Here is a 144,179-nt window from a genome sequence, read left to right as displayed (position 1 = left end):
GGAGAGAAACAAAAGAACTCCCTTTAACAGGAAGAAATAGCCAGACTCAAAGATGTGTGGCTATCTGCCTAGACAGGTTGTGGTGAAAGGAAAAAATGGGGGATACACGAGAGGTCCCTACACTGTCGCCGTCTCTTTATCATATTTTGCACCATGTACAAAACTTATATCTACAGGTGAAAACACATCTGAGGAAATATATAAACACTAACGTATGTATTATTTTACAAAACAAAACTCAATATTTTCAAGATGTATACGTTTGAAATAACATGGATAAAAGTAGGTTTTTATTATGTGATTATTATGTGATTTGATGCTATACAAATAAAGTTCGACTTGATTTAAAGTGTAGTTTATGAATAAAAACTTTGAATTTTGAGTATTTGTTCCGTCTGTACAGCACTGAGGTTGTTATTAAATGTTTTTAAACGTTACTTCCAGAATAGAACTCTTAAGTTTAAGTGATAATGTAGAGAACCGTGTAAAAGACAAACCTGTTTTCATTAAACAGTTCACTCTCAGGGTGTAACCGTCACTGTCAAAGACTGACAACTGACGATCGGTGTGTTTGTTTAGGTGTTGCTATAGAAACGTTTTAGATCATAAACGCGCTCGATCGTGTCTCAGGGAAACTCTCACCCTCTGACCTTTGTGATGTGACAGTCACAAACTGACTCGTGTCATGAACATAAAAACAGTAATGTGTCGTGACCCACATGGACCAGTTAAGAATTCACATACTTTCAGCATGACTCAAAATTCAGGTCGTCATAGAAAGGGTTACTGCAACTAATGATTATTTCCAGCACGGATAATCCTAGAGTAATTTTCTCTGTTAAGTAAAGGAGGTTGATTGTTTGGGCCATAAAATGTCAGAAAATGTTAATTAAAAACTTCAAAATTATGTCCACAAACCAAAAATACTCAAGTTTTAATGATTTATTTCTGATACGGAGCAAAAAAAATTCACATAGAAGAAGCTGAAAAATCAGATAAATTGATTTAATTGTCAAAAGAAACCACTCAATATAGTAAGAGATTATTTTGGTTAATTTAATGACCTGAAACTGAAAAAAAAACACTTAAATACTAATCACTTAACTGTTTCAGACTTAGTACAGTTTGTTTAGATTCTTCTTTACATTGTAAATGCTGTGGAACCTGCAGTAAAACGTTTCTAGAATATTCTTTTGCGTCTCAATCCACAAAATCCCTCACAGACAAAAGACACAAAACCACAACAGCGACACAATGTCAGGGTGACAATATTAAAAAAAACAGTAAGAATCCTCTACTGTTGCCAAGGAAACCAAGCTCATTATGTTGTTTATTCACCTTCACAATAACCCGCTAAAAAGGACATCGCGAGCCGGATTCGACGACACAGACGACACCAACTGTGAGTGACTGACATCAACGTGAGGTTCAGGATTCATTTAACTTTGTGTGAAAGTCATGCAGAGACATGTGAGACGCAGCGTCCTCACGGGTGGAAGGAGCCGGTACGACTGGTTCTGACACCAGGAGTGAGTTTCATCATCATCACTGCAAACTCACAAGGAAATAACAGACTGACTGAATGAATGAATGAATCCACCTTCAAACTTCCATGTACTTCAAAGACTGTAAAACACAGACACAGGTGCAAGTGTTTCCAGAACGTCATGCTATTTTAGTGCAAAAATACACACTCTGACATGACGTCTACTGACGTATTTCAAAGATTTTAATGCTTTTTACTTGTTATTGTGTGTTATTTGCAGAATAAAACCCACCCGGTTTTCATTTTGTTTCGATCACTTTGTTGCCGTCATCTGTGTTCATGGCACTTTCTCTTTTTGCTCCTGTACGTCATAAAAGTCGACTTAAGTCAGTGAAAGCGTCGGTAAAACCTTTACAAATGCCTATTAACTCTTCACGGTCACAACAAATACACCATTTTCCATTAATTCCCCTCAATTGTTGTGCGTTTGTCCAGTTTTGTGACATATTTGCGATGTCTATTCCGTTATGAGAAGCGACGTGAATCTTCAGCAGATGCTTTTTTGGTGGTTTATTATAAAGAGGAGTGAATCGTCTGCATAGAGACGAACAATAACGAGTAACGATTCCTTTCTTTGTTTTTCGTTCTATTATTTTGTTTTTTTGTCAAAAGGCGACTTAAAAGCGTCTGTAAAACTTGATGAAGTGCCCGTTACACCACTTAAAGCCCTAAATGGTTGTATTTTCGGTTTATTCCCATCAATTCCTGTGCGTTTCTCCAGTTTTCTGACATTTCTGAAAATGAGGAAATTGAAAGCATCCCGCAAGGGAAACAAACACACGTGTAGATTTCACAAGTGATTTCTCTAAATCCAGTACGACGAGTGTCACAAAGAGTTAACGGGTGAAGACTGGTCTCCTCACTGCCGAGTCCACGCTGCTCCGTTGGGCAGAAAAAGGTTTAGAGATCAAGGCTTTTGGAGCTCTCGGCGCGTTTGGAGCCACATATTTATTCGATTTCACGGGATCTGCTGCATTCCTGAGCTGCTTTCGCTGAGCTGTTTTTCCAATTCTGTGTCCTTTTCATGTAACACAGACGTGGTTTCACAAAAACAGCCACTGGGCAAAGAATTAAAAGTCATAGAATATTTTTGATTTCAGCTGAAAATGACTAACAGGAAAAACCTCATATGTCTTGTTCTAATAATAATTTTTTTCGAGTTTCTGTGAACCACGCGTTGACATTTTTATTCCAGCTTGTTAAAAGTAAATTTGTCAAACTTTATGAGCTGCATCAGAGACTCGAATACCATCAAATCTGGACCTGAGTTGGGTTTCAAGTCTGAAACTGAGGTAGGATTTAAAACTTTTCAGAAAAAGTGGCCAAATACAATTCTTGGAAGATGAGGTATGGAGGAGTAATTCTGGAAACTTTCAAACTGGAAAAGTTGACATATTCCCTGAGAATGCAAAAAAAGTTTTTAGCAGTAATAATAGACACTAAAATGTCCAATATTTGCCATTTTTAATAATAAAAACCAGCAAATTATTATAAAATTGAACATTTTTGTTCCTAGAAACTGGATAAATGCTGCCAATTCACAAAAAAATACCCAATTTAAATATATTTAATATTTAGTTCATACATACATACTATTGTACATGATTGCACTTCAGTGCTGACAGACAATTATTGTTGTTTAATGACATATCAGACAACCTGGTGAAGGATTATTCATCTTCAGAGTGTACTATTCTCTGCTTTTTAATTGAACTGTTCCAGTAAAATGCAGAAAAGTTGACATATCCCTGAGAATTCAATACAAATGTTATTTTTTAATATGAATATTAGACACTAAAATGGCCAATATTTGATATTTTTAATATTAAATGACAAATTATCATAAATTGCACATTTGTGTACCCATATACTGGATAAATGCTGCCAATTCAGAAAAAAACTTATACTGTATGATTGCACTGCAGTGCCGACAGAGAATTATTGTTGTTTAATAAACTGTTACTGAACTTTTCTTGTACTATTTGTTATCAGTAAACAGATAAAATCTGCAGAATACAGTCTATGGCTCCACTAAAACCGCCCCTGATTTCAAAGAAAAATCAGCATCAGCCACAGAAAAATCTGGTGAAGGATTATTCAGCCTCAGAGAGAGAAAGTTGTGTTCTCTGGTTTTTAATTGAAATGTTATCAAGAACCAGAATCTGAAGAATGGGGTGGGGGGGGAGGTAAACGTCTCTGTCAGTAAATTCTACTTTAATGAACACAAATGGAAAAGCTCCAAACTGCCTAATCATGCAGAGTGGCCTGATTAGCGCTGACTCACAACTTCCCCCTCTGTCGCCAGCAAACACAGGAATGTCCGACAAAAAAAAAACCCACAACATGTGCTCGCCCACTCCTCTAATCCACCGGCAGCCTCCCTGCTGTGTGTGTTTGTGTGTGTCAAAGTGACACAACACACCCGGCAGCTAAGAACACAAAGTTCCACAACAACAACAACAACAAAACAGGCGGATGAAGCAGAGCAGAGCATGAACCTGCTCATGGTTTATCTCCGCACGCCTCCATTAACATCGAGTTAGCGCTGTTAAAGAGTCTCTGGGGAATGTGGACTCTCAGAATCCGTGCATCATTCGTTCAAACGAGTTTTTTTTTCAAAATGAAACCAAAAAACGATAAAAAACTGTCTGCAAATCAACAACAATTGACATCTTCATGCTTTTTTTGGGAGTAAGAGGGGAAAATCTGAAACCAGAAGACACATATCTGTCATCTATACGTGCAGTCAGTGTATTTTTAAAATATCTTTCTTTTTTCCCCCCCCCAGGCGCTGCACTTTGTAGACGGTCCCTGTGCACGTAAACATCGACATAGTTTCTCCAGCTCGAAAAGATGTCTCTTCTTTTGATGATGGTGCTGAAAAATATGTCTCGCATGTGTTTCAACAACGTGATTGTTCGCAGAAGTTTGAATCCGTGAATTATCATTCTAACTTTACTTTACACGCGACATTCGGGGTCACGTAACTTGTGTTACGACGTATGTTCCGCGAGAAGCAAAACAGACGCTGACCAGTGAGCAGCTGACCTGTACGTTTGCCGTCTTCATACACAACAGACGAGCACCCGATCTTATATAGCACCACTTCCTTTCAACCTGGCTTTCAAAATAAGAGCCACTTGACTTCTTATGTCAAACTTTTGCCATCTTAACGTTCACTGTGTGAGTTAATTCCATAAAAGTAAAACAAAACAACGGACAACGGACGGAATCCAAGGTCAGACGAGGACAACCCTAATCAGTCTGACAGCGAGACAACAGTCAAAGTAGATTTGGTTAAATATTAACACGGGTTATGTCGAACGCAGGGTTAAACCAGTTTTAATCGGAAGGACTTTACCGCGTCTGATTTCTGCAGATTGATGATTTGTGCTTCGTCTGGGACCTTTATTGTTGAATGTTTTAGTGCACACACGTTCCTGCAAACCACAGATATGCGTGAGCTCACGTCTCAGGACTGAAATTTACATTATTCATCATCTACACGTTGACTGATGTGTGTATGAAAATATCATGGTTATTTTTTTCCCCCCCTTCATAATGTTCCAGCATTAAAAACCCACTGTGTCAAAGAATCAAAGGCGAAACCGCATCACTGTGTCAAAACATGTCAGGTCCCGGTGTTAAGTCACACCAGGATGTGCCCATAAAAGCATGAAAACACTGTCGCGTCACAGCATGAAAACATGTCACAACACAGCTTCAGAACACACTCCAGCATGGTCCAATATTAGAACTAGATTAAAGCGCAACACAATGTCCCCACAACAGCACTAAAACACATAACAGCACTAAAACACACTGTCACAGCATTAAAATGTGTTATGTGTTGTGTCCCCACAACTGCATAAAAACACACCAGTATGTCCAGAATAACCCCATAATGGCAATAAAACACAAAACAGTAATAAAACACACTAGAATGTCCCCATAATGGCACTAAAGCACACCAGAATGTCCCTATAACGGCACTAAAGCACACCAGAATGTCCCTATAACGGCACTAAACACACCAGAATGTCACCATAACGGCACTAAACACACCAGAATGTCCCCATGACAGCACTAAAACACACCAGAATGTCCCCATAATGGCATTTAACACACCAGAATGTGCCCATAATGGCACTAAACACACCAGAATATCCCCATACGACACTAAACACACCAGCACTAAAACACCAGAATGTCCCCAGGCAAAACACACCAGAATGTCCCCATAACGACTAAAACACACCAGAATGTCCCCATAATGGCACTAAACACCAGAATGTCCCCATAATGGCATTAAACACACCAGAATGTCCCATAATGGCATTAAACACACCAAATGCCCCATAGGGCATCAAAACACACCAGAATGTCCCCATAGCGGCATAAAAACACACCAGAATGTCCCCATAGCGGCATAAAAACACACAGAATGTCCCCATGATGGCATAAAAAACACCAGAATGTCCCCATAACGCATAAAAACACACCAGAATGTCCCCATAGCATAAAACACACCAGAATGTCCCCATAGGCATAAAACACACCAGAATGTCCCCATAATAAACACACCCCATAATGGCAATTTGTCCCCATAACGGCATAAAAACACACCAGAATGTCCCCATAATGGCATTAAAAACACACCAGAATGTCCCTATAACGGCATTAAAACACACTCAAATATCCAGAGGACAGCATTCAAACTTGCCAGAATGTCCCCATAACAGCATCAAAACTCAGCAAACGGTCTCCATAACGACACTAAAACACACTGTAATGTCACCACAGCATTTAAGGTCTCGACTTTGTCTCCAACCTTAAATGCCTTAAAGCACTTTAAAAACTACGACACGATACAAACACTTTAGCAAAACACTGAATTAATTCATGTTCGTGTTGTACAGAAAGGACAAATCCAACATGATTTGCGGCGAAGGTAAAGACTGACTTGTAATTGTAAAGCGACCAGGATGGACAAACATGTGCGTCCTGGTTGTGTTAGCGCACAGATCCAGTTAAAGATTAACCAGATAGACGGACAAACGTGTGTCACTGGAGACGCAGCACACGGAAGGGACGCGCCGTCTCTTCTCCTCTGTCAGGAAACGTAGAAAGTTAAAGCAGCCGTTCTTCCTGAAGTCGACTACATTAACCTCAGTTGACCGGACTTTTGGGGATAAAGTTCACAGTAATCTGAGAGAGTGGAATCAGCCTGAAGGCAAACACACACACACTCACAACACATACACTGTCTCACAATTATTCTGGAGACGTGCTGCTCACACAGCGTCAGTGCTTGAGGATTTTGTGCAGGTTTTGCTCGACAGTGCATTCTTGTGCTGAGTAAGACGAGGAGGAGGAGGAGTGTTGTTCTTCAGTAATAATCGACTGTCTGCTCCTGAACACACATGACTGAAGAGCAGTGACCCAGATAAGAAAAAAGACTTTGAACTTGGTGTTCAAACTCTTTGAAACGTCGACGTTTTTACCATCTGTGTGTGACGTCAAATCTAAATTTTTCAGACGTTTGGTCAAGTTTTCCTCGGCTGGACAAACACTACATTTTCTAATCATATTTTCAGTTTGTAAATGTAGTTGCAAAACTTCAACTCAAAATCATTACAGTAGGTGTTGCCAGGTGTCCCAGAGGCACGGTAAAGACCCTGGTATGCCCGCGCTTCAGGGTCCTGCAGTGTCCCCAATTCACCATCGGGTGGCGGTACAAGTCTGGACGCAGGGAACAGGACGCATTCCGACCAAAAGGAGAAGAGAACGACGCTACAGCCTCCTCGGACATGTCTGGTTCACAGCTGAAAGGCCCGTCGGACAAGGGGAGTTGGAGTGTCAGCCGGTTCAGGGGACGCCAGGTCTTGGCTCGGATGACTATCCGGTTTTAATGCTTGATGAGCGGGGCAGCTTGATACTGTATGTACCAACCTATCCATTTATCCATCCATCATAGCTATCAAAGATATCAAAGATCCACAATACCAAGTCCTTTTCCCTTTAAATGCAACTGGGATGGGAATCGGTATCGGTATTATTGGACCGATACTGGTCAAAATCCCTGTATCAGATATCGGACAGGTAAAAATATAGAATCTGATACAATCCAAAAGCTGTTTATCTGTTCCTTCTGGGAGAGAACAGTATTTGTTACACAGTTGGAGAATTTAGAATTTAATTTTAATAAAATCACAGTCTGTATTGGGAAATATCGGTATCGATAGCGGTATCGGACACAAAAAATTGGCATCGTCTCGTCCCTGGATACATACGAGCCTGAACGCCGCGTTGGCTCCTACAGTAAAAGTCACGTGACGCTACAGATGTGACAAGAAATGAGCGCTGACAAGTTTACAAGAGAGGAAATACACCGAAAAATCCCAGAGGTCCTGTTGGACGTCAACAGCGCAGATCAACAACCACGGAGGAAAAAACCCTGTTTGTTGGCCTTTAAACCCGAGAATTAAATCCATGATGTAACTTTATCTGCTTTTGTTTTTTTTCCCCCCCCTCCATGGTTTTGTCTGACGAAAGGTTAAGAACCCAAACATTGCAGCAATAAACGTCTCACTGCGAGTCTTAAAAGACTTGGATGTGTTCAGTTTTTTCCAGTTGAGGATCTGCAGCGTTCACATCCAGCAGGACCGCGGGGATTTTGTCTTTTTTTTAATGATTCTATTCATGAGAGCCCACAGACACACATGTGGATGATTAATATCGAGACACAAGAACACACAGTTGGCCTTTAAATAAAGGATTTCTAGTGGCAGTGTTGCAGGGGTCTTGGAATAGCGCTGACAGTTGTAGATGTACTTCACCAAAGCATCATCCCCCACATCTCCACAAATCAGCATAAACCTCTAATTTGACAGTATGCGCCAAGGGAGCGTGGCGTGCTCTTAAGGTAAGATAAGGTTTTGTCCGTTTGTACAGAAAATTAAATAAATAAATGGCCTCTGCAGTTTAATCATATCAACATATCGGTTAAAAAACATAAAGTCCAGTTTCGTGCTTCCCTTTGTGTGGAGCAGAGGTGAGAGAAAGGTCAAGCCTCCCTGGAATTCAGGAAGTCGTATTGATTTGGTGCCGTGCTATAAAAAAAAGAAAGAAAAAGAAGCAGAGCAGAGCTTTTATCGCGCCGCTATGACCTCGACGGGCAGAAGATTGGGTTCCACTGTGGCCACGGCAGCCATTATTCTCCTGCACAGAGATAATCCCAGGCATCTCTGTTCACACCTGTCCACTCGCATTCACTTCACAAAAGGGGGAGACTGTGTGAGCGAGCCCACGTTTGAACGATGCACTCCTTCATACGGGCAACAGGTGGAGGAAATAGAAACATGTGACGAGGGACGCGACAGTTACTGGCGTCACGGTAAAACGATGGAACAATTCCTGACATTGAAAGTGAACGTATTGGTTTAAATTACCATGGTAACCACATGATGCTAGCTGCACCTGCAGTAACATGCTTTTTTTGCAAAACCTTTATATGTCTTTTAAAAAAAAAAAGATTAAATCTTACAAATTTGATGGATTTTTTCAAAAAATTTCAAAATTTGTTTATATATTTTTTTAATATACATATACACACACACACACACACACACGATATATTATTTTTATATGTTTTGGACAATTTGTTTACATTTTTTTTACTGCTTAATGTTTATTTTGCACAATTTCTATATGTCATTTTACTGTATTTAATGTGTATTTTAAAAGGTAATTTTAACTGCATTTATTGTTTATTTTGCACAATTTTATACCTCTTTTTAACTGCATTTAATGTTTATTTTACGATTCTATTCCAAATCTATGTAAATATAAATCTTGGTGTAACTCTAATTACCTAACACTAACCCTAACCAAGCCTCTTCTCTTACAATAAACTAAACTAACTGAGTAACAGGACCATTTCAGTCACTGTTAATCTATCTAGTGTTTAGAGAGAAGAGGAAATATTTCTCTGGAAGAGAAAACACTCACTGATTGACCAATTACCAACGATTAATTTAGCATTTGCTTCCTTATTAATGAATTCATCACTGCTGCTTTGCATTAACTATTAATAACATGGTGTCAGGGATTCTGTGCAGTTGCCACAAAAATGAGGTGCTGTCAAAGTAAAACGTCCCGAGTACAAGATCACATCATGTGTTCGAGACAAGACGAAGAAGAAGAAGAAGATTAAAAAATATCACATTAATCCAATAAAAAGCATGAAACCAAAACAGTGCAGAGATTCCTCAAAGGATTAATCATCCGGGGGGGAAACAAAATTCCACTGAAATCACTTTAAACCAAACACACAACAATGACAATTTATTTATATTCTCGAGTTAAATTAAACTTAATTCTTTTTTTTTCACAGCCAAAAAACACTGAAATCCAAACACTTTGACTTAAAGTCCATGTACCGCCGTGGAGTAAGCTTGCGTACCACCGGTGGTGCGCACACCACAGTGTGAGAACCACGGGGTCTACACCACAACAACTGGACTTGTTTTGGCTGCTTTAGTTGTGAAAGTTGCCTCGCACGCACAGATTAGCTCCTCCTCCTCCTCCTCCGATAACAGTGCGTTCACCCACTTTACTTGATAATCAGCTGCACTGTGGGCTCCATCTCACATATCTGGCTCGGGCCCCGGAGCGCTAAAGCCCTCCCACAGCTTTCAAACGGCTTTGCTCAGCAGCAGCAGCAGCAGCTAATAACAGGATGTGGATCTGACCACCGTGGACTGACAACCTGGTCCCAGTCCAGGACTGATTCTACCCTGAGGGCGATGGGAGCCCGGGGGAGGCTGTCACATACAAGGGAGAGAGAAAGTACTTCTAAAAATCACCACCTCAGCTTATTAATAATAACAACAACATGTAGTCGTGTATTTCTTAGATCATTTTTGGGAAAAGTGTGTGTTTTGTTCACATAATCACTGAAACTTGGCTTCATCACAGACGTCCGGTCTGAGGCCAAGCCACAGGAATTAGGTGAGAGAGTCTGACTTGATTTAAAGTCAATAACAATAGAGGCTGCAGCACCGGCAGCCAACACACACACACACACACACAGGGTTGTACAGCATTCTTAGCAAGGACACAACGCACCTAAACCCCTTAAACTTAACCATCACAAACTACATGCCTAACCCTTAACTGAAACCCAAGTCGAACCCTGACTTTAAAACCAAGTCTTCGTCCTCAAAAAGGTATTTTAATTTGGGAGAACCAGACAAAATGTCCTCACAAATATAGCATACTATATCCCCTTAACCCTTATCTTAACCACTACAACTACATGGCTAACCCTTAACTTTAACCCAAGTCGAACCCTGACTTGTCTTACCTCTTAGAAAAGGGCCTTTAAACATGGGAGGACCAGACAAAATGTCCTTAAAAAGTTAGCACACAAAACAAGGACACTCAGACTAAATCCCCTTACCCTTATCTTAACCACCAGCAATAGATGTGTAAACCCTTAACCTAACCATGATCCTCAACCCAAGTTGGGAGGACAAATGTCCTCAAAAAGAGAAGCATACTGAGCAAGGACACTCAGGCTAAAGCCCCTTACCCTGACCTTTACCATCACAACTACATGCTTAACCCTAACCCTTAACCTAAATCGAGGTCTTAACCCTCCAAAAGGCCTTTTAAGTTGTGAGGGTGGACAAAAATGTCCTCAAAAAAGATAGCATACTAAGCAAGGACAAAGACTAAACCCCTTTACCCCTGATACTGACCTTAACCATCACAACCAGATGTTTAACCCTAAACCTTGACCTAATCCTGACCCTTAACCCAAGTCTTAACCCTCCAAAAGGCCTTTTAAATTGGGAGTACCAGACAAAATGTCTTCTAAAAGGTAGCATATTAAGCAAGGACACTTAGACTGAATCCCCTTACCTTAACTATGAGAACTAAATGCCTAACTCTAACCCAGTCTAAGTGTAAGTCTTAACCCTCAAAAGTCTTAACCCTTTTAAGTTGCGAGGACCAGACAAAAATGTCCTCACAAAGACAGATAAGAACTAAACTTGTCCTTACAGTCTTCTACACACACACACACACACGCAGCTATTCTTCTTAGGACACTGTCAACTTTAATCTAACCACAACTCAAATCATGTAGATTCACTTTTGGTCTCATGAGGACGACCACGGGTCCTGACAAGGTCAGCGCCAGTGACGGTCCTCACGAGGTAACAAATACAAGTTCACAAACACACCTCCTCCTCCCTCTTTTCCTTTTCCTCCACAATATCTGAGAACTGCGTTTGTTTCAGTTACAGCGGAGACTCGATTGGAGCAGACGCACGTATGGGAGGAATTTGGAGACTTTTGGGAAATAAATAACAAAATTACTATAGATCTAACACACACACACACACACACACACATTAAAGGAGAGAGAGCCAACAAGGTGATGTGTTGGAAAGTGAGAAAACAACGTGGCCAAAGACACTGATTTTAAAAAAACAACACAAAAATCAAGCTTTTACACACATTTGTGAGCGTAACACAATAACTGACCACCACTGATCAATCGTCGTCATCCACCTCTGGGTTAAGAGGGTTTGCACTTAATCCAGATTAGTACCGGAAACTAGTGAAGGCTACATCCTGTCGTTTGTTTTCGTAGTTATCCTTCAAAAATGAACACACGTTTTTAATCTTAATCTTAATCCAGTAGTTCTCCTTAAAGAAGCTGGAAAATCTGAAAACTTGTTTTAACTAAAGTCAATTAATCAATTATCAAAATAGTAGACGATTCATTTGGTACTTGATTAATCATCGCAGCCCCAATGCGGTTTTCGGTAAGAATGGAATGTGTATTTGACCTCTGACCTTTGACCTGATGCGAGTGTGTCTGCAGGGGCTCTTACCTCATTGGACGGCATGCTGACCACACCGGTTGACCTCCTCTTCTCCCGCAGCTTCCTCTTCTCGATCTGACCTTTGCCCTTCCTCGCGCTGGGACCGCTGCTCTTCTTGTCCTTGCCTTTGCCCGGTGACGGACTCTCCTTGCCGTCGTGCTCGGCGCAGGCCGCAGGGCTCGAGTCCGGGGACGCGCACGGAGCCATGTCCGCCTGAGGCGGGGCCTTCTTCAGGTGGCTCACCGGCGTGACCACGGCGGCGGCAGGTGAAGGTGAAGGTGGTTGCTGTAGTTGCTGTTGTTGTTGTTGTTGTTGTTGTTGATGGTGGTGGTGGTGGTGGAGGTGCGCCTCCTCCTCGGGTCTCCGCAGAGCAGTGGCGGAGGAGGAGCGCGACACCGCGTACGAGGAAGGGAAGCAGTTCCCGGAGGAGGCGCTCCGCTCCGGATTGCCGTTGTTGGTGAGCTCGGTGCCCGGTGCATGAGCCCCAGCAGCGGCGGGGTGACTACGGCTGTTTGCGGCGGCGGAGCCGAGCGGAGCGCCAGTCGCTGCCGCAATGTCCCCCAGCATTTTGGCTCTCATTTTCTCCCGCTTCGCCTTCCATTCCTCCAGAAAGTCTGTGGTGGCGTTTGATTTAAAGCCTCCTGTTGCCATTTCCTCTCTTTGAAGTCCCTCCTCGCGCGCACAGTGGCTGAAAAACAAACTTTAAAAAAAAAAAGAAAAGAAAAAGCTGATAGTCTGATAGCTGAAGTCTCTCTCCTAACAACGACCCCGCATTCCTGAGGTGAATAAAACAAACCGCCCTCTGCTACTGTTGTTGCCAGGTGAAGAGAAAACTAAAGTGAAACTTTGTCTTTTCCACTCGAAACACGCACTTTTCTTTCATGTAGTCGCCCAAAAAAGTAGCCTCCTGCGTTAAAAGTTGCAACTTTGCGGATGAAAAGTCGACAAAAACCGTGCATATAAAAAAGTTACTCCAGAGAGAGACGCAGGAGTGCGGACTCACCTGCGTGAAGCCGCGTCTGTCTGCGGATAATCTGTCCTCGGTCACACCAGGTGTGTGTGTGTGTGTGTGTGTAATGAATGGTGCTCGCGCTCGCTCTCTCTCTCTCGCCCTCTGACTCCGCCGACAACACACGAGCGTTTCCGAGCGTTCCCGAACAATTAAAGTCCCTGTAAAAGTAGTTTTAATGTTTCCCACTGAGGTTTGTAGCCTCGTTAAAGGTCCTTTAAGGGACTTTATAAGGTTTTTTTTTTTACATTTTTACGATATAATGCGATGCCCTTATTTTACGTTGAGTCATTTATTACATATTTTTTTAAATAAAACACATACTTTATTTAATTTAATAAAGACAAATGTTTTATTTTATTTTATTATTTTTTGAAAGTGACCATATATTTATTCATTTTTTCCCCTTTACCTTTATTTTGAAGGATGTAACAACGTTTTAGTTAAAAATACAGATTAAATATGAATAAAGTACTTATTTATTCCATTAAACTCACTCTGTTGCAGATTTCTGCCTAAAATGTGAGCGTAAAACTTAATCTATCACATAAATAAATAAATTCAAACACTTAAAGTGTAAAAAATTATATTTCTATCCATGCATTATTTTCTTTTTATTGCAGAGTCAATATTTAACATCTTTCTGTTTTAATAACGACACTTTTATTGCACTTTACTTTCTTCTTCTATATAATATGCATATATGATAACATATTTGCTTCAATATTCATTCTTCCAACAGTATTTATATACAATTATGAATATCCATATTTTAAATCTTGTTTTTATTAACTTTTATTCACGACGTTTAAATACTTCTACTTTATAATACAGATTTATTTTGTGTGTATTGTTGTATTCATTCAAATTGGACTCAAATGATGTGCCCTCAGTAAGATATAAAAACAAAGTTTGTGTGTTTAAGAAAAAAAAAAAGGTCTGATGCTTTTGCAGGAGAGCATTATTTGTTCATTGGTTCATTGGTTCATGGGTTCATTGGCGAGTCGTCTCTCCCACGCAGCTCCCACAGACTGACTCAGTGCCCACAGGCTCAGCATGACTCAGCAGAGGATCCTCCTCATACTCACACAGTATATAGACCATGTGACAAAAATGTGGGACGATATTAAAGTGTTTCCCTGAAAAAAAAAATTTGAACGACCCACGAAAATAAATGTGTGCAACACATGTTTGTAAACAAGAGAAAATTAGCGACTGGGTGCTTTACTTTCGAAAAAAAAAAAGAATTACTGTTATTTATGTTCACGTTTATGCTTATAATGTGGTGATTTAACCTCAAATAAAAGGTAAAATGTTAACATAACATGAAAAAGTAAGTAGATGTTTGAGTTTTGCCTTTGTTTTTGTTGATATTTTGTACAATTTAAGATTATTTCACTATCTGTCAGTCGGGAGAGCAAAAAACTGTATGTGCTATCATGTATCATATCATTAATCTCTAATAAAAGATCAAAGTTGATGTGTTTGTTTAAAGGTAAACTAACTAGCAACTGCAGCATAACAAAAGAAAATGTGAGTAAATGCTTGATTTTTTCCCTTTTTTGTAGATATTTTGGTCCAAATTTTGAACAAATTAAGATTATTTCTCCTTAGGCCTTTGACCTTTGCAAAAATCTGTATAAAAAAATGTGTTCACTTTTATGCTATATTTGGGTGATATAATCTCTAATAAAAGGTAAATAGTTGATGTGTTTGTCATTTATGATGTTTGTTCAAAAGTAAAGTGACAAGAAACTGTAGCATAAATGCTGGATTTCCCCCTTTTTTGTCGATATTTTGGTTCGAATTTTGTTCTTTAGTCAGGAGACCTTTGATCTTTGCAATACAACTGTATAATAGTACATATCATTTGGTGATTTAATCTGTAATAAAAGGTAAAAGTTGATGTTTGTTTAAAAGTGAAGTGACAAGAAACTGTAGCATAAATGCTTGACTTCAACTTCCATCAAAGTAATTTTCTGGTAAGAAGATACTTGTACTTTACACAATAATCCTTTGAGGTACTTTTATACAAGACTTCTAATGTCCTGCTGGCGTTTCTGCGTTACTAAAACAACAAAGTCTAACATCGCTTTAAATAAATGAGATTGGACTAAAATTCAAAATATGCATCTGTGAAAAAGAAAACCAGAGGCTGTTTTCATGTTATTTGAGGCTATTTTTTGCCTTAAAGGGCCAAAAAACGCCACTAAAAGGCCACTTCCACATTCACTCATTCATCATCTCACACACACACACGTCAGTCGCGCTGGAGATAATGAGAAAAGTCGAGCGAGCAAGGGAGGGAGTGAGAAATGAGTACTAAAAATAAACCCTGGATCTGTGGACTCAGGCCACAGCGCTGCATATTTAGCATATTTCCGTCTGAGGAATGAATGAGTGAGTGAGGGTTAATGGGGCAGCCGTTTACCCTTCATGCCAACATTAAAGCTAAACATTCCTCTGATGTCTGGGCACTAGGATGAGTGACTTTACATGTGGTCTGAGCGGCTTTAACGTACACGAGTCACTGCTGTTTATACGCTGTAAGAGTAAATATTCTCCCAAAAGTCCTTCATGTTGGATTTGAACCATAAAAAAACACACATTTTATATGGCAAAAAAAAAATGGACAGAATCATGCTTTTCCTGAGTGAAGTCAATCAGGTTGTAAATTATATGTTGAATCATTGCTGTTCACGTGTGGTGAAGAGTCAATCTGGAGAGGGGCGGACCTGACGCCGCCGTGTGCGTAACCCTGACAAATGGCATGTTAGTGTCATTTTTGGAGCCCTTCAGCAGCACCCGCCCCCGCTGCAAATAAAACACAGCGCTTTCATCAATGGGAAAATGTATTTCAGGCCAGGTCGGGTTCAGGTGGACAATTCATGCTGGTGTGTCGGGCCGGGTTGGGTTCGGGCTTAAAGACCCATGGGCTGGGTCGGGTGGGGTTGTAATTTTCAGGCCCGTTGAGAACTAGTTTAAGGTAAGAGTTAAAGTAAGGTTAAGGGGTCAAGGAATGTGTTATGTTAATGATGTGTCCTCACTAAGATGTAAAAACAAGTTTGCATGTGTGCGTTCTTGTATTTATATCTTTGAGAGGTCCATTAAAAGTCCACACCCAATCTTTGTGGGGATATTTTGACCTTGTGGGAACAACGTTAAAGGGCTTTTTGGGGGTTAAAGCCTGGTTTTAGAATTAGGTTAAGGTAAAGGTTAAGATAGGGCACTTAGTTGTGATGGTCATGCTTAGGGTAAGTGTTCTTTGAGACGCTTTGTCAACATGATCAAAGGGCTCTTGCCTTTCATGTAAAGATACAAAAATAAGTGTTGCTTTGCCATTAACGTGCTTACTCCCGTTTTCCCATCACTGCACTGTGGGAGAAGCATGGATAGAGGTGCCACGATGAAGCGCCCTGAAAGCACCCGATGGCTTTGGCCTATTCTCATCCTTTCAACTGTATTGACATCCACCCGTGGACGGAATTTTGCCAGAAAATCACTGACGTACCACTATGCAGTTCGAGGTGAAAATGTCACCATTAAATGCCATTTCCCGGTTGGTACTGAGGATTTGGATCAGTTGATGATCGAATGGTTCTTTGAGCCTAGATATGGAGAAGATGACAAGGACCTCCTGATCTCATTTTTTGGAGATACAAAATATCACAAAAATGGCATCCAGGACAGGGTTCATTTTTCATCTCTAAATCCCCAGGGTGGTGATGCTTCATTGACGTTTAATGACCTTGCGCTTACAGACACAGGTACTTACCAATGTACGGTGAAAGCAATGACTCAAATCCAAAGCAGGCAATTTGTGCTGAGGGTTATGGAGAAGCTACCTACACCAGTATGTGGTCACTTTGGCAAAGAAAGCAAAGAACTGGTTTTGACATGCAGGATGTCAGAGTACGTCGCACACCAAAGGTTTAGATGGGAAAAAATGACTGGAAATAGAAAGCTTCCTCCATCTGCAGCTATCTATGGACATCAAAGTTACATGTATATTAGAGAAGTAAAGGACACTGACTTTGGAACCTACCGCTGCACTGTTGAGAACCCTGTAAGTCTAGGGGAATACTGTGAAGTAATTCTCCAACCAAAACCTCAGACCACAGGACCACCAAACATGAACGTGACCACAGTGGTTGCTTCAGTCACAGACATGGGAGGAGGCTCTCGTCACATCCCTCAGACAGAATCTCAGACCACAGGACCACCAAACACGGACGCAACCCCAGCGGTCGCTTCAGTCACAGACATGGGAGGAGCCTCTCGTCACATCCCTCAGACAGAATCTCAGACCACAGGACCACCAAACATGGAAGCAACCACAGTGGTCGCTTCAGTCACGAGATCAGGAGTTTTAGGTCACGTCCCCATGCCTAAACTTAACACATCATCAAAGTACTATGCAGCTCGAGGTGAAAATGTCACCCTTGAATGTCATTTCATGGTTACTCCTGAGGATTTGGATCAGTTGACGATCGAATGGCTCTTTGGGCCGAGATATGGACAAGATGACAAGGACCTCCTGATCTCATTTTTTGGAGATGCAAAATATCACAAAAATGGCATCCAGGACAGGGTTCGTTTTTCCTCTCCAAATCCCCAGGATGGTGATGCTTCATTGATGTTAAATGACCTTGCGCTTACAGACACAGGTACTTACCAATGTGCGATCAAAGCAATGACTCAAATCCAAAGCAAGAAATTTGTGCTGAAGGTTATGGAGAAGCTACCTACACCAGTATGTGGACTCTACGGTGATGTTGAAGAGGGCAAAGAACTGATTTTGACATGCAGGATCTCCCCAGACATCCTACCCCGAAAGTTCAGATGGGAAAGAATGACTGGAAATAGAAGGCTTCCTCAACCTGCATCTTTCTATGGACTTCAAGGTGACCTGTATATTAAAGAAGTAAAGAAAACTGACTTTGGAACCTACCGCTGCACTGTTGAGAACCCTGTAAGTAAAGGGGAATACTGTGAAGTCATTCTGACAACAGCAGTTCTTACTCCCATCGCTGTCAGAGAGCGAGGACTCGAACCACACGTCATCGCCCTGCCGGCACCAAACAGTGCAACATCTGTCGTGATAGCAGTAGCAGTGGTTACTTCAGCCATGGTCATCATTGTCATCATCATCACGGTCGTCGTCTTTGAATACTGCAAAAGGAATCCTCATTGTGAATTGACAGACGAACGTCCTCCCCGTCAAGAGAAGTGCATTGCAGATGTGAGTAAGATATTGTGGTAAAGAACTGTGTTATTGGAATCATAATTTCACATGTCAAGGTTGAACAGTGCAAACATCGTTAACATACCCCTCTCTCCCTCCCTCCCCCTGGTGGCAATTTTTCTCAATGAAGGCCGTGCCAAAGGGTGACCCTGAATACATCAGTCTTTACAAGATGGGCCGAAAAAAGATAATAACTTGTGAAGGAGACAACCAAGGTAAGAACTACAACAAGAACAAAGGGCCCCTCGCATGGGGTTGCAGTTCCGTGGCCGACTTCCTGTTAAGTTGAGGCCATGGTCCCAATTCACTTTTTTGTTCCTCTGAGGCTGTGACAAGTTCCCACCAAGTTTCGTGACATTTGGTGCAACTTAATCTTGGCGTGCTCCATCCACGTTTCGCCTTAGGTGGCGCTATAGAGCCTTGGTCCATCTTCCAGCGATTTGCGTGCTTCGTAAATGAACAAACTCGTCCGAGTGCGTTTATCGTACTGACATCAAAAAAAATATTAGCATAGTTCCTGGACTTTATAGCGCCCCCTAAGGTGAAAACAGAGGCAAAATTGAGTTCCACCGAATTAACTGAAACTTGGTGGGAAGACGTTATAGTCCAAGATGAACAAAAACCGCAACCATGACCTCAAATCAGCAGGATTATATATTTCATTTATTAAAAAATAAACAAATCTATATACGCAAATTTCTCTTATTTTCTTTTAGGAATTGAAATTTCTGAAGAGTGGTATGTCTAGTGTTTATCCGATCATATAAAGGTGAGTGTTCATTTTTATTTTTTATTTCAGACTATGATGTTGATAAGCTCTCTATATATTTTGTTATACAAGTCATTTTTCTTTTTTTTTTAATTAAACCTCGTCCTTCCTTTCTTTCCAGGTCGCAGCGGTTCCTTTGGAAACTCTGGTGATGTTTTATTATATACGATATAATTGTGTTTTTCAGTCACATTTGTTGGATTTTGAAAGTGATCGCGATCTTCAGTTCACCTTTGTAGAAAGAGGAGTTTATTTAAAGCAGAATTTTCCAGTCTCAGTGTTTTCTGTAACAATAATAGAACAATACTTAAGAATCAACATAACGACAGTACATAGTGTAATGTTTGCATGTGTAGTAACGAACATGGTTCACTAGTATAACGGAAAATCACTAATTCTTCATTTGTATTTGCTGTTTTCCTTGTTCAAAATAAAAGAAATGAATTGATTCAATAGCAGAAGTGAATATTTGGGTGAAAATAAAACAATCTTCTGAGAATAAACTTAAAAAAGTCGTACAAAAGACAAGAATAAAATTGTAATATTGACATTATTCTCCTAACATCACAAAATTATTCTCCAAAGATTACGACTTTATTCTAATGTTTTAACGCTGGTGGATTAAATTACACTCACTGAGTTCCACTTGAATGTCTACACACACTTTATATTTTGCGTCAGTAAATTTGTCTTTCAGTGACAAACTCCATGCCTTCATTTGTCAGAGTTTGTCACAGAGAGGAAAAGAGAAAGATAAAGAAAGAGAGGAGAGGAAAAGAGAGGAGAACCCAGCGACCGCTGAGGGTTTTAGTTCATCCACTGTGTCTAAGTCTCAGCAGAGTTTTGGGTTTGTTTTTTTTTTTTTGAATGACTTTGCCGAGTTTTTCCGCTCGAGCAGAGATGGAGATGAAGCTGCAGTGGAAATAAAACGAGTGTGAGAGGACGAGTGTAATCGTCTGTGCAGCTGCCGAGGTCCAATTCCTTCTGTACGGATGATTTCCAGCTCAGAAGAGCACGGCGTGTCATCCAGTGGTGGAGCCGCTGTCACACCACGAACCAGACAACTGAAATAAACACTGTGACTTTGCTGGGGGCCACTCGGGGGGGTGCAGTGTTTAGCACTCTTGCCTTTGCAGCAACAAGACCAGGGTTTGAGACCCGGTCGGAACGAGGGTCAAAACTTAAATGACGCAAGGTAATTTTTAGCAGTTCAAGAAAAAGGGTAAAATACATTTTCTATTTTTTATTTTGATTAAAGAAATAGAACAGAAAGAAGAATGGAAAGAAAAGGAAGAGCAGAAAGACAACTTGAAAAAAGGAAGAATAGAAAGAAAAAGTAATAAGAATAGAAAGAAGAATATAGAGGAAGAACTGTTTCAATGTGTGAGAATCTGAAAGGTGGTGCACCATCTGCTGGTGAGATGAGGAACTGCAACAAAGAAGCAAAGACATTAAATCTTCACAAGCGCGGCCGATTTTTTAAATATAGATATTTATATCAATAATTGTTATTGTTGCCTCCACACACACAACTGGCCAAATGTTATGTCTATATGGAAACTTAAAAAAAAAAATAAATGTTGAGAACAAAGAGAAGGAAAAAGAGGAGACTGTGGAACTTTACAATGTACAAGTTTATTTTTAATGAACTCTTCAGTGGTTGGTAGTCACAGCACAGCTTTTGCATGTTTGAAGCCACACACACCTATTTTACAAGATGATGGGAAAAAAAAAACCCTCCAAAAAAAATAATAATAATTAGAATAATAACAATAATAATAAAGGAAGAAAAGGTGTTTCTTTGAATCCACCTGCAGTGACTTTTTCTTCTTCCCTCGTTTTCTTTGAACTTAAAAAAAAATCTCCTTAAAAGGCCACTGAAATGCAGAAAACGTGTCGTTCTTTTTATTATTTGTGTTGTTGTTTAAACCTGACATCACGAAAGCCCTCACACGGCATTGACAGTGCATGTAGACATTATTTATACATATATATGTATGTGTATATATATATGTACATATATATACACACATATATATGTATATATACATATATATGTATATGAATATATATATATATATATATATATGTAAATATATATGTATGTATGTATATGTATATAAAAACAAAAAAAAGGTTAGATACCTAAGATATAGATATTCTCTGTTTGGTTTTTTCTTTTTCTTTTTTTCACCGCGGCTATAATACGACAGCTTTCTTTAAAAAAAAAAAAAACTAAAGAAAAGAAAGAAAAAGTCAAATTTTAAACAGCACTCGTCCGAGAATACAAAGAAAAAGTGAAATGTAGTGAAGCGACGATTCTTTCTCATGACGTATATGTGAAGATTTAGATTTTTTTTTAAACCTGCACTGTGTCCACAGCGACTTAAAAAGAAAGAATTAAAACCGTTTCTGTCGTCATGTGTGTCCTCTGGAATTCATATATATATATATATATACACACATATATACATATATATGTATATATATATATTATTTTTTTTAATAAGTAACAGACGTAAACGCATGCCACGTGTGTGTGTGTGTGTGTGTGTGAACGTGCGTGTGTGCGCGCTGCTCTCAAAACAAGTACGTACAGGTATATACAGCGTCACTCAGTACCTGCTAAAACAACAAAAAAACATCCAAAAAAAACAACAAAAAAAAACGGTGAGGAAAAATTACAGGAGTATAAACCGACTACACTACAAACAAAAGAGGAGGAGGAAGAGAGGGAGGAGCGGTGGAAGAGGGAGGAGCGTGACTCGTCGTTAAAGCGTTAAAAATAAAAAAACAATAATTATTATAATAATAACGATAAATGCGTATTGCACAAACAGTGAAAGCTTAAATTCCACCAGAAAAATTCAGATTTTTCTTTTCTTTTTTTTTGTTTTCCCTCTTGGAGGAAGAAACGCGACAGGGAGTAAAAAAAAAAAAAAAGAAGAGAGGAAGTGTGTGTGTGGGAGGGGGGGGGACAAGGAGAAAGAGGTGGGGCGTGGCACGGCACACAACACGGGGAAGAAGGGGGAGGAGACTGTGGCACAATTTTTTTTTAAAATAAACAAAAATCAGGTGTTGGATTATAATCTGTAATCTTCAGAGAGAGAGAGGGAAAAGAAGGAGAAGAGGAGGAGATGGATGTGAGTGTTTGTCCTTTTTTTATTTATTCGTCTCTTCTTCCTCGTTATTTACATCTAAGGCTTCATTGGTTAAATAGTTTCCAGGCGTTTTTTTTGTCGCCGCCCACAACGCTGTCACATGCTGCTCACACACGCACACACACACACACACACTCTTTTCTTTCGCTCTGTAAACTCGAGTGGTTCTTTCAAGATGAACGGATGAAGATGAAAGAGAGAGAGAGAGAGAGGAGGGAGGGGCGTCTTTGTCTCTGATGTCTGCTGCAATTAATAATCTAAATGTGCAATTCCATTAGTCACTGCCATGGGGGGAGAGAGAGAGAGAAAAGGGGGGAGGTGCAGAAGATGGAGCAGCAGGTGGTGGAGGAGGAGTAAAGAGTGAGGGTGGGCGGGGCTTCACTACTTGGAAAGCTTGCTAATGACTCGGATGAGTGCGCCGTTCTCGTCCTTTAGTCTCTGGTTGTCCGATTTCAAGTCCGGCAGCATCTGAGAGAGAAACGAGAGGAGGAGGAGGAGGAGGAGAAGAAGAGAGGGTGAGATGAGTGTCCACAGATAAACGTGTCCGGTTAATTGCAGCCTGTGGAAGCGATGAAAAGCCTCGCTCTCGCCGCAGACGCTGCTGCGTTCTGTCGTGTTTTTGTTTTTTTTTTTAATCTCAGCGTTCACGGACGACGCGGTCGGTCCACGTATTTTTCCCGCACACGTGAGGTTTCACGCTGAAGACACAGAGAAAAGACCCGTTGATGACGATGTTAACTGGTCTGAGCGCGAGAAAAGTCCGGGTCAGAGTCGTTAACGCTTTAAACACCGAGCACGTCGCAGACAACATGCTAGCACGTTCTGCAATTTCGCAATGGTTCGTGCCTTTATGTAAAACACCACAAAACTAGCAAACCTGCTCCAACAACTAATTAAAACTAACTCATTTTTAAAAACAAACAGTCAAAAATAAATAAAAACTTTATACTAATGAAAATACATGCTTTTTTTTTGCTCCATTTTTGGTCGCCACCACCAATATTTCTCTTTTCATCAGCATCTCACTGCTCCACTTCGTGACTCAGCTGGTTTTTCACTCACTATGACATCACTGCGTGGGATAACACGACACGTCGTCCAGCTTAAGTGGCATAATTGTGTGTTTATTTCTTTGTTTCTTCACAGAAAAAGGCTTCAGACAGTTCCTCCACTCATTGTGCATCAGTCCACCGACTCCCACAGACACTGAGCCCTGTTATTGTATGACATTTTAGAGGAAGCAGAGTTTCCTTTGTCGTCTTAGAGTAAACGTGTCTTTTCCTGCAGTTGTAGCCTCCGATTTATACTTTTCAATGTCTTCAGATTAAGAGTAAATACTAAAAATTGCAGCGACGCGCGTCCGTTTGATGTCGTTAAACGTCAACGTCATCATCAACACGTCTTTTCTCTTGAGCGTCACAGGTGAAAAATAGGTAAAATGGTGAAAACCCAAATATTGACATGACAGAGAGGGGACAAAATGGACGCCATTAAAAAACACACACGACAGAATGCGCGCACACACACACACACACGTGCCACATACTCGTACGTAGTCACACAGCAACTCTCGTCTTTTCTTTTATCTACTTGCTTTGCTAAATCAATCAAGAAATTAAATCAATAAATAAGAAGTCACTTGTTTTCCGGGTGATAAAAGAGTAAAAGTAAAAGCGCTCACACACCACAGGCCAAAGTTCAGGGGAGATTAAAGAAAAGAAGAATGAAGCCATGCAGCAGCAGCGTCTGAGCAGCTGCTCCACAGCAATAACAACAACAACAACAACCAAAATACGGTATTGATTCAGCTCTTGTCATCACCGTATCAATATCTGGACTGATTTGTCTGTACTTACTTAAAGGAATCTTGATTTAAATGCTGCTTTGTGTAAGAAATCTATCATAATAAGTCGTAATGTGAGTGAGATTACGCGAAGACGTGAACATAGACTTTAAAACATTAAAACAAAGAAATTTGTCAGTGTTTATTTTTGGAGGACAAATAAAGGAACGTGTGAGGAATGAAAAGTGTAAAAGGAGGAGGCCAGGAAGTGTAAAAAAATTATTTCAAAATAAAAGCTTGGTATTCATAGGGAACGATGTATATACTTTCAATGATTTTTCCTACATTAAAATTGATAATTGTGTGCTCTTTCCAGTGAGCAGGTGTCGGGGGGAGACTCTTAAATCATAATAATTATAAAGGATGAATTATGCGCGAATGTGTCATTAAAGCTGCTGCAGTAGCAGGTGCTGACGTTACAGGTCGCTACAGCTGCTCATTATTATTTATTATTTATTAGTTTCCTTTTTGTCGTTCACTTCGTTTAGTGTCATATCTTATCGATTTTTTTCCTTATAATCTGTATAACTCAGACCCTTTAACGCTGCTTTTAGTCCGTGTGCCTAATTACTTTGTGTTATTGGTTAAAATAACAGCAATTTTACATTATTTTACATAAGCTATGCCGATTTCCCTGCTAAAACATAAACACCTTATCACTTTAAGAGACAGCAATACATCCTTTAAAACCACAATAATAGTTTTCTTTTGAATGTTGCCTGTCAAAATGTGATTATACTGTACATACTCAGTAAAATCTGACAATTTTAAAATGAATTTAACATTTTTGTTGATTAAAAAGCTTATATTTAACTAATACAGAGGAAAATATCCTTCAAATCTGTCTACTAAATAATGCATGCATGGGATTTGGTGCTATTTATTTAACTTAAATAACAATTTCTGTTTATTTGACAGTGGCAAGTGCGAGTTTGTTGGAGGATTCATTCAAATTTCATGTTCACGGTTATTTGAGGAAAAACGGTTTTGGTCTTTGAAAGATTCGGGCCAAACATTTGACGCTAAACTAAAACAAGAAAACAAGTCAATGCAACTTCATGCAAAGAAGCCAGAACAAGCCAAACAGAAGAAGTCAGCTCCCTCTGAAGGAAACATCACAACTAGAAACTGCAAAAACAAAAAAGTGGACACTTTCCTTTACTGTACATGTTTGTTTGTGTGGATTATTCACACGTGGAGACGATTTAAGACCTAACTGTAACTCACCTTACACTCAAAACTTCAGGCTACATCCACACTACTACGCTTTCAGATAAAAATAGTCTTTGAATCGAGGTAAACTGTGTCTGTTGTTTATTTCGTCTCAAAAAGGACTGATGAGAAGACGCCAATGACACTGAAAGTCTCAAGAGACGAGTCACGGTGGAGAGTAAACCATCAGGAAGTGAACGTGAGTAACGGTGTCATCATTCAATAAAGATGTGCGCTAACACAATTACTTTGGAAAGTAATCCACTATTTCGCGACTTTTACTGTGTTTTCACGCCCAAAACTTTGCAGGCAACGTTATTTCCAGGAGTGAGCAAAGTTCTGCTAGAAGCAAAGAGGAGGAGCCATTTCCTCTTTACCATCAACCACAGTTTTAGTTCAAACGCATTGCTGCCTTGTATCTTTTAAGGAAGGTAGATGGAAGTCGACCCATATAAAACTGTCCATGGCCAATCGCAGTTTATTAGCCGATTTTGTTTAATTCCTCCACCTAATTAAATGTACACTAAGTTTCTAATAATGCCGATTATTTAAAAAAATATATAGCATACATTGGTTTATTCAGATGGGCTGATTGATCTGGCTACCGCTAGTCCTAGAGCACCAGGTGACCAACTTTAACTCCGTCCTCCCATTTTTGAGTGTCTCTGCATGGACGCGACAGATCTTAGCCACATTTGTTGTGAAAGCAGTAAAACATAAACGGTAAGGTAAGAACATAGTCGTATGGATGCAGCTTCAGTCTCAGGTGGTGGATTTTGTGCTTGTAAGAAAAGGAAAGTGTCCAAAAAAAACCAAAAACAACAACACACTCCCCAATCTGAAAACCAAAAGCTCTGGGGAGGCAGAGGGAGTGGAAAAAGTGGCGTTTGGGCGGCTGAACACCTGCCTGTCTATGGGTGCGGGGCAGAGCGCTAATGGAGCATGAGAAGAATGTGGATGGGGAGGGAAAAAAGGTGAGGAGGAGGGAGAAGGAGGAGGAGGTGGTGGTGGAGGAGAGACGGATGTGGCTTAGAGGTCGACGCTGGGCAGCTGGCTGCAGGCGGACTGCGAGAGCTTTGCCACCACGCGGGCCAGAGCCCGGTTCTCAGCCTGCAGCCGCTCCTTAACCTGCCGCAGGGCCTGAACCTGCTTTACCTGGGGGAGGTTCTGCAGGGAGGGAGGGGTGAGGGGGGGGTGAGGACCACAACACAGGAGAACAAGGAGACACCGGAGGAGGAAACGATTGAAACAGAGGAGAGTGAAGGAATGGCAAAATTAAAGAGGATTAATGGAGGACAGGACGATTTAAATGAAGAAGAGGAGAAGAGGAGGGGGCCAAGAAGAAGGAACAAAAGGGAGGACAGAAGGAAAATTGTTAGAAAAATGGGAGAAAAGGAATGATTAATTGTTTTTTTTGTGGGAACAGACGAGATCGGCCCCTAAAAACAAACACAACTTTTGTTATCACAGCGATGGAGGAACACTTTGTTTTCCCTCTCTCCTCCTCCTCCTCAAAAAGCAGTTCTTCTCCAGAAAAAGGAACGTTTAATTGTCCGAGAGTTTCGGACGCTGTGTCAACACAGATTACAGAACAGCTGACCTCAGCTGTGGCCTCAGCAGATTAACAGACGCACAAGAAAACACGGAGCAAGTTCTTGTTTTTTTTGTTCTTTTTCTGAGAATTAAACTTGTGGGTTAACAAAAATGTTGTTCTTTTTATGGGAATAATCATATTTAGCCTTTATTCTATTTTGGTCATTTAGTCTGGTTTGATTTAAGATGGGTTGTGAAATCATCTTTCAATAAGCAAAGAATTTAGTCTATCGCTCATCAAAAAGACACAGAAAAACACACTGCGATGATATTTTTAACGAGAGAAAAGACCGATTATTGTTTTTTTTGTGCCGTGATTGCTGTAAAATCTGTTTCTGTAATTAATTTTGTTTCAAAACTTACAGTTTTATGGGAAAACAAACAAGTAGGGTGTTACTTTTGTACTTCTGTCGCGACTTTCTGTCAAAAAACCTGACTCGGAGTTGGGCGTTTCTAACCAATGCTGTTCCAGAACACAATCCTGCACACAAAGCTTAAATTTTTTAAAAACTCATGACTTAAAGTCGTCGTGTGTCATCTGGGATGTAAAAACATAACATTTTCTCACAGGTGAGGTCAAATTTAGCCACTTTTTGTGCAGCCACGGGACCACGTGCAGTTTTTTGTTGCTGTGTAACACGAGACGATTAACAAAATAAAAGCACAGTCATGATATTTTCCATTTCTACCTGTTGTTTTCTTCTTTCCAACTGTTTGCACTGACTTTGGCTTTAAATTTCTCTTTATCCTTCCAGTTCTGTGTACATTTTCTAAAAAGATTTAGTGTCATTCTCAAGAATGTGAATGACCCATAATTTTCTATAAAAAGGAGACACTTGTGGGTTTAATTTAAGCTCCTGTAGTCGCGGCTAACTCCAAATCACCGCCTCCAAACAAGCTGTGACAACAGTAAGTGTGCGTCAAACCCTACTGTACACGAAGAGAAGAGAAAATTCTGCGTGTGTGTGCGCACTACAGTACCTTAAGTTCCTCCTCCATCTCAGAGATCTTCCTTTCTAGAGCTCTTCTTTCCTGCGAGGCGAAGGAAAACAGGGTCAGACTCTCAACTCGCACGTCACTCAGCGGGCGAGGAAACGGAAAAGGACACACACACACACACACACACACGCAGAACTTAAAAGTTCACACTGCAGTAAAATGAAGAGGTGTGTGAGTGAGGTGGTGAGGGTGCAGCGATAGCTCACACGTTGCACGATCTGTGAGAGGCGTCTGCAAGCAACAGCCGGATGAGAATCAGTGATGGATGATGATTTTTAAGATGTTTAAAAGTGAAAAAAAAATTTGTATGCAGACGTTTAAAGGATGTGTTGAATGAGTTTATGAAATTATTATATGACAGAATGTCTTTTTTTGGCATTAAAAAATTTATTTAATAAATAAACGACATTCTCATAGTGTGAGGACACAAACATGAAGGTGAATGACGATGATGATGATGATGTCGTTGGCTGCACAGACGCCAGCATGATTAACAAACGAGTGACTTCAAATAAAAAAAATAAAAGAAAGCATGACAACATACACACGTGCGCATGTTCTTCAAATGTGGACAAATTTACCAAAACATTTCCTGCACAAATAAAAAGGTCCAGTGTGAAACATGTTAGGTGGGTTTATAGGAAACTGAATAGAAGGCCTATAAATGTGTTTGAGTGAATAATCGCTTAAAATTTAAAAAAGAAATAGGGTTTTGTAGCCTTAAAATAAGCCGTTTATGTACTTATTTTGAATAGCAGCCAGAAAGTTAGATCTTGATTTTTGGAGTGTCTGTTCAATATTTGTGTTAATAGATTTAACTCATTAAATTACTTTATCTTTGTTTTTTAAAAACAAAAAGAAAGAAGTGGAAAGTCTGGAACTCAAAGATATAAATGACTTCCAACATGTGTGGTTTAATTGGCCATTGGCAGCCATATTTATTGTTGATTAACTTTCTCGGAACAAAAATTGTAAATTGTAGAAAGCAATCAAAAAAAGTTAATTATCACAAAACTGTCACTGTGTTATGAACAAATCTGTGTTGTTATCTGCAGTCTCACCATTAGATGTCACTAACTCTTACACACTGGACCTTTAAAGATTGACATACTTTCACGCGCACACACATGGGAAAACAACAGTGGTGACCACACGCTGCCTCTGAGGTTCAAATAAAATGAAATCAAAAATAAAAAAAAACACGTGATAGAGAAGGTGGCGGTGTTCTGGGTGGCGAGGAGGGAGGACGTCACTGCCCTCTGACCTCTGACCCCCTGAGCCTCTCGGGCCACAAGGGCACGCGTGAGACGACAGGCAGCAGCAGAGAGAAGACTGATACAAAAAAAAACTGATACAGGGGAGAATTCATACCGCCACCCAGATGATAATGGGGCCTGCTTGTCACCTTCAGACATAAACCCATCGGCAGTGTTACCGTCACGTTTAAAGCAGGTCAATTTCATTTATTTCTATTTATTTTCTTAAGCTTTAAAAAAAAAACACAGGTTAATATAAATTACGAGTAAAGTTTATGACAAAATACAGTCGTTCTTACCCTTTTCTCCATCTCGAGCTGTGATCGGTCGGCGTAGCGTTCCTGCCTCTGCAACCACAAGACAACACATACACACGTGAATAATAAATCTGGATTATGTTATTATTACGATTGATTATAATAAGAATCGCAAACAAGATTATTCAGAGAACACAGCACAACACACCAGAGGAGAACATAAACTACAAATATATTAAACAAATAAACCTTTCTAATGTTTTTTCCCCAGCTGCTAGTTTTAAGAAGATAGCAGCTTGTTGCTTAGAAGCTAGCTGCTTTAAAAAGGAGCTGATAATTATTATAAAGGAGCTAAAAAGCTAGCTGCTAGTTTTAAGAAGATAGCAGCTCGTTGCTTAGAAGCTAGCTGCTTTAAAAAGGAGCTGATAATTATTATAAGGAGCTAAAAAGCTAGCTGCTAGTTTTAAGAAGATAGCAGCTCGTTGCTTAGAAGCTAGCTGCTAATTTTAAGAAGATAGCAGCTCGTTGCTTAGAAGCTAGCTGCTATAAAAGGAGCTGATAATTATTATAAGGAGCTAAAAAGCTAGCTGCTAGTTTTAAGAAGATAAACAGCTCGTTGCTTAGAAGCGAGCTGCTTTAAAAAGGAGCTGATAATTATTATAAGGAGCTAAAAAGCTAGCTGCTAGTTTTAAGACGAAGATAGCAGCTAGTTGCACAGCTATGCTAGCAGTGAAAGTTTCTAGGAACCTGAAAAAAACAAACCTAACCTCTATTTCAGGTCTAAGCATGACATGTATTAATATTTGAGGTGTGTATTTGACTGAGATGATACTCAGAAACTCAGAACTTTTCCTTTGTCGTCATCATATACCAGGGGTGTCAAACATACGGCCTGGGGGCCAGAACCGGCCCGCCAGAGGGTCCAATCGGCCCACAGGATGAATTTGTTAAAATTTCACGTATTTATTTTCACACATTTATTTCTAAATGTGTCCATGCAGTACGATGATGATCTGATTGTAACATTTCAATGCCTTCTTGACCCAGGAATCCAACCCACGTCACCCTGAACAGCCAGAATGAACACCGGCAGCTGTTTTCTGTATATAATCTGCTATTTCGATGATTTTCGTCTCGTACCTGTGTGGCCTTCTCTAGTTGTAGCTTCAAGTCTGCCAGCTCCAGGTCCGTGTCGCGTAACTGGGCCTTCAACTTCTCGTTCTCGGCTAAGATCTGCTCATAGAGCTGAAGACACGGGCGAGTCAACAGGTGCGTCGAAGAACAAATCCACCCAGCGCTGTATGGGGGTTAATTAATTTATACCTTTTTATAGTCTGTGGTGTCGTCTCTGTCCAGTCGGCTCGAGTATGGCCTTCGACTCTCGTAGCTACGGCTGAAAAGAGTGTCGTTGCGGTCCATGGACGAAGTGCTCTCATTCCTGAAAGGGTGAAGACGCTTTAGAGGCACAAAAGTGATGTCTGATAAGAAAGGATGTGATGTAAGGAGAGGGGGGGAGGAAACATACCTGGACAATCTGTCACTCTGTAGGGAAACAAAAATAAAGGGAGAATTAGCATAAGAAGACTTTGTCTCATCAGGACAGTGTGGACAAGTCCAACCGTGAATCGCATTAATATATTTACACCGAGGGTCTCGTTTCTTAAAACAGATGCCGGTGTTCCCCCGAGGCCCGCGCAGCGTCTCACATCAGATATGGAGGTCGTGTCGGAGGGTCGCACTTCCAGCTATTTTGAAAGTGCAGCAGTCTGCTTCCCGAGGCTTATCGAGCGGCACCACAACATATCTGACTCAAACTCTCCAGAGAGCCTGGGAGAACTTACACAAGCAGACCGTAGCCAGGGAAAACTACACTCCACATGTGTTTGTTGTCTAATCTGCTGTCAACGGGAATTTATCCGAGCATCCTTTAAAGCTGCCGTAGGCAAGAACTCTAAGAAACTAGCTACGTGCTGAATACATGTGGGTTTTTATGAAGCTTATTGTCTTGAATGTCTTTCTTTTGAAATGGGACTTTTCGAAATATTGCAATTTGAAAATTGCAGTAAACCATATCGCGATTTAATTGAAAGTTCGATTAATTGTTCAGCATTTAAATACCGGGAGGAGTCGAATGCTTTTCTCATGAGCATTTGAGACAAACTACTACAAAACTAAACTAAACTATGGGCACAAACTCTAAGTTATTCCAGTTAAAATCCCCCCTTTACACGTCTCTCATCTACAAAATTCAGTCCATGCCGTCCCACTGAACCCTGTGACCCAGACTTCCTCAACCCTCACATGTTTTCAAAGCATAACGACGTACGGCTGAGTCGACTGGTGGTTTGCAAGGTCTCCGCGGCAACCAGACAATGACCGGAAGGCGGAAGACATAAAAAATTCAAAGGCCGCAAATGGTGAGGAGGAAAAAAGATAAGAGTGAGGGAGGTGTGGTGGTGAATTAACGGCTGTGCGGGACAGAGCAGTAAATATCAAAAAACATGGTGGACATGACTGGCCTTGACGTGATGAGGGACGTCACGGGGAATCAAATGGAAATCGTAGAGGGTGTGAGAGTGTGTGAGTGTGTGTGTTACCTGTGGCTCTCTATTGGTGCTGCTCTCCTCAGAGTCCGACTGCTGCTCAGGGTCATTTTCATCACCCTGGAAGTAAACAAGGGTTATTAAAGTCTGTGAATGGCTGCTGCGCTTCACTAAGATTATGATTATGAATACTTACGTCCTGGGTCCAGAAGGAAACCCCGGTGGAGCGTCGCTTCTCGCGGGGCCGCCTGCGATCCCGTATGGAGCGAGGCTGAGACTTGTCCTCTCCCTCCTTCTCCTCCTCCTTCTTGTCTGCTTCTGAGCATCGAAGGAAATGAAGTTAAAAAACAAACAAACAAACAAACAAACAGTAAATCGCAACACCAAAGATTGAGTTACACACACCTAAAAAAACACCTTCAAACACATTTTTTCTTTTTGCCTGAAAAATAGGTGCAAAGACTGGTCAGGAAATAATGCAATAAGGGCAATAATTAGTCACCAACAACTAAAAAAAGTTAATAGTCCAAATCAGGAGTGTCAAACATATGGCCAGCGGGTCAGAACCGCTGGCCATATGTATAAAAGGTGACTTAAGCAACTATAATTAGAGGTACTGCATGTGGTAACTCCTCTCTTTGTGTTGGAAAAATCTATGCAGCCTTCTGTCAGCATCAAAACTCAGTGTGGGCTACTGTAAAAACAAAATACTCTGGTAATCAAATGTAACCTTTGCTCACAGAAACTTCTCTTTACTTTACCTTTTTCGGTGTCTCTGGAGGAGCGGCTATAGGAGGAGGTGATCCCCGACAGGCTGTTGGGCCTGTGGAGGGAACTGGAGCTGGAGGACAGTGTGGAACTGGAGTAGGACGGGGTGGAGGCAGTGCTGGCTGGGGAAATGGCGGAGGTGGAGGAGGACGATAAGGACCGGTAGCGCTGGAAGAGAGAGAGAGAAACGACAAGATAAGAGCGATGATGGAGGCAAATATTTCGAGGTGTGAATTATGGTGCTTTCGATTTGTAGTTGTGATTCTGAATATCTGAGGTCATGGGGCTCTGGAAATCGGATTGGACAAAAGAGAGAAGAACCTCTTCAAAGCTGCGGTACTTTGACCGGTAGTCGTCCTCCTTGGTCTCGGTCTCCTTCTTCTCCTCCTGCTGCTTCTCTTTGTCCTGCTTCTCTCGCTCCTCCTTCTCCTCCTCGCGGGTCTTGATGGGGCGACTCCGCCCGATCGTTTTCTCGGCCTCCTGCAGGTCGGTCAGAGTCACGCCCTGGAAGAGAGAGGAGAGAGAATATTTAAGCCTCGTGATGTGGAGACCGTTGCTGGGTATGAGTTTTATGATTCACAACGTCACAACAGCCGAATCACCGTCGGCTTGTAAAACGAGCAGCTATTTGTAATAACGGAGACGCTAAGTGCTGCCAGTGTACACAAAGAGCACAGGCTCGAAACAACATGATAACAAACGTTTACTACGCGGTCTCACGTCTCTATAAAAGCACAATTCGAGCAGCTGCGGCTGCCGATGACGATGACGAGACACCGGCTCTGTCAACTCTGTGTAAAAAAAAAAAAAGGAGGAGGACTTTTGACGTTTAAAAGACGAACCTGAGTGGACCTCCTCGACTGTCGGGCCTGTCTGGAGCGAGCTTTCCTCTGGGACTCGGACTCCTCGTCTCGCACTGGCGTCAGGTATGACCTGATGTAAAACACACAGAAAAAAGAAATCAAGGTTTAATTTGGTGTAATTACTTGATTCCGTCATGTTCCATATTACCCATAATGCCCAAGGAGCTCAACTGGAGACTGCAAAGCAGTGAGAAATGACCTGTTGCTGTTGGCGTCTAATCTTAACCACTGTTGCAACGTCTCTCTCCTTGTTTTTGGATGTAAATCCAGTTCTGTTGATTTTGTTAAACGTCTACTTTGTTAAGTGGAGAAGGATTTAAATGAATAAATTAGATAAGTTACATTCAAATCGATCACAGAGGACTTATGAGTTATGTCGTGATTGAAATCTCTACGTTTAAGGAGCTTTTAAGGAGATTTCTTTGAAGTCAATCGGTTCATTCTTGTCTGTGTCCAGCAGAGTGGAGCTTTGGCCTTGAGGAGGAGAATGTGCAGCTTCTGTCCACCTTCCTTATAAGGAGAAGTCGCTGGAGCGGCCCCACAGCGACGGCCCCCACTCGCACCGTGACAGGTGGCTTATTTCAGCACAGTAACAGGAAAACGCGCACGCACACACACACACACACACACACACACTCTCCTACTCCCACAGACAGACGCACGACAACTCTTCCCTCTCTGCACTTGTGTGTGCAAAGCTGGAGATATCACACACACAGACACACAAACACACACCCTTTTCTCAAACATAGGAAATGTGTCCAGATTAATGTTTGAGTGACGGAGGCTTTTTAGGTTAAAGCTCTTTTCTTTAAACGGCTTACATAAATATTACATTCAAATATCTGGACGTGATCATTTAATTTGTTAATAATAACAAACAAAGTCAATAAATATAGTAAGTAAACATTGTAGACACTTAGTCGCCACTACAAACATACTGAACTAAACATACACCATATTTACAGCGACAAACAACACATTTACATAATAAAAATGATCATTAAAGTCTTGAGCCGACTTCTAAGAGGGAGTGTGTCACATTTTCTGAGAACCACTTCACCATGACGCAGACTTTTCTGGCTGTAAAACTGCAGTTTGTGTTCACCGTTCACTCCCTCACACCAAAGCCCATAGAGAAAAGCGACACAGACACTGCTGGGCTACCGCCATCTCATTAGGTACGTTTTTTTGTCACTAATTTGTTCAAAAATAAATACCAAAAAAGGCATTTCAAACACTGCGGTTTACAAACTTCAGTTTCTGGCCAGGAAAAGTATATTCAAAACATTTTAGACTTAAGCAGACAAAGATTTCATTAGGAGAGCCTTATTTTAGGTGGCTGAAATAAAGTTTTTCCTTATGTCCCTGCTGGCAGCCATTTTATTAACCAGCTTCCTCTTTTTTTCCTTTTTTTTAAACCAAAACTCAGCTATAATGTGAAGTAAAATTTAATTTATGGGCTAATTTATGTGGTTCTGGGTCAGGAGTGTGCGATGGTGAAGATGTGGGTGCGTTACCTTCGTCTTTCAGACGTGGGGACAGTGCCAGCGGTGGTGGTAGTGGTAGATATGGCGGTGGTGGTAGTGGTAGACGCGGTGGTCGTGGTAGAGCCAGTGTTCATAGTTGGGATGACGGCAGCAGACTCCTTCTCCTTCTCCCTCTCTGCACTCTCCTCTGACCAGTACCTGATTTTAGAGTTATTTGAGAGGTTGAGAGGTAACCAATTGTTGAATAAAAAAAATATAAGAATAAATAAAGGGAGAATAAATGCTGCCGTTGCCGTTACCTGCTGGTGAGACTGGTGGAGCCAGTGCGTGTGGAGGAGGAGCCCAGGCTGGAGAGCAGGCCGCGGTGGCCTGTGGGCGAGGTAACGGATGACGAGGTGGTGGTGGTCGTGGAGGAGGACGTGGTCGAGGAGCTCAGGTCCTCGTGTCTTCTGCCAAAAGAGCCGCTGCATGATTTTGGTCAAGAGAGAGGATAAAGTGAGACGAGACAGAGCGCGGTTCAAGTAGAGGATCGGAGGTGAAAATACGACTAACGAATCAACTCTGAAACCGTTGTGGTAAATGACAATTAACTCTAAATTATGTGAAGATTGAATACTTTTAAACATCTTTTAACTTCAACTGTATGTTTTTACACATCCAAGAGTCTATTTAATGTTAAATTATGCAATCGTGTGTGAAGTCTGAAGTTATTCCTGGAGTTGGGTTTAGTTTAATTGTCATTATTAGTAAATATCATTGTATACAAATTTAAGGTACCTTCACAGTATAAGCATATAAAACCAGAGTTTAAAAAGAGTTTTGCATAGATTAAAAACCCTCGCAATAATAGGCCCAAGATTCTGGAACTCCGCACCTGAAGAAATAGTACATGTATATCTGTCTCCTATTTAGCATTAATCCTTAAATGACTGCATTTTCAAGCATGTTTTAATGTTGTTTTAATGTTAATTAAGCAGTCGTCTGTAACAAGTGCTTTTTAAATTAAGCCAGATGTTATCTCTGAGTGTATTAACCTACTGAGGAATCTCTTCAAACCAACAAAAAAAAATAATTGACACGTATGCAGAGCGTGGACACACACACACACACACACACAGATGACAAGTGGGTATGGAGACGGTGAGCGTTGCCCCCCCCCCAGGGTGAGACGGGTGGTGTACCTGCGGTAAATGCTGTAAGACTGGTAGTAGGAGGTGGGCGGCTGCCAGGGTTTAGTATTACAGGCGTTAGGGTCCAAGCTGGAGGTGGACGAAGACTTGGCCGGCACGTCCCGCGTGCTGCCGCTCCGCCCTAGCGCTAGTGTATGGGACGTGCTGGTGTGGCGTTGGCAGGTGGGTGGGTGGGGAGCGAGAGAGGCATGTTAGCGGTGCGGGCGCACACACATACACAGACAGATAAAAGAACAGAGGAGCACGTATATATTTACAAGCTTTGACAAACTACTGATGCGTTCATGTCACATGGGAAGTGGCTGCTGTTTTGGGTTTTTATAGGTTATTGTTACAACAATCACCTTACGATCTCAGAGCTGCAACTAAGGATTAATTTCATAATCGACAAGTCTGTTGATGTTTTAATGGTTTCTTTGTCAATTGGAACAAAGAAACAAAATAATTTATTCACATTTAAGAAGCTGAAACAATCAGAAATCTTGTTTTATCATGAAAAAAAGCTTCAACCCAAAATAGTTGACGATTACGTAATTGTTTCAGCTCTACTTGAAGCACTTGTCTGTTTAGTTTCAGAGACCTGTTACTAACGAGGAAACACGGTGGTGAAAAGAAGAACAAAGTAACTCAGAAACTGCTCAGTTTTTGCCCAAAAAAGCTCTGGAGTCTTGAAACAAAAACAGAAGCAGCTGCATTTTAAGACTTTACAGTTTTTAGACACAACACAATGTCTTAATGCAGACAGCAGGTGGAGCGCCAGTTAGCATCCTGCTCCCGACGTCACCACAAAGACTTGAAGAGCAGCGGGGACCTAAAAAAACCTCGATCCATTTAGACTGAACAAGCACTCGATAAGCAGCAAAGAGCTATAAATGCCACTGAAGTCAGATTTAAAGATGTAATTTAAGGCCTGAAAATTATAAGTAATCTAAACACCATATTGGTGATTTTCCCATATGACATGAATGCAGCGCACGAGTCCAAGTCTAGGTTTCTGTGCCATGACAGGACAAGTACAGTCATGCAACACAATCACATGACAGTGATAGAAACAAATGATAATAATAAAAAGCCGCATTGCGATGCTTTCTCGGCAGCTGCTGTGCAATAAAGCATGAACATAAATATCGCTAATGACAGAATGCAAGCACAGTGTACTGTGTTTGTCTACATCGTCGTGACGATGACGACGATGATAGTGAACACATCAGATCAGACGTGAGGAGCAGAGGGGATCTGATGGCGGGTTTCGTTTAGCCCGCGATTTCGGGGCTAACCTGCGCTGATAGCTGGAGGTCCGGTTGGTGGAGGCGCTTCCTTCGCTGTTGTTCTTCAGGTCGTCGTCCCAGCGCCGCCGGGTGTAGGAGCCGCTGCGTATCAGAGCAGTGGAGTCCCTGTGGAAGCACAAGGCACAATAGTACGCCTGGTTTCGCCACACACTTCTCTCATTCACCTGGGATTCTGGGGGAAAAAATCATGGCGCGTTTCCACCGAAATTACCCGGGGAAGTAGAGTGTAAGGGGAGAAAGGGGGCTAAAACTAATTTCTCAGCCTGCTTTACATCAGACTAACACAATAATTCCATTAATCCTAACATCAGTGTATATGCGCTGACGAAGAAGGGAGGCGTCTTTGCAACTCATCCAGCTTTCTTCCAATTACTGCTCCTTTGTGTGTAAAATATGGCAAAAGCAAACAAAAAGCGGTTGCTCAGGGTGACACACACACACACACCATGCAGAGCAGGTAGGTGTGTTTTTTTTTTCCATCCCTGCAATACACAGCAGTGGGCAGCAGGAGCTGCTCATGCGTGAACACACAGAGCCACTCTGACCTGTTTTCCTTCTCGTCGATGTCTGAAGTACTCGCCAGTCTCCTGGGGACGTTGGGGGTCACGTAGGCGAGTCGTGTACTCTTGTCCTTTTCCTGTAGGCGGAGGATCAAACGGGTGATCTGTGTTACATTTGTTTTGAGATGTTTTCACACAAAAAAAAAACCCCTCACGGACCTTTTCTTTGTCCTTGTTGTCCAGGGTGGAGGAGAGGCGAGGGCTGGAGGCCGAGCGCATCACGCCCGTCGTGTCCTTCTCCCGCTGAGCCTCCTTCGTGGCCGTGATCTCCGCCAGCGCCCCGTAGCTGCCCGTCTTCCTCAGACCCAGGCGCCAGGAGGCCGGCGACTCGTCCTTCCGCTCCTCCTCCACTTTAGTGGAAACCTTTCCAGCAGGCTGAATGACCTGGAAGGGACACAAGGGCAGGGATTAAAGAAGACGTATGTATTTACAGTTATAAAATATGTTGGTTTTTTTGTTATAGCAGTAGTAATAACAGTTTGGGTGTCAAAGGGCTGCAAATTCTCAAGATTATTGGTCATTTTAAAGGAAGGACATGCTGGTTAAAAGGAATAATGACATCCAGATTTAATATAAGAATATATTTGGAGGCTTGGAATCAGGAACTGGAACTGGAGTAGAATTAGAAGCCAGTGTGTGCCAGGAACCAGTTACCAATGAGAAAACTGAGAATTTTCCTCAAAGATATTTTGTTTTGAGTCTGTTTTTTAACTCGACTCGATGCTTGAAAAACACACTTTTTAAATGTCAAATATTTGACAGAATTGATGATCTTAAACAAAGAGTCAAGGCTCGTTCAACTGGTTGGGATTTCGGGGTCACATTTTTGGCCACAAAGAGCAAGCAACATAAAAAAAAAAAAACCCACAGAAGCCACACAGACACACGGTGAAAGCAGGACGAGGACGGTGCATTTAGGTGCAAACACGATGTCGGGTCGACGAGTGAAAGTCAGCGATAACTGGATCATCAAGCCCGGGGACAATTAGGGGAGTGTTAAAACAATGTCGTCAGTGGTACGGGTGCGTGTGTGAGATTGGGAGGGGAGAGAACAACTCTGCTTCACACACACCGATGCCTCACCATGGGTTTTTTGGGCAATAGAGAAATGCCAGTTTTGCGCAAGCCTTGACGCCACAATGCAGGACAGCCCGGCTCCGCCACAGGCATGAGGGGAGTAATATATTCAGACTAAAGCCAACCAAGACAAGAGCCCAGAGAGGGGAGGGGAGGGGAGGTCGGGGAGGGAGGGGAGGCCGGGAGTATGACAAGAGGTAAAGACAAAGAAAAAAAAAAAGCCAGAATAAGACAGAAGCAGCAGCAGCAAAAGAAAACACACTTTACAGCAAGGAAAGTTTTTCTTTTATTTTTTTTAAAGCCCTAGTCACACAGCACAATGCTCACTGCCAAACCAGCAAGGGTGGTGGTGGGGTTAACAAACATCTGGTAGTGTCAAAACCTGGTTAATGTTTTGCACACTCTTGTTAGACAGGAGACATTGTGATGTGCGAGAGCTAGGCTTTAAAGAAAATAGAAATGTAAAAAATAAAAAAGAGAACAGAGCAGAACAGAAAAGGTCATTGCAAGAGAAGAGAATAAAGAGAAAATAATAAAGTCTGTTGACAGGAGGATAGCGAGTGCTAGAGGGTGCCAATTTCAAAATAAGATGCATTCATGAGAGTGAAATTATGCAGCATCGAGGTTTCTAATGAAGTCTCATTTGATTACATGTTAAATATAATATTAACGTCCCTAACTTTCGGTGTGAACTCTTTTTTTTAGCCAAAAGTCATCAAATTTGCACTTTCTGATAAATAAATATAAGGTGAAGACTAATGAGGCCGAGAAAGACAGAAATAAGGACACAAATTTAGCTAAATTAAACTAATAAATCCCACCTCAGAGTATTTACAACCTAGTGTGTAATACTTTAGCAAATTTAAGATTTTTTAAGGCCTAAATTTCATATTATATATTAACATTTTTAGACTGAAGGAAGCAGCAGCCTTATTGTTGAATTTCACCACTAAATGGTTTGCCTCGATTTTGCCAGCAGAGGGCAGCAGACCCAAGCGAGAGAAAAGAAACAACTGCCACCCCACATGTACTGTACCTACTCATCCTGAAGAGACGGACTAATAATAATAATAATAATAATAATAATAATAATAATAATAATCCCACCTGAGCAGTGCCTTTGTTACACCATGTTTGTCAAAACTGATAGATGCTGGTGGATTTTATTGGTTTGTGTATGAAAGGAAACGTTCCCCAGCAGCTTCGCGTAGCACACGAGGCGTTCAAGTGTCTGCTAATCGGAGGAGTGAAAACTGCCGTTGTCGTTTTCATACCACATCATACCTTCTTCACCGGCGACGTGGGTGTCGGCACCTGGTTGGTCTGGATCGTTGGCGATGTCGCGGTGATGCTGGCCGGGACGGGCGTTGTGCTGTTGCTCACCGATGCCGAGGGCTTGCTTTTGTCTGAGGCGGCAAAACAACAAAACAAACTACGAGTTACCACTGATGACCAGTGAAGTGTCACACTATTTATGTACTTGGGTTAGGGCGTTCTTAAGATGATGCAACCACAAAAAAAGGGTTTCGTGGGGTCATCGCGACCCTTGACCGATAAATTCCAATCAGGGTCGTCCTTCGGTCCAAGTGAATGTGCTGCTGCTTTTAATTCTGCCTCTGTTTGGTCTTCGAGTACACCGTGTTCTTTATCCATCCAGCGAAACTGTCAGACCCCAACTGAGGGAGCGTCCGTTTGTGTACAGCAGTAGCACAGACGAGGGTGGGTGGGAAGAAGGGTAAACGCCATGAAACTGCTCAACGACTGGGGTTTTTTTTTTGAGCAGCAGAATTCACTTCTGCAGGCGTCCCACTTTACTAGCGCAATGTTGCTATTGCCTCCACCCGTCTTTGTGTGAACTCATTTCACAATGGATTGAATAATAGCAGATATTTGTCTACATTTAAATGTTACAAACTATAGAGTTTTATGAAATTTGACCATCGAGGTCAGCATAACTTCTTCTCATTCTTCTGGCTTCTCCTTTTAGGGGTCGCCACATGCCTCCATTTTGCCCTCTCCCTTGTGTCCTCTTCTGGAACACCGACTTGTCCTTGTGTCCTCCTGCCCAAGTAGCAGAGCTCCGTCTTCAACATCCTTTATCCAATATATAACCTCAATCCTCTCCTCTGCACGTGACCAAACCATCTCAACCTTGTCTCCCTTACTTTATCTCCAAACCGTTCAACCTGAGATGCCCCTCAAAATATGCTCACTTCTAATGGCTTCCATCCTGGTCCTATCTTCTCCTAGTACACTGTGCACACATTACAGTAAATCAGGATTTTCCGAGTGGCGATGACGAGCAAAGTCCCTTTCGCTTTGGGGGGGACATGATTTAGCGACTAGTACCTGCTTCAGTCTCCGACTCGGAATCCTCTTCCTCCTCTTCCTCGCTGGAGCAGCTCGATTCGTCCTTCTTCCCTTCCTCTTCTTCGTCCACCTTCTCCGGCTCCAGGGTCTCGATGCGCGGGGCCGTCTTCTCCGGCTCCAGGAGCAGCGTTTCTTTGCTGCAACACAGAAAAAGCCATCGCCGTTTGTAGACAGAGGACAGTCGCGCAAATTATTGGAAAGAAAGAGGGCGTAAAAACGTTTTCTTTTTTTTACCTCTTGAGCGGCTTCAGTGATTGGTTGTTATCCCCAGTGGTTGTTGTTTCAATCAAAGGAGATTTCTTAACGTCTTTCTTCTCACTCAAGAGCTGGAAAAACAGAAACTGACTCACCTCAGGCTTTCACGGTAATTTTTTTTAAATGAAAAAGCCGCTAATGAAAGATGACTCACCAGATTCTGTTTCTTCTGCAGTTCCTCTAAATATCCCAGCACGTCTTCGTCTGATACGTCGAAGGCCGTCTGGCCCTGTGGGGGAGAGAGAGAGAGAGAGAGAGAAAGAACGAACATTAAAATACAAGTCGTGTAAAACGAGTAACTGCACGGCAATTTAAAATACCGACCATTTTATTCATGACGTCCATGTCGCATAGATGCTCCACCAGTATCCGACACGCCTCCTCTTTGCCCCAGTGTGCTGCTGCATGTAGTGGAGTCCAGCCGTCATAGTCCTTAATATTTACATCATACCCTGCTTGGATTAAAAGCCTACACAGTGAGGAAAGGGAGGAAAACAATGGGGTTTTTGTTAGTTAGGACATTTTCTCACATTTCTTAACTTATGTTTTAAAGGTGTTTCGGCTTTCATAAGTGAGTCAAAAAAACATCGTTGGCGTCTCCAAGTACAGCTGGATGTGGCAGAGAAAATTTAAAGCCTTAATATTTCGGCCTATAAATCTGCGTCCTCGAGCGGCGGAGGCTGCGTTAGATCAGCGCGACGGAGACAACGTCGGAACAACGGGACTCTTGACGAGACGCAGAGACGGGAGACATGTTTGTATTCGGCGGAGAGAGAGAGAGAAATTCCTGATGCTCGACCTCGGCCGCAATCTCGACTTTAAACAGTATTTATATAATGTAAAAGTTAGAGGCTGAGCTTTATGTAACAGGCTGTAAACTGTGTCGGTCTGAGCTCCGGCAGGGACACTGTGAAATGAGGTCTGCTGTTTGTGGTGGATTTTCAGACAGAAATTGCTCTGTGAACAGGGATGTACAGGGTAAGGATGAGCTGACACAGTATCAGTATTGCGCTGATAAGTGGCCAAAATAATGGGACAGGATGTACTGTATGTATCATAAATGCTTATACATGGGGAACATGATGTAAAGAGAGAGTGTCATGCGAAAACGAGCTTCAGATGTTCGAGGTCGACCGATATGGGTTTTCTACAACTGATATTTGACGCTGCTTTATACGTGGACTATTTTCTTTCTGGGAGAGGATGGAATAAACCAAAATATAATCGTGTTAGACAAGACAAATGGTCCAAGTCGGTTCCAAACGTTATTTGCCAGAAACACACTCTTTTTACAATTTTTTACGGATGCTCGTTACAGCTCCAACTTAAACTTTACGCCACCTGTTCGAAATAATACTAATAAGTAACAGCCCTAGGTTGGAGCATTACGTTTCTGTTATGACTATGTAGTAAACGGATCAAGACAAATGTCTTATTTATAGCGAAAAGCTTGTAATATTGGCATCATATCGGACACCTAAATTCCCCAGCTCAAAAAGCTATTGTCTGCTATGCAAAGATTTAATATCTTTAAGTTCTTATTCCTGCAATTGAATACAGAGTAGTGAACATTAAACGTGAAAAATTACACCACAAAATCAAATTGCATACTGAAAATCTTTAAGAAACACAACTACAGCTATGGTTCAGCCAAGTGCTTACTTTAAAACCTCAACGTATCCCTTGGCAGCGGCTACGTGGAGCGCCGTTCCTCCGGACTTGGCGTGCCGGACGTCCTGAATCTGGCCGCTGTTGAGCCACTGCCGGGCGTCCCGCAGCATGATCCGCTCCTCCTCCTTCCGGGCCGCCTCGATATCCACCCCTAACATTGGAGACAGAAGGACGGGCGAGATGTTAGAACGTGACGTCCAAGTTTCCAGCTGTAGCTGCCCGAGCTGAGCCGAGGCACATGGCACAATTACAGTGGAGATATTTATTAAGAGTTCTTGACTTAAACCGCCTGCAGCGCGGTATGCGAGTGTTTGGAATACGTTACATTAGTCCGTGACTTTGGATTATGGCAGCGAGAGCCGTGTAAATATTTCAGGCCATAGCCATGACATGCAGCTTCGCGTATGTAATCCTGCTATGACAATGCAGCAATAATGATAGCTATGACGACTCTGTTACATAAGCTGCCACCCGCTCGACCCTGTGCTTTTATTAAACTGGGCCTCGGTGCTATTTATTGGTGCTCCAGAGGAGAGAAATAGAGAAATAGACACAGCATTAGTCTGGAAACCAAAGCTCTCGCTCTCCACTTTGACAAAAAACAGGTTTTTGGAGCCAACAATCTGTCAATTCAGTGATGAAATAATAGCTGCTAAGACACCGGCCTTAAGCCAGTTAAGTGGGTCAATATGTCTGTGCTACACGCCGCATGCATGAACGCCAGGAGTGAAAAAAACGGCCCTGCGTCGTTTCGCCGACACCTGGCGGGAAGGCGAGACGGTCTGAGACGCGCCGCTGCACGATTCGACTCGCCGGATCGAGCGTCAGCTGTGTTGAGCTGCATAAACAGTGATGCGAGAGGCGCTCTGAGGAACGAGCCAAAACGTCAGCTGATATTAAAAAGGGTTTGTTGGGCTTTTTTTGTGCTTGTCACATCATCAGTCTTTTCATGACACCTTTGAAAGACGTCTTTTTCTCCCCCCACGTTGTCTTAAAACAGTAATTCATACATTTGTAAATAAATGTCTCTTGGATTCAAACCATTGTTAAATAAGATCGATTAAGCTAATTGTAATTAATTGTTGTCAAGTCTGATGCAGCCAGAATGTGCCAGTTAAAGGACTTTTTGGTATCCGATATACCAGGAGTGCTTGGGCCGATAACCAAGAAAAGTGGTCAATTAGTTGTTGTAGAGGGCGCTAGCACAGAAGTCAAGGAGGTAGAGGCGTATTTATCGGCAGATCCTGGTGTGTTTGCCAATATCCCATAATACATTTGGAAGCCAATATCGTGCATCCCCAAGTTTGGCTGACGACAAAGAAAAAGCATCTGCAAAAAGTGTAAGAAGTGAAATCTACTGCCTCCACCCGCCCCCTGCGCTGCTACTGTATACACACAAACGCTCCCTCAGGCAGGTTACCAAATGTTACGCAGTGCATCTTTAAAATAGCACAGGCGAATAAAAATAAAATCCTCTTTCCACTACATTAAAAACACAGTCTCCCATTGAGGAAAATAAAGGGTATGTTCCGGCCGGGTTGAGGACTGGACTTGTTGCTCATTAAGAGGATTACGGAGCTCAAGTCTTAAGAAAGTGAACCCAAATGGGATGAAGATGACTCAGTGTCTGAGTGTATGTTTGACTGGATTTCAAGTTCCTTCTCAAACGGCGTGTGTGTGTGTGTGGAGTGACTGTGGAACAGTAACTGGACCTACATCTCACCGTGGCAGGCCACTGAGTGAAGCCGTAACTCAGTAATGCCAGCGCTGAATAACGTGGCTTGTTTTTGATGGAAACGCCCACAACTCGAGTCGAATGATGACACACTCAAGTCATAATAAAAAGTCATAAAAACCAGACACACTAGTACTTATAGTACTAGTTATCGGCAAACCTCCGACAATAGGACTAATGACTAAAACAGTAGGCTGAATAGGCTTCTACTTCCTTGACTTTTACGCCCTCACCAAACATGATAAAAGAGCAGCCTTTGTAATTTGCTAATTGCTGTGTTTTAAATTGCTCATCCCTTACACGTATTTGATTGCTTTTTAAAGCTCCAGTGTGTTGGATTTATGAACTATTGGCAGAAATGGAATATAAAATAATTGTACTGGTGTTTCACTGACTGTACAATAACCTGCATGTGTGATTTATTGTTTTCTTTATACTTACATTCTCTATTGATTTCATTGCACAAACTAGACACGTTTTGAGTTTTCTTTTATAACTGAATGAAACTTCACCAATAGTGGTCACTATATCCTACACACGGTCCCTTTAAATTAGGAATTGCTCCAGTGCATCAGTTTTTGTTTTTTAAACCCATTTTATGACTTAATTTGTGTTGTTGTTTGTTGGGGCCATTGGATGCAGCGCTTAGAAAATTGTAATAAACACAAATGATAGTGTAGATATTAGGCAATGGTTGACATGCATATAAAAGAAAAACATGGCATTCTAAAATAATCCAACTCCTCAAATCTCGAGCGATTTAAAATTTAGTGTAGCATACTATTGCAAGCTTCTCCAGACGTCTAGATCCTCGCTTTAATCGAGTTAAGACACACAGGAATGCCATAATTCAAGCATTACAAAAGCCACACTCAATCTATTAAGGGAGGGCAACATAAAGTGCATATATATCACATGTATTGTGGTAGAAAAACAATGTAGACTTCATCAGGACAGTTCAGTTTTAAGTGAGGAATGGGAGCTGGCCACTTAGGGTTACGTCCCGTGATCATTTGCCTACAGTGAGTCTATAAAAAGCAGGGAGGCCTCTAAGTAGGACTTCGGAACGAGAGCTGAACGGGAGAGTTGGCAGCGGTTCAACACCAATTTTTTTTTTTTTTTACAAGAGAACAGCACATCTTCTACAGAAGCATTAAGATAAAAAAAAGAAAATCCAATAGACCATATAAGGACTTGCCTCCTGCTTCACCTTACAGACATTTAACCGTCACTGGGAAAAGTCTAACTGAACGCAAACACCATCGTTCCAACATTTCATTTAAAAAGAGTTGGAAGATGAGGCACAATGTGAGGAACATTTATGAGCGTGTCGACCTTCAGTAGTACGTTTAAAGCGACAGAGAGCAGCATTCATTCAGCGGCAGGTGGACTGTTTGACCCTATCCAGGGTCACAGAACCAGATCGAAAGGTAGTTTCTGCCAAAAGGGGGAAACCACAGCCCTCTCTGTAACAAGTGTAACCTTATAACTGATTGGTATCACTTTTGGAGGGCAGAAAATCACATTACAAACATACAGGAAAGGTTACACAACGGCGTGTTGCATAACGCCGCCTGCTCACTCCAGCACATATAGGAACAACCTGTGCATTGTCCGCAGCTCGTAAGAAGACGAGAGAGTTTTTTTATGACTGAATAAAAATACATCAATGAGCCATATAATTAAAACAAGTTGTCTGGTTTAATGTCATGGCTGTATATGTACACATACACGCACATGTGCAGGTTGTAGCATGAGGCAAAGCAAATGAGATAAGTCAAATAAAATGCAAAAGGTTTTGTCCTGAATTTAACTGGTAACCTATTGGTATTGCAATCGTAATGTCATTAATTTTCAGTGTTACAGAGAAACAAATGTGCTATTGTCTCATTGGGAAGTAAACAAATAATCCATGTGATTAAATTGTTGGTTTGTGTCGACCAAATATTAAAATATTTTAAAGGGGAGAATGTGAATATGAAAAGATTTTTTTGAGACTTTGGTTTAACTTGTTTGTTTTAACAAATTGTGTAGTCTATTAGAACGCCTTAAGACACCACCTGTTATGGCAGATCCATGTGAATTCTTACTGTTCACAAAAATAAAAATGAATTTATGCTGTTGTGAAGATTATAATCGTGTTAAATGACGTTCGCAGAGGCAGCGGTCAGGTGCTCTGAAGCAGGCCGGCTTTCATCTTATAAGGAAATCGGAGAAATTGAAGGTGACACTTGGAGATGCTTCAGTGGCTGAGAGTGAGACGAGTCTCTCCACTGCTGCGTCACACGGAGCGTAAAAGCATGTAAACAGCACATTAGGGCCCAATTATCACTACACGTCATGTGCTTTCAAACACTTGGACCCTACTGTAACGCTGGGAACAGTCTTCAAATGGCCTGTTGCTCAGAATGAGCAGCACTTTAGACATAAAGTCCTCTAGGGCTGTAACTGACGATTATTTTCATAATCGATTAATCTGTCGATTACTTTCTCAATTAATCCAGTGATTGTTTGGTCCATAAATTGTCAGAAAGTGCTCTCAAATGTCTTGTTTTGTCCAAAAACTAATCTGTTTTAATAATTTCTTTGTGATATGGAGCAAAGCAACCAGAAAATATTCACATTTAAGAAGCTGAAAAAAAAATCAGAAAACTTTAATCAATTGTCAAAACAGCAATTGTTTCCCTTAAGTCTTCATTTTAATCACTTATCCAGATGTTTGTTTTCACTTGGCTGTTGGGGGAAGCTCAACCTTGCACCTTAAAAACCCTAACGACACAGCCTAGAAGAGCATCAGACTGACGATCTGAAGACAACCAGCAGAGGGCGCTGTGCGCACATCTTGGTCTGGGATCTACTAAGACGAAGTAAATCCTGGTACACCGGGAAAAAAGAAAACTGTGAAGTTTTGTTTTGAGGTGAAAACTGACGACGTGGTTGCTACGCCCTTGAGTGTGCTTTGATATTTCTGCTGACTCATTTTTGTTCTAAGGGAGGATACTAATTACTAAAATAAAGTAATTATTTCATCCAATTAAGCAAGTCTTGTGACGCCCTGCCACAACCTGATGTACTAATCGGCTTCATCAACTGCATTGTGGAGATGAGCCTGCATTTCTCTACAGTCCCTCTGTCCTAAGCAGCTCCCCTACTTCATGAATCCTGAAGTCCTCCTCAGAAACACCACTGTGAGCTTCCTCTTCATACAACGCCACAGATACAGGCGATTGTGGTGGTGGGAAGCCCACCTTCCATGTTTGTGCGATGCTGTCATGCCGTGTCGTGTCTAAACACTGTGTAAACCACGCCACGAGGACTTTAAAAATCAGTGCATGGTCATGTTCTGATATTCTAGACCTTCTAACAAGGTTGCTGTTATCAAAGACTTAAATTTCACACCTTACTGTAACATCTTCTAAAAAGGTAGCATGTTAGACCAGCCAACCTTTATTAGTGAAATGTGAGGCCCCGGAAAAAGCACCAGCCCCCAGCCTGAGGCAAGTAAACATGTCTGTGCGTGGCCCCCTCGCTGTAGCAGAGGGCCCCCCTTTCATCATCCGAAAAAATGCCCTGGCCAAAAATAGAAAGGCCTGATTTTTCAGTTTTGAATCATCACATGAGAGCTAACAACACAGCTGGACTCCCTTTTTTTGTATTACGTAAGTTCACTTCAAGCTGCAACTGCAGGGGAAAAAGGCGGGTGTAGGATGACTAATAAATACTAATGCAGGCATGAAACTGCGCTGGAGGCGCCCCCCCAAGCCTTTAAAGATAGATTACACAACATATTTTTGGTTTTTAATGATCAATTCTTTCAGAATAACAGTTTAGTAAAATATCTAAACTTCTAATGTGTGAATCTTTTTAAAGAAGAATCTATTTTAATGATTCTATTCATATCTATCTATATATATTTATATACTTACAATAAAGGTATTTCCAGTAGAGCTGAAACAATTGCTCAATTATTAATTGATTACTAAATTAATTGTCAGCTATTTTGATAATCGAATCATCGGTTTGAAGCTTTTTTCTGATTGTTTTAGCTTCTTAAACGTGAATATTTTCTTGATTTATTTGCTTGTTGGTGTAACCTTTCCTTTTCGTTTTATTTTAAAACAGCGGCCACTTTGACATCAAGTCAAATAGTGTTCATAATAACATTGAAGATAACAACACACAACACGTGTTTTATGTATCATTTCGTGTCAAAATGGCTGCTCTGTTACACTGCAGGTCAGAGGTCACGGTGCGCGTGATCCCGTACCTTGTCGGTTGATCTCGTTCTGCAGCAGCTCCTCCATCGGCTCCTCTTCGGCAATGTCCAGAGGCGTCTCGCCTTCACTGTTCACCACTCCCACATTAGCACCCTGGCTTATAAGATATCTGCAATAAAACAAACAAACAAACAAACAGGAGACACTTAGAGTCGTTGCACTAGCATGAATTGAAGGTCAAATGACTCTTTGACAGGGTGAAGAGGAAAAGACTTGAGGGCAAAATGTCACTTCCAAGAGGAAACAGTTGAAGCACAGGAGGTTTTCATCGTCGTGTTGCTCTTGGTTCGCGGCCAACGTTGACTGACGCAACCGCACAGTTGTCTGCTCAGCTCCTGTTTGACTGGTCACGCCTCGGCTACACCTTCAGGCCCAATCGCAAACGCTTGCCAATTACAATAATTACAATAACAGGAGTGTAATTATCAGAACTCGTAGGTTTGACGCTAACATTAGCTCCATGGATATTTCCTGTATGTATCCAGTTGAGTGCACGGTTAGTTTAAATGATGATAAAAGGGGTCTTCCTCAGTTCCACAGAACCACACCTAAGAAATAAATAAAGTCAAGACAAATACACTGTTTGACATTTTTGTGCATCATTTATTAACCAACATGTGCCCTGACTGTATCTGTTATGAGCTTATATGGGCTGTTGATTAACTTTTTATCATTTTTGACAGAAGCCTTTATCAAATGGATCTGCTCAACTCGATGGTTTTATTAAATATGTCAATAAAACTGGATTCTTTTTGACGGTGGATTATCGTAAACTCTACACTACTATCACTAACGTTAAAATACAGTGTAAATAAATAGGTCACGCAAAGTCAATCGGGTAAATTGTTTCACCTCTACTGGTATAGTAAAATTAGATTAAGATTATTTGTTGTGTTTTCTACAGCTCCACTCCGATCAAACAACCTTAACACGTTTCCCTCCAAGTACCACTTCTGGTACACACTCCACAGTTTTAGAAACACGCAGCTCTGAACAGTCTCTATGACCCCTGTTACAGGCGTGTAATGTGAACGCATGAGAGGTCGCTTGTTCAACCATAAAAACCCCTGAAATACAGATTAGAAAACCCCCAGAATTGAAGCATTAAAGTGCAGCGTGTCCACGGCTCCTTAAGCGATTTGACTTAAGCTTTTTAACCATTTGACATCTTTACGTCAGCTGCGTCCAATTAAAGCTGCGGTGGCAAGACTCGGGTCCTTCCCATTAAAGCGACGCACCACTTGAAACGAGCCCTGCCCCCCTTTCCCCCCCCCACTCCCAAATGGCAAGTGCGAGTGCAGTAACGTTTAAAACATTCTTGATTGGACTTTCTTTCCCGCCCCATTATGGGTCAGCTTCAGTGGATTTGACGGGGTTTGTGGTCTGGACTCCCGCTGCGAGTTCTCTAACCAACCCCTGCCATTTTTGCAGGCTGCGGTGACACCGGGGGGTGGGCTCGCAGATACCGACGCGGCCTCCTTTACTGTTCCCATTACTGTGAATGAGGATGCTTAAGGACTAAAAATGGGACGGGCTGCCGAGGACTCGCAGAAAGAAAAAAAAAACAACACCGCCCACATCAGGTTTGCTGCCGAGTTGCTCCCTTCTATGACACGATGTCTCCATTAGTCACTCATTCCACGCCAGCCACTTGACCTTTTCACTCAATATGTGACAACAACAAACTTCTTGTTTTCTGTAACTCGAGCCCGGTGCGGACGGGAGGCAGACGGGACTCTGAAAAGTCAACACCTCTGGAAACTGCGTTTGAATGAAGCGGCTAATATTTCACTTCCTCCATCGAGAAGGATTATGTTTTACTGTCCCGTCCTATCTGTTGCTGGTGATTTTCCCTGTGGTTGATACTATTCTAGTCTGTCTAGCCTTTGTAAACAGAAATGTATATGTAAATTAAACTACTAATGGCAGTCACCGATACATTTTTACATTAAAATTAGCAGCTAAATGCTTTTTAAAACTGAAAAGGAAAAGGAATTATTTTTCCCTATTTTTCCTCATTTAAGTCACAAATGCACCTTTAAAAGTGGGAGACACAAAAGGATGTTGCGGTTGTATCTTCCGCATTTTTCGATCTAAAAAAACGTTTTGTTTTGAATACAAAAAAACAGATGGGAAAAAAGACGTGAAGCCTCGCCATGAAACAGACACGCCGCGTAGAAAAACACAAAAAGAAGACGACAACAACGACAGCAAATGGAAAAGCAAGAGAGGCGGAGCTATGACATCATCATTTTCCCACAGTTGAGGTATTGGTCGTCTAAATGAAAACTCAAAGGTGTCGTTTTTAGATTAGGAATCTCTTTAGAATGGGAAGCCTGTGGCCAAGAGGATAGGAATTGGGCTTTTAAGCAGAGGGTTGCCAGTTAAAATCTCAGGACAGGTGCCCATGGGCACTCAAGTGCAAAAATAACTTAAGTTATTGTATTTCATGTGTCTGAAGTCCAGCCATTTTATTTTATTTAAGAAACTTTAACATCAAAACATGGTGTAAAATGGCAGCCGGGCCTTTACACCGTCACTGTGAGGAAATATCTGAGCGGTAGCTTTCATACAAACATGTCGTTTCCAAGAAAAGAAACAGCTGCACGGTCACACACACACACACACACGTGTGTGAAGGATGAGGTAAAGACAACAAGCCTGATGAACCAGATATGAGTGCGATTCTCAGAAACTGGGGTGTTTTTTTTGTTACTTTTGAAAAAACAGGACTCTGCCATACTTACTCTGCTATGTCGAGGTATCCGCAGGACGCGGCGGCGTGGAGGGGGATCCAGCCCTCATTGTCCGGCTGGTTGATGCTGGCTCCGTGCTCCACCAGGAACGTCACCATGTCAACGTTGTCATCTATGCATGCCTAAGAAAGAGAGAGAGGGGGAGAAAAGAAGGATAAGACCAGTGTACAAAAAAGAAGTGACAAATAGCTCGCACACAACGGGAATTGCGCGACGTATGATACCAGACTTCAACACGCGACCGGAATTAGTGGGGAATTTTGGCAGCTGTGGCGAGTCCCGAAAATGCCTGCACATAGCTGGGCTGTTTAAAATACCACATAGTGTAGTACAGCTGATGGAGGCTCTGAACTCTACATGTTCCTCGACTGCAAAAACAGTCAGGGAATCCATTTGCAGTTTCTTTCAAGCGTGAGGAGAAAAAGAGTGAAACCGCGTTTAACTGCTGGAATTCAATCCTCAGCTAGTAGCTAGCTAGCTTCATAAATACAACCCAACTCATTATAGTCAATATGAGGTAGTCAATATCAGGCATGTTTGATAATTGACGATTTATTAAATCTACCAATTATCACATCAGAGCTGCAACCAACGATTATTTTCATAATCGGCTAATCTGTTGGTTATTCTAACGAGTAATCGAGTAATTGTTTGGTCCATAAAATGTCAGAAAATGTTGTAATTGATTAGTCGGGTAATTTTTGTTCTCAGAAACTTGATAAATGTTGCAAAAATGACTTTCATCCAGAGTTTGTTTTTGTTTCTTGTATTCAATATTTTTGTTTATAGATATTTTCATGGAAAATAGTGCAGATATAAAATGAAGATTTTGAGAGACAAACCGTTTGGTTCAATAACCGGTTACTGACGTTAACCAGTTTTTTGTTTTATTTCTTAATCATTAAACTTTTGATTTTAATTCATTTTTAAAAAAGAAAGGTGTGCTAAAAAATAGACACAATACAATGTAGTAGGATGCCTGTTTTTTTTTTCTCCTTTATACTTCCAAGTCCTTTAGTGGCGCAAAACAAAAGTGACACCCACAAAAATAAACAACACCAACAAGAGGGAGAGATCTATTTTGAGGTCGTGTGACTCATTTACTGGCAGGTGTTGTGTGAGAAAGTGTTGTCGTGATAAAAATGCTATCCAAAAGACTGAATATATGTAAAATATCTAATATAATAACATATATTCTGGACGGTTGGCAGCTGCTTATGTGGCTACTACATGCTTGAGATGGAGCAAAGTGACTAGATGTGATTAAAATAAACATTATTGGTGAGATAATGTGACAAATAAGGACACAGGGACATGAAACATCATGGAATAGCTATGTTATCGTGTTGTTTAGTTAATTGGGACTGCGATACGAGTTAACAGGTGATAGTATGTGTCTTAAAATTGGGAATATAATGTATTTAAGTGCATATACTCATGTGTGTACACATACAGACTATTAATAAATGTATTGTGTTCCTGACCATTAACCCTAATGAACCATCAAAAGGCCCCTTAGATTTGTGAGGACCTGCTAAAAAGTCCTTATAAAGACAGGTTACAAACTAAAGTTGTCCTTACAGGCTTCTACAGACATAAACACATACAGACAGACGGACACAGGTCCTGAGGTGAAGAAGTTACCTTAAACCAAAGACACTTAATGTGACCTCATAAGCCTGGGTCACACATTAAACTCCTGCAGAAACATAAACAGCAGAGGCAGCAGCAGACTAAACAACACTCTCAACACTCAATTATTTCAAATCCACCAATAACCGAGAATAAAAACTAAACTCGACCCTAAATCCTCTCCCCCCCCACCCTACACCGTGAACACACCGTGAAAGGAAACGCCCCACTCTCTCTCTCTCTCTGTCATGTGGTTGCTATGACAACAGCGTTGACAAGCGAAACAGATACACATGATTACACAGCGGCCTCACGTTCGGGGCACACGACTATCTGGCTGGAATCCTTGTCCAAATTTGGGCCGTATGCGGTGCCGTACATGGCCACAGATGAAGAGCGCCTGTGTGGAGGCCTCACTGAGCTTATCTGACCATGCGTGCGTGCACGCTTGGGCTCTTTGACAGAGTTACTTCAGGTGCACATGGACTGTGTTCATGTGACTTTATCGTTTAAAAAAAAAAAAGAGTCAACAAAAACAGGAAAAAGTGGAGCAGTTTCTTACTGAAAAATGAAACGACATTTACATTCCGATATTAGAAAACCTTTACATTCAGAGATTAGAAAATGTTCACATTCTGAGATAAGAAATCATGATGTTCTCAAATGTCTTTTCAGTTTTAATTATTTTTTTGTCAAATGGAGCAAAGGAACCAGAACACTTGTATTAATTGTAAAAAAACTCTAAAACCAATTAATCGATCAAAATAGTTAATAATTAATGGAAAAATGGTTGCAGCCCTAAATGACACCTTCATGGGTTTGTTGGTGGAGACTTTTTACTCGTGTGGGGAGAAAACTGTGATATCAAAACAGCCAAGACTGCATTTAGTGCAGATTGAATCGAGGACTTGTCATCACATATTCTGTCAGGTGTGAAAGACGTTTTCCTTTGGTGAGGACGGAGGCAGACAGGTGTGTCACCCTCTGCTGGTCCTCGCCTCCAGAGACTCATTATAATGGGGTCTCCCATTCTCATGGGATTTCACATAAATAATAGTGGCCCCTGTCAGGAGTCCACTGAGACAGGTGAACTGGCAACCAAGACAAACTGTCTGTAAATTACTGAATTCACCTTCTTTTTCACAACTCCACAAGATTAGAATCTGAAAACACAGCTGCAGAGCACAATCTGGGGCAGAAATATTTATAAATGTGCTTTACAAACTTACTGTACGTGGAAATAACCGTTTTTTTTAATGGAGCTGAAACGATTCAATGTGATTCTTATTTGCCCAAGCTTTTAAAAAATTACTTTTTGCTTCATATCAGACAAAGCAAACTACTTGAAAAACTACTTTCTGAATCTGATTCAAGAAATAACTGATTAAAATAATCATTTAATAGTAGTGTAGACCTTCAAATTTGTATTAGTTTCACCTTCTCGTCCAATAGTTTCCTCTCATGTGACCATGAAAACGCCACGCGAGCGTGTCTGGTTCTCTGATGTAAACAGACGACGTGAGCTGACATAAGACAGTATACATATCTGATGTTGTCTGAGGTCAAGGACCTTTAACAAACCGGCACTGCTTTGATATTTTGTCTTCATTTTCCTCTTTTTTTAATGTGTCAAAGCCAAAAGCTTCTGTTTCTCGTCTCAATCCTCCCACTGGAGTTCCTCTCCCACTTATCTCTTCTAAGTCTTCTCCTTCTCCAAGAATGGAAACAAAATGACTGCCGCTTTAATTGAGTCCTACCCACTTGAGTGTCTGTCTCTACCTAACCTTCCCTCTTGTACTTTCTCTCCCCCACCTGTCCTCTGTCCCCCATTTTTTTCCTTTCACCCCAACCTGTCTAGACAGATGGCTGCACATCTTTGAGTCTGGTTCCGTCAGAGTTTGTTTCTCTTCACTGATGCCTTGTGCATTGTGTGAACTGTTGGGTTTCTTTTCTCTCTATAATATATTACTATGTAAAGTTCCTTGAGATAACGTATGTTATGAGTTGGCACTATACAAATAAAATAGTATCACCCTCAGATGGACGACTTTAGAGCATCCACTTTAAGTCACAAATCCAACAATTAATTAATAAACAAACTATTTTGGTAATCAAGCTATTTTTTTTATTAAAAGTTATCAGCTTCTAAAATGTGAATATTCTCTGGTTTCTTTGCTTGATATAACAAAGAAATCATTGAAACTATGACATTGCACAGGTCTATAATTGAGAAAATAATCGTCCGATTAATCATGTATGAAAATTAATAATCTTAAAAGTGCTCTCTTTAACCTACCGATAATAACCTATAGAGAAGCGTTCGCGACCATGACGCAGATAAATCTGAGAAAGAAGAGAAAGTGTTCGGTGTCTTGACAGCAGGCAGAGGGAGTGAGTCACGCCTGGGCATAAAAAGAGGAGAGATGGTGATGGCGCTTATTAATTTTCGAGTTATATAAGGAAACATTATGGTCTTAATCCTGTCCAACGCGTCACAATCGGACCCCCAAGTGACTTATAGAGACGAGTGCTGTGCTCGCAGTGACACACTCTGAGGTGTTATGACTCATTCTCAGACACAGAATTCACCATTTTGCAGACAACAGTCCATAGGTGTACAGACACACTACAAGGCTGACATAATGTACCGAGTTCTGGACGTTTTTCTTGAAATTGTCCAGAAGAGCCTGAGACGTGACAACTCAAAATGTCCTGAGGGACTGAGAACACTAGATAATATCCCAGTTCCAGAGATTTTCAGATTTTGAGGAACGCTGAGATGGCGTCAGATGAAAGACGCCTACGTTCGCAGCCTGCAAATGAATAAACACGAGGACAACGTGTACTGTTCATAAAAAGGACCAGGGAGCACAGTCACACACAGATTGACATGAATCGACGTTGTTTTTTCCAGCACCAGCTGATTGAAGAACACTTGAAATATTATAGCATATTTACACAACCGAGTAAAAACAGTCAGTAATTATACTTAAGCATTCATTATGGACTTTCATTTTTTTGCTTTTAAATTTAAGCTGCACTGTAATATTGTCTTTTATTTGGTTGTAAATATGAAATCAATACATCACTTATGTGTTTGGGGGCCTCACTATCATGTGTCATGTAAACAAATGCTACATTTCTTTTAATTGAAAGTGATATTTTACAGGTAACTAATGGTATAGGAGCAATACCCTTGTCTTTGCTGTCATTACTGATGAATTAAACTCTCTAAAACAGGTCATCTTCTGGGAAGTTGATGTCACTGAAAGAAAAAAATCAAGTACTAATTTAATGAATGGACACAGGATGCTGCGTTTGATTAGTCGATGCAGTTTCATGTACGTTACGTGGCCAGCTTCTGGAAAATGTATGTAACAACAAAAACAGGAAATAATGACAAAACAAATTGAATTTTAGGATTAGAAACCATACCATTTGTATGGTAAACATTTACATGGCTATTAAAATGTCCAAATTACCAAAAACAGTATAATATCCCACTTTTAATGTTGGGTATCATTTGAATTGTATGAATTCTGGTTCCAATTCGGCTCATCAGTTCATGTTCTCGTAGATTGCAACTTTAAATTTCAGTATGATTAAAAAAAAACATCTCTATAAAACAAAAAAACTTATTTTAGGAATCAAAACACAGCGTTTTCCTCCGTTTACATGTATTATCGACAACATTCATCCGTTGTGACAGAACCAGCTTAACCATCATATACACCAAAGGTCTAATGGTGAATAATAAGCGTTTCAAACCTTACTTTCTCACACCACGATGTACAAGATTTGCATTATTCAAGCAGCACAAAAAAAAGGCACCCGCGATGTGCACCTAAAGTATGAAAAGAGGCTTGTGCTGTGACGGCAAAGAAGAACATGGGCTCAGGCCTCGTCAGGAACATAAATAAATAGAGAAAGGCTTCATTTTAAAGCACCACGGGGGTAACTCGACCCCTGAAGGCAGCACATAAAGAGCAAGACCACTGGGAGACGACATCAAAAAACTTATGTTGCCAAGAGAGATGTGGGGGGGCATCTCAAGGTGCCATCTTTGTTTTTTAAAACATCCAACATCTAACAGACCTGGCTTTAAACTGAGGGATTCTCATGACCTTTTATGCAAAACAAAAGACCATTTCATATCATGTTTAGTTCACACAACAAACTTTAGTAGGGCTGGAACTATTCATAATTAATCTGTCCATTATATTCTCAATTTAGTCACTTAGTTTAGTCCATAAAGTGCTGATAAATGTCAATCAGTGTTCCTCAAACATCAAAATGATTGTTTTGTCCACAACCCAAAATTATTCTGTTTTAATCATTTGTTTAAGAATGTTTTCTAGTTTCTTTGCTCCGCGTAACACTTAAGAAGATAAAAAATCTAACTACATTTTGAATAAATACTAAAACTAATGGTTGCCCGATTAATAATCGATAAACCTTTGCAGCCTTGAAGTGACACCTATGAAATCTGTGGATTTTTATAGACGTTTACATCATCTGTTGAAAATCAAGATACGGGATTAATAAATCTAGTCTAGAACTGCAAGGAAAACCAATCCAAAAAGGGCACAGAGGCATTAGTAGGAACTTCTAGGAGCTTCTAATGTTTTCTTGTGTGCCTTTAATTTACGCAAACTTACCATTTAACCAAACTCCACTCATAAACACAGTACACAATTAGAGAGTTGAGTTTTGCTACGTCCTGGAAACACGTCCAGGCCCTCACTGTGGGCACGGCTACTGTGTGTACGGGAAAAAGAAGCAGGGGTAGGGTTATTATCGAGTCTGCCGTCGTGCAGAAAAGCTCCGAGCTTAATTTAGAAGCACTCCACATCAAGGAGACACTTGAAGACCCCTCCCCTCCTTGACTTCCTTTAGTATCACCCTCAGATGGACGACTTTAGCGCTGAAAAGCTGCTGCTGCTGTTGTGGCGCCTCCACTGTTTTTTTTTTTTTACTGCTTAGAATTCGGTGACACAGATAAAGTAGACGGGTAAAGACACTGTGCCAGCAGGTAATCCACATTCAGTGACTGGAGTGGAGTGGAGCGGTGCCTGCACATGCTAATAACCATGACTGGCAGTTAGCTAGGCTGCTAAGGAAGAACAATGTATATGTAGAAGAAAAAAGGCCGCCCGAGTGTTAACACTTAATTCTACCAACAATATGGTGTTCTTTGCTTTAAAACAAGTGTTCTATATGTACTAAAGATAAGGTTCTCGCCACCTTGCACGTGAAGGAACAAACCAGCTTTAAAGTGGAAGTGAACGACAGAAACGAGGAAGAACAACATCCTAAAAGGCCACCGTAGTTCCCTGACACACTTGGGAAAAAAGGAGTGCAATTGGCAATCTCGCCATTAGATGTCACTCATTCTTTCCTACTGTACCTTTAACCTAGAACGAAGCCATTAAATTTTTTTCCACGTTAAGTGAATACTAAAACTGTCATCAATCCAAAATGGTTGTTAAACTGTATTTCGACAACTTCAAATAAAAATTTACGACAAAACAAAAAAATGCGTACCAAACTTAATACACAACAGGTTCCTATGGTTAATTCTCCTTATCACATAATCAACTCATAGGTTGTTAACTTTTAGCAGAATAAAATTGTCCTGCAAAAAAAGAGCATAGTGTCCAGACATTACTGTAAGTGAACGTAAAACTTCAGCCACTCTTTACAGAAAGGAAACGATACGACTTCTTATTTGTATTGTTTTAAAAACAACAGTGGGCGTCTCAACCAAGCCCATTTAACCTATAGTAGCACTGAGCTACTGTATGTGCATAGTTCAGGTTTAGCCCTTATTTGTCAAAGGCAGCATCAGGAATTCTGCTCAGTGTTGTGTAACGACATTCTCCGCTTTACAGCAACAGAATCCAGGTTCGTCTCGATGAGACTCCACCACACAGAGATGTAAAACTACAACAGCATCAAACACAGAGATTATCACAGCAATGTTTAGTTTTGGAGCAGCTGTTCAAAAACCCCCCAAACCACAGAAGGCTCGAGTCAACTCTCACTTCGATTGTGATCAGGGGTTTCTGCAAAAGCTTTTTATCTACACTGAACTAGTGTTTTAGAGACGCTGCTTTTGAAAACGGGCACCAGAGTGAAAATAATCTCAATATGCCAGCCTTGCCCCATCTCTGCTATTATGTTGCTATTTTTGTGGTCCTCTTCTTGTGTTGGGAGTCGAGCTGAAACAATTACTCGATTAATCGCCTATAATTAACTATTGTTTCAGTTTCTTAAATGTGAATATTTTCTGTTTTCTTTGCTCCATATAACAAAGAAATCATTAAAAACTGAATTGTTTCAGTTTGTGGACAAAACAAGACATTTGAGAAAATCAACATTTCAAGGTTTGACCTTTTCTGACATTTTATGGACCAGACGATTACTGCATTAATCGAAAAATTGCTAAAGATTGCAAAAGACTACTCAATTATGATAAATCGATTATTTTTGTGGACGTCTTCTTCATGTGTTGGGAGTTTGTTTGGTGCATTTGCCTTCATTTTCCTTTTAGTAACGCCATCTTGGTCAATTCTGTTTCTGCGATTGGGCTTTCCTTAAAAATAACAGCATGTACACGGTGAGAAAACTTAAAGTGCATGCTCAAAGTCTTGTTCTCCATTTGTAATGTTTTGGCAACGTCACAGTGCCACATAGAGGCTTGGCATACGTACTACAGTGAGCGTGACTTTGAAGAGATTTCCTGAAACGATGACGCGTTCAGAACAAAAGAGAAAAACGATCGTATATGGTTCGTTCTGTTTCCATGTGGATTAGGATTAAAGAAAACATAACAAAAAACAAACTCGTAAAAACTAATTATTTAGATTTTTTTCTGCCATATTACATAATCATTTTTGCACTTTTATTGAGACCTTTTTAAGACTTCCAAGAAACAAGAAACTGCATCAACAACAAAAGTTTCAACACACAAGTTTTACCCATATAAAGAAACATAAAATATGGACAACATGGCAGCTTCTTCTGGAGCTGAACCTGGCCTCCCCTACAACTTCTCTCTACAACCACCTAACCAGTGATCAGCCAGACCCTGGACTAGCATACCAGTGGAGAAATTCCCAGATAAGTAATACTCCTAGCCTCAGGGCTGCAGGCATCAGTGCTCTGGCCACTCCTCACGCGCTACGTCACCGGCTCAGAGGCGCGCAGCCACTTCCACAAAAGGAATTCCTTCTCGCCGCTTGCATGCATTATGTATCTGTGCCTGCATGAGTGCAAGTGCGCGAGACTGGAGCCGCGGCGCTGAGAGGTGGACGTGAAAAAAACTAAATCTGATTCTGTAAGGTGACGCGAGTGTGTTTTACACCTGAGACACACAGGAACAAAAAAGGGAGATCACAGCTTCTGTGCAACTGTTAGCAGGGTTCAGGAGGCCAGAGGGTGCGAGGAGGGGGGGAGGGTTAGAGCGCTGCAGGGCGACCAGCTGGGTCCCTATACTAAATGAGCCCTGTTGGGATATGTAACCAGAACACACACACACACACAGCAGTAGTCTTGCTGCTGCTGCTGCTACTGAGGACAACCATATAAGGCCCTGGGATTCCCATGGAGAAAAAAAGGAGACCAGGGTTGAGGAAGAGAGGGGGGAAGAAAAAAAATGCCAGCGAGATCCTAACTGTATGTTTCACTTGGGCTTTCTCTCCACAGCCAAAACAATAGCCTCACTTTAGAGCCAACAAGGCAAGGGGAGCACCAGTGCAGAGAGGTCAGATAGCAACGGAGAGATGAGGCAGAATACGACCCCTGTTGATATTTCCGTATAATAGAAGCCTTATGCAGAGGCTACGACACAGAGGACAGCTCAGTCAGCAGTCACTGTCCGTCCACTAAAGAGGGCATTGAGCGTGGTACACAGAGCAAGCAAACCCCCCTAACCCTCGTTTCTACGCAGTGTATCGGCATTATGTCACCATTCCCTGCGACGGGCGATGAACCCGACAAGGTTAAATGAGGAGTATAGATGCCAGGGGTCTATACTGCAGCCACTCCGCCAATTTACAGCCATTAGCCGAAAGCGTATGGATCATCGCCACCGGAGTAAAACTCCAAAGGGCCGCGACTGCTACACAAAACTAACACCGCTTATCACCTATCACCTATTGATCGTTGTTGCACCAAAACTTAAAATCATGATGTTCTCAAATGTTGTGCTATGTTATTCAGTATTCAAATGTTTAATTCACATTTAAAAAGCTGACAGCGACAATTTGTTTTAACTATTTAAAAAAACTGGCTGATTACTAAAATATTTTTGGAACTGTGCGAGTTCCCAACCTTGCAAAAAGGCTGCAAAACAATTGTGATAATCAAGTAATCATGTTTAAAGGTGTTTTTTAACTATTTTCAGGTTCTTAAATGTGCAAATATTGTGGTTTCTTTGCTCCATATAACAAAAACAAACCTTCAAAACTGAATAATTGTTGTTTGTGGACCAAAAAAAAAACAAAAAACAAAAATATACATTTTTTTTGTATATATTTTTGTCATATTTACCAGAAAACTAATCAATGAATAAACAAAATAATTAAAAGATGAATCAAATAAGATGATATTTGTTAATTGCACCTTGTCTTTGAATTAGAAAATGTCAATTTATTTTGCTGCAACACATACTACACAATTTAAAAGCAATGAAATGAAAATCAATTAAATCCACCGTTGTTGCATGTGTAGTGGCAGTTCTCGTAGCTTTCTATATGCATGCATGTCTATGTTGGACTTGCATTAGCGATAAGAGCAGAGGGAGTGGAAGAAGCAGGCTCACTAGTGGAGCCTCAAAGAGGAAATGAGAAAAATAAACAGCCACTTCCTGTTCCTCTCTGGCCTGAAATCTCCAACACCCTGATCCTCTGACCAGAACCACATCAGTAAAGGAAAGACGAGCAGAGAGCCGTGTTTTTTGCCTCTGCATTTCTGGGAGCATGCCAGCACTTGGCATGAGAGGCATCCATTTTTTTTATGTTGCGCTACAAAACAGACCTAATTAAACACAAAAGCGTATGGAAACAAGTAAATTGAATTAAAGTTCCTCTTTTGATTATCTGCCACATCAGTGATGAGTATCAGCTGCGGCTACAACCAATGCTCACATACAGGAACACACGATTATGCACCAACTGGTTCATTCTCTGCGCTTGAGACCGTTCGGTATTTTTATTATTATTTATTAAATGAATTTGGTTTGGAATAATAAAAGTGTAATAAATAGAACTCATTTGTGTGTGTGTCCACTATCTATTCAGGAAAACAACGTCACTGGCTCTGAGCACTGTTTTCGGTTTTTTTTTATGTTTTTTATGCAACAGCTGGACATGTTTTGGTTCATGTATTATTCATTAATAACTCAGTGACCTGACTTTTATGCTCCATAAAAGCATGAAATGGTGTCTCTGGGGACACTGGTGATCAGTGTCATATTTTGACATTTCTCTCATGACTGAACTCCAGTATTATTCTTGTGTACGTTCATTTACAGTAATTGTGGGAATCACAGACATGTGGGAACTACGGTTGCGACTCATTATTTTTCATAATCTGTTGATTATTTTCTCCTTTAATCGAGTAATCGTTTGATCAACATTTTATGGACCAGTGTTTCTCAAATGTCTTGTTTTGTCCAAAAGCCAAAAACTGTTGAGTTTGAATGATTTCTTTGTTATATGCAGCCAGGAAACCAGAAAATATACAATATTCATATTGAAAAGCTGAAAAAAAATCTGAAAACTTGCTTTAATTCCTTAATTTTCCTTAAAATGTCTTCATTTCTTTGCTCCACATAAAAAAAATCGTTAAAACCGAATCATTTTGGTTCGTGGACAAAAACCAGGTCTTCCAGGTTTGACAAACCACCGAATCGATATTTTGACTTCCGGTCTTAAATAAAAACAAAAACATATTCAGCAATGCTTATGTCACTGCAGACGTTCCTTCACCAGTTAAGTCAGCTGAATCTCTTTTATTGTCCGATGAGAGAAATATGAATACATATAAAAACAGAAACAACATTCGCTCCAGGCTAACACGCGGATGCGAGTCCATTTCAATAAGAGGCCAGAGGACGCGCTCAGACTGTCAAGGCTCGGCCAGGACCGCTTACCGACACTGCACTCAACTCATAACAACACTAATGGAGAAAGGATCACAGCAAAAACAGGTCTTCTGACCACAACTGAAACATCAGAGCTAATTATCTTCAAGGAAAGACAATAAAAGAGTAGTGGCTCCCAATCTTATCAGCTAAAATTAGCTTTAAAAAGGGACATTTTTTATGTCATTAGTAGACGCAGGTGGATTTTCTTGAACTGTGTCATCGTGAATTTACACATGCATGTTGTTTTTAAATAATCTGAACATGTTTTCTCATTAAATATGAATATTTTCGGTTTTCTAAGCTCCAAATAAAACATTTTCTACCATTTTTTTGAACCACAAAAACTCAACAGACTCAACGATTATGAAATTGCTGCCCTATTTTGTTTTTTTTTTAAATCATCACAAAATCCAGATTATGAGTTGTGACCCAATCACGGCTGTTCACCTCTGTCCCTCATTTCATCATCTGAAGAAGCAGCCATTTTGAGAGTAAACGGAAAGAATGCAACCTCACCCTTACACAAGACAACAAATGGACATGTGCTTTCTCTCTCTCTCTCTCCCTCCTTCTCCCCCGTCTTTGACTTAATCGTCATTATTGCTGTGGAGGACGATGCAGAAATGCACACACACACAGTCTCTGGTGCTTCGTCCAGGTGTTTTGTGTTCAAAAACAGCTCATAAAAAAAAAACCCACTCGGTGTGAGGCGTGCAACTGCCGCCAAGCAAACACCAGCGGGATGGCTTCAAGAAGAAGAAGAAGAGGAGGAAGACCTGACTTAAGAAGACAGACACTGTGTGTGCTGTGGGGCAGAAAAAAAGAAGAAGAAAACAAGCTGAAGTCATCCCACAGACATTTCACAGCAGCTCAACAGTCGGTTTAGAGAAGTGCGATTCATTTGTAAAAGGTTCTACACAAGTTATCTCCACACGTGGAGGCAAGTATTCATTAAAAAAAAAAAATGAACGTTCGAGAAGGCTCCTAAATAAGGTCAAGTCCGCGTCGGCAGCTCTGCCATTCAGCCGGCGCACTCACGTACGTACGTGGCAGCAAATTCACTCCACTGAGGAATTCTGCCTTACGACCCCAGGTGAACCAGTTCCAACCTGCAGCGATGCTCGACTGAAATACTTCAGCCAGCACCCGCTTTGGGGTGTGGCATTTCACCTATGTCGTGTTATCACAAGACTGTCATAAAGCGAGAGAGTTGGAATCCGGTCTAAAAAGAATGTGTGAAACCCCCTCCCCCCCCATTATGAAACCACCGTCACAAATCGGATACACTTGTGTGTGTGTGGTGCGGTGTCTTGAAATAGCGCACACGTGTGTCACAATCGGCAGACGAACCTGGCGCGTTTGTGACGCTTTGGCGCGCAAAACACCCGCGAGGAGGACTTCCTGCTGTTGATTATGGGGTTGGTGGTGGTGGTGGTGGAGAGAGAGGCTGAGCGGAGCGGCATGCAAGGCCAGCGAGACAAGGAGAGACACGCCAATTATACAGACACCACCAGGTAAAATATATGTACACGAGCCGGGGCCTGTGATTCTAAAATTAACACGCGGGGAGGAGGCGCTTCATTCGGTGACTCACCGCGTGGCGTTGCATTTCAATGATACACACACACACACACACAAATAATCCAAAACAAACGCAATAAAACCAGGCGACTGGTGTGGCTGATCAGTGCCTTTCTAAAAAGGGAGTATACGCCGTAAAGTCATGGAGAATTTGACGATTTGAGCACTTTCATGCTCCATTTTCACACTTTTCCAGCACCTTACAGCTCCGGTTGATTTCTGAGAAAACATACTTTTGACCCCAGTAGAAGGAGATGGTGATATTGCAATAAACAAAAGCCAAAACAGTCTTTTATTACAGCCACCGTCACACATGGCAGTGACATCCCAGCAGTGTTTTTCATTTAGACTCTGACATACTTAATTCCTTCATCTAATAAGAAAACTATTAAGTGAATTTGCTATTTGTTGTGAAAAAAAAAGACTACTTTAAGCAGTTTCAAAAAATTAATGCAAAATTCAAGTGTTTTTCAACCCATACGAATCCTAATTTGAAGTTCAGCTACTCCGATTTGGTGCCTGTTATGCAAAAATCAAATGGCTTCAGTACTTGCCAGTCACTCTATCCATTATGCGATTGATTTTTAAAATGAAAATGAGGTAATAAAAGACATCACACCACCAGCACTGTCCATTTACTATTGTCCCTGCTGTTGTTTGAAGGCTTCTCTGGCTTTGATCAATGTTGATCCAGGCCTGCTTTGATTCTTCCATCCCCGCCGTTGCCGGCCGGTGTCGTGTGTTTGAAGTCAAACAGATGATGTGTGGTGATCAGTTGCAGTTTTCCTGTTCCCTTTCATGTGGTTAGTATTATCCTAATGGAGCTAATGTTTCCACTAACTGACTCTATTGCCGTTTGGGATTCGTCAATATTTTCCTGAGTAATGCTTTTGATCGTACACCAGAAATATCATGCATGCAAAATAATAACTAATCGCGTTCATGTAGCACGGGCACCCGACTAGTCTGGGTCGCAGACAAAGAACAATGAAACCTAGACAGTCTAGTTTCCAGTCTATGAATTATTAAGTTACATCTTAATGTATTCTGGAATATGTTAGAAACGCATGAATGACTGGCTGCTCTTATGGAGCATGACTTTCAACCTCGACAAAAGAGCACAGGGCATTTTTCATGGAAAGGTGATGTGAAAGCAGACGGCTTCCAAAAACAGACAACAATTGATGCAAGACAGTCAAACAAAGTATTTTCATTTTCACGTCGACTCAGAAGCCTCTACGCACAACAAAATACCCCCGAGCAGTGGCCTGTTTTCACCCTCTATAGTCAAATAATATTAGACCCTGCTGCCAATTAAGTTTTGCCTTAAGAAAAGGTTATTATAACGACGCGGCTAATGGAAAGGGAAAATGAAAACGTCGTAAAAGGAGCCGCCATCTTCCTTCTAAGGTGCTTTTCATGTAACACCTCATGTCATTTTGAATTGGCAAATGAATAATTTCCAGGAGATGCTTAAATTAAATCTATAACACCTTCATTTCATGCATGTTATTTTAAAAGTATCCACATAAATCTTTACTAAAGAGTAGGGAAAATTCAGCATAGCTGGTTAGGGACCCAAAGAAAATCTACTGGGGGGGCCGACTCAGGCTTTGGGAATGGTTTTGTCTTGTTTTGGTCTAAAGACACAACAAAGAAGAATGACAGCCTGCTGTATACCACACAGGTACAACTCAAATACACATACGTGGAAAGCTAAACTCTGGATAATTTCCAGCAGGCTATGCAAAGTTCAAAGTTCTTAATCACTGTTTGAAGCTACACCCAGTCCTAAAACCTAAATATCAAATGCAGATAGACAATGATTTGTATTAATGTCCTTTCCAAATAAACCCACGTGCATGATGGGAGCACAGCTTCATCCTCTGGGATAATTTCATGTGTTCTTTATGCCTCTAACATCCACAAGCTAAGGAAATAAGAACAATAATAATAATAATAAGAAGAAGAAGAATGTGTCACATATCATGTAGAGTAGTACAACAGGTGAGATGGTGGGATTTTCTTCTTCGGGCAGAACGAAAACAAGGCCTGTGAGAGGATGCTACGAGGTTGATGCGCCTTCTTCAGGGTCAATTTTCATGCTTTTCCAGCACATTACAGCTAGGGTGAAATACAAGAGATACTGTAGTTTTAAGAAGGTATAAACAACCACAACACTAAAGTGAGGTCCAGACAGAACTGTTTCATTTAGCTTTTCCGACCTATTTTATTCCTCCAACTAATAAGCAAACTTTTTAGTCAATAAGCAAATTTGTTGCGAAAGAAATACAGTCATTACTTTAAGCATTTCAAGCTCCTTTATGAACCATGTATGATGTCTCTATCAGGAAAAAGGAGGACATGCCAAAGGCATTTCTGGCCGTCTCAGAGTTAGCGCTGTAGTGAGATCACAGCAATTATGTAACGTGCTAAAATGAGTGACGCTGGCCTGGATGAGAAAGAAACACCTCACCATCTTCCACCACATGCCCCTGCAACTGTTCCATTACCAGACCCACGAAGCCAATTCTCATTTCAAACTGCAAAACACACTTCTCTTTCTCTCTCTCTCTCTGTGCTCTGTTATGCAACTCCCACTCAGTACATGCAAATCCACCAACACAAGTGACTAGCAACCTTCCCCGAGTCGTTGTCATGGAGACCGAACAAGATAATGTTCATAGACTTCAGGGCCATAATGAAGGTGTGTAGTGTCAACAGAGCGCGCGGGGACTGTAAGACCCAACTCTGACACGTTAAGCCGGGCTGAGGAGTCCCGTCACCTCGGTCTGAGGGATCAGCAAAGGTCATGCATGCATGCTAAAGGAAAAAAAAAAAGTTCAGCTGTAGGTCAGTGTGGAGATTTTCTCTTGCAACGCGACAAGCCCTGGTCACCTCCACACTAATTGCCTCGGCAGCAGAGCTCAGTGGGCTGCAGTCAGCTGAGGTTTTTGCCCTGGCATCGTATGGGGGGGGAGAGTCAAGCCAGAGAGCAAATGACTCGAGGGGAGGGGTTTACGGTGACAGCTGAGGAATGTCTGCCCTCCTCTCACTTTGCCCTGGTTTCTAGCGACTGTCATCTTAGGAATGCACGGGGCTAGGACGACGGGACTCGGAATGCTAGCCTCTGAGACCAGTTTAGCTGACGGGACCTGGAATCTCCACTTGTCTACTACTGGATTCCTCATTCACTCGTGCTTCCTCACCCCCCCTCCCCACACACGGCCGTCTGTGTTTGGGTTTGTTACGTGAGAAATGAGGTATTTTACGGCATCACGGTGTTATTTTATTAAAAAATATGGCTAATTAATGAGCTAGTATCGGCTAGCTCCCCTTCACAGAGTGACAGGGCGTATGTGCATGTAAAAATTAAAACACAAAATGTATAAACAATGTTTAACATGATCTAATTTAGTCCATGTTAAAACACACAAGCTACACACAGAAACTTGATAAATGTCACCATGTCGCTCACATTTTTGGGGTTTGGTGAAGTTTAGCAAAAGAAATCATCTACGTGGAACAGAAAAACTTGTATCTCTGATTTTGCTTGCTATTATCATACTGAACCTCATACTTGTCCATGTCTAATTATTACTTGTTCATTCTTCAACCCTCTTCCCCAACAACGCTCATTCACACAAAAGGGAGCCGACAATGGTCTTTGTTACGAATTACACCAAAGCGGCGACAACAAAAGATCATGTTTACGAGCCGTTCGGCAACATGTCATTTAAAAAAAAAAAAAAAAGGCGACACAGGGGTCTGTGACTCACACGGCGACACAAACGCTTGCCTAAATGCGAGACTATGCCAAGGGGCGCACTACAAAGCAGAGCGACAGACTCTGAGTCATACCCAAACTTAGTATCATCTACTGAAACCCAGTTTGGAGAACTTGGTGGTGGGGGGTATTTATAACCCTGCACCAGTGACCGGCAGCAGTGGGAGTGATATCGCTGCACCCAGTGAGGAGTGAGGCCTCATGTAACATCACAACACATGTCATAACAAAGCCAGAGGTCAGTCGCTCAAAAGAATAGGCTACTGCAGTGTAATGGACAAAATTAAACTGACAAAAATCACATGTGGTGCTTCTCAGCTCAGGGATCGTGCTACGCGGACAAAAAAAGTTACCGTCTCAGGAATCACAGGAGATTCTGAAACTTATTACACTCTGAGGTTTATTGTCATTTCCTTAAATCAACAAAATATACATGGCCAAAGACAGCAGGTGATAGAAAGTCAATCTTCAGTTTATTTCACCCGAGGCAGCTAATATCGCTGCAGCTCTGGGATTAGCATTTGAGCACACAAATCCGTTGTGCCTTCTTCAAGTACTTTATACAGCAAAACACCTAAAGCATAGGGATCAAACGCTGGTAGATCTCGTCCAGAGATGGTCAGGTTAGGAGAGTGGCACTGCAAATTCTTTCCTCACTCTAGCTCATCCCTGTACATCGGCCCAAAAAAAGGCAACGTTTCCACCCAATGAGCTTGCACGGTACATTTGGGTGGGAGGGGTTCAGGGGGCATGCTAATTCCACACTTAATGATAGATAAGTCTCAGCAACGAACGGTTGATTTACCAACAGCATTCATGAAAGCAGACACACTGAACTGGAATCATCACCTTAAAAAACGAAGGCCATTATCTAGCCTGGAAAAACTGCTTCTAAACTTTTACTAGCATGAAGCAACAGACATACCACGAGAAGCAAGGTGCAGTAAACCGTAGAATACGGGCTTACAAAGACTAGACATGTGGGCATGAGTAATGAGGTGACATCACTGGAGATCTATGCATGCACTAAACATTTTATTTCAGAATCCTTCAGTTAATCCTTAGATCATTTCAACACTGCTAAGACAACCGGGAGGAAAAAAGCAACACCGTCCATGCCATTAAAGGCACTGTGAACATAATTGCTACCACAAGCAATTACAAAGCATTTGGATTTCTTAAGCATTAAAATACCTGAGATGTCCATTCACTCCACGTCTATGGCCCATAAAGTAAATGGTAACGTCCTCTGTACAAACTGAGTCAGAGACTTAAGTACAGTTAATGCCATGACAAATTAAAACATTATATTCTGAAGTACAGAAACTGGTAATAAATTACTATCTTATTATTTATTCTACTTGGAGTCACAGGTGCCTGCCTTTGATCAAAATCGTTCAAAAATGAAAGGCTGGATTTAGAAGACAATTTCTGGGAACGTAGGTTATAGGCCAAGGAAGAAATTATTAGATTTCAACAGTGATACACATACAGATTTAAGATTTATTTACAACATTTTTTAAATTTGACAAACAGTGGAGTATGCTGACACTGTGGGAAACTAAATTGCATTGATGGAAGTTTGCTCTCTTGAATAAACAATGTGATGTATTCCAAATGATTGAAGGGTTTTAATGTACAGAAATCATCCAGTTGCTATTTCTTCAACTGTCAAAAACAACGCAACTGAATTCGGCTGTAAGCAAGTCGAGAAACTACAATGACACGATGAATGATTCCCAGTGAAAAATCCATGTACTTTACATGTAACGGTAAATCTATTGTAGGTACACTATATATAACCGAAAATCTCTTCTCTGCATCCGATCCTTCACGCTTTCATAACGCTTCGGCGTCTAAATGAGTGCATTACGGACTGTGTATAGTAACAATTCTCCCCGGTTTGTTTCAGAAAGTACCGAAAGTCAAACACGGGCTGCCATTTCGTTGTTTGGTCTTTGGAAAGCTCCACAGACGAGTATCGTCGTAGCTAAAGTGGTTAGCGGGCAAATAGTTAGTGCAACACGCTCCGGTACTAATTTAACTAGACTTAAATGTATATGTGTACTCGATAAACACCAACAATCACAGGTCCGACTCAAAACGTGAACAAGTGACGTTTCCGTGAGCGAGCTAACGAATGAATTAACTTTAGCCGACCCCTCTCGTTCAGCTAACTTAGCTTAGCGTGCTAACATAGCGCTTGGGTACTTTTAGCTTAGCGATTTACTTAATCACATTGTATATAACGCACCAAGCACTAATGGGGATGGTAAATGTGATGTTTACAGCAGTCGAAAAGCAACACAGACGCGTTATCCTGCAACTATTTCTGACGTTGTGGCAGCAGCAACAGCAGCCTAGAGCTAACTAGCCATTAGCGTCCGCTTCCTCTCCAGAGGGTAGCCTCAGTCGCGGTGCAGGGGGTTTATCAACAAATCGACTTTTTCCTTCCCTTGCTAGCCACCGTTTAGCCACTCGAGTCTGGACAGAGTTTCTATCAATGACAACATTTGCGTTTGGTTCCTAACACGATCCGACCACCGCTATCAAAGCGACCTACGCGTAAATACACAAAGGAAACATGACCTGTGTGTTTTTACAACATGAAATAACACAACGCTACAACAACAGTGAACTACAGCAATTAGACTGCACCCGTGGAACTACACACTCAGGCTACTTTGCTGTGGCCAAAAAAGTAGGTCTAAAAGCGAGGGCTTTAAACTTTGTGGTTTATTGTGAACTACCGCCTGAAACGCTACGTGCATTCACTGTATATTACATAAGAATACATTAGAAGAAGAAGCTACCCCGACTGTGCGTCGAAGAGCACGGCTGTGCTAGGTAGGTAAACAACGGGATGAGAATGGCTTCCATTTGACAGGTGTTCCACGGCAGAGCCGAGCACAGCGCTTACTAGCAGGGCAAAGCGACATTTGTTGTTGCCAGTGTCCCGGTGCGGACTAACACCTGGGCGGGGGGTCGGGGACACTGACCTGGTGTAGGGCGGTGAGACCGTCCACATTGGCGTAGTTGATGTCGGCGCCCCGCTCGAGCATTCGGAGCACCTCCTCGGTGTCGCCACTCGAGCAGGCGGCCAGGAACACGGCGCCATCGTCGAACTTCACCTTCGTCTTCTTCTTCTTCAGCAGGGGAGGCTCCTGGTCCGTTTCCGAGCCCAGCCATCGCTTCAGCTGCTCATTCCTCTTCTGCTTGGCGTCCGCCATCTTCATCCCCCTCCTGTCTCGGGCTTCTTATCTTTCTCCGAGAGAGGATATACTTTATAGTACCACTATCCCACAGCGCACTGGGGCGTGGGAAGGGAGGGCTGGAGAGCAGAGCAGAGGAGAGGAGAGGAGGGGGGGGAACTGACTGAGCAAGAGACGCGAGCGAGCGAGAGAGAGAGAGAAAGAGGGCGTCTGGGGCTGCTTTCCATAATCTCGCGAGAACTGGAGCCCAGGAGCTGCAGTATAACGTCATCATCAGCAGATTATAAGGGGCGAGAGAGAGAGAGTGAGCAGAGTAATCCTATAAATACAGACAGTGTACTTGGACATATTACATAAAACAGTCAGCAGGTTCATTCACAAGCAGCATTTATAATCTGTCACAAAAGTATTGTGGGATATCTATTTATACGGAATAGGTGCATGGGGGTCAAAGTTCAAACTTAGGTCACAAAACAATCAGCTTCTTTCCAGGCGCTGGCACCAGGATGAGGTGGTCCACTGAGGTCCAGTGTGGAAGAAAGAGTGACACTTCAGGAAACTACAGTGGCCTTCACTGACCAAAAAGGATGTCATTCTGCAACCTGCGGCTCCAGAGCCACATGTGGCTCTTCAGCCCATCGGCAGTGGCTCCTAGTAGCTCACAAAATGGCACTTTATTGCCTTTAAACTCTCCCTAAATGTCACACACTGGACCGTTAAAGTGTATTAGATCTATGTCAGAAACATTAAAACATGAACCGACCTCAATGCATTGTATTTAATGTAGAAAAGTACTCAAAATGTCTTAATTGATTGTTGTGTTTTGTTTTTAAATCTACATCCACTCACCACAGACTCCCACTTTTCAATGAACTTCCTGACTATGATTGTTTTCAGGTGTTAGCGTGTTGTTATAGCGCCGAACTTAACGCGACCTCTTTCTTTCTTTTCATTTCAGGAAGTGTCATTTAAACATCAAGTCACTAAGCGTAGCATTTTTCTCGGGGATTTTCCCTCGTCGTCCCCTGAAAACAGCGGCACAAAAAAAACTGTTATTCCAACCACGTCATGTGTAACCTTCTTGGTTGCCGTCTAATAAAAACACTTGAGTTCCTTCAGAACACCTGTAATGAGTCGATAAGGGAAACACTTGAAGACAGTCCAGTCTTGTGGACTCAAACATCGGGGTGGTCCACCTCAAACATTGGGTGACCATGCAGGCGAAAAGTGCTTTTTTTTATCATGTGTTATTGTTGGCAGACGCCCATGTGTACACAGCAGGGGGGTGCGGAACTGCCTCCTCGTACGCAAGTCGCCCCCCGTTTTATGTAAAACTGTGGTGTCATTACAGACGATAATGATGTTGTGTTTAAAGACGTAAACGACGCCACTTGTGCTCCATCAGACTGACACCACCCAGCCACTGAATAACACAATCCAAAAATATTTGTACTGAACTGTGACCGTGAGCCATTGTGTTCAAAAACACCCTCGTTTTTTATTCCTCATTCTTCGTGTCACACCGTAGGCAAAAGTTTCGAATAATTTATGTTTGTGAAAACACAGCTAGAGGAGGAGACTCCAGCTGTGGTGCACGGGAAGAAAGAGAGGGTTGAGATCACAAGCGTCATGGGGAAATGACTGCAGTTCTACTGAGTCATCGCTGATGCTCTAACGCCGACAGCGTCAGTGTCAGGAAACTGTGTGCTGCACACTGATATCTGGACGTCTGTTTGACAGAGAGGAATGACCCAAGTAGACCCATGTGACGGGTATGGGGTTGTTGCTGCCCCTTGCAGGTATTTGAAAGGGGCAGGGGCGAAAATGAAAAGGGCAGGCACCACTCGTACTGTAACTGCCCACATTATCACGCAGGTGTACGGGGACATCCTTTCCAGCACTTTCTATCACCGAGATGGATTTTCTCAGGACTCGGACTCAGGAGGAGCTTTTATCCAACACAGCTCCTTAACCTCAACAAGAACTGATCATTTTCGAAACAAGAACTGAGCGTTTTCGAACAAAAATGGAGCGTTTTCAAACAAGAACTGAGCGTTTTTGAACCAAAACAGCACGCTTTCAAACAAGAACTGAGCGTTTTCAAAAAAATGGGCGTTTTCAAAAATTTAGCGTTTTCAAACAAGAAATGAGCATTTTCAAACAAGAACTGAGCGTTTTCAAACAAAAATGGAGCATTTTCAAACAAGAACTGGCGTTTTTCAAACAAAATGGAACAAGAACTTAGCCAAACAAGAACTGGCGTTTAAAAAATGGCGTTTTCAAACAAGAACTGGAAAACTGTTTTCAAACAAAATGGAGCGTTTTAACAAGAACTGAGCGTTTTCAAACAAAATGGAGCGTTTTCGAACAAGAACTTAGCGTTTTCAAACAAGAACTGAGCGTTTAAAAAAAAAATTTAACGTTTTCAAACAACAACTGAGCGTTTTCGAACAAGAACAGAGCATCTTCAAACAAAAATGGAGTGTTTTCAAACAAGAACTGAGTGCACAACAACCGCACCTCTCTTGACTCTGTGTTTCTCAGTGTTGCAAGTGTTTAGATCTCTTGTCGCACCGAGGAAGTGATTTTGTTTATGTCAAGACAGATTGCACTCGTAAAGCGGCTCAGTGGCTGCAGAAAAAAAAAGCCACGTTGGAACGTGACTGAAACTGCAAAGGAAACGTTTCAGGAGTGAATTCTGTGTCTCAAAACACTCGACAGGCCCCCCCCAAAAATACACTGGTCGCAGAACGGATGCGCTGCGTTCTGATCCGCTCAGCTCCGCATATTTACACTGATTGCGTCTCAAGGCTTGCAAGGAATTCTTTCTATGATGTAGTTAAGTGAAACATGAGGATGTGTTGTTCTTTTATTTTCCTTCTTCCTCTCTTGCTCGTACTACATTGTGCTGAATTCAGGCGTCCGCCAGAAATAGAAGTGCTGCATATCCACTCGATGTCAAGACGACGTTCATCACCGGTGTAGTTTAACCTTCAAGGGAGTTTTCCCCTACAGGTGTTTGCATTTTTAACTCTGCAAACGTCGCCTCGTTTGCTTAAAATGAACAATGTCAACAGCACAGTTACATAAGGGGGGGGCTCTCGTCGCTCCAAGGCCATGGAATAACTTGGACGTACAGAAGATCTACAGTCTCCAGTAAAGCTTCCTGTTTGTTCTTCCCTCTGCAGCTGTATTTACCTCAGAGCTGTACAATACATCACCTATTTTGACTCGGTGCAAATAATTGTGTTTGTGGACGTTGGCGCCAGGTCGCTATCGGCATTTTGCGGCGCTTGCGATGATTCAAAATGATGGGATGTGTGCGCAGGACTTCACACACTCGCTGAGACTGTTTGAGTGTCACAAGACAAACGTCCTGTCTTTCGTTACCTTTCGCTCTCTCCTCTGTTTGCTCTTCTTCTTGTTCCTTGAGAGGGTTTAGTGTCTGGGAGCGACTCCCGTGTGTCTACTGGCGCTTTTCCAATATGCAGTTTTAGCACGACTCGGCTCTACTCGACTCAGATCTACTCTGTGTGGGTGTCCAGTGCTATGTGTACATCTTATTAAATGTGAACCAAAGAAGTGCTATTAGAGAACTTCTGCACCTTGATCCAGCCTTGGGTAAATCTGGTCTGTAACCGGGGAGACGTACGATGTCCCTCTGGTGGAAACATCGCAGTTCCAGCGACGCTAAAAACATGTCTTATGCATCAAAAGATAGCAGAAAAGAAAAAGGAAAAAATAAATGCAAAAAAGCTTGAGTCAGTATCGGTGAGGCATTTCAGAGATGGAGAGATTACCTCGCGTCATCCGTCATCATCATCATCATCCAAGTGTCCTTGACCCGAGGATGAGACTCATCATTCAGCTATTTTGTTTTTGCAACCCTGCAGACGGTTACGACTTTAACTGTGAAGCCTTTTTGTAACCTTTATTGTCCGCCATTTATAGACAATGGCGGACAATAAAGGTATTTTAATTGGTGAATAGCTCTGAATATAACTTCTAAACTGGTGTCTACTCATATGTGCCATGATTTGTCGTCAATATTCCTTTTAAATGGGAACATGTCATTTAAAAAATTGACAGTATGTTCTATTGAAGAAGACTTTGAGACCAGGAAAATGTTAAATGACGCCATAAATCAAACGACAAGTCGACTTCCATTCAAACAACCAGGAAATTCGCCCCCTGGTGGCTAATGACCGCTCTCCTACTTCCTAGGCTTCCCTCTACATTTCTAAGTAAGTTTGTCAACCATTGTCTCTCTTCAGTTTCTCTGTATCGTGGTAACAAAAATAGTGACCAGTGTTATCAGTCTTGGCCGGTACTGAAACCCTCCAGCCCCCCAGAGTTCACACCAGTGAGATCAGAGCGGGGAAAATACTTTTTTAATTTTCTACCGCTCGTACAGTAACTGTATCCAGTCCTGTCCAGCGCCGGCGCGTCGGTCAGGAGACGCAGTCGAGCAACACTCACCGAGCGGGGTGACCGCTGATGTGCGGACAACTCGGCTCCACCTGACAGAAGCCAGACGCCCTCTGCTCCCATGATCCCGTGTCACCCAAACCCCCTGCCGTCGGCGCCTGCGACACTGACACACTCATCTCCTTCCACCGACGTGCGGCTCCGGGGCAGCAGACTTATCAAGCGAGATAGAAATAGTCATGCTTTGATGTAATCAGTGGACACGGTTGAGAAATACTCTTCAGACGCTTTCGATTAGTCACTGGTGGAGTAAAAACAGTCCCGGCCCCCGTGGTGTCAGGTGAGAGTTTCTCAGAAGGATTCACCCGTGGAGGAACGGCCCGCCAAGGTGACACCGCGTGTACACCGTGTGCATCCTCCTGGCTCCGTGTTACTGCATGTGAACTATGTGCAGAACGTCCAGTGACACTGTCAGGGCTTCAAGTATTCAGGGGCAGAGTGGAACGAGAGCGCAGACTCTGTTCCAAGGCCCGATCATTTGTCAGGCCGGTGGAGTGGACGGAACAGAAACCTGTTGGCAGGGAAACAGAGCGAGAGGAGAGTCAGATGAGAGACTGGCAGAGGAGACAAAGAAAGTTGTGTCGGCCCACTCTCATCAAGACGAACGAGAACGGTAACCTGATCTGGCAACTGGTCACATATGCTGTGGGCGCTCCTGCAATTGTCTGGGCTCCAGCGCTGAGGCAACCGATATTAGAGCTGCCATGAGTGAAACGCATGTTAGAATGAGTGTTAAATTGCTCTTTTTCCTGACAGCTATCACTGATTTACACTGAGAAAGGGTTGAGAAACTTAGAAAGGACTCGCTTGGTGAGACACAGTTTGTCAATTCACACATAATACGTATGAAGAGTGCAAAAGAACATTTTTTAAATGTTGTTTTTAAGATAGTTTGTAAGATGGATTCCATGAAGTCCAGAAAGAGGGGTTTCTTTCTTCTTGTATATCAACAGTTGGATCATATCTTCATATGTTGATTGAAGCTAATGGAGTGCTAATGGCAGTATTGGATAGACAACCAAGCATGAAAAGTTAGCCACAACACAACATAACTAGTAGCTTCAAATAATAAAAAAAAAATTATATTCTGGACATTTTTATATCAATATTTAACATCTTATCATCTCTATGGGGTAATATTATGTCAGTGTTGCGTCTACAACTTCCTGTGGTAACTAAACAACGCTGATTGATGTTGGCGGAATGCTAAATGCAGCAGTGGACAGGAACGTAGCAAAAAAAGAGTTAGCCACAACACGACATCACTGAGAGAAGCTTTAAAAATAACACTGTCGACATTTTTATATCAACAGTTGATATCATACAATCTCTACAGCGTAATATTATGCCAGTGTTGTGTCTACAACTTCCTGAGGTACCTGAAAACTCAAAATGAACCAACGCTGATTGAAGCTAATGTTATGCTAAACTGAATGCAGCAATGGACAGGAACTTAGCAATAAAGTTAGCCACAGCGTGGTTAACATGATATCATCTCTGCAGGGTAATGAGGTACCTGAAACCTCTAACGAAACAATGTTAATTGAAGCTAATTGAATTCTAATGGCAGCATTGGACAGGAACCTAGCAATAAACTTAGCCACACTTGTGACACCACTGACACTGACAGAAGTCTTAAAACTCAACATTGTCCAAAAAATTCATATCACAGTCAATTAGAAGCCTAATTAACCAATGCTGATTGACGCTAATGGAACGCTTATGGTAGCAATGGGCAGGAGGTTAGCAGGAATTTAGCAGCTTTAACTGACCATTGCAATACATGCTGACTGCAGCATGTTATTATGGCTGCATTTCAAATAAACATCCACTTGTCAAATAATGTGTGCACGAGATAAATAGCCTGTTTCCTCATTCAGAAATCTTAGTGGAAGTACCCTGCACCCAGGTTTTAGGTTTCAGGGTGTACGGCAGGGAGGCTGGTGGAAGGTGGGAGCAGCTAGTGTTCATGAGGTGATCTCCTCCCAGACGACAGCTGAGCTCAAACGCTGGACAGAAATAGGGCAGTCGCTTTCACTTAGCAGGGGCCGTGCTGCCACCGCATCATTTCATTCTGCTCTTTCAATCCCGGGCCATTCTACTGTCATTATGACAAAGGACGTTTAAAGTGTGCTAACTCAATTCAAATGTAGGGTGACAGTGTTATGTCAGATATGTGTATCAGAACGATGCGGACACAGTTAGCTGCCATGTGTGTTTCTTTAAGGCCAGATGAGCAGTGACAGCTTAATAAGACAAGGCTGTTTGAGTGACCTTGTTTCATCGAGAGAAAAAAACACAGGGGGCTAATAATAGGCCAAAATCTGGAGCTGCGGCGAAGCCTGTTAGTGCGAAAAGCTGCAGTGAATCATCCCGTGCAAGCCATGGAAAAAAGCACATCATCAGGTTCGGCCTTGAAAAATGAAACGTGACCGTCCCGGCCAGATGAAAACGAGCATGATTGTGGAGGAGCTGCAGGGAGACAGATTACACGATTACTAATGACCACACGGAGAGAGGTTATTTTTAAGTCTGTCGGGGGAAAATATTGCTGTACTCTTGTCATGCACACTCTGGTCATGGACCCTGTCCTTGTTAATGCAATTACAACGTTGGACACATGGGACAAAACAAATCCCCAGTCCTTGTTCTTTGCAACATGCAGTACTTTCCAAATGCAAAATTAGCAGCGTTGTTCAGATAGGAGTTGCACGTACCCGAGAAAGTTGCAGACACAACATTGACATACTGTTACCCGAATGATATTAACATGAATGAATGCGTTTCCAGTCTTTATACTCCAGTCTCTCCTTTGGCTGACCCTAACTCAGACTGCGTCGTATGGAGTACGGATAGGGTGTAGTCACCTCCAACTTCCAACGGTAGACCTACAACCAATCGGACCAATTATTCGGATTACGTGTTTTTTATTGGAACGCGCCAGGGGAAAAAAAAACCTCCATTTGTGATTGGTTCCCTTTATACGGAAATTCTATAGTCGCGTCCTTGCCAGTTGTGTCTGCAGAGTGAAACCAAATCACTGGAGGACTTGGCTGGGTTCAACCGCGGTAGTTTTCAGCAGCTCCTGAGGGAAATTTCTGGCAAATTGAACATTTTAAAAGCAAAATAAATCATTATATACAGTATATTATTGCTGTTTATGAAAGTAACACAATATAGAATTTGCTCTCGGGTTCCCCCCGCATTTCATCAGCGGTATCGTTTGTTACAACTGTCGGCATGAAGCAAACGATACCGGTGAAGGCTGAAGCAGGATTTCTAATGTATGCGATTGCGTTTCAAACAAATATGATAACATTGTTTTATTCTTCAATATATTAGAAATGAAAACAACAAAAGAACAACAACGCTTTAGCCAGAAACCAGACGTTACATGGTGCCAACGCAGGCCACGCAGACCTGCTCAGGCTTTGACAGATGACATTTACCCAGTTATGAGTTGATGTACTACCAAAATACTCCTGAAGGTTGAAATCATTCATTGTGTCACTGTGACAGAAGCCAAATTACGATGTCCATGAAACTGTTGACAGGTCCTTTGTCAGCGTGTTAAAAGAACAATTAAATAAAACTAATATAGCACAGTGCCGGTCGTTCCTCAAAGTGTTTTCCACGAAAGGTGAACAGGACACTTCCACTGTTTATCTCGTTGATTATTTTAAGGCAGTAGTTCGCCTGTTTAAGAGTTCTCCATTTAGCAGCTGAGACCATCTGCCCTCATGATTTCCATTCACCTTGATAAAAAAGAAGTGTGAGTGGAAAAACAGAGCCACGTTTTAGTCTTTAAGCCTCGGCCCTATCGGGTTTTAATACCGCTTACGTATTGTGAACTGAACTCAACCTCGTGGATGGTCGGGGAGCGATGGCCCGGCGGGCGCATTCTCCTAGTTCAGGGGTCGCAGACCATCCCATTTGTCATGGGCAGTACTTCAAGGCACTTTGTTTCACACAGGGACAGGTTCGTGTTTCAATTAACAGGTGACATAGATCCCATTTCCTCGCAGTCCTCGTCTCCCACGGTCTTGGTAATCCCAAAATCTACAACACGTTACAGTGGATATCTGTTGGCTACAGTCTTTCCCATGAGTAGCATCAATCATCCTCTCTTTATTTCGGCCAGAAGGTAAAGTCTTACTCTAGGAATGTCTTCAAAGATACAGTAGGTATCAGATCTCTAAGGGGTCATTTTGAAACGTACAATATCCATTCTCTAAATTCAAGAAAATGAAGCCCACCACGGGCTTCAGTTACATAAGAGCCGCTTCCAACTGTCCTCTATTATACAGAAATGATGTGCAGTTAAATTCCATCCACACACTTCACAAAAGAAGCCCTCAAGCAGCAGCAGCTTAAAAATAGATAAGTGTTACTTGTGCTACTCTTCCCCCGTACAGTGCCACCCACATATGATTATTACCCTTTATGCAGCCATCTGACTGTATTTTCCGCACAAGCCTCAGCAGCACGGTGTAAAAGCTTGCAGGCAAAAAAAGATACCATGAATTTATTGCTTCACTTCACACCAGGACAATCGGGTCCTGCTCGGCTTTTGGTGGGTGTGAAAAATCTGGGAAGAATCTGTGCTCTTTCAGGGGGTTTGCTGTCTGAGATGGGGCCACCAAGACTTTTTAATTATGTCATTTCACAGAAAATGAAATTATTGTCTGTAAACAGCAGACTGTGAGGACACCAGGGTGAGAAATCCCCCCAACTATGTGTCAAAAATGTGTCCATATTTCCAGAGAAACAGTTGATAAACAATGACGTACATTTGACCAGAGCATTGAAAGAGAAAGTAAAAAAAAAATGAAGCAGTGGTTTTGGTGAAAAGCTCAGTTATGTAATGGTTTACAAAAAGTGATTGGGTCGTCATTTCAACCCTAGCAACAACTAGTTCATTAGGTGGGAAGGAGAAGGGGTCAATATATAGGCCCCACAGGCCCATGAAATCCCTTGAAACATCCCTGTGCTTTTTTTGGCTCGATGTGATGACTGATTTTGAAATGTTGTTTTCCCGGGTTCTCCCTGATGTTGTTAAATCAGAGATAACTTGGGTAAAGTCACAATCAGAAGAGCGTGACCAGAAACGTAAATGAAGCGTGCACTGGAGAAGGTTCCAAGCAACGCGACGCGCTGAGCCCGCATGGTGTCTGTGGAAACATTCGATTGCCGTGACCTGCTGCCACGTTGGCTTCAGCTGCGTTATCTGCTCGACAGAGGCCCCACAGCAAGGTGTGGCTGTGTCGCAGCAGACAGGGTGAAGACTGACGCTGTTCATCAAACGTCGTATCTGTCAACAGCCACGGAAACACTCTAACCTGAAATGGAGAGGATGATTGAGGGGGTGGGGGCAAGAGTATGGGAGTTCAGGAGTCTTCATAAACCGCCTCAAAACACCCGGAACTTGACCTTCCTTTCTCCCGAGCCTCCAAATGTAAACACGATAGGACATTATTCACCTGCCTGATGAGATCTGTATATTCCAGTGTAGTCCTTTTTCATCTCTGGTGCACAGGAAACATGCCAAAAATGTTCATAGGTTATAGCTTGTGGCGCCTCAAAGGTAGATCTATATTCTGCCTCATGTTCGTACTCCTAAGGAACGGCAATAACCCTAAGCCACAGCCTGAACCCTTAAGAATTTCAGATTTAACGAAATGTGCTTAAGAGAGGATTGATAGCACTGAGCCAGCAGCCAGTTAGCTTAGCATGAAGGCTGAATCCATTTTAGGGGGAAAAGTAAATGTTACAGTTTAGAATGATCTTAGCTACTAATAGTTGCTACACATTTAAGTTAATTGGTTGTGTAGTTGCAGTGTTATGGGTGCAATGTTAAATTGCTGTTTTTTTAAGCTAGTCAGGCTGGCAAAAATTAACATGTTATATAAATAGTAGCTTTATGAGCTAATGTTTTAATACTAACCCGAGCTGTGTTAACCAGTTGCTAACATATTTAAACGCTAAATGCTTTAAAAAGCATCACTTTGTGAAAATGGAGATGACAGAATTAACAATAACAAGTCTGTGGTGCTAGTTGTACAGTTGCAGTTTTGTGAAAGGTAATTTTTTTAGGCTAACATTAGCAATGTTTATCAGCTGTTTATCAGCTCCACCCTCATCTTTGTTTTGTTTTTGTACAATCATGACGTGTTATCAACCATCTAACTCTTTATATAGCGTCACTTAAAATATTTGGACTGGTAAAGATGACAAATTGGCGTTGCTAATAATGGATAGGTGGTGTTTGTAGGCTAACATTCGCAGTGATTATCTGTTTATCAGCTCCGCCAGCAATTCTTTTTCGTACAAACGTGTCATCAATCATCTAACACAAGATCTAGACTGGAAAATAAGATAACAGCAAGTGGATGATGCTATGATTTCAAAGTCCTGCTTTGTAATAAAGCTGGCGATGCGGGTGCAATAAAACTAGTCTCTTCACTGTAGCAGCCCAAGAAAAAAAAAAGAAGAATTCCAGTTCTACAGACAGATAAACACAAACACACATGACATGAAAAGCGGTCAGGAAGTGTAACCCAAGATAAACAATCCGATTTATTTTGAAAGCTTTCCTGACATCATCATAACAACCTCCAGTGGCGGGCTGGCACTAAAAATAGCAAAGACGTCAAAGCGCTGGTACATATATGTCCATAAAGTGTGTCTGCGTTGCATTCCCCAGATGCTCTATAGACTGAAAACCCGGTGAGGAGCTCAACCACTCACACGCCTGGAGCTCACCTGGGGGTTAAAGAAGGCATTTCGGCCTCACATGCATTGTGTACACAAAGCGGTTCTTGACCCCCATCGCGTACTCGGTCGCGATGGAAAATTTTTTAGTGGAGCCTGGTGAAACCGAAAGGCCAGCAGCTGTGCGAGGAGACATCCGCTATTTATTATGTTTGTGACATACAGATTGGTCATCGCTGCGGCGGCTGTAGCAGGTCCACCTGACGCGTTTGAAAAGCAGCGAAACAAAATGGTTTCACTGTTGCCCCAGCACGACTTTCAAAACACCACTTCTGCATCTCTTGCTGTCGCTGTGATGTTGCGTTTGTATTCATTTCTGCTTTTGCTAAAGGGAACTTTGCCACAGTTCTGCAATTGTTTGTGACAAAAATTTAAAAAGTATTCACTTTGAACTGTAACTTAATATAACCACGCAGAATGAACCCAATCTGGATTTCCTTTTTTGTAATATATAAAAAAAGCCTTTTCAGCTTCTGGAAGATTTATTTCAGCTCAATGAAGTCATCTGTGTCGTGTGTTGCTCTGATGTGCATGATGAGTTTGGCTAAAGCCTGGCTCTGCTCCTGCTGCTGCTGGGCTTCTCCACTGCTGTTGAGGCAGTAAAAGAAAAAACATAAATGGGGGGCGCGAGGGAGAAGGAAAGAGTCCACGACATCATCTCTCCAGGCCTTTTAAGGAGCTCTCCAGCGAAGCGCTGAGGAGCGCTGGCCCACTTTCCCATCGCAGCTTCCCATGCAGCCTTGTCTCTTCTCCCCCTGGGATCCTGGAACAAAGAGCAGCTGAGCACAGACTCACAGACACACCAGGAAACACAATATGGAACTGAAATACTTCAAAAACATACCATGAAAATACTCCAGATACACAGACGAAAGACGGACAAATTGCTGAAAACACAAGACACCGGCGTGATTAGTCATGTGTGCAAATAGAGGTATAGACCACATGTAGTAACATGTACTCGCCCTGTTGTCAAGGTCACACTTCATCATCTCTTGGACACTTTAATAAGTGTGCAAGAAAAGCAGCGTGCGGGAGAGGGAGACAGGAGGGGACGCTCGTTGCCGGTAGTGGTAATATTCATCATTGTGTTTCCAGATGTTGTCAAGGGCCAAAGCAGGCAAGAGATGAAACTGTGAACACTGGAGAGGGAAGGAGAGAGAAAAAGAGGGAAATCTATCTATTAATGCAAGAAACGTCTGCCTGACTGACTGCTAATCGCATACACGTCCAAACAGTTTGCTGAACAGGCTTCAAAGCAAGCTCTCGATCTATCTTCGTTCCTACCCTCAGCTACTGTCATGAGCAAGGGGTCATCTCTGAAGAAACGAGATCGTGGGTTCAAGCGGTCAAAATGGGTTTTCTCAAGAGGGTGGCTGGGTCTCCCTAAGAGACAGGGTGAGACGCTCAGTCAGAAGCTGAGTGGTTCGGGCATCTGGTAAGGATGCCACCAGGGCGCCCCCCTAGGGAGGAGTTCCTGGCACGTCCAACTGGAAGGAGACCTTGGATAAGACCAAGGAATAAGTGGAGGGATCTCCTCACTGTCCTGGGAGTGCCTGGGGATCGCCCAGTCAGAGTAGGACGTCTGGGGCTCTCTGCTTGAGCTGCTGACCCAATCTCAAATAAACGGTTGATGATGGATGGGTGGCTTCAAATCACAGGTGCCTTACTCAGGGCATCAGTGTGTGCAGTGAAAACTTTAGCTGTGTTGCCACATGGTTTGGTACAGTACAGTAGTTTTTATGTGTGTTGCCATTAGGAATTCCATTAGGCAGCCTTCCATTGAGGTACCAGAGTCAGAGGGTATGGTTAGGGTCTTGCTCCGCTCATGAAAGTCAGCTGATTGGGCGACAGAAAAACGCTACGAGTCGAGGCAAACGCCCGCAGTCTATTCTCATACAAAGCTTGATGTCTTGTCCAGACAAACAGCCACATCCAGAGCCGCTGGATGTCCTCCATTGTTGTTCTTTGTGTCACGTTAGATGTTGATGTTCGCTGTCATCACACCGGTACCGCGTGATGTCACACTGCGCGGCCATCGGACACAGCCCACACCCCGCCTACCAAGGAAAGGCACTGTTCTCAGTTGAACGCAAGCCTGACCCAAGGCTTTATCATTCCAAACCGTACCATACTGTACCATGATGGAAACGGGGCATCAGAAAGCGCAGACCGTCTGCAAGGCTTCAACACTTTGTAACCTGCGTTTTTTTGATCCACTGGATCCAGAAGACTCTCTGGATTACCTGCTTATAGCTATGACCATTTACATAAATGTTAAATTTGAATAGCAACCAAAGCCATAATCTCAATCAGATCTGTATGAAACGTGGTCTGATGGTAGAGGGGATTTCTTTTTGTGATGTCATCATTGGGTAGATCCATACCTAAATTTAATGCAACATACTTGACAAGCCTTCAAAACCTGCAGACAGGAAGTTGCTAAACCCACGCCAATGAAAACATAAACGTTTGGTTTTATCACTGCTAGTGTCAGCCAGACATTATAGTCTCCCACCACCCCCCCCCCACTGCCTCATACATGAACTCTAACCAGAGTAAACCCACACACTCACACATACACAGTCATACAGAGAGGAGAGAGATGGAGGCGAATGAGTAGTGAGGAGACCAAGTGTAAGATGGAGGAAGGAGAGTGATGTAGCAGATTGTGTGGGCGAGCTGAGTGTGAGTGAGCGAGATTTAACAGTGTGTGTGTGTGTGTGTGTGTGTCAGTGCAGAGAAAAAAGCAAGTGAAAGGTGGTTATGTTTGGCAGGTTTTGGCCGTGCTCGACTGCCACATCAGCTCCATGAGATCAGCTCCTCTAATAAACACAGCTTCAACACATAACGAGGCTCTTTGACTCACATGAAATGCTTTTCGTTTTCCTGAACAAACATTGATATTTATACAAAAACCAAGAGAAGCCAAGTAGACTCATTACTGGACCAGCCCAAGACCCTGGACACCAGCAGGGGCATAAGGAACCTTCTTAGTTGTAGAATACACCTTTTGGCACTGCTTGGACATTGGGTCATTAGATGTTTTGGGTCTTTAATTCCCCAACTTTTGGCGCGTTAACCCACGGATGCCCTCGTCTGGATCCATAGGCACTGGGAGGGCCTCCAGGATGTTTTTTGTTCACTTCCACACCACACTCCACACAGAAAATCACAGGGATCTCAGAGCACACAGGCTTACTCATGTTGCATCCCCATAGCAACAAGGTTTTTGATACATTTCAACAATATATATAGACATATCTGACACATTTTTTGTGCTTCAGAACCATGGAAAGTGCAGTAAATGACACAATCTCCAGGCTGTTTGGTTACAGCGCTACTATTCTGGGAATGCAGTGGATTCTGGGAGGAGATCTAGACGACATGTCCGCTGCGTGCCTGAGCCCACTCCACTCTGCATTATCCCGTGGCCTCAACTCGAAGCCCAGATGAAAGTTGACAGAGAACGGGACAGCTGCGAGGCCCATTGCTATGTGGTAAATGCGTGCTGAAATAGCCAAATTAATGGAAGGGGCTCAAGTCCAGACCCGGGGTTCAATACCGGGCTACATTTTAGTGCTTTGAGCTGTCATCCAGTCAGGCAGACATCAATATTTACCGCTGCCATGACACAGCAATGGGCACAAAGTAAGAGGGAGCAGTGGCAGCCATTTAGGCACCTCTGATTTCTGGGGATTAAGGGGAATTTTGAAGTATTGTTGTTTCTCAGTAAGAGCTGTGAACTTAGCCGAAATAATAGGCGATATATTCACCACAGCATGATTTGTGTTAACTGTGGATCAAGCACTTTTACTGCAATTCACTGAGTTTGCTATCATCTATCTATAAATGCAGTCTGTCTGTCCATGTGCCCGTGCAATGGGGCGCTTCACAGGCTTCAAACTTGGCAGGCGACTTACTCAGGGCACCGCTGTGTGCAGTGCCGACTTTGACGTTGTTTGTTTGAGAAAATCAAAATATGTCAGCAGAAATGCGACAGATATGTCGCCAAAGGAGCCAATCCTTTCTTACTCCATCTCACACCTTAACCAGAATTAATCCCCTGGGAAGGACTGCTTAGGCCGCTTAGGTTTTCTGTATTTGATGTGTAATTTAATGTATTTTATGGGCTTCATGTGACCGTTCAAACACACCAACAAGTACAAATACGAAAAAAGCGAGTGACCGGGTATAGGTGCTGTACTAGAAAAGGGTAATACAATATCACACATTGAAAATAAATGACTTTAATGTCTACAAAAATGACCAATAGCAACTATGTGTTCAATGGGCTCCCAAAAAAGCGGAATTCACAAATCATCAAATAAATAGCATAAATGTTCCACAAAGATATCACTGTATAGCTCAAATGCCTCTTGTACTAATATGACTTAAAAAAGTATTATTGAAATACTGTAAAATATTTTCCTGCGAAATTCTCACAGGTATTTCAGGGGACAATGTTCAGATAGAACCGGCCATTTATGGACGGACACAGAAGGATATAAAAGGTAAGATCATATTTCCCTTGACTTGCAGAATCACTGCCGCTTCTCGGCAAAGACACTTTTCTGCCTCGTGAACTCTAAAGAGTTTTCCCTTGTTGCCGCGGCGACCGCTTCTGTATACCTCCACACAACCTCCTGCGCCTCGGCCTCTCCCCCTCCCACTTTTTTTAGTGGATCTTCTCCCTCGGCTCAGGGAAACCTCAATTACCGGCAACACTTTTTCAAACCACCGCAGAGCCTATTATGGGCAAATGAGGCGCTGCGGCCCGGCCGCGAGCAGCATCTCCTCCGCTGTAAATCTGAGAGCGTTGTCTCATGCTCAGGCTGCTGTGACAAGACAAGGTCAAAGGGTCACTCCTCCAGGTGATGTGTTTCCATACGGCTGTGGAGAGGAACTGCACATATATGGCGAGGTCTTTATTTATTGCCATCCCTTCTCCTGGATGACTCTCCTCCTCCTCCTCCTTCTGCGGCTCTTCTCAAACCCCAAAGCTCCATGTTTGTTTGTTTTTTGGATCTTCTGAGGAGGACATTATGATTTAATCTAACATAAGTAAACAGAATAACTTCTAATGTTACCGTGGGAGGTTCTCAGCGATTGGTAGTATTCGCGAAATACCTTCCCCGGAACGTAGTAACGCGAGAGTGTTTGACTTCAAATGGTGGAGCGGTCTGCACATTGTAAGGTGAACTTGACAGTCTGAAAGTCAGCAGCACAAAGGGATTTGTGTCCTTTACTGGGCCGCAGAACAGAGCAGGAAATCTGGGACGATTCGGCAGCCTTAACGTGTTTCCTATGCAGACGTTGACGGGTGGCGGGGGGGCTCCAGTGACCCATAACACAAACATGGGTTTATCAGGACGCTTATCATCCAGCTTGGGGTCTCCACACAGTGCTTCCTCTGTCTGCCTGACTCACTCTCCGTCTCCAGTCCTGGGAATGTACTGTATCTGTTGGCGAATGAACTCCTGAAGTGAAAGTGAAGCCAAGGCTGAAAGAGAGTGTTCCTTAAGAGACTGGAGACTCCTTTTGACACTATACTGTATAGATACACTCTATACGGTATGTGACATATATCTTTATTTACTTTACTACACGAGTTCTTTCTGCTCTGGATTTACTTTAAAGCAGAGGCCAACTATCGACTTATTTTGCATCATAAATATTTCATTTTTTATTGTGAACTACATATACACTGTTCTGTATCAAAACCAACACTTTTATTTTGAAATAATGTGAAATATAATCACAAATGACGTTCTTGCTATATCATGGTGGAATATCATGGTATCGTTTTAAGCTCATGTTGCCAAAAAGTGGCCAGAAATGATACACATTACATACATTACATGATATATAGATGTATCTTTGCTCTGCGGGTCCTCGTAGCATTTGCTATCAGTTTGCTTATACAGTCGCTTCGCTTGCTTTGCTGCCCTCAAGGGGCCAACAATTTTATTATTAATGCCACTAAATAAATTGAAAATAAATCTTATAAGCGTTTGCCGTACATGGTAGAACATGTTTGAATGAATGTCAACCAAGTTCCATGACACATGCGTTCTTATAGCATTGCTATCAGTTTGCTAACAATTTCCCATAGCTTGTTTTGCTGCCCTCACGTGGCCAAAAATCAAATCAATTTAATAAAGTAGCAAATAAATCTCAATTGTAAATGTTTATAGGCCTGTACTGTACATGGAAGAACATGTTTGAATGTCAAGCATAAAACCTGTAAATCTATACTCTGAACATAGATAAATGTCTGCGTTTGCCTGCTCAGAAATTAATTTTCCTTTAACAAAGGGTTTCAGTCATTAGCAGGCGGCCTTGAGGGCCAGTCCTCTTTTCCCCCAGTGACAATAAAGGAAGCCAGTTCACCCGTGACCGACACTATAAACACCCTTCCAGCTGCAGTAAATGTCAGGCATAGGTAGGCACTGCACACTGCACATGACTCACATCGCTGTATACAGATTCCCAAAGACGCTGTTTGTCTTCAGTCCTTCTCTGACCCAGGAATAGTTCCGTCCGTCCCTTCCCCTCCTTTAAGGGTAAGGCTGTGTGTTTCAGTGCTTTCAACACTTTCCTCTCATCCCCCGCCGTGTTCACACCGCAGGATGTGAGTACTTGAGAGTCCTGACAAGTGTCACCCTCTCAAGGCTCTGGTGAAGTGAAGGCGCCTGGTACAATTATTCACCCTCGCGTCAATCCAGTTCAGTCAATCGCCCACAAACACCACATTTGTTTTTCTCCATGGTGAATCAAGAGAGAGAGCAGAGAGAGGACATTTGATTCTCCTCCTCTCACAAAAACTGCAGTGTCTCCCAGTTTGATCAACATCTGTCCAACATTGTGGTCACATCAAAAGACCGTCTCTTGTGTACGACTATGGTTTGATTCTTTCAGAGTCTGAAAAAAGTTCCCCACATCCTTTTTTCCCATGTCATGTCCCATTCCAACACCCTGACCCTCGGCCTCTCAGCCCCCCCAACCCCGAGCACTGCTGAACCATGTGATCTCCTCGGTTTGGACTCGCCACAAACCTTAAGAGGATGAGGCTCGATCAAATCAAACCAAGCTGCTGTGAGTTTGTGCCGTTTGATCCAGGATGTCAGTCGTTAATGTCGGGGGAAATTATGATTCTCTGCACAGATCTCTGCCAGACACCGCCATGCTCTCAGCTGAGATGAGATGGCTCAGATGATGTCATAACTTAAAGGCATGTTATTCGTCTTTATGAACACTAGAGGACACTGTTGCTCATTTGACTGCATGAGGGGGAAAGAATTCAATACATGTTTTCATGATTCATATAAGTATTATAAGATCATTATAGCATATTATCACAATCCTGATCTTACATAACAACAAGGAAAGAGCAGGTTTAACTATGTAAGTAAAGCAAAACTTGCAACAAATATTAAAATCCCATTGATTTAGTCAATGTGGTGATTCTGTGGCAAATTTCACATGAACACATCTCCCCAGAATTGTTTTATTTTACATCATTTTCTTATTCTGTGTACTTTTATGCATTTATCTTTTGTATTTTTTAGCTTGTTTACATTGTTGAAATTGGAGTACTTGTTCTGTACTTGCTCAATTATTTTTCAATGAAGTTGAAGAAAAGAAAAAAAAACTGCCTACATCAAGCTCAGTTTAATATAAATGCCCCAGGAACCCGGAGCCATTGAGCTCAAATAGGCTTATATACACGAATACTTAATATATAGGAACGGGTGTATAATACGTTTGACTTTCTAAATACTACGTATTAATTTATAAAAATCGCCAGAATGATTTGAAATACGATTTAAAAAGTATTTAATCTGCACATTTGCGCTCAAACCGCTGTAATGTATCTATTCTTTATATATTGTTTAATATAGAAATAGTAAATATTACCTCTTGGTGTAAAATGGAGCAACTGTCGTAAACGTTGCCGTCAAGTCGGGCTGAAGTGTCGCGCGACAGCCCCTGATGTTCGTCGCGTGAAACCCCGTCGGTCTCTCCGTACGGCTCCCAAGCTGAAGACGGTATGTTCTTCAGCCCGATCCAATAAAACAGTTAAAATACACTTTAATCGCGGGTTTCTCGTGTAACCGTGTCTCTTTGTGTGTTCTAGAAACATGCCAGCTAAAGGTCCTCTGCAATCTGTCCAGGTGTTTGGACGTAAAGTAAGTAAAATTAGATGAGTTATTCCACGTGCGGTGTTGTGGCCACTCTGTCCAGCTAGCGCACGCTAGCTATAGTGGCTAACACTTACCTCCGGTGTGTCGTTGTTTCACACAAAACTGCCCTTTTTATGTAACCGTGTGTATTTAGAAGACCCATAAACCGGTTTTGATCATCTCCGTTGCTGTTATATGTAGTTGTAACGCTCCATTACATTTGTTGTTGGTGTCATCTAACGTAGCTTAGCCTAGCTGGCTAGCCCGGTTGCTAGCAATGTATTAGTTTCTGATAGCCGGGAGTGACAGTGTGCATGTTAGCTCTCACCTGTTATCGTTAAAGTACTTGCATTTATTTTTCATTGTCGTATCCAGTGTAATTAGAACAATTGTAATGGTCTACGAAGTTGTTAGATGTTTGAGTTCTGATAAATCAGCATGATGTTACCGTGATGCCAGTGTCCCTCCCATGACATGTGCAATAAAACTAGATTGTGTTCAGATTTAAATGTTAAGAGTTTGGTATTTCTCTCGTAGAAAACCGCCACAGCAGTTGCTCACTGCAAGAGGGGTAATGGCCTGATCAAGGTGAACGGCAGACCTCTGGAGATGATCGAGCCTGCCACTCTCCAGTACAAGGTGAGTCCATGAGACAGTTTAACATCATGGAGGACATAATCAGTGGATAATGAGATGAGGATGTTTGAAATGATCTTGTTCATTGGGAAAAGCTAGTATTGTGTGCTCTGTGTTCATCATAAAGTTTGCAATTGAATTTGGAAAAATTCATCTTTTTTGTGGTTACCACATGATGTCGCCAGAGATATTTGCGATATCTAATGTAGGAGTGACTGTTTTTTTTATTAATGGCAAAGTTTTTGGTTCTGGTGCATGTTTGTATTCTCAAGCTATGTCTGATTACTGTACGATATGAACTTCGTCATGTGTTATAACTCTAAAATTAGTTATTTTAATAATGATGTTGACACTGTTGTTGGTGTGACAAAGCAGTGATTTTTTTATATATATCTTAATTGATTTCCAAAGATTTTTATATAATTTGCACAATATATAGAAAAATAATAAAATGAAGTAATATCATTTTAAGTTGCATTGTATTACATTGTCCCATTATAAGGTGTGTTTCATTGCAGATGATGTCAGAGGTCTATTTTTATAGCAATGTCTCTAATTCAACCCAATTGCTTATTTTCAATAGTGCTTTTTTTTTTCATGTTCTGCAAGATAATCTTCATAATAATGTTTTACTTTCTGTTTTAGCTTCTGGAGCCCGTGCTGTTGCTGGGTAAGGAGCGTTTTGCTGGAGTTGACATCAGAGTCAGAGTGAAGGGCGGTGGACATGTCGCACAGATCTATGGTAAGCAAATCTGCGGTTCCTCAAAGTAGTTTTTTCTTTTGCATCTACAATCAGAATATGTGTGATTTTTGGATTCTTCCACTCACCGTAAATATTTGTCTTGCAGCGATCCGTCAGGCCATCTCCAAGTCCCTGGTCGCCTACTACCAGAAATGTAAGTCTTAGTTTTTGAACTCCTGAAGACAATGAAGACAGTTCTCTTATATTAACCTGGTGCATCATTAAAATGTTTACATAAAAAATTGACCCCATGGTCAATATGACTTCCCTATTCCACAGTATGTTGTAGATGATAATTCAAACTCGATAAAATATGAATATATGCTGCATCTGCTTGACGACGACCTGGAATCACTGACAACCTTCACATTATTCTCATGATGCTTTACTCTTTTGCTGCTCATAATCCACAATTGGGAGGAGCTTGGCGTTGTGTTAATATTCAGCCGAAAAGTATTCAAACTTGCGGAGAATAACCGGTGTCTTCGTCTCGTGTCAGATGTGGACGAGTCCTCCAAGAAGGAGATCAAGGATATCCTGATCCAATACGACAGGACCCTGCTGGTCGCCGACCCACGTCGCTGCGAGTCCAAGAAGTTCGGTGGACCTGGAGCCCGTGCCCGCTACCAGAAGTCCTACCGTTAATCGCCCTGTACATTTTCTTAATAAATTGGAGGAACGAACAATGTCATTTGTCATTTTTGATTTGTTAATAACCTCTTACCGTGTGGATTCAACACGTGCAGCGCACATTTTCTTGCTCGCACAACATGTTTTCAAAACATGGGTGTTATTAATTCTTTGATCCTTGTCTTTTAGATTGAATTATAATACTGTTTTTTCTTTTTTTGTTATTGGGAATTATTTCTGCTTGGTTTGAGCAATTCAGTTAAATTAGGCCAAGGTGGCTGAGCCCATAGTGAATTGACAAATATAGAAATGGGCACAACTGACAAAATGCAGTCTTCCTGAATTATATCTCCTACAGTATGCTAATGTGTACTTTGGAAAGTAATTCCTTAATTTCAATTCTTGTACTTCTATTGTCTAAAACTTGTGTGTTCTTAGTTTTGTTTTTAATACAAAAAAACAGGGTTTCTCAGTCCTTATAGAAGCATCGATGCTCCAACACATCTGATTCAAATGAGTTATTAGGCTTCTCTGGCTGAAGAGCTGACTATTTGAATCAGGTGTGTTGAAACAGTGGAAACATGTTAAATGTACAGGGTAGAGAAACGTAATGGTACTGACTTAAATGGTACTTTTTTTACTTCTAACAAAAGTACAGGTGTTCCACATTTGTGCCTGCTAAAGCTCATAGTGGAACAGCTGTGATGATAACATTAGGACCGTGAAGTCATCATTAATGCATCATTTACACTTTATTATCCAAATCTTTACTACAGTGTCATGTTTCATTATAATCTGTTAAAAACATGCATTGTTGCACGTTTTGACCTGCGTCCAATCATGAGTCATTGCCACAGTGCACCAGCAGAGGGAGCCACACACCTGTATGAAACATTCCTTCACTAGCAGCCATTAGAGAATGTGCCTCACTGGCTCGCTGCCATTTCACTCTCATGGTACTATGGATCAACAAGTACATGATTAACGATTACACCATGTTACAGTAAATCACTCTTGTCACTTTCGTGTGCCTAAGTGCCTCAGAGCAAGGCGCATAAATGCACTCGTTTGCTTGAAATACCCCTGCAAACATAAAGAACCAAGTAAATGTTGATTATTGTTGCTTGTGTTGGTCGTTAGTGAGTTTCATTGCTTTGTTGATGGTTTGTTTTTGACGTCCTCTCGCTCCGGTCTGTGACTTAATTGAAATGTTTTCTCAATTAATTTCATTTTATCAATTCTTATTGCAAATGAATTCTAATTGCTGTGGATTTAGTTTCTCCCTGTTGTATATTAAGATAAATTGAATAGGTAATCATTTTGGTTTTGGACTCCTCCGACTATGTTTCGATGATGCCACTTAGCATGATCCTATTTCCTTGTCTGGATGGAGCTAAAGCTAGCTGCCTACTCATTGTTTTTACTCTGTATGCTATGCTAACAGCTCCAAATACATATAAAATATATATTCCAATTATTTTGGATTCTTGGTCACACAGTAATTTGATTGCTTGTGCATATGCTAATAGCTCGCTGTTGTCTGCCTGTGTTTTCATGCTGTCGGCAAAAGTATCTCAGGGCTAGTCGTTGTTAGCAACACTTGTTGATAAAAATGCTCTGCGGCTGCACTTAACATTTACAATTTATTTACACGTGTTTCCAACGAGTCGAAGGAAGGGTGTGGTACTGTATGGTATACATGTTTTTTTTGTGTGTCCATAAGGAATAGAACCAAAATAATCAACCCCAATCGTACCATAATGGTACGGTTCGGTCCGAAAGAAGCTAGACTGGCTTTACTGCGAAACACGGCTTTAAAAACACTCTTGGGTAAAGTCCCGACTGTCAAATCTGTCCAGCGTCATCATCTTAAATCAAACTGAGTCTGTTTTTCCTGGTTCCTGTGCTGATGCACAAACACATTACTCCACAGGAGCGTAATGAGGTTAGCTGAGTTGAGCTGAGGCCCAGATGTTGTTGGCCTCTCCGCGGGCAGCCAGCAGCAGCAGCAGCAGCCGTCGTTCCCGCTTGGTGAGCTCCTGAGAGGTGGCGTGGATTTTCGGGGGCCCGTTTACAGCTCTCCAATAATCAACCCAGCGGGGAAGCGCCCACCCCCCCCCGCTACTACTGTTGTTTACTGCTGTTTATTTTCTGCCCCTGCCTCTGCTGCCTCACCTCTGACTGCCGTAATGCTGCACCGGCGACACTCTGTGGCTGTGGAAATGACTTTTGTTTTTCCTGCAGCGGGGACAGGAGGAGAGAAAATAGCTTTTCCTGGTGATTTCTGTCATAACAGAAGTAATCTCGGGCTCTTGTTTACTCCAAAAATAATGTGAATATCATGGTGCAGGTCAGGAAAATGAAGTCAAAGGTGTACAGCTCTTTGTTTATTCAGTAAATGAGGTTACTCAAGTTAACTCTTTGTTCAGTTTCTTAGAAGAGTTTATATATGGAACAAATAAAGCCTCATTAGGCGTTAATTGATGTTTTAATCACGGTGTTTAATGTTGTGGAAAATCCTTCTGACTGGTGTTTATTCAGTGTGACGCCGTGTCCTTTGTTTGTGAAGTGGACCCCTGCGACTGACCACATGACCTCTGACCTTACACCAAAGGCCTACAGTGCCATTTATCAGCCATTTATCAATATTTAAAAACAGTACTCATAGGAGACAAAAGTCAAAATGAACTAAATTGATGCCCAAGAAGACTTATTACCTATTAACCTATTGTTATCCTTTATTAAGGACCCTTTACCCCATCATTGACCTTAGTTAATGACCTTTTATTACCATTTATGAATGACTTATTGACATCCTATCAACTTTGGTTCACAAATTTTAATCTTTTATTTACCTGACATATTAACATGTTATTACCTTATATTAACGTCATTACCTTTTAATACATTATTAAAATGTAATAACATGTTAATCTTCATTAACCTGACTTATCATATCATATTATCATATTATTACCTTTTCATGTTTATCTACTACCCTATATGAATAACCTTTAATTAATGACTAATTAACTCGTTATTACCTCCATTACTAACTCATTAACAGCTATTTATGTACATAACTTATTGTTTTTCAATTCACTTTTATTAGTTGCTCACAAATGCACAACATTACTTAATGGTTTATTAGCCATTATTAAAGATGTTACTTAACACTTATAAACATTTATTAAGGGCATCTTGTAGGAAAGTATCAAGAAGAGTTTTTATTCTGTCTGTTATTTATTCTTCTGCTGTAAATTTGACTCGGTGCACAAAGGTGGCAGAATTATATTTGCACATGTCTTGCAGTTATTTTTTTTTTGGATAATAAATTCCTGCACACACACACACACACACACGCACACACACGGTGAACCTAGCACCTGTCTTTCCTCTGTTAACACGTCTGCTGCCTCTCTGCATCTCCAAAGCCACAAAAACAAGGAGGTGTGAGACCAGGATGCATTTTGTCATCACTTGCACTTCATCCGCACCTCTCCACACACGACACCTTCAGCCACACACACACACACACACACTCTGCAATTAACACATGAAAGCACACAAAGAGTCCACCGACATCTACACACACACACACAGAGAAAGGCTTCAATCACGAGCTGCAGTGGATGAATTTTCTATTTCAGCCTCCAGAAGAAAAGAGAAGGAGGGGATTTTCATTGACACACACCGACCACTGCGCTCCTCCCCCTCTTTCTCCTCCTTCTCCTCCTCCTCGTCAAGCCCCATTGCCCTTAATGAGTAAACAACAATTGGTTGAAGGTGCCGGCGACTGAGGATCAGGGGACAGTAGCAACAAATGTTGGCTTCAGTGGAGAGGAAATGCAGCTTAACCAAGCGACGCGCCGCTGTTTGTGGTAATGAGAGTGAGTCATAATGAGCAGCCACGCTGCTTATCTGATGCCTCGTCCTTGAGGGGAGGTGACCTGTGAGAGCACGGGTGTGAATCTAAAAGGGAGGAGAGGGGGCAGCAGGGGGCCCAGGCGAGACAGTCGATGGCATAGTTTTATAAAGACAATTCTTGCCTTTTAGGAAATGCACTTTTTGAAAACAGCGTCAAACTTCCCAATAAATCATTCATGTAGCGTTCGACCGATTAGATTATTCCTAATCATTGTCCTCCTCTTCCTCACATATACTTCACATACTGGCATCGTGAAATTAGTACTGTATAAGATGAAGCGAGAACCATATATACCTTATTTGCTTCATTTTCCATTTTCCACCAGTGGTACACGTACCACAGTTTGAGAACCATGGGTCTAACTTGTTTCTACAATTAAAATGCAGATATTCTCTGGATCTAGCTTCTTTTAGTGTAGTATATATAGAAGGAATATCAAAAATAATTCTGGTTATGGACTCTTAATTACACAGAAATTTAACGACGGCTATTTAGCAACATGCTATTTTCTGGTAACTTGTATCCAGGATTTTATTGGCCCTTGATGGAGCTAAGGTAGCTGTTTGCCCATTGTTGTTCTGTCTTTAAGCTAAGCTAAGCTAGCAGTTCCAATTTTTATTTTGTTTATGCTAGGTTGTTATAAAATTAATTTGGGCAATCATTTTAGTTTGGGACTCGTGGTTAATACATACATTATAATGATGGGCATTTAGCATAGCATCAGTTTATTTTTTGTATTTTATTGGCTCTTGATGGAGCTAAGCTAGCTAGTTGTTTGCGCTTTGTGTCTGTCTTTATGCTAAGATAAGCTAGCAGTTGCATCTTAATGTATTGTTAAAGGAATATGGACAATTATTTTAGTTTTGGACTCTTGGTTATGCATTCATTTGAAAACTAGCCAACTTAAGCTAACAGCTCCAGCATTGAGGTTATTGTTATATATTTAAAATGAGAATCATTAACTGAGTATTTATTTGGTTCTTTCTGTTGATAAAATGAATGTGGGCCTTTAGCATCATGCTATTTTCTGGTAAATATTGCCTCTTAATGGAGCTAAGCTAAGCTATTTGTTGAACCACAGAAAAGAGATGTTGGATGTAGATTTTTCTGTGATTTTTCACATTTCATTAAAGCACTTTTTCTATTTGCCGAATCATCATTGCAAAAGAAAACAGAAAGCAAATTAGCTGGCTGTTAATGGTCTCAGTTTAATGAAGAGTGTTATTGTTTCTTCTGTTTTGTCCACGGCGAAAAAACCCAAATGAGCAGATATTAGCAGCTGCCTGGGTGTTTGAAATAAACATGTCAGAGTAAAAAAAAGTCTTTTTCAGTTCGTCACAAGAGTTCCACATTCCACTCAGTTTCACCCAAGGCTGTCCTCTTAAAGGAGCCCTGCTTCCCGTTAAGAGTTGAGGGAGGAAAATGGAGCTGATGATGGATTCATCTTGTCTGCTTCACTCTGTGTTAAGAGCCGTCTGAGAGCTGGCTCTGCTCCACTCAGCTTGTTTTTGGTCTAAAAAGCAGCCGGAAAAGGGCTCCCTGCTCCTGACCCACTGTTAGTCACGCTCTCAGTGGCCCAGTGTTGAGTCACTCTCAACACACTGAAGCTATAACTAAAGCACAATTAACACCAGTGCGCTCACAGGACCTTGCAGAACCTTTGCCTCTCATTTAGAAGTCTCGTGTTGTGCGTAATGCCGGGATATGACTACACAAAGTCCAGCGATTTGGTTATGATTTGGTTTATTATGAAAGTCGGGAACGTAAATGGACGTGTAGGAGAGCACCAATCCTACGACCTGCTCCTGGGCGTTGACCAACAAGATAATAGGATACAGACATAAACACGGCAAAAACAAGGATGTTGGCAAGAAACAATTGAGTAACAGTTGACAACTCCTTGCCCCCCGCCTCTCCAATGACCTATGAACTTGTGCAGTGTCGGAAACGATGACTGGTTGGACAATTCTGACACCAGCGCATCTGGAAATTGGCGTGTGGGAGTAAATTCTGGTTCCAACATCATAAATGTTTAAGTCATCAGGTGTTAGCTTAGAGCTAACGGCTAAGCAGCAGGGTTAGCAAGATGTGGTACGTCTCAATCTCCGCCCCCTCAAGACAATTGTGTTTAACTCTGCAGCGTGAAAAAGATGTGTGATGATGTAACAGATAATTATTTACCAATTTAATTCTTCAGCAACCAATTTTTGTCAGTTCAAAATGTCAGCTAATCGCTAGGCTAGGCTAGGCTACAGTGGACACAATAATCCAGTGGGTCAGAGAGAATTCAAGCCATTTCTTGGTGTAAACAAGTACTTTAAGTGGACATAATCTGGCCAAACTGATCTACTGGAATACCATTTACTTATACACCAACATAAGCTCAGAGCTTCGGTTGAAATCTTCCTCCAATCCTGTCTTCTAATGTTTTCTTCTTCCTTCCCTTCCTCCATCTTTGTGCAGACAGTGTTTCACTGACACTGGACGTGGCTGCGCACACAGAATGAGCCGGGGTCACACGAGAGTTCCCCCTCCTGAGAACTCAAGTGCTTCGTCCGAGCCAAATCACGGGGTCAGAGGTCACCTCACGCACACACGCACCCTCCAACCTTTTTACCCCCGAGCTCTGGCTGCGACGCTCCGATTCCCCCGCGACAACCTGCCGAGGACCTGCGGTCGGCCCCCGTCCTCGGAGGTCAGCCTGACCCGGGGTCAGGATCCATTTTTAGTGAAAACACGGTTCATGAGGGAGAGCTTCACCTCCTGCGTCGCAAAGGTTGAGCAGATTATCAGGGGTTCACGATGCTCGGAGACGGGGGATTGCGGGGGAAGCTTTGAAGTACGGTGGTTATCTTTCACTGTGGCCACATTTGTTGTTGTTTCTTTTATCGCTGTTATTGAAGAAGCGGGTCAGGGCGGGTCAACTTACCTGTGAGGAGACGAGAAGGAGGCGAAACATCATCCGCCATAATATCCCTTTTAGCTTAACACCCCCCCTTTTTTCCACTTAGTTTAACGGAGCATATCATCAGTATTGTCTAGGAAAGATAAAAAATAATAATGAATTAATCACAACTACTGATTAAAAATGGTGCTAATCAACAGCTGAAATTGAACTCTGTAAGTCATTAATAATCAAGATGAGGAGCTTATTTATGAGGGGGAAAAAAAGAAAGTACTATGTTGAGACATAATTAAGATGAATTTTAACATCTTTAAGTAAACAAATACTGCACTTTTTTAAAAACGTGCTTTGTTTCACCTTTAAGTATATAGTATACAAGATAAGTCACTATTAATACCCTTGCAATAGATGATATATATATCAGTAATAAAATCCAAATAATAATTTAATTTGAAATAACTACCAAGTGCACATTAAACGTTTAAATCCTTTAATATGTCATGTTAGATGACAATGTAACATGTTGTTACTTGTATGTTTTTATCCAAATTGTGTTTCTGTGGAGCCAAGTCATGTATTTTTGTTCTGGAAGGAACCAATTTTGCTCTTGAGGTGTGAGGATTTCTTTTGTCTAAAATGTGTCTTCGAAAAGCAAACGTTTACACTCGCGACCGTCGTTTTTAAATCGCCACGCATCACAACCGACGTGTGCAGGAGAACACGGGCTACCTCCTTTACCATGTGTAGCTCATAAAGCGACCACATGTATATAGAAACGCATTATTCGTAAAAAAAAAACAGACAGACGAAGACAAAGTGAGAATTTATCACTTAGCGTTCAGTAAAGTATCCACTTAAGCCTCGTGGAGGGAGAGCAGGTGAATTTTATTGTCGATGCTCTCATCACGTTAGTTGGCAAATCTCCCGCAAACCTGTTGCACTCCTTTCGCGGGACTTGACCTCCTGGTCAGTTTTTTTTTTTACCAAATGCTGTGTGTGTGAATTGATTGCCCCAACCCCCTTTCAACCGCCACCATAATGTACCATCCTGTGTGTGTGTGTGTGTGTGTTGAGATAGATTGGGGGCTATAATTGCAGTAAAAGCTGTTGAAAGGGGCTGGACACTGCCAGCACGAGGGGACTTGACACCCATGTGTTCTTATTTCTAGAGAGAGCGGGGGCAAGCGTGACGGAGGCAGGAGGCCCAGGTTGCCGCACCGCTGTCTGGCTGCTGGAGCTCAGTCGTAAGAGGAGGAGGAGGTGGCGGCGGCGGCGGCGCTGGAGGAGGAAGGTGGTGTCGATATTAACTGCAATTCCAGACCTTCTACGACTAGTCTCTCTTTGTTTTTTTTTTGTTTTTTTAAAACTCCCCTCCTGCGCTCCAGCCAGCAGAGAGCTCTAACCCCCTGACACCCTCGTCCACACACACTTCACTGTATACACACACATTCCAGGAGTCAGGGATGGGAGCGTGACAATCGGGAAACAACGGCTGTTAGTTACAGAAAATGCATTAGTGCGTGAGCCCGGGCAGCCGAGCGGAGGAGAGGAAGTGGTGGGATTACGCCCGAGCTTGGACGCGGAGAACACAGGGCCGTGTCTTAACCCCCTCCTCTCCCCCTGTAGTAAACTGTCCAGATTTACAAGGCCTCCGGGGACACAGATACCCCATCCTCGTCCTGTCAAACCTCGACAGCTCCTGATTTAAAAATAATCCTAAATCAGTGCATGACAGTTGTCAGCGGGGCAGAAGGAGGTCAGAGGAGAAGAAGCCAATGGCGTCAGGCGCCTGGGTTTGTTGGATAAGAGATAAACCCTGTAAAAGAGCCGCAAAGAGCCCCAATATTGGGTTAAATATAGTGATTTGGCGGATTAAAGTGACGACAGGGCGATGCTTCAAATGAAGACGTGTTCCTGTTGAGACTGTCGATTCTCAACTCCTGCTTTTGGGGCCTTTTCTGCTGCACCACTGTCACCGCGGAGGGACTTTGACTCTGTGGGGCAGTGGTTCAGGTTCAGAAATGAGGATTTCAAGATGTTTATGCAAGTCTGAGGACGACATAAGCGGCTTTTAGGACACGCACTGATGCATGGAAATTGACCGGAGTTGTGGGGCCACATGGCGGAATAGTGGCTAGCGCTGTTGCGTACATAATCTGAGTTTCGACCAAGGGCCAAGGGGTGCAAGCAAGTAAGTAAGAGAGTCAAGGTTGAGATGGAGTTGAAAGAAGAAGGAGAAGACAACTTGGTTGTTTGAAGAACTTCTATGGTTGGCAGGAAAAATATGAATAAGTTATCCATATTTTTCCAGAATTAGGTCCAAGGGGTCAAGTGTCAGGTGCCACCCTTCGCCTGAATGTTCCGTAAATTCTGCGAAAAAACTAGACCACTGCATGGTCAAAATCTCTCCATTCAGGCCCAATCTGAGTCTGAGAGATTATCTGAGTATCTGAGCTCAACGCTCAAGGTTTTTTTTTGTCCCCCCCTGATTTTCTGTCTGTGAACTGCAGCTATTACCACTTGGTTTCACTGCTCAGATCTGCACACATACTCAGACTGAACCCGTTTTTGCCCGTCACCTGATTACAACTTGAACCCAGCTCAACGTCCAGACAGGTCCCCGAGCGCTCGAGTCAGGTTTCCCTGCTCTGGTGTGAACGCATGTGACCCAGACAAGCTCCTGCTGTGTTTGTTATATGTGAACATGTGACACGCAGACAGATTATCTGACAAATTTGTTTTTTAGACGGTTAATTACGACATTTCAGGTGCGCTCTCCTTCAGTTTTATAGGTTGTTTACATCATCTTGCGCCACATCGCCCTTTGCTCTGGTGGTAAGTCGCGTTCGCGTTCTCAGTATACTATAGTGTTATTATGTAACGTCTGGAAATAACGGCCCAAAAGATCAGATTTGGGGTGAAATGCTGTTGTTCTTGTTTATGGGATCATAAACACTGAGGAACCCCTGCTCTAATATATAACACCACATTTCCACTGATCACTTCAGCCAGGGTTTAAGTGGGTTTTTGACCATTAGAATGTGTTTAATCTGCATTTAAACCTGGGTCAAATGACGTACATTCAAGTCTTTATCGGCTTTAGCTCCGACTGGCAAAGCTACGATGCGCATTCATCGTCCTGTTGTTAGCATTAATCTTCGTAGTGATCCTCGCTTTTTAAATATTGCGACAGCACTTGTTATCGTTAATCGAACGACCTACACAATCGATTTAAACATTGACTAAAATAAACGATGCCAAATTCCAACCATTGTAACTTGTATACGTCGAGCATGCGCTAATTTTCGTATGAAAGACTCTTCGGGTTTTATCCACACAGAAACACAACTTTCCAAGTACAAACTAGTGTTTTTCGTCAACATCGTTTCACGGAGTGTCTTCGTACTTACTCTATATACTGTATGTTGTTGTAGTTTCTATGCCAGGCCAGTATGTGGTGCTGTAACAGCGCTTTATTTATCACAGAGACCGAATAGACCAAGTCAGGCAGATTAAGGTAAGAAAATTAAAAAGACCATAAAGCGAATAATCAAAACAAACTCCAAACATAAGAAGGAGACAACGACGACGAGGAAGATAGCGGCAGCAAATTTTAGCGCGAGCACAAAGTTCCATAGGTTAGTGTCACTCTGGGATGTGTTTTCAGGACTGATACAATACAGTACTTTTTTGGGATTCTCATGTGTACAGGCCAAAGAAAGACTTTCCCTCTGCTCTGACAGATATATCTGCCTGGATCTCTCAGAGCAGTAAATAACAGCACTTCACTATCCTCCTCCTTTCCCTGTTCCAGCTACTGCTCCCCGCTGGTGTATGTTTCTCACCGCCGCGGCATCACCTCCAACCGGACGCGCTCCGGCAGCGTCTCCCTTGATCACCGCGGGCCTCGGAGGACTCCTTCAACAGAAACAGGAAGCGGTTCGCGGCGCGGGTCGCGACCCCTCTCATTCAGCCCCATGAGTCAAGCGGGGCCCACCGCGGCGAAACACAGGGAAAGTTCCGGTCCCATCAACAAGGTGTGGAAGGATAGTCAGACGGGAGGAGGAAGAGGAGGAGGAGGAGGAGGGAGGAGAGACTCGCTGTGTGTGTGTGTGTGTGTGAATCAGAAGGAGAGAGGTGCACATCTGTTGAGCTGTAGCCGTGTAACATTATTACACACACACACACAAGGTCGGCAGAGTCTCACCTAAACGCTACTACAGCTGCATGTGATACACGGCTGCGTCCACCGTACGAGCTGATACTGAACAAATGTTAGGTCCCTGCAGACGAGTGATCTGAGGCTCTGGGCCAGAACATTCAGCCCCATAACTGAAGCGCTGCAGTGAGGGGAAAAAAGGTGAGCAGAAGCCTACACGCGTCGTAAATGTGGATACACACTGTGGGTTTTTTTTCGTAGCATTTACTACTACTACTTCGCTGATGTCGTAAATTATCGCAGATCTGAGTAAGACAGCGTTGTTTCACAATAAAGCTGAATACGACAGTGACTCAAACTTGTCGTTATTTACGACAAGTAAATTTAAATTTTTATTTATTTAAAAGTAATCGCACAGTGTAATTGGATGGCGGAAGGGAATTGGGCTTCTAACTGGAGGGTTGCCAGTTTGAAACCCTGCCAGGTCAAGGGCCGCCGGTAACCAAGAGGTAGCCAAACCTCATCGGTCATTGTTAAGTGTCCAATGTTCTCATAGTGTCGGACTCAAGCGCGGATAAATGGGAAGGGTTGCGTCAAATACAATCTTTGGATCATCCGCTGTGGCGGGAGAAGTAATTGTGATAGTGAAACAATCTATTCTTCCCCTAAAAGTCTTGATTTCAATCTCTGCTGCTCCCAATTTTTCCCTTTCACCACAACCTGTCTAGGCAGATGGCCGCACATCTTTGAGTACACTATTTGAACTATTTTGAGACACAATTAAGATGAATTTTAACATATTTAACTACACATTTTCTTACAAATACTGCCCTTTTTTAAAAGTGTGTTTTGTTCAAGTATATATAGTATATAAGAATTAATCGCAGGAAATGTCTTTGTATTTGAAAAAACTGTCATGAATGTGGAATTGTGTGTTGCCACAGTATAAATTTACTATCTATGTACATTGAGGAATTTTCAGCTAAAAGTGCTTTATTATCATGAGTTGTATTATTATTTTTATTATTGCTCAAATTAACGGTGAAAGACACATATTTTACTGGGAAATAGGGATTTTAAGGGAATAGCTTAAGTATAAGATAACACATGGCATGAGTTGCAACATGACGATATTTTATCTTAATCATGTAAGGAAAGGTGAGATATTTATTAACATCTGTCACTGCAGAGTCACGAGAATCAGCTCACCTGGCGTCGCTGATCTCCTCCACACCTGTGACTCATTCTCAGTGGCTTATATAAACCTGCTGTCCTCCACTGCTCTCTGCCAGATTGGCTGCTGTGTATTATGGGGTTTTTGTTTGGATGGATTTCAGCCTCTTTTTTGACCTTGATTTTCTGTTTGCCTTCATGATTAGACTGATCCGTAATCTTCTCTCCCAGTAAACTGACTATTCATTTGATCATTTTCACTATTCTGTTTTACTCTGTTGCATGATGACTCGATGCCAAGTCCCTGGAGTGTCGTGGGACACGACTAGACTTGTCCAGACTTGTCTGAAGACCGGGAAAAACAATTGTGTCCTACAACTTCAAAATGTCATGACATGACATTTCTATTTGTAAAGAAGCGAGATATAAATGGCAAAGAAAACACGTTTATTTGTCGCTATAGGACATTTCATACACCTCGGGCTTTTTCAAAGTAATAAGAAAATATGGATGTTGACACCACTGACAGTGCACAGTTACAGACTAATGCAGTGAATTACAACCACAGCTCCACAGTTTGTATACTTGGACTGTGCGAGTCCACGAAAATAAGACACTTACTGATGTGGACGCTTTTTGTGCCAAAGATTCGAGGCTTTTTTTTGGCCAAAACACGGAGCTGATGTCATGGGAGCTGTGTTAATGTTCATGTTCAGACCACATCTGATATTTCACTTTAATGGAGGGGTGTTAAGTGTGGGGTGGAAGCCAGTCCGAAAAATCGGAGACATGGACAAAGTAAGTTCCGTCCTCCACTGACTCCACGATTATCACATCACTCCCGATTTCAACTTGGCAGATAATCTTTACTTAATAGCTCCCGCTTTAAGTCCGGATAATACGGTGTTCTCTGACTTCTTTATACCTGAGGGGGGTTTTTTAAATAGAGAAATCGCTATTTAGCACAAGAATTCACACTTCACAGCTCGAACTGAGCCTCCAGGCTTGACCCCAGCGAGACGTAAAGTGACATTGATTTTAATGCTAACATGAGAAAAGCTCTATTTCCTTTATTTAACTGATACGTCGATTCAAAATGCACAGTCTCTGCGTCCGTTTACCGACCTGATGACAAATGCTGTTTCCCACTGTAGAACTTTCCAGCAGGCAAAACTATCACGCTGTACTGATCAAAGCTCGGTTGGTATCAAAGCACTGGTGTGATCAAAGCTTTGCTATCAAAGCTCTTTTGTTGTATGTTAACCTCGTCTGTGTCTTCATCAAACTTCTAATCGTCAGAACTCGTACGACTTGTCGGTTTTACAGCTTAGCTGTGTGAGAAATAAATCTTCATAAAGACACTCGGGTTGTTCCCGCCATACGGATTATTGAGCTGAAAGGATCAGTCCGTAAAATCCCGCTTTCGGAGCTGAGCGCCTAGCGGAGAACGGCGATCGTGAAGGACCAAAACCGGAGACCCAGAAACGCTGGTAAAGCAGTAGTGACTGTGTTCCGGGCTGAAGAGCTGAACCGTTGAGCAACTAGCGGTGCTACGGAAGAGCCTCGCAGACTGTGACGTTGTGACCTGTGCCATTCGTAGACGAGTCGCTTGCAAAGAACTGAGTCCTTTGAACGAGCCACTGGCAACTAACCACACTTTTTGAGAGAACCAAATCTTTTAAACAATTCCTTTTCCGGAGTGAGTCAGGAATTCAGAGAAGCAAAATGGCCGACAACAAGCCAGATCTGGAAAACCTACAGCAGAGATGGTCAAATGAGCAGCAGAACCTGACAGCGAGTATTACCACATTAAAATTCATTCCAGTAAGCTTGCCCAAATTCTCCGGAGAGAGAAGAGACTATTGGCGCTGGAAGGCTGAATGGGAGAGTCTCCAGACTCAGTTGGACCCCACAGAACCACGGGAGGTCAAGAAGCTTGAGCTGTTGGAAAGCATAAGTGAGCCTGTGAAAAATGACCTCCGATTATGGTATTGCAAGGACGTAAGCGGTGTCTTCGACAAACTAGAGGACTGCTACGGCGATAAAGCACTCACAGCAGAAGAAATCATATTGGAACTACAGTCAAGACCGATTGTGAAAGATCATCAGCCTCGTGAGATGTTAGAGTTGATCTTAGCAATAGAGAGAGCAGTAATGGACCTAACATACCTGGGGTGGGAAAAAGCTCTGAATGACCCCATACTGATGTGGTCTTTAGAGCACAGTCTCCCTGACCGTATGCAAAGCCTCTTTCAGGAAAGCGGCTCCAAGGAAGATGCTCTCCCGGGAACCCGTATCGAGAGGCTCTTGCTGTTCTTGCAAAGCCAAAGGCCTATGCTTAGAAGAAAGGTGTCTTTGAAGCCAAGCCCCAAGTCCAGCAAGCCAAACCCCACTCACACTCCTGAAAGGCCCAACTTCCTGGCTGATTGGAGGAGAGAGAGGAAGTCGTTCACTAGGGCGACAGCAAGTAAGGTCATAGCCCCGACTGGAGATCACCGCCAGAAACCATGCGCCATGTGCGGCGAGGAGGGACATCAACTATTTCGCTGTGAAACTTTTAGGAAAGCCTCCCCGTCAGAGAGAAAGACTCAAGTCGAAAAGGCAAAAGTATGCAAAAAGTGCCTGGATGACCACAGGGTCGACAGTCCCTGCACTCCAAGGTTCCTCTGTAAAAATGAGAGGTGTAAAAAAGGTGACGTCCCGGCAGACCACCACTATTTCCTCTGCACTAAGGTTGCCACAAAGAAGGGGAAACCCCGCGGTGCCACAGAGGAGCAGGAGGCCGCGCTCGCCCAGTTAGGATTAACGCCCCGCCAGTTGGAAGACGTCCGCAGAGTCTTTACAAACAAGGCCGCATTGAGAGCGTGTTCCGGCCAGGATCCGCTGGAGCCGGATGAGTTACCAGAGCACCCTGTCCTCATGATGCTCGTGCACGTCACAACGAAGAGAGGAGACAGCATCGGGGCCTTGATCGACCTCGCCTCTGACACTAATTACATAACGCACCAAGCTGCAGAGAGACTCGGACTGACTGGCAAACCGGTCTCAATTGCCTTGCATGGAGTTAATACATTCAAAGAGATAGTACCAACGAAAAGGTATCGCCTAACAATAAGAGTGTGGACCTCACGAGGGACTTTGAGGCTTCACCGAATGGCCTGTTACGGTTTGGATACCATTGCCAAAGTGGGCCAAGTAGTAACATCAGAGCGCTTGGAGCAGTTTTTCCCCGGAGTTGAACCGGGGGAACTGGCTCGCCCAGAAAGCATCGATCTACTCGTCAGCGCTCGAGAAAGCCCCCTATATCCGGATAAACTGCAAAGGGTCGGTGCCTTGGTGTTGTGGGACGGTCCCCTGGGCAAAACTGTGAGTGGCAAACCTGAAATTGATAGTGCAGTATAATTATCCATACACAAATAGCCTTCGAAATGTATTAAAATCGGTATAATGCTGCGTTTGTGTAACGTAGTGTGGGTCAAAACAAAATGCCAAAAAGTGGATTCTAAATCTTCATTATCTTCCACTTCTCGTGTTCCAGATTCTTCGCGCATGCTCAGCGTCTTCTTAGGTTTTGGCGTTTTTGTGTTTGGTGTATTTCTGTACAGCGCCACACCCAGGCCTGGCATATGTACTACGGCTTTTTGAGGGGATTTGTGTGGTGTTTACGTAAAACGAATTAAAAACAACTTATAGGGAATTTTGTGCTTAAAGTTTCTGTTTATTTCCTGACATCATATAAGAAAGAATGTCACATATTTGACCTCCAAGCGATTTCCACTCAACACTTATTATCTTTTCTGCCTTCGTGTCACACAGCACCTTGTCAGTAACCGTATCCTCGATGCGCTTTTACGGTGATCAGAATCATCATCTTTGGTTTTTTTTTAACAAATGAATTGGCTTTACCTCCGGCTGAATTTATGCCTTTGCCAGGTCTGGTATTTGTCCCTCCTTTTTTTTTTGGGGCCCAGCTGTTTTCTTTCCTGAGGTAAATCTCTATAAATCAATGAGAGTTAATCTGCTGAGAAGATTGTGTGTGCTCGGCGCGGCTGTGGCTGCACTCCATCTCCATTGGTTACAGAGCATCCATCAAGCGCTCAATGGAGGCTGAGCGGACGAGTGACACCCTGATCCTCGAACCCCCCCTCCCAAAAACTCCTCCTGGCGACTTCTTCATAATAATATCTCAGAATAATTGCAGCGTGAATCTGGTTTTTGGAGATAAAAATCACACTTTTTAGTCTATTTTATCGCAGCGTGATCTGTTGTGGAGTTCCACGCTCCCGCATCTCCTCTTTATCTGGATGTCCTTTTGGCCCGGTGCTGCCAAAAAAACAGCTCTTCCTCCCCGCGCCGTCTCTGATGTCGTGCTGCATCGGAAAGTCGATCTGATTGCCCCCGTCATTCATCATGTAACTTAAACTGCGGGGGGAACCGCCAAGTGAAGGCGAGGGGCTTCTTCTTCTACTTCTTCTTCTTCTTCTTCTGCTTCTCCTTCAGCGTGATATAATGCCCGGAGCCGCACGGCGTACAAATCATCTTTCTGGAGATGGGGGTTCAGGGAATTCTTCACATTCTGTGGATTACCTGGTTTCAGTAACACGTGTACATTTATAATAAGTAGATACACTTGTCATTTGCCGGGAGCTACTGTATCACTATGTGAGGAGGAGGAGGAGGAGGAGGAGATAGAAATTAGACGAGTGAGGCAGCAGCATGTTTGGCTTTCGAACCCTGCGTGACCCTTGTTGGTGTTTACCCAGGTTGTCCTCTAGCTCCTCCCTCCTCCTCCTCCTCCTCCTTCTCCGTCCAGCTCCCATCATCTGCTGTTTCCCAGGTGAGAGGAGGCCTTGTTGACAAGCAAAATATCTCCTAAACCAGATGACAAATGTTCAAAGAAGACCCTTTTTTTTTTTTTTTTACAAGCCGGAGTGACGTCAACACGGAGGACACAGCTGGTAGCTTGTTAGCTCAAGTGCTTCCTGCTCACGCTCACACACACACACACACACACAATAATTAATTTAGTTTAACTGTTTTTGTCTTTATGATATACTTTTGTTTCCCTAACGATGTTCATTGTCCTATACAGATTATATAACATAAGAAAAAATTGTTTTTGGGAAAGAAATATGGTTAAAATGTTGATATGGAGAAAAGAATGCTGTGTTTATTTCTTTTTTTTGTGCATATAAAACAAATAAAATGGTCTTTTTACGCCACAAACATGAATATTAAGCTATGACTGAGCCATAAACTCACTACCGCATGGAAATAAAATGGGAAATTTGATTAGTTTCAACCCTTTTCGTTTGAGGTTTTCACTCCCATGTTGGAATAAGGATAAAGATGCTGTTAAACAAAAGTTAGTGGAAACTCACTGATCAGCATTTTGACTTTCATAGAGATTTGTAACTCAAATGTGAAATAAAAACACCAAATAATGATATAAAGAAGCATTTCATTGCTTTCAATTCAATAATAAAGGGCTTTGGTGTCCAGTAAAGACTAAATAACATTAGAGAGAAATGTATTTCCAAACAGACATTTGGGGAAAAAAACCTTAAATTAAATAAAAGTAAGGTTTAATAGTGGATAAAATACAGTTGCTGTATAAACTCTGATGCATTAAGTGCAAAAGTTAATGTCCCAACTCTTCCATTTTAGGTTTCCACTCCCGTTGAAATACACTGTAGATAAAGAGGCTTTTATTGAGATTCATAAATCAAAAGGCATTTACATTAAACTAAAAAACACAGTCTCACATAAGTTTTATATAGAAAATAGAACAAAATTGGAGTCGGTGTAAAAACCATCTCAAAACCATCAACCTCTGCAAAATGCCATGATCAGTTTGAAGCAGCATTTATCAGGAGACAGAGGGTGTTTTTTTTTTTTTTTTATGAGCCTGTTTTTATGCGCATTTTCGATCTGTACGTATAAACGCCTGAATGGTAACACAGAAGATGAGAAAAACTCTTGAATATCACACATTTTAAAATGTATTTTCATGCTTGAGGGCGGTGGAAAAGTTGACGTATTGATAAAAGGTAAAAATGAATAAGATTTATGTTAAGAAACGAAATCTCACCTTCAGCTTCTACACGTTTCTGCCCTGGAATAAAATACCAGGAATTGGGTCGAGAGGAGGAGGAAATGATAACATTAAATATTAAAAATATTACTGTAAGAATAAACTGGAGCAGCAACATTACGCAACCATGTATCAACAGCTACGGTTGCTCTTTATTTACATCATATATATTTATACAAAGGCATGTTTTTTGTTTTAACCCTAGGGTTCTCAAACTGTGGAAAATCAGAAATAATGTTCTACTGAAAATGCCAGGGTATGTTTATCTGAGTGAATTAAATAAAGCAAAACATGACGATAGACGCTTACTCCACCGCTAACACTGCTGCTTAATCGATAGTTAGCTCCCCTGCAAGGCCATTAGTAACGCTGTCACTAACTAATAGCTGCTAACTCCGCTAACTAACCCTGCTGATAACTAACTTATTGTTAACTCTCCTGCTAACTCCATTGTTGACACCGTTGCAAGCTAAACTGCTAAATGCACCGCTAACACCGCTGCTTACTCCGTTGTTTAAACCATTGCTAAATAAGATGCTATCTCTATTTTCAATAATTCAGTCATATAAATACGTTAGTCTAACTGAGCTAATCTTAATCGGACTAACATACTTGGATAATGCGATTCATAGTCCGATTACTCCTGCTTAGTCGGACTGGAGTCGTACTTGGTGATGTTCAAGTTTCCTTTTGAGATCGAGAGGTACAGCGCCACCTACGGGGGTGGAGTCAGACATACACAGGCAATAAATTGATTTTCTATACTCAGACTCGGCAAGTTGTCCCATTGCCTGTCTTAGTCGGACTAAAATTGGACTTTTAACATACATGTAAACACAGTGACTGCCTCTAGGTGATTTCGCGCTTCTTGTTACAGACTCAGCTGCCACGTGGAGTTCCTTCCTCCTTGTTGCCACCTCTCACCGGGGCTTTTTTTCAAAGCAAAGGTCTGATGGAGACCACACGGGGAGAGGGAATCAAGGAAAACATGTCCGACAAACACAAGCAACGACGGCTGATGTAGCCTTTCATCTGCCCCGAGCCAGCGCTGAGAACGTGGGAGGAGAATTCAAAGCATCTCTGGGATCAGAGTCTCACCGCTCACTTAGCCTTTTCACAAACCTAAACTTGGACCGTGGCGGTCAAATGTACGTTTGGTGTTTATAACCTTTTTATTGAAGAGAGTAAAGACGTGGATTCCTTTTGTCAGACACTGTTAAGAACAGGTCAAGCAGGTCAGTCCTGGACACAAGTGCCAGAGGAAAAGTCAGAGGAGGAGGAGGAGGGGAAAGTGGGGGAATCCCTGGTCCAAGACGACTCCATTTCCCTCCTATTGTTCATCATCCTGAGCGTCTTCTTTCCATTCGCGAAGCGTGAAGTAATGACTCAAAACTCAAACATCGGCCCCAGAGGAACACCTCACTGGCAAAGAATGTCCAAACGAGTTGCAGGGCTTCTCGCTCTTAAAACAATGCCTGAAAAATCCAGCAAAAGCACAGAACACACACACACACACACACACAGAGATGGAGCTGGCTTGATTTTCAGACGCCAGCGGAACCGAGCCACGGTGGGAAACTGGAATGAGGACTCTTAACAGTTTAAGGTTACACTTTGTGTTTTAATAAGTTTGACTGGGAGCCAGAGGGGGGTTTAATCCTAATGGCCCCCGCAGCCTTGCACCGTGATGTGCCTGGGTACGGTGATTAGCTCGAGGTGGTGGTGGTTTTGGGGGTGGGGGCGCTGAGATTTACAGATGAACCCGAGGCGGCGCTGGGTTTCAGCTCCCCGCTGGTGTAAACTGTGGGTGGCAAGGAGATAAAACATGAGGCAGACTCTGCATTGTTTACGCTGCCTGTTTGTGGTCAGCATCCATGCAGGGGCGTGTGTGTGTGTGTAGCCCTTATGTCCCTGCTTTGTTGCACTGGGATGCTAACAACCCCTACAAAGAGGGAATTAAGTGTAATAATCACATTCATTTAGAAATAGATGTATTATTAGTTGGCGTTTGCATCGTCATGCTTAGTAGCAGAGGGTCAGGAGAATGACTGAGATGTGGATGGAACAGACTGTAGAGATTAGCCTTAGAAAGATTAGCTGACGTCGTCGGCAAAATGATCCGCTAATAAAGGTTTGATTGTCGATTAATTGTCAGTTACGTTGTCGAGCATCTTTTTCACGCTGCGGTGCTGGACGAAATTGTTTTCATGGAGCGAGTCAATCTCGCTTTCTGGGACTTATTCCACCGCTTACTCCGCTGCTAACTCGATTTGTTAGCTTCCCTGCAAGGCCATTGTTCACACTGTCACTAACTAACAGCTGCTAACTCCGCTGGTAACTAAGTTATTATTAACTCTCCTGCTAACTCTACTGTTTAAACCATTGCTAATGAAGCTGCTAACTCTGCCATTGACTCTACTGCTAACTCTACTCTTTAAACCGTTGCTAATGAAGTTGCTCACACAGCCGCTAACAATGCCATTAACTCTAATGCTACCTCTATTGTTTAAACCATTGCTAATGAAGCTGCTAACACTGCTCTTGCCGCTAACTCCCCTGCTAACTCACTTGCTTTTGTTTTCATGACTTAGCTGCCTGGTGTAGAATGAGAAGAATGATGACACATCGCTTTTTTTAAAATGTTTTGTTGTCTGCCGTTTTAGCTTCTTTGTGTCCTCCATTTTTACTAAAAACAATATAACGTCACTGTTCCTCTGTCTTCTTCTGATGAGCAGAGAGGGCATGAGTGCGAGCTAATGTGCGTTCACGTCCACCTTGCAGGACAACGTCGGAATATCTGATTAAAACAGTCTGAAACGCCTCCAGGCATTATTAGTCCTTTATTTAATTGTGTCCTTTGTTTGTTTGTCCTTTAATTCTGGGTATGGGAAACCGATAAAACATGTACGTTTTAATAAAACAAGTGAATGACCATTGCAGTGTTTGCTGAGCACTGGCACAAATGGCACTGGCAGGAAGATGCGTCCACATAACTAACGCGTCAGTGTCAACACGCTGTCAAACGCCATAAATTCCTTTCGTTAAATCCCTTCGAGCGTCACATCGACAACTACAATTTGTCCGATTTCTAAGAGGAAACTGGAGAAATGTGTGTTTACGATACGTTGCGAGAGTGAGCTCCTCCAAAAGCAAACAGGCTAAAACAAGCTAAAAAAAAAAAAAATAGCGACAGCTACATATCTTCACGTAAAGAGACCACACAGCTTGGCAAATGTGTGGTGGTCGTTTTTAAAAGCCAGCACTGACATTTGGACTGAAAGCCTTGTGGTTATTGTGTTGTTTCACACTGTTTAGCGTCGATAGGGTGGAGGTGGTGGTTTGTGCTGCTGCTGGTGTGTGTGGACGGAGCCAGGCGGGGAGGGGACCACCTCTCTGCTGGCTGACCCACCCTGGCTGCTCGGGGCATGGGGGGACAGGTGGACTTGGACCCCCCATACTTCCCCGCGGACCTCCAGGATAGCGTACTTAGCCCTGTCTCCCCAGGATTACAATTTATTATGCAATGAAATGGATTTTTACGAGGAAATCAGACATTTTCTTGCATTTATCTCTCGTTTTTGGTTTATTTACAGCCAAAAAGAGAGAAAATGCTCAATGAATCTAAACTCAAGTAGTATATATGTACATTAATAGACAGTGTTTAAAGTAATAGCAAGAGACATGTATTTGAAGTTGGACAAACTCAACACTAATAAAGTTTATCATCCAGTTGTGTGTTATTTTTTTACTGATGTTGTGTTTAAATATGATCATTTTAAACATTTACAATTGAATTCACTGATTTCTAGTGTATGCATTTCCTTGATTATCACCTCCGCACCTGCTTATGTTGTATTTGTTTCAAGACAAATCCATAAATAAGTCAATTTATTTGTGTGAACGCACCTGCATTTCATTCCAATTGTTGCGGAAAAGTCAAAGACAGAGAGACACTGAGTACGTGTCTTAATAAATAACGTCACGCAGTACGTAATAGTCATTTGAACTTAATATTAACTATTAGCTGAGACATAAATATCCCTTAACGGCCGTGAATCTTGTGTGAAAATCCCTTAAATTGGTCCTCAAGACCGGAGGAGACACGTTTCATATGCAGCCACACGGAGCAGAAAATCTGCTTTGTCCACTGCTGCAAACCACAGAATATGAATAATTTAACTGGTGTCTATATTCTTCTTTTTATTAAATTTTCATAAGGTTATTTGGGGCAGAAGGCTAACACAGTGTCAGCCAGATTGCAGGGGATGTAATTGAGCTACACACGAGCAGAATTCAATTGAGGATTCTTTGTAAGTTAGAAATTGGAAAACTTATGGTGCAGTTTTGGCATAACTTTTTTTTAATATATATATATATAAGTTATACATTCATGGCCGTACATTGAATGATAATGTACAGAAACTTAAAATGTACCAAAAAAACAAACAACAATCTTTGGAATTACAGGAGGATTAATATCGCGACACTTTGGTCGTATCGTGCAACCTAAACCCTCTCTACTGTTCCACACATAAATCTCACAGAGAGCGTGACTAACCGGGGCGGTAACAGGAGCCGGGACTGGCGGTCCCTGCGGACCCCGGCCTGCATGTAGGGGTTTTAGACTCCTCTGCTGTAAGGACGGGGCCCCAGAACCTCGGCGGGGCCCCCCAGAGGACCCTGTGAAACCAAACAGTGAGGTCAGCGCTGGGCTCCCATCTCACAGCGAGGATTACACCGATACACATACGCGCAACGAGCGGAGACCGCTGAGACCGAGACTGGGATTAAGTCATTAAGAGGATCCGTCGTCTAAATCCTCAGACAGAGACTTTCTTTGTAAAAAGATATTCTTGTGTCTTATTCTCAGTGATGGACTTTTTCTAACTGTGAGCAGAAAGGGACACAGCACGTCCTGTTTTCTTTACTTTCCCTGGATGAATAAACGCCTCTGCTGTCTATAAGACAATGGAATGAGCCAAAGTGCAGACGGACGCTTCCATTTCCCTGCATGCACCTGCACGACATACGCACAGTGAAACTCAATCTCCAATAACCTCCACAAGCCTAACGCTAGATTTTTGCTTTTTTACTATATCAAGCAGGTGCTAAGTTGGTTTCTCAAACTGTGGTACGGGTACCACCAGTGGTACGCAAGCGTCCTCTGGTGCTTCTTGGAGGAGCTGGACAAAAATTCAGAAAGGATAGTCTGGGTTGGGTCAGGTTAAAATACATGCTGTGCAAAAGTCTTAAGGCCCATTTTTACTCTACGCAAAAGATGGAGATGGACGAGGCTTTCGTCCGAACTTTGCGTTCATTTTGCCGTCGTTCACGTCGCAGGAGAGTTTACGAAAACGGAACAATACAACCAGAAATCGCGGGGGTTGGGCTCGCGTTCCACTGCCGCGAAATCCGCATGCGTTGACTCCATTTGGGATCAAGCACGGTTAATCTGTCGATTGTTTTCTCGATTAACGGAGTTATTTGGTCCATAAAATGTCAGAAAATGCGAAAAAATGTCGATCCGTGTTTCTCAAACCTGGATATTGGAATGATTTCTTTGTTAGGTGGAGCAAAGAAACCTGAAAATGTTCACATTTAACCGGCTTTGTTGTTTTTATGTCTGTAAATAGTCTTTTAAAAAAAGGTCTTCAAATTATGTGCCGGTGTGAAAGTGGGCTGTTACTTCTTAAATTCGCTATTTTGAGTACTGACGCTTTTACTTTTATTTTATTTAAATTGTATAGGCTGCACCATGGGACGTTCACTTGTTTCTAGTGTCAGTGTCTGTTTTTATATCTATATATATCTAAAGGCGTGAAGCAGAAAGAAGAAGAATATCGATATAAAAGTGTCGTATTTACTGCCTTCTTGCCACATTTGTGTCATAACAGGACGACAAAATGGAGAATCTAAATATACAAGTTGGCAAAATGTGAAACAATGAGACGAATATGGACTAAATATTGAAATAATGTGTCTTTTATTTCCTGAAGATTCCCATCATTTAGTGTTAATTTTACTTTATATGAAAAAGAGTAGAACTCAAACAACACCGATACGACGCAAAACTTTTGCGTATTCTCCTAATCTCGTGCCCTAAAATGCTACTATGGAGTTTTCAAAAGTGTCTTTTTTCACCAACAACAACAACATGAAACCAACACAGCAAAACGCTTATGCTGACAAAAAGGATGATTCACTCACACACACACACACACTCATCAATGCTCAGTTTTAGCCTCTCCTGTGTTTGGACAGTAACGCTAGTCCGCAGGGTTTTGGGTGTGGAGAGCAACCTGTTGAGAATAATTCACGCGGGTGTCAAAAGTGGGAATCTCGGGGTTCTCTTACATTCTGTGGGCCACACACGAACGCTTTAACGGGACGAAAAAAAAAAAATCCTTTCGGGCCCCATTTGTCAACATTATACGCATCAATTGTAAATCTCATTTCATTTATTTCTTTCAGCCCAGTCAGAGCGTCGTAAATTCAACGTCGCTGCTGTCTGTGAATGTAAGAGGATTTTAAGGAATGTTTATGTAACACGCGCAGTATTTATATCCCTTTTATAAGTTTAAAAATGAGATACTGCAATATCAGTTTGCTTTTCTACAGCTTTGATTCACAGTTTCTGGTTTTGTCAATGATAAAACGTTATTATTGGACAGAAATCAACTCAATATTTGTCCCCAGAGTTCATTTATAAGAGGAAAATGAGCCCAAGAGTGGAAATCTTTTAAAGATACAGTCATGTTTCATACATATTGAAGAAAATCACATAGAGAATATTCTAAATATATTCTTCTGTGGTTTTCAAAACAAAATCTTCATTCACAAGAAAAGATACTTCGTAAATTCATCATAACATGAATGAAATAACAGAGAAATAACACCCTTAAATCCAGATTATAATCTCGTCCCTGTGATTCCGTTTCTTTTGCAGAGATTATGTTGTGATCTCATTCCAGGTTTACAACTTCAGAAAGCAGTGATTTTAATACAAAATCCATTCATTTACTGTTTATATCATGAGTTTGTTTCTATTTTTTTCTATTTTCTAATAGTTAAATGTCAATTTCTCCTCTCAATCGTTAAAACCTCGAATAAATTTGAGCCTGGAACTAAATATTTTAACTGAGACGTATTGTTTGAATGATTAATCAGTTGTAATTGTCGGCTAGTGTTACACAATCAGCTGCAAAATAAAAAAAATTGCAACACAACCAAGTCCAATGGCCTCAATTGACCCTACGATTCAATAATAACACATGTTTTTGTGTGTAAAAAGCAGTTTTTACATTAAAATGTACCAACAAATATAAAAGAGACAAAGCGTTTCTATGAACTGAATATGTCCCACAAAGTCCATGTTGACGTTGGATGACATGCCTTTGAACGCGGGTTCGTTTTTGAATTAACGGGATAAAAACGCCGGTTTTGGGTGACACGGGTCTCTTTTATAAACGCTGAGCCAGACATGGCTGTGTTCTTTACCCACCGCGGCTTTATGGCTATCATGTTATTGCCCTGCGTTCAGACCGGGCTTCTGTGTCCTCGCTATCTTCTGTTGTCATGATAGACCCCCATATAAACCAACTTATACAGCGCCGCAGTGACCCTCTTCTCCCTCGTCAACGCCGACATTTATCAATATCCTATTAGTTTCCCTTTGGAGCCGGGGCGTTTTATCCATCTGCTGTTGTTGTTATTCCAGAGTCTGATACTCATTGTAACACAACACGCTTTGTTCTTGGCTCAGACACGAGAGGAAAAACTAATATTGGTGGATCATTGTCACCCGGCTTGCCGCGGCGACACTCACACACACACACACACTTGCCGATGATTGGATTCATTTCGCGTTATCGCTGTCCCCCCCCCCGACTCCCAGAGGCAGCGTGATATTAATGATAGCGACTTTTTTTCCCCGCCAACCGTATCGTTTACAAAGCTGCAAAAAACATCAAAGCAACGTCCACTGCCAAAAAAAATTGAAAAATATATTGATTCCGACTCGTTGTTGAGTGAAAGTCCCGAATTGTGCAGCGCTTATTTTTAAAAAAGGGAAAAGGACATGGATAAGAACCAGAGTGAGACACAGAAGGCCAGACAAGAGGCCAGCGGGGTAAACGTCTCACCCCTCTGGCCAGACAAGGGTCTCGTATCGTCTGCAGCCCGGGTCAAGGCCAGCGCCCTCCACTAAGTCCTCATCAGTGGCTCTGTCTGGAAGCAAGATACAGATACACGCTGAACAGCATCAAGCTAATCAATCACTCGCCCGAACGAGGACTAAATCAATCAGGAGGAGCCGCCACTTTGCTCGCAACTAAATCACAATTGGCCCGTCAGGTGATTAAGCTGCATTTTAATCTGTTTATGCGACAGCGTTAAAAAGCAAGGAAGAGAACAGCTGAAGAAACGTTTGCCTGTCGTTGTTCTTGTCAACGAAAACTGCCTGACAGAGATAAAACAACAAGAAAAACAAGTTTGGAGCGAGAAGGCTGAATTTATCCTGTTAGCTTACTTTGATATTTTGTTTTAAGTTAATGAATAGTCGATAGACATGGAATGCCGCTCGATGGTGCTAACAACTAGTTGCGACCTAGCATAGCTGGGGCAGACACATCCAAACAAATAATTCCCCACTACTGTTTGTACGCTGGGACAAGGAGTACGTCTAAATAAGTGGCACAGTCGAACTACAGCAGGAACTACAACCGAGCTACAACTGTAACTCTGCAAGGAAACATACTGAAAAATAGCATAAAGCTAATCTATCATCTGTTAGGTGATAAGATGCAGGCAGCCATTTAAAAATAGCACACTTAACAACGTTAAAAAGCAGGGACGAGGACAGCCAGGCTAAAATAAATTAGCTTCAGGCTTTCCCCTCGTTTTTGTCAAAGTCCTAAACGCTAATTTTATAGAGCTTCCTCATTTATGTGCTAGTCTCGTGCAACTTCATATTTTTTAGTCAATCACGCCTGTGAGTATACTGCCAATAACTATATCGCCACCTAGCGTAGCAGACACTTGTGTTTGTGCTAGTTTTTAGATACTTTATTAATCACCTTAGGGAAATTATTCTCTGCATTTTGACCCATCCTAGAATAAGGAGCAGTGGGCTGCCACACTAGTAACGCCCGGGGTTGGGTACCTTGCTCAGGGGTACCCCAGTCCTTTCGACCTGGTGGGGATTTGAACCGGCGACAAGCCCAGTTCCCTTTCCGCTTAGCCGCAGGCTGCTAGTTGTCCTATTAAACAGCGTCACCAAGCTACACTCATAGCTAAACATAGTTGTGCTTGGAAACACGCTGACAAACAGCATAAAGCTTATCCATCACTCCCATGAATGAGGACAGAATCAATCAGGACTAAACTCCGTATCACTCACAACTAAATCACCCGCAGCTGTCAGGTGATAAGCTGCAGGCGGCCATCTTAAAACAGTGCATACAGTGATAATACAGGGACGGGAGGACAGCTGGTGAGAATTGTGCGCGCCTTCTCGGCCTATTCGCTGCCTCATTTTTGTCAATGCTAACGACTCGCCTATTATTCTTTGCGTCCATTTGCGGCGGCGGCTGCGACAGTTTGAGCCTGTCCATCAATACCAGTCCATTTGCAAAGAAAAGCGCTATATTGACACTGCATGCAGCGCTCTCATCGAGGCCTGGTAATGCAGTCCTCTGAGGTCATCTAGACTTGGCCGGCGAACGGAGCGCGTTAGCGAGCCCTTTCCTTCGCTAATTGATGCACTCCAGCCGCTCGCTCTTTGAACTGAATCCCTGCGTTGTCCACCAGAGAGAAGGCAGATGCCATCAGTGTTCCCTCCCCTTGTTTTGCCTTTGAAACCCAAGCTCCCCCCCCCCTCCCCTCTCTCTCTCTCTCTGTGTAACCCTCAGCTCAGGGCACGAGTGAGAGGTGCCGTCTGTTAGCTTAACTCGGGAGACAGTTACTCCCTCGCTTTGTTTTGACCACCATTGAGTCTATAGCCTGGGACTTTGGAGGGAGCCAGGCCAAGAAGATTAGCCGTGTTTTCGGTGGGAGGTTGGAACTGCGATAATGGCCGTTCATGGCTGTGTCAGGGCCTCGTTGGCCCAAGGAAGGGGAGCCATTGTTTGACTTTATCCTCGCCTGGCACTTGTCCAGCACTGTATGCTATGGAATCCTGGGACAATGCATTCATGTATGGGATATCCATTTTACAGCTGTAGTAAACATAGTGTGTGGTACTTTAAAGGTGCAACATTCAGTTTTTCATGATGTCAGGCCACAAACATCACAGATTAATCGAGCTAAGGCCATAGTCCGACTAAGACAGGCAATCGGACAACTTGCAGAGTCCGAGTATACCGTATATGCGGAGGAGAGTCTGACTCCACCTCTGCAGGTGACGCTGTATCTCTCTAGTGAATCAGTTTCCTGTTGACCCCAGTCCAAGACACCCTGGAGTAGTTGGACTATGAATCACATTATCCAGGTATATTAGTCTGACTAACTGTACATGACATTAAGAAAACTGAACTTTTAACATGCATGTAGACGCACTGATTGCCCGACCACTTAATGAGATACACCCGTTCAACTGCAATCACCCAGTCACTTGGCAGCAGCTCAATACTTTCACACTATCGGTGATGTGGAAGTGATGTGGAATGGTGGCATGATTGCTGCTGTATTTCAGAAACTGCTGATCTACTCGGATTTTCCTCCACAGCCTGTTCTGGGGTTTACAGAGAAAGAGTGAATACGCAGTGAATGAGTGTTGTGCTACTCCTGATACTTGATAAGGTGTCTTTTGTACCTCATGAAGTAAGTGTCTTGTATTGTCCTGATGTCTTCAGCAGAGAGGGACATCACCGTTCCCTTAAAGCCTCTGTTTTGGTAGCTGTTCTTTTCTAAGCCTTTTCTTTTCTGAGAGTTGTCCGAAACCTTTAGACCTTGAACATAAATACCCTACGTTGTTTAACACGGTTCAAACTACAAGTTCACAATGTCCCGACGAAGTATGTTTGAATGTAGAGTGAGAAATCTCTCACAGCGTAAGGAATAAGATGAGAGTCGTGGCTAAAAGTAGTTCAAAGCGTCAGACTGAATCTGACCCTCTGGTTTTTACTTCAAAAGAAAGCTCCTCTCAGCCTGGACGTGCAAGTAATGCATTCTTAATGTGAAATTTCGTAACATATACTGGACGTTCAGTGTCACATTTTGCATTTCAATCCAAAAAAACAGAAGCTTCCTGCTCGTCTAAACGGATAATAATAACATTATTATTATTATCATTGTTACACAGTCAATTATGCTCATAACTGATTCAGTTTTTGGGTAAAAAAACCCAAAAAATAAACAAAGGGAAGAAACAAATTAGCCATAATCAAAATTCATTGAGCGTGAATAGAAATTGAGGCACAAGTTTCACGAAAAGAAATCTCATTAGTGGCCATTCTGATGACGGAAAAGCAATTTTGGAAAAGTTGATGGCTTCGAGCAAGAGTTTTCTACAGAGAATTACTTTATTTTTTCCAAAATGCTATTAATAGCATGCACTGGTATGACATGAAATTATTTCTGTATGTGACTCATAAACAGAGACACAGCGAGGAGAAGAATTCCTGCTCCTACTGTCACCACCTGTTGCAAGCTTTTGTGTCCGACCCTCCTCCACGGCACAAGAAATGACTTTATTTTTCAACTTCTCCGCTTCATGCTATGACTAACTCCTAAGTTTGTTTTGGGGTTGTTGGTTTTTTTTGGACAGATGTTACACACCTGGACAGTGAAGCTCATAAAACAGGACACATTAAGACAAATGAACATGTAACTTAAGCCAAATAATTAGGAAGCACTGAGTGATGAGCTCCCCTATAACCAGGCTTTGACTATGTTATTCTCCTGGTAATGGCACAGGGTTTTTAAGTCTTTGGTGCAATGGAAAAATCATTATTCCACATATAAAACCCTGCAGAAAAATAGCATTTACTCAGTATAACGACACCAAATATGTTTTAAAGCACCTGTGTGCTTGTGAATGTTGGGCAGTAACATGTTACCCAGTAAAATAGAACTGTAATATAATACATTTACACTGTATCAGGTGGTTAGAAAAGGATTAGAATTTACCAAACTGTAAGAATATTACAGTTACTGCACATCGGAGGGAAACAGTTCAAATCAGGAGAGACTGGCAGAGCTTTCCGGTTGTAGTTGGACATCGGAATTTCCTTAGTTCCTTATTGGAAGTTTCAACTGGAATGTCCCCTCAGGTCGGAACCTGAAAACCCCCATTTTGGATTCAAAGATTGCTGCCACTCACAATAGTACACTAGTACTAGTAAAAGTAACACTTTTTCAGAAGTTGTGTGCAAAATACTATGTGGAGTTTTGTAATCGACTGGTATTGCTAAAAATGGCTAGCCCGAAATACCATAGCGTACATTCATTTTCTGATTTTTCTGAACGTAGGGGTAATCGTTCAGCTCGTAGGGGTAATCGTTCCCAGTTCCGACTTTCAAAATGGAATCCACAATGATTTGTTGCCCTGAGAAGTTGCAGGTTTTCACTTTGACCATTTTTTTTGAGAATTCAGTTCCAAAAGAAAGAAGAAAGAGTAAGTCCTCTTTAAACTAGAAGGTTGTGTAAGGTTGTGTGTGACGTATTACTTCAAATAGTAAGTAATAAGTGAAGTAATGTTGTTATTTAAATGACTTATTATGTGATAAGTGATTTATTACACTTCTAACGGAGTAACTGGTGTCTTGTTGTCTTCCTGAACGTGCTTTTCCCCTAGTTTTCTCCTCATAAAGAAATAGAAATAGAAGTTATTAGCGTCCCATCGCGCCTTTTCTCAGAATCAACACCTTTATTGAGATATGAGCCTTAATTTTCCACTCATTCATCAGACCCCTCTTTGCAGCAGAGCCGGTAGGCCGATGATCCTGGAGGTCGCGAGGTCGTGATCCCAGGTGAGGCGTTGTCATCGGGCCCACGGCCACGGTATTTAACCCCTGGTTGTCTAATTCATATCCCAGGTGTGGAGCCGGGTTATATGCAGTGTGTCCGTCACGGTGCTCGGGGTTCCTTTCTCTGAAACAGCCCAGTGAGTGTGGAGCCTGTCTGAGGCAGGAGGTCCAGTTAGGCCACAGTGGGAGGCGTTTGATGGGGAGGGGGGAGGAGAGCCAGGAGAGGAAAGGTCCTGCAGTTCATGTTCATTATCAGCTCAGTTTGTAACCCCCCCGCCCCCCCTCCATGTCATCACTGGTCCTAACTGCATCAACGTTCCAACACCTGCCAGAAGGAGAGAAATCCTGTAGATGTGTATGAAGAGTCAGGAGAACATCATGGGACATGGTGGTTCCAGGGTTTGAGACTCAATAAAAAGTAAAGAATCAGTAAAGAGAAACATGTATAGATAATTAACACAAAGTAAATGTGTCCTTTGTGTCATTTTCTATAACACATTATCAATATAAAACATTGTAATAGGCGTGTTTTTGCTTCCTCCAACCATTAATCCTCAAAGAAACCCACAAAAATCCTGCATGAATCAGTTCCCACTGTCAACGTGATCCCCACTATAGCCTTTTTATGTGTTTCATTATCTCTTGTTCACTTCTCCCTCAGAATGTGATCAATTATTCACCTAAGGGAAAAAAAAAAGAGAAAGAGATACTACTGTGACTGTCACTGCGGGGATAACGTCCTACTTTATAGTTTGGATTAAGTGCCTCTAAAATACAAAACTCCCTTCTCAGACGTCCTCGTGAATTTCATATAACTGGAAACAGAAACCAGGGTGAAGGTGGCAAAAGACTTATTTTACCCACATGTGTATTTTACCACTGTAGTTTCTGATATAGCTATTTAGAAAAAAACAAAACTTGTAATAGTGTCATAGACATATGGCTCTTTTAAAACATAAATTCAGAATGTTCTTTTATCGTTTGAATAGTTTAGATTTTGAAAAATAAGATTATTAATCATTAAAAAAAGAAGTAGTATTTCACAACAACTATGAATTTTATGAATTAACTTAGTTTTTCTCATTTATATACCCGGCTAGCTGTTCCTGGTCTCCCCGAGAATGTATGCTAACCATCTGCTATAGCTTCAGCTTCATTTAGCATTTAGCTTTGGAAGTTGCACTGCCTGTTACAGTCTGTTTTACACTTAGTTGATTGTGTGTATTAAATAAATAATTTTTTTGTGGACATGTTTTCTGTGTGTGAGTGAAGCTAGCTCTTTCAGCTCTGTAAAAAACTGAAAACCCTCAAGAGTTTAGCTAAGCTTAGTTTAGCTGTAGATTACACTGTAACTTATAGTATTAGTATATATTTAAAGTATGATTAAGAGTTAATAGAGAAAATAAGTGTGTTTATGAAAACGTCAAGCTATTGTGAGTGCTAGTGTTTGTACTCTTTTAGCTAAACTAAGCTAAGCTAAAAAGATCTCTTGATTTATTTTAGCTAAGCTAAACTAAAAACATATCTCAGCTATTTTACACAGTATTTAAAGTACGATAATAAGTAGTAAATAGTTGTTTATTAAAAACGTCACCATATTATGTATTTTTTTTCAGGCTAGCAATTTTCTACCCTTTTTAGCTAAGCTAAGCTCAGCTATTCACTTTAACTGTATACAGTGTTTAACATATGGTTAGGATTAATTTTACTATCTCTTGACAAAAGGGAAAATAAGTGTGTTTTCAATACTGAATAATTAGGCTTTCAATAACAATCCGTGTTAATCAGAATACAGAATATTGTCATAAAATTCTTATGTTATGCATATCTATGATTCATGTCTTGTAATTAAATGTCCACGGGTTGAGATGCAGAATTCAAATTGCAGAGCTCTTTGTATTCTACACAGATTTACACTTCCCGCAGTCAAATCTGACTCCACGTCCTCCTCCTCCTCCTCCTCCTCTTTCTCGTTCCCGGAGAGGCCAGATCCTATGGTTGGAGTTCAGTCTATCCCATGATTCTCCCTGACAGCTGAAGCGTCAATACCTTGACACTGACGGGAATTTATGGTGAGCTCAGGATGCACAGTAGCCCCGGGGAGAGCACATATACGCACCCGGGGCCCAGCAGGGGACTCCACTTCATTCAAAACATGTGAACGTTTTATTGCAGCTCAGCGAGGAAGCCAATTATGTTTTGAAGACAGGCTTTAGTTTTATATTCTATTACATTCGGAGCAATAGTTTATTCCACATTTTTCAGTGAGTCTGATTTCGTTTGCTGCTTTTCTTCTTGAACTGTGATGATTTGTTGTTTTTTTTTGTCATAAATATAGGAAGAAAAATCCATTTGTCCAAAACCGTGAGAATTCAACACTCACAAACAGCAAATCAATAACAGAGATTATAATATTCTTACAAAGGCATTTCTCTTTTAAATAATAATATAAAAACAGCACTTCTTAACTCATTTAACTTGGCTATAATTGTCTTTTTTTTTTTTCCAGGATATGATTGATTATACATTGATAACGCCGTGTCAATGAGGATTTATGGCGCGGCAGCTGTGTGAGCCTTTTTCTGGCAATAACATTTACAAACTTATTCAGGGCCTGCTGCATTTGGAATGTGGACAAAAGTAGTCTGTATGCAAGTGGGAGTTAATTAAAGTTTCAACTTGTGCGCCGTGAAGGGAAAACGTTGAATTTTGAAGATTTTCTGAGCCGAGAGAAACAATGAGTCACAGTGTGACGTGAACGGAGGCAGGTGTAATGCATAATAATAATGATCGTGGGCCTGCCGAGCTTAGCGGCGTAAACACTGCTCTGTGTTTACGGTTTAAATCACATTAGTTAGACTTGAGGAATCGAGGTCATTTGGCCAAACACGGGGAAAAAAACCATTTATAATCATATATTCCTATTATTGAAAACAACTCCATGTGACCAAAGCAAGAACGAGATGCCGCTTTCAAAGAATCACAACGTTTTGACACAATAGTGACGTGATGAAAACACAGGTGGATGTCATCACACTAATTAGTGCTCCTGATGAGTTCTGATTAGTTCCACCTGTGATTGGCGGCACGTTTAGGAGAGTGGATAATAACTTGGCTGTGATTGTGTTCTATTATGTGTTGGTGCTCTATGGCTTCTTCTTCTTCCTCTTCTTCTTTTTTTTCCCTTCTTTCTCCACTGAAGAAGCCATTTTTTATTGGCGGGAAACGCACAGGTGTCACCAAGAGTGAGACATCTGCTCCTCAATCTGTGTTTATGAAGCCATCTACTGCCGCTTATTCCATTTCCTGTTCTTATGTTACATTTATAAATCAACTCTTATTTGACAGTTTCTTATTACTTATTTTCAGTCTTCTTTTTCTGTTTTAAGTGTAATAACTCACATAGAAAGATTTTTACGGATGCAGATTATATAATTATATACACTGAGAATATGTTTGTTATGTCATTCAAAAAACACCTGAAAACGTCTACAGTCCAAAAAGATTTGTGACATTTATTGTATCCTATCGTAATCTATTATAATACCTTTCAAATCTGTTACTTTGATTAATTTTTGAAAACATTTTTAAACATTGTTTATGTCTGTTGTGGGTTTTGATGTTATTGTAAAGCACAATAAGTGCTTTATCAATAAAAGTTTTATAAAATTTTAGCTTCTTATTTGCTTTGCACAGTCTGTTTAACTTCTATCTGTGCAAATAAACCAAACTAAACTAATCTAGTTTTCCAACATCTACAATATCTCCATTTAAACATGTTTTTTGCTAATTTTTCTGTCTTTTATGTTAATGTACCACACATTGGCAACTAAAATTGTGATTTTCATTCTTATTATTTCTTACCAAGCCGTTTATGGCTTCTTGTCTTCTTTGCACACTTTCTCAAACTTAAATAAATCCAAACTAAACGTTGCTCCAGTGTTCACCCTGAACCGCAGGCAGCCAAATTAAACTCAGCCATCATTCATTTCATTATTCTCACCTGTGCTTTTTTCCTACTGTGGCTTGTCAAAGTGTCAGCCATCACAGAGAAAAAGGCCTGCGGGCACTGTTAACCGATCATGACTACAAATTAATAAATAAGCCTCATTGTCAAAGCGGAATGAAAGTAAATTAAGTCTGCATTTCATTCATTTTGTCATGTTACAAGCTCAACGGCATTTTAAACCTGACAACGATATGAAATTCATCAGCCCTTGAATTAATTGCATCGGTGTTGAGGGATTTCATTTGAATGTCAATAACGGCGCGTTGTTGTTGTTGTTGTTGTTGATGTGTTTTTAATTCAGTGGAATTTGTCTATGTGGAAATTAACAATTGGTTCTATGACGAGTTTATAAAAAAAACTATGACGCAGACGGCGGTGAATAATCTACGGGCTCGTAGGCTATTTATGGCACCTTTACAAGTACAAAAATAGGAATTTCTCACATTCCCGTTGCCTGTGAAGTTTCCAATCGTGGCCCCCTTTGAAGAGTTACAGTAAAAAAAAAAGAGCCACAGGCAGCATATATATGATGCTATATCATCCCCCTCACGGCCTTTCATCACATTTATGGATCTGAAGTGAACGAGCCACGTACAGTATCTATTAATAACCGTCACGTTTTTAAAGCTACTTTTCTTTTTTGACTCTGCACATTCCAATCTATTTATGTTGAGATTCTACAGAAGTTGCTATCGGCTCAACGGCTAAAACTGGCGCGACACATGTGAGGTATGTGTAGAATTCTGTGTGTAATCTCGATGGGCTTTAAGTAAGATGTGCTTCTTGCATAGGAAACTATAATGGAGAATAATGTGGTTATAGCATAGTATCTTCTACATATGTAAGATATAGGATATGTATTATTATTATTATTTGTATGGTTAAACTAACTTGTGGCACAAAAATCTACTTCTTCTCCTTGGCGTTCCCTGACCATGTATAAGAGTTTTTATATATATATTCTGTTTTTGTTGTTTTAATAGCCATTTTTTGATCAACTCTGTTATAATAATAATATAATTATGATATAATAAATTTGTATTGCGTAAGATTGGATTATGGCATTATAAATATGGTTTTGTTTAGGTGCAAAAAAAACTACTTGTTTAGGGGTCGGAGACTTTCATTGTTTTTTTCCCTTACTGGGTCAACATTTTCTCTTTAAAGAAAAACATGCAAGACATTACATTAAAACACTACGCAACGTTTGGGCCCAATATTTCTGCCTGTGTCTTGTGGGTAGTAGGTGTTGAAATCATGGTAAATAAGAATGTTAGAGAGTTGTTGTTGTGTTTGGAGTGTCATTCCTCAAGTTGAAAACAGATTCTAGCTTAGAATTTAGCCTCAAATATGTGTAAACTACCGAACATCGCTGTTATATTATATAAAAAACAACTGTACTTTGGTAAAAAAAAAAAAAAGTTTAGACATAGTACATTTTGAAAGCACAGATGCTAGCTAATCCTATAAAGCTAGCTAGTACCTAATCCGCATGGGTGGGGTTGTCATAGCATGACCGCGGGAAACTACTTTGACGTTGTTTTATACGCGACACAAACACAAAAACTAGCAACGGTCAAAGCAGTTGTTTTCGATGTACTGAATCATTAGGATCAGTTAATTAAAAAGATTAGTTAAGTACTTCCTGCCACAGTCACTGAACTGAAATACGACTGAACGCTTGGCTTTCAGCAGCGCTGTCGTTAAATACACCAGACTCTGCTGTTAAATATTGACATTTTAGACATTTCCTTGCTAAATGTTGGGGATTAACACATGTTTTCAATCATTTTAAGTCTTTCTAACTGATGTTGCGTGGCCGTCAGTCTGTTGACGTCACATATCGGCTAACCAGAGAACAGTCGAGTCATGCTAGCAAAGGTATCAAAGGAAACCATGTAGTGTTTAAGCTATTGCAACATTAGCAGCTCTTGCTAACGTTGCCTATCAAGTGTGAAAGACATTTGTTTCCGGTACAAAACTTATAGAACGCATTTCATATTCCAGGCCGATGAAGTGAAACATAATTATTTAAATGTTACAGTAAAACAGTTGTTAAAGTTTGAACCTTATACCACGTTTAGGCTAAGAATGTGTCTCCATGTTCATTCTCATGTTTACTGAAGAAACTACTGTACATACTGTACTTCAGCCATTTTGACGCACATATTTACAGCACCTGTCGTGAAACCCGAGGTGAAAGACTTAATGTCAATATATGTTTCCTACACAAAGTCAGAAGGTTGTAAAGAGCCATTGAAAAAAAAAGAGGAGATGGTTGTTGCAGTGTGACAGCCAAACTGTTGGGTAGAGTTTCACATTCTATATATAAGCCTGGTGACTTGTGTCCCTGCTGCTGCTGCTCTATTTAAATGCCAGAGCCCCACTGTCTTAACAGAGTGAGGGGAGCAACAATATGATGGACCTTTTTGAGACCAACGCTTATCTTTTCAATGATTTGCGTTATTTGGAGGAGGGCGATCATGGAGCACTCCAGCACCTGGACATGGCCGGAGTGTCTCCTTTGTACAACGGCACCGACAGCCCGCTGTCTCCGGGCCAGGATAATAATATTCCGTCTGAGACCGGTGGGGAGAGCAGTGGGGAGGAACACGTCCTGGCTCCTCCGGGTCTCCGCTCGCACTGCGAGGGCCAGTGCCTCATGTGGGCCTGTAAGATATGCAAGAGAAAGTCGGCGCCCACGGACAGACGCAAGGCCGCCACGCTCCGGGAGAGGAGGAGGCTCAAGAAGATCAACGAGGCCTTCGAGGCGCTCAAGAGGAAGACCGTGGCCAACCCCAACCAGAGGCTGCCCAAGGTGGAGATTTTACGTAGCGCCATTAGCTACATTGAGAGATTACAGGACCTGCTGCAAACGCTGGACGAGCAGGACAAGTGTCCAAACGGGTCGTCCCACAACAGTAAAGAACACAATGTAAGATCATATGATATTCCCTCAGTGTTAAGTCCTGATGTTTGACTCTATGATGTTTATAGTTCAGCTTCCTTCACTAATGACATCCCCAGTGTATTTTCCTAACAAGCTCTTACCGTTTTCTTGTGAATATTTCGCTGCAATCAGTCAGATTCTCTTGCATCTGTTTTTAGACGTTGCCTGGAAACAACTGGAAAACATCCTCTGAACCTTGGCTGACCACCGCTGACCATTCCGCCGCCGCGATGGCAACAAAAAGAGAAGGTAAACCACACAAATGCGCCGCTCACGTTGAACCAAAAACTTAAAAAGACTGAGTGGTAACAATTCATGGTGTGTTTGTTTCCGCTTCACGACAGGAAACAGTGGGTCGTCCGCGTCCTCCAGCCTCCTGCGTCTGTCCTCCATCGTTAACAGCATCACCAACGACGAGAAGATCAGCTACAGCGAGGACGTCTTAGAAAACTAGAGTGCAGACGTTTTTGAAAAATCGAAAATTCCCATTGTTTATCTCCAAATTGTTTCCATGATAGTCAGCGATTCCGGCCTCTGTTGTGTTTTTCATTTGTACATATTTTATAACAACATGATGTTTGGATTTATTTATTTTGTATTCAAAGGCAGATAGACTGGTAAATATTTGTACATAACTGACTTTGAAAATAAACTTTTGCATCACAGTTAAAAAAAACACTTGAATCTTCATTTTTGTCCAACTCACTCTTGTTGTTGTGTCTTTGACAAACATTAGCTACAAAATTTGAACATAAACATCATGTCGTGGAAACTGAACATAATCTCCGAGTGATCTCCATTCATTTCCAATGGAATTATTATTTTTTTTATATTGTTTTGGTAATTTTCTTTACCCTTTCTTACTCAAAACACAAACATTATTGTGCCCTGACTGCTTAAACCGCATGTTTTGATCTTTCTCCTCCAATGTGTACCTCATTTGTACTGCTATCTATCTTTGTGTGTGTTTGTAGAAGTGATATGAAATTTAAGAGGTTCCTTGAATGCATCCTGGAAGCTGCTCTTATTAGCTCAACACACTGTGAACCCTGCGTTACTTTCACTAGCTCTCATGTGCTGGAGTTTAGGCTATTCAAGGGTATTGTCTGTTGAAAGGGTTTTAGTTTAGTTTAGGCACAAAAAGGACCCAACTGGGGTTAGAAATAAGTTTCAAAATCATCCTGTCAATAATGTTTCTTCTTAGATAATTTGAAGTGCGTCATCTGCATATCCATGAAGCCTCATATTTCTCCAACTGATGTTGGAGAAACATTACAATGTCCAGCAGATGTGAATATAAAGATAAAGTCCTGACGTAACTAATAACCATATCATTGAGATTACATAAAGACAGAATGAGGACACTTGTGTCCAAACCCCTTCACCTCGAGTTGAGAATATTTTCTCAAATATGAAATGTCAATATGAACTCTATGAAATGAAACTCTCATACGCCAACATTTTACTTCTGGCACAAAATGTACAAATATAACTTTTCCCATTGTTTGCAGGACCAGTCTAACAAAATGTCCACCGGTTGACTGATTCAAGCTCGAGACCCTGGTCCCCCCCAACATTCGCCGTTATTATTTGTCCATAAAATCTGTCCAAACCGCTTCGGCTCGTTTGCCGTCGCTGCTGCTTCTCTTTGTTGTGACTGGTATCCAGCAGCAGGTCTGATCCCACAACAGTAACTCGACTCTCTCTCTCTCTCTCTCTCTGTCACATGCTGGGGACATGGAAAGTTGGGCAGCAGGCATGAGTGCAAAGCCCAGCGGGATAATAAAGTTATCTGAGCCGTCGAGTCTGACTTTGTCATCGCATACATGACATTAGAAAATTGTATTAGTAAAGTTTTTTTCCTAACAAAAAGTTTCTCTCAGGTGAAAACATGGACAAAAAGTGTTAACTAATGACCATAAATTACATATATAAACACTTATCACATGTTAGTGTTGAGTTTATGTGAATTTTTTAACATTTACTGCAGGGGTGTACTACAGTTTTCAGAATTACTGCTTCTTATTTGAGCCTAAAATGTGCTTAACTCTCTAAACCAAACATATTATTATTGTGAATTCTAGCAAAATCTCTGTCAGAATAAAGGCTCTGAATCCAGTATGAAATTGTCAGATTTTTTAAATCACCTGCCACTGGCCGGTATGAACCCTGCTTGGTGTAATGGTTGGGGTTTATTTTATTTTATGTTGGCAGTTTTTTTGTCCCGGTTTTCTCATAAATGATTGCATTTACTGCTTTGCTTGTTTATTCACTTTCGTGTCCGTGAAATATGTGCTCATTTGTGTTCTTAGTGTTATTTTATGCATTGTCTTCAAACTTTGAAAATTTGTCACTAAAGCATTGCTACGTTTCTTTTGCGCAAAATTTGATTCTGTTCGACCGCACGTTTGATATAAAACCTTCATCTTAATTATAGAATCACATTACACCAGTATTTGCTGTATAAAAGCAGTTAAAATCAGCTCAGCTGCCACCAATTACAACTTAAAAGATGTAGCAAGATTACGTTGTAAAGATTCAAATTAGGTTGTTACCACTTTCTGGCAAGATCGTGCTACTGCTTAATACCCATTTTTACTACTAGTATTCACAAATGGCAGGGTTTCTAATTTGTTACTGCCATCATATATGCGTTTATCACGCTAATAACGTACATAATATCTAATGAAGTGGACCAGAATGAATACAGACACATGTGGGCTCACTATTTGGCAAGCAACACAAGTCAAAATGCTTAAAAATAACCCACTTCAGATAGAAGATGATTTTTACTGAAAACAACTACACGGAATGTTATTGTTGTTCACTTTTTTTTGATGAAAGATGATATGAGTGCCTTTTTCTTTCGTGCTTGGGCTGAAATACACACCCACACACACACACAGAATCAGAGTGAGTGGGTGAGTGGGTGAGAGTAGAGGAGCCCATTAAAATCACATTACTGTTTGGAGAGATCCTGTTTCTGAGAGGTTTCCATAGAAAACAGGATATTTGGTAAAAGACATGAATTGTTGTGTTGAAAAGAGTAACATAGTACTCTGTGTGTGTGTGTGTGTGTCCTCTTGAGAACCTTTTCTGGCATAAACACTGACCTTGTCAGGACCAGCAGTCCTCATGGAGACAAAAACCTGATCGGCAGAACCTCATTTCTGAGTAACTGGTTAAGTTTAGGGCTAAGATTTTGAATTGTGGTTAGGTTAAGGTTAGGGTTGGGCTTTAACTAGTTGTGGTTATGGTTAATCCCCATATGAACATTTTCCCCTCTACTTTAACTCTTAAATCTTACTACAAATCTAGGATTCTACATCAGGCTTTATGACCTGGTGAGGATTTGAACCTTGAACCCTCCGTTTACAAGCCCAGTTCCCTTTCATTGTGGATCTATATCAGGGGTCACAAACTCAAATGACCTGGGGGTCACTGAGTAGGGGGTCGGTCAAGTGAAAAAAGAAAGAAAGACACATTTATGTTGATATGTCACATAATTTTTAAATTAAAAGTGGTTGTTTTGATACGGAATGTAATGAAGTAATGAACAATATAAATGAAAATGAATGGATTAATAATAAAAACAAAAACTCATTATAACTTCATATAAAGTGGGGCCAAATGATACACATTGGCGGGCCACATGTGGCCCATGGGCCGCAAGTTTGAGACCTCTAAACTATATGATTAAGTCAGAATTTGCCTTAAAAAGTCATGTTTGGGCATGGAAGTTATTAAGTTAGTGTGTTTAAAATGTTCTTAATGATGTTTTATGTTAGTTTGCTTCTACATTCTCGTTTCATCTTTGACGTTTGTTCCATTTCTGCTCTGAAGACACAGATTCCTGACTTTGACTGATGACACCATATAATTCTCATTTTGGCTGCCAAAACGGCCGCTGTGTGTTTAAAGTCGACGAAAGGCGAGACGTTTCATATAAGACGAGGATAAATTCCCGGATTTTATCCACACTTTCCTTCCGTATCCTGCTCAGAGATCGAGCGCAGCGGTGACGTTCGCGCTCTCTCTCTCTCTCTCTCTGCTCGCTGCCAAACAAATGCTGTTGCCACTCAAAACTCTCTTTTTTTATGAGGATCAAGAAAAGGACATGGATTTAGTGTGGATGAAAAACAAAGAAAACACAGAGTTGAAGAGAAAAAATGCAATGGGACTGTAGCTAGATTTACTATTAATGAATTAATGTAATGATTATTTCTGATTTATGTACAGAATCTTGATCAATGAGTCACAAAAAGTTTATTTTCTGTTTTGTGTATTTACTTTTTATGTAGTTTACACAGTTATTATTCTTATGTAACAGTGGATTGTTTCTTATGAGAACATTTCTATATTTTATTGTAGTAATGAAATCTTTGGGGTAAACTGTAGAATTACATTTTTTTTACTGACATGATTTAAAGTGCTTTACAGATTATAAATTTGGACTGGATTGGAGAATTTCAAAACAAAAGTGTCCGTTTTAATAATGTGATTGTTATTATGTAACAAAACGTCACAACTCTATATTCCATATAAAAAGCTGAAAAATGAAGGTGAATTTATTTTAATTCGGCAGAAATTAAGCATTAATCGATGATAGTGTTAAATCCCCTTTAAACAGGATCAGCCATTTTGGACCAACATGTTTTCACAGTAGCCCATAATTTCCTTTTTTCTCACCTTCTTCTTCTTGTGTGTGTGTGTGTGTGTGTGGCATTTGTACACAGTTCTTTCTGTGGCAACAGTACAGCGCCACATACAGGCCTGGCAGATATACTACAGTATTTAGAGACGTTTTGAGGGGTGGTTGTGTGATTTTTATTTTTAAAAAATGACAAAAAAAAAGTTGTTGTTTTTTATATGTGTGTGGATAAGACCTCAGCTACAATGTCACCAATAAATGTGACTAAATTCTACAGCGTTAGAGTCGTTTTGGGGCTTGGTTGTGACAAAGAATGTGATTAAAAGTCATTTCGTGTGTGTTTACTAAATCTTACATACTGCACCTTTAAAGTTAGTCAGTCAAGAATCATTTGCAATTTGATAATTGTGTTGTGTCAAACTGCGGAGCGGAGCATTTGCATGGAGATACATTTCCAAAGAAAAAGGGAGATTCATCAGAGAAGCAGACCCACTTTGCGGCGGACGCTCAGTGATTCATTGTCGCAAGTGACTGGCGTTACTGCGCATGCAGTCACAGCGCGAGGCCGTTTGGAAGAAATAAGGTTTTCAGACGTGAGGGCGAGATGGACATCAAAGATCAACCTCGTGCCCTTCACTTAACTCTGTCCCTGACCCTGAAGAACAACACAACAGCAAACTCTGCCTGTTCCCAGGGGAGGGACGCGCACGAGCCTGGTCTGTGCGCAAAAAAACCACTGCGCCAATATAAACCCCCAGGTTTTCTCATCGTCCAACTCGAGGTCTTTTTGATGTTCTCAGCAGCCACGGGGCGATGTCTTCTTCAGCTGTGCCTCCTCCAAACTCACACTGCAATTCACAGGCAGCAGGTACGAGCGCTGTTTTCTTAGGTGCGCGCGGTTCCCATGCACACGAGGAGAAGAGGAGGAGGAGGAGGAGAAGAGGAGGAGGGAGAGCCAAACGTTTTGACACATTGTGAGAAATATCCGCATTGTATCCTTGTAAGCTGTCAATGAAAACACAGTGACCCCAAAACCTTCTGATTTCTGTCTGCAAAAGACAACACATGCGCAAAATCCAATCTTGTATAAAGTAAATTAAATGGATACTTCAGTAAAAGGGCAAGTATGTTACCAGAAAATGACTTTGGTAGAAGTTGAAGTCACTTTTTTTTATCCTATAACTTAAGTAAAAGTGATTGTTGTACGTCAGCAGCACTGCCAAAATCCAGAGAGACTCGATTATCCACCTTTGGTCACATCAAAAAAGTGCATTAAAAAAATAATAAAAGAACTATGCCTGTGTTAGCAATAATGTTCTACACTGAAATCGTAAACAAAAATTGGTGATTAAAACACTTTTAAGTGCATAAGAGCACAAATGTTACACGGTGTTACCTGTAAACGTCTTTGAAATAAAAATAAAGTGTGTATGAAATCAAACATTTGCACAATAATTAGCATCAACATTTATTTCTCTTTGAAATTAGAGGAATATATGTCATGTATTCTACACACAGTGCTGCGTTCATGGTCAGTGTGACTGTAGGAATCTGGGGGAACCACAGCCTGGGCCGCTAACAGGTTGCTCTTGGGCCACATGTGGTCCACGAGCCACCATCTGAATCAGCTGACCCTGTTAAATTCATTGATCCCACACTGGGGGAATTCACTTGTTACAACCGCAGGGTTGTGAGCAGACTGTACTGAATACTGTATAACATAAACAATATAAATTATTAAAAAAAAGTACTATAACAATGCCGTGAGTAAACAGGAGGGATGAAAAAACATGCAAATAAGTGTTTATAAGTAGTAAAAGAGAAAAAAATATATAAAAAAATGTTTGTACATATATTTAGTTTGTCGATTAAAAACAAATAATCATAAACTTTTTGTGTATAGCATGTTTTAAAACAGCCTTTTTCAACCTTAAGCCTGAACCAATAAAAGCAGAATTTATGAACTAATAAAATGAGAGTACAATGAGATAACGATATAATAAAAAAAAAAACAAATAAGACAAATGTGCAATTAGGGCGCGTGTTATACGAAGAGGAGATTTTAATCTGAATCATCGTCAGAACTGTTGCACGTTCATAATTCGTTCTATACATTCCATTCCATAAAAACACAGGACATTGAATAAAATGTGTAAAAGTGTGTAAAGAAATGAGTGCTGATAAATGGTAGAATAAATAATCTATATTTTTATGTAAATAATCTGCATCTGCATTTATTTATTTGTTGTTTGAAAGATTAATAAACAGCGGCATTGAACATATCGCTACTGTGTCACTTTCTGGCAAGTTTACAACTGTTTACAGATGGCAAAAACAAGTGTAAATTAAGGTTACTCATGTGTTGCTACAGTTCTATAATTGTTTATAATGACTGGTTAAATGCTAATAACTTATTTAATATCTGATGAACAGACATGTACTAATGAGACGAGTACAGACACATGTGGGCTCATTATTTGGCAAGCAACAAATCATTGTTGCCCTTTTTTGCTCACATATTTATCTTGTTAATTATTTCTAATGTGCCTTGGGTAGTTAGGACAGTGCGCTATAAATAATATATTAAACTATGAATCTTTTACTAAATGGAAGAGACTTTTTTTTGCGGCCCTGAATTCCTCACGTCTCATCCCCCGCCAGCGCTCTGCCAGAATCAAAACCCCTGCACCCTAATGACCATCTGTTGTGTGCTGAATTGAAGCACTTCACTTGTGTCAATAACCTTTAACGGTTAAAATTTGTCCCTCTGTGGCAAACTGGTGCACGAGGGGAGTTGTCAGTCGTGTAATTGCCTGTTTTAATGAGCGCCGGCAAACATGGGATGGCCTCGGCTCACAGTCGCAGCACCTCCAGTGACGAGCCGGAGGTGTTTAGAGGGCAGCTTACCGCTCTCATGTGAACTCACTGGGCTTGAAATGTTACACCTCCCCTTTGCAGCTGGGCTGCATCTGTAACGCTGTCGTCCACGCCGTAAAGAATCGGGGCCTGCATTAGTCCTGCGAGTGCTCAACCTCTTTCTCTGAACAAAACTCATTTTTATGTCTTTATAGGGAATTGTTACGTTCATAGATGACCATGAAGTGGGCGTCTGAGGGCCTTGGTTACAGATATATATATATATATCGAGGAAAATTACTGTTTATATGAAAGGGCGTATACATGTTCACCCCACAGTTCAGCATCATTTGCCGCATATCAGGCTTGATCCGCCCCCTTCTCAAATTTGCAGGAACAGCCAAGTCCAATATAGTGTGAGGGATTTATAAGCATCATATTGATATCAATGACTAAATTTGATCCTGTGTGATTTCTTTCTTTTTTTTATAACTGGCCTGCAAAAAAGTACAATAGAGAATTGGAACTAAAAACACATTTTTTTTAAGACACAATGATTTTCATCCCCCAGGAAAAGGAACAGGTAAAATAAATAAGCAAACAAATAATAAAAAAAAAGACCAAAACATACCAATATATACACACATGTACCTCTGTGATTTCTAATCATAGATGTCAATGTTATGTTTTGTCAATGAGTACTTGTTTGGTTCGTAAAATGTCAGAAGATATGAAAACCAAAATGATTCCGTTTCAGTTATTTCTTTGTTATTTGGAGCAAAGACACCAGAAAAGAATGCGGTTCCATCTGTCATCAGTTAAGATTTGTAAATTGCGTAAATTCGGGGTAAGATGCTAATGTTCACCTGCTTTTCCTGAAACATTCCCATGCTTTGTGAGTTCATCATGGCCTTGTAGGACAAAGGCTGTTGGAGGGAGTGAGTGGTGATGAGTGGGAAAACACCAGTAAGTGCAGATGTGGGAAACTCTGCAGGGTACTAGGGGGGTGAGAGGCAGTGGTTTGGGGATTGGGGCAGGGAGGGAGTAGATCTAACCCCTGCCTGCCTTCTGGCTGAGCCAATGGGCCATGGTAATTAGATCTGGCCAATGTGGGCCCTGGGCTCTGGCCTGGGGGCATATAAGGGGGGCCCCAGGGCAACAGACCCCTCATATCACTCAGAGGTCTCCTCTCTTTCTCACCCTACTCCTCTAGTCTGCCCTCATTCCTTCCTTTGGGTGCCCATCACGACATTCTTCAGTCTTCACTAAGCCATGGAGGTCTTCTCACCGTCCCAGGTCTACTACGACAGAGCTTGCGCCTCATCTCCAGACAGCCTGGAGTTCAACTCCAGCATGGACCTCGCCCTCTCAGAGGAGGACGAACACGTCCGTGTCCCCGGGGCGCCTCACCAGCCGGGCCACTGCCTTCAGTGGGCCTGCAAAGCCTGCAAGCGCAAGTCCAGCTTCGTCGACCGCCGGCGGGCCGCAACCATGCGGGAGCGCCGACGCCTGAAGAAAGTCAACCACGCTTTTGAAGCACTGCGGCGCTGCACCTCGGCCAACCCCAGCCAGCGCCTGCCCAAGGTGGAGATCCTCCGCAACGCCATCCAGTACATCGAAAGCCTCCAGGATCTGCTACGAGAGCAGGTGGAGAACTACTACGGCCTTCCGGTCGAGAGCGGCTCGGAGCCCGGGAGTCCGTTGTCCAGCTGCTCTGACGGCATGGTAAGACCTCTGACCCACAGCTGCAAACATCTGCTTATGGCTGTAAAAGAACATGTCCTTGAGAGAAATGAAGACTACTGCATGTGAGACAGGACTTCACCTTGTAGGAACTTAACTGGAAGGGCTGATTATGTTTGACAAATTGAATCCAAATGTGCCACGCAGTGTTAAAATTCAAAGTAAAACCTGGATTATAATGTGTTTCAATTGGACACTTTTTGTTCTTAAGGTGAAGAAAGGAACTATTTTTTTTATTCACTGACACAGGCAAAATGATAGAAAATAGTAGATGAAAAAGTGAGTAAAATGACCCAACACCTCAATTACAAGTCCTCTCCCTGCCATGTCATACCCATAATTCTTAAAAACAAACATCTCCGTTGTCCTACACATGTCTCTGTTCTCTGACGCTTATTATTACACATGAGATTGAGTTAGTTTTTCCCTCGACAAGACTCTGAAGGTGACCGTGTATCAGTTAATGCCGGACGGAGTAATCGCTTTCCCACCAGCGGACGCTTTATAGCCCCATTAAACCGAGCTAAATCCACCGTACTGACGTCTGGCGGGGAGGGAAAAAAAACCTTTCTTTTCTGCATTCCATCCTGACTGCATGTTCCTGCGCCACTGCCAGGATTTTCTGCAGATTTACTAGGAGAAAGTGTCATCTTGCACAAACTGGTGTTGCTTCCACTGATACAATCGATTGGCCACGCTCAGAGGAAGAGAGAGTCCACACAGACACACACACACATACACACACTCTCTGCCACTTCGGCTTTAAGGTGGATGTGAAATGAAGGAGCCCATAACTTTGGAATTCAGGATTTATTAGCCTGTCCAGTGTTTCATGACGGGCATTGGTTGTTTTGTGTTTTTGTTGTTGGCACTATCTCTTCCACTACATTTACATTTATAGACCAACACGTCACATTAGACGTGTCTTTTTTATCTTTTGCAAACGAGAATTGAAGGGTAACATTTTATGTTTCTCATGTCTTTCTAGGTTGGCAGCAACAGTCCAGTGTGGCAGCAGATGAACGCACATTACAGCAGCAGCTATTCGTACGCAAAGAACGGTAAGACGGGTTGATGTGCATTCTTGGCAAAAACGGTGTTTCAGAAAGTACAACAATTGCATGTTTGACTACATTTTTTAAATTGCATTTGTCTTTCCTCGTCTCTCAGAGAGTTTGGGTGGTAAAACAGCCGGAGCCTCGAGCCTCCAGTGTCTCTCCAGCATCGTGGACCGCCTGTCCTCCGTGGAGTCCAGCTGTGGACCGTCCGCTCACAGAGACACGACCACCTTCTCCCCCGGCAGCACCAGCGACTCGCAGCCGTGCACGCCGGAGAGTCCCGGGTCGGGACCGGTCTACCACGTCCTGTGAAAGATTTAAAAACGTTTCTATTGTACATGACAGTGTAAATATGTAATGTAAATCCCCATTTATTCTGTTATACCCAAATGAGACATATTTAATAATGACAGTTAAGTGATATGTGATGTTGCATTATTCCAACATTAAATGGTATTTATGCATTATTTCTTTACTTTATATATATATATATAAATATGTTGTTGCAAACATTAAATCTTTTTTACTTGTACAAAATGTGGAGATTTACTTTCTGGCTCAGTTTCTTTGTATTTTTTTATTTTAATGTCATTATTCAAATCCTTCACTGTAGGAGCTTGAATAAGAATTAGGATAAATAGAAAACCACACAGTTACAAAGTGCTTTATGGAAAATAGAAGCAATTAAAAGCTTTCAATTAAGGAATTATGGAATTTTTTACTGCTACTTTTACTAGTACTATTATTACTGCTACTAATTTATGTCGTGCTCAAGAAATGACAAAAAATATTGAATCTTCAGTTGGGGAATGATGACTCAGCACTCTCAACTAATAGAAAACCTTATTTATATAAAACACAGTGACTAAGGGCTTTATTTTAAACATAATTAGTGGAAATTAAAAAGCTGACAAGATGAGTAACACAGCATTATTAATAATAATAATTGTTAAATTTGTCTGAATATTGTAGGAGGAGATCGTTATAATAATGACAAAAGTAGAAAAACATTAAATAATGATAATAAACTAGTAGCACTTTTCAAAACACATTGAAAAAAGCAGTAAAATAAGAATCTGAAAGATCAGTATCATGATTTGAATAATTCCACAAAAAAAACAATGATTTAAAAAGAGGATAATGACAGACCTCCTCGGGTATTTTGTTCAACAGAGTGGGTAAATAATAAATAGAAGAATCATTAAAGAGATTGGTGTTTGCTGAAATAAATAAATAAATAT

General features: G+C 41.7%; 7 protein-coding genes and 1 long non-coding RNA gene across 12 annotated transcripts in view; 4 read left to right on the top strand and 4 right to left on the bottom strand.

Annotated features, from left to right (window-relative positions):
* pawr (PRKC, apoptosis, WT1, regulator) overlaps positions 1-13,513 on the bottom strand; it is a 64,214-nt gene extending 50,701 nt beyond the window's left edge. Inside the window, exon 1 of the mRNA XM_044020673.1 lies at positions 12,454-13,513. Coding sequence (XP_043876608.1) covers positions 12,454-13,095 — 642 coding nt within the window. The 5' untranslated portion in view covers positions 13,096-13,513. The remainder of the gene's footprint in view (positions 1-12,453) is intronic.
* A 3,943-nt stretch (positions 13,514-17,456) lies between these two features.
* LOC122766018 (coxsackievirus and adenovirus receptor homolog) lies at positions 17,457-19,874 on the top strand. The gene is made up of 4 exons (XM_044020595.1): positions 17,457-18,695; positions 18,829-18,913; positions 19,415-19,467; positions 19,589-19,874. Exons 1-3 carry the CDS (start codon positions 17,457-17,459, stop codon positions 19,444-19,446), a joined length of 1,356 nt encoding a protein of 451 aa, XP_043876530.1. The 3' UTR covers positions 19,447-19,467; positions 19,589-19,874.
* Positions 19,875-22,533: 2,659 nt separating this feature from the next.
* On the bottom strand, positions 22,534-73,153 carry ppp1r12a (protein phosphatase 1, regulatory subunit 12A). Of its 5 annotated transcripts, XM_044020629.1 has the most exons (27): positions 72,782-73,152; positions 52,624-52,754; positions 49,867-49,985; positions 43,856-44,015; positions 42,518-42,662; positions 42,348-42,422; positions 42,173-42,264; positions 41,918-42,075; positions 40,853-40,974; positions 38,651-38,875; positions 38,477-38,568; positions 37,920-38,036; positions 36,634-36,786; positions 35,752-35,916; positions 35,483-35,650; positions 33,942-34,032; positions 33,421-33,603; positions 33,093-33,267; positions 32,528-32,649; positions 32,386-32,451; positions 31,314-31,330; positions 31,112-31,226; positions 30,929-31,033; positions 29,831-29,878; positions 28,258-28,308; positions 26,591-26,850; positions 22,534-23,096 (listed from the first exon to the last, which is right to left on the bottom strand). In XM_044020629.1, the coding sequence occupies exons 1-26, from the start codon at positions 73,016-73,018 to the stop codon at positions 26,713-26,715; spliced, it is 3,270 nt and encodes a 1,089-aa protein (XP_043876564.1). In that variant the 5' UTR covers positions 73,019-73,152; the 3' UTR covers positions 22,534-23,096; positions 26,591-26,712. The 5 variants fall into 5 exon arrangements, with proteins under 5 accessions (XP_043876564.1, XP_043876568.1, XP_043876567.1 ...); XM_044020633.1 differs by lacking the exon at positions 36,634-36,786; XM_044020632.1 differs by lacking the exon at positions 26,591-26,850 and having other exon boundaries at positions 72,782-73,151.
* A 10,859-nt stretch (positions 73,154-84,012) lies between these two features.
* On the bottom strand, positions 84,013-92,215 carry LOC122766088. The gene is made up of 3 exons (XR_006360035.1): positions 92,174-92,215; positions 85,098-85,395; positions 84,013-85,016 (listed from the first exon to the last, which is right to left on the bottom strand). It is a non-coding gene; the product is annotated as an uncharacterized LOC122766088 (long non-coding RNA).
* Positions 92,216-92,223: 8 nt separating this feature from the next.
* Positions 92,224-94,503, top strand: rps16 (ribosomal protein S16). Its single transcript, XM_044020694.1, has 6 exons — positions 92,224-92,304; positions 92,394-92,445; positions 92,977-93,078; positions 93,721-93,817; positions 93,924-93,971; positions 94,317-94,503. The coding sequence occupies exons 2-6, from the start codon at positions 92,398-92,400 to the stop codon at positions 94,460-94,462; spliced, it is 441 nt and encodes a 146-aa protein (XP_043876629.1). The 5' UTR covers positions 92,224-92,304; positions 92,394-92,397; the 3' UTR covers positions 94,463-94,503.
* Positions 94,504-132,067: 37,564 nt separating this feature from the next.
* On the top strand, positions 132,068-133,295 carry myf6 (myogenic factor 6). Its single transcript, XM_044020684.1, has 3 exons — positions 132,068-132,615; positions 132,789-132,879; positions 132,975-133,295. The coding sequence occupies exons 1-3, from the start codon at positions 132,097-132,099 to the stop codon at positions 133,082-133,084; spliced, it is 720 nt and encodes a 239-aa protein (XP_043876619.1). The 5' UTR covers positions 132,068-132,096; the 3' UTR covers positions 133,085-133,295.
* A 7,937-nt stretch (positions 133,296-141,232) lies between these two features.
* On the top strand, positions 141,233-143,307 carry myf5 (myogenic factor 5). The gene is made up of 3 exons (XM_044020682.1): positions 141,233-141,862; positions 142,869-142,941; positions 143,051-143,307. Exons 1-3 carry the CDS (start codon positions 141,410-141,412, stop codon positions 143,248-143,250), a joined length of 726 nt encoding a protein of 241 aa, XP_043876617.1. The 5' UTR covers positions 141,233-141,409; the 3' UTR covers positions 143,251-143,307.
* lin7a (lin-7 homolog A (C. elegans)) overlaps positions 142,676-144,179 on the bottom strand; it is a 41,123-nt gene continuing 39,619 nt past the window's right edge. The window contains exon 6 of the mRNA XM_044020689.1: positions 142,676-143,244. The gene's annotated coding sequence lies outside the window, so the exon portion shown is untranslated. The remainder of the gene's footprint in view (positions 143,245-144,179) is intronic.

This window comes from Solea senegalensis, linkage group LG3 (genome assembly GCF_019176455.1).
Source record: "Solea senegalensis isolate Sse05_10M linkage group LG3, IFAPA_SoseM_1, whole genome shotgun sequence".
NCBI lineage: Eukaryota > Metazoa > Chordata > Actinopteri > Pleuronectiformes > Soleidae > Solea > Solea senegalensis.
This window is presented reverse-complemented; position numbering and strand designations above follow the sequence as displayed.

Bases quoted from the DNA above. Each gene is read 5' to 3' on its own strand.
- LOC122766018 (XM_044020595.1), top strand. From the start codon at position 17,457: ATGTATATTAGAGAAGTAAAGGACACTGACTTTGGAACCTACCGCTGC. The intron at 18,696-18,828 runs GTGAGTAAGATA...TTCTCAATGAAG, and splicing joins AAGAGAAGTGCATTGCAGAT to GCCGTGCCAAAGGGTGACCC. The intron at 18,914-19,414 runs GTAAGAACTACA...ATTTTCTTTTAG, and splicing joins TTGTGAAGGAGACAACCAAG to GAATTGAAATTTCTGAAGAG.
- ppp1r12a (XM_044020629.1), bottom strand. From the start codon at position 73,018: ATGAAGATGGCGGACGCCAAGCAGAAGAGGAATGAGCAGCTGAAGCGA. The intron at 42,423-42,517 runs GTCGGTATTTTA...TCTCCCCCACAG, and splicing joins TGGACGTCATGAATAAAATG to GGCCAGACGGCCTTCGACGT. The intron at 34,033-35,482 runs GTAACGCACCCA...GTTTTACATCAG, and splicing joins CCCACGTCTGAAAGACGAAG to GTCATACCTGACGCCAGTGC.
- rps16 (XM_044020694.1), top strand. From the start codon at position 92,398: ATGCCAGCTAAAGGTCCTCTGCAATCTGTCCAGGTGTTTGGACGTAAA. The intron at 93,079-93,720 runs GTGAGTCCATGA...TTTCTGTTTTAG, and splicing joins CTGCCACTCTCCAGTACAAG to CTTCTGGAGCCCGTGCTGTT. The intron at 93,972-94,316 runs GTAAGTCTTAGT...GTCTCGTGTCAG, and splicing joins GGTCGCCTACTACCAGAAAT to ATGTGGACGAGTCCTCCAAG.
- myf6 (XM_044020684.1), top strand. From the start codon at position 132,097: ATGATGGACCTTTTTGAGACCAACGCTTATCTTTTCAATGATTTGCGT. The intron at 132,616-132,788 runs GTAAGATCATAT...ATCTGTTTTTAG, and splicing joins ACAACAGTAAAGAACACAAT to ACGTTGCCTGGAAACAACTG. The intron at 132,880-132,974 runs GTAAACCACACA...GCTTCACGACAG, and splicing joins GATGGCAACAAAAAGAGAAG to GAAACAGTGGGTCGTCCGCG.
- myf5 (XM_044020682.1), top strand. From the start codon at position 141,410: ATGGAGGTCTTCTCACCGTCCCAGGTCTACTACGACAGAGCTTGCGCC. The intron at 141,863-142,868 runs GTAAGACCTCTG...ATGTCTTTCTAG, and splicing joins CCAGCTGCTCTGACGGCATG to GTTGGCAGCAACAGTCCAGT. The intron at 142,942-143,050 runs GTAAGACGGGTT...CTCGTCTCTCAG, and splicing joins CTATTCGTACGCAAAGAACG to AGAGTTTGGGTGGTAAAACA.